The following is a 124,478-nucleotide window of genomic DNA, read 5'->3' as shown; positions in this document are numbered from 1 at the left end:
CTTTCAGTGAGCCGAGATTGCGCCACTGCACTCCAGCCTGGGCGACAGAGCAAGACTCTGTCTCAAAAAAAAAAAAAAAAAGAAAAGAAAACTATTTGGTAAATGATGCAAATTGAGACACCATACAAATTCAGCAGTCCCACTTTCCACCTTCTTGACATAGTTTGTCCACCATCATAACAAACTTTGTATGTACATTTTATTTCTCTACCCTGAGGACAGAGCAGGTTCCATATCCTAAAGCTACTTGACCTCAAACACAAGTGATTTAGTGGCAAAGCAAACGTTTTGGATGATAACCTTAAAGGGCAGAGGTACATGTCAATGGAAGAGTGAAACTGGAAAAAGTTCTGATTGTCGGATTTCTCTGAACAGCAGGGCTATACGGGGCATCTAAACTCTACAGCTCAGTAACCATGAGAACATGAAGAAAAATTGCACTTGCCTGATAACTTAGCTCTGTCTTGTCTAGGCGACTTAGAAACCAAATTATTTTCACGTGAACAGTATTGATTGAGTCATATAATTCACTTTCATCTCATGGTAAGTTGGGTGTTAGTAATATTTAATCATATTTAACTTGAAGCTTATTATGCTTTGTTCTTTAACCAGAGGATTAAAAAAAGTAGAGCATTTTTTTAATCCAGATCCTGCACAGAGTATTATTAGTGAATATAATTATAAGGAAAAAGAAGTAGAAACAACTCAATGAATGCTTTATTGTGTTATGATTTACCAATAAGCTGAATAACAGAGATTTTTATTTTATACCTGTAAATATAAAGTCGAGTTTAGAAAAGTTTGTCTTTTATTTTTTTTCCTCAGTGAAACTTTGCCATTTACCTATTTAAATATTACCTATTTAATGTGGTCTTTACATATTAGTGGATATTTGTATCTGGATGAAATATGACCACACTTAGACATAAGACAAATGTTTCTTTCTCTCTCTTCTCACTGGCCTTTCAGTAGATAGAAACAATTTGTAATTTGATATCAGACAGATCTAGATTTAAACCTGTCTCAATGCTTCCTAGGCTTGGATAAATTACTTAATCTCTCCAGCAACCAGTTTACTCATTTCTTAAATGGGAACATATAACCCTAAGCTCTCAGGGTTGGTTTAAGGCTTAGAAGGGCAACATTTGAAGCTGTCATATTCATAAACTCTCATATTGAATGAATAAAGCAATTTCAGACACTAAGATATCTAATTGGTTTAGGATCTATTTGGAATCAGTAAAGTTGTCTCTGTAACCCTTAAATCCCACCATGTAGGAAAACTGAATCACAAAGATATGTCTGATGGCTTACCTCTGCAGCATAGCTCACTCCATCTACTATGTGCTCGGAGCCGTGGTCATCAGCAGACCCCCAGTGAAGGTGAAACTGCCGTAACCTGTAGCTTCCAGTGAGAGGACCACCACGCAGAACTAAACACCAACATGTTTTATATTGTTAGCAAGAAAAAAATATTTACATAAGCTGTTCAAACCACAACATCTCCCTGAATTACTCCATACATCCATGTCCTCCAAGGAATTTTTTTACAAATGTGTCATTTGCTTTGCTGACAAGAACACCACTTTTAAATATGTGTAGATTGAAAATAGAACATTTTTAAAAGCTTAAAGTGTCCACAATACAGATTTTTATGGAACACCTGGAAAATCATAACAGACATACTGGTTAGAAAGGCATAGAAATTCGGACTTCTGAAAGGTAAGGAATGGTTGTGTTTACCTGAGGATAAGTCAGCCTGTCTGAATAAGGATGTGACATGCAGAGAGGTCCAGTTTGAGCTTGGTAGAGCAGTGCAGCATTGTGGTTAGGGCACAGGCTTCAGCAATTAGAAGGCCTACGCTCATGCTGTCTTTTCCTAATTATGTGATCTTGAACAAACTCTAACTTCTTTTTTTTTTTTTTTTTCTTGAGACAAGGTCTCGCTCGCCCTGTTGCCCAAGCTGATGTAATCACGGCTTACTGCAACCTCTAACTTCTGGGCTCAAGTCATCCTCCCACTTTAGCCTCCTGAGTAGCTAGAACTACAGGTGTACACCACTACACTCAGCTAATTTTTTTTTTTTTTTTTTTTTTTGTAGAGGCAGGGTCTCACTATGTTATCCAGGCTGGTCTCAAACTCCTGGCCTCAAGCGATCCTCCCAAAGTGCTAGGATTACAGGCATGAGCTACCACACCTGGCCACAAACCCTAACTTCTAAGCTTTATCTTCCACATGTATAAACAAGATAGTAATGGGACCTCCTCCTAATGCTGTCATTAAAATAGAAGAAAAATTGAACACAAAGCACTTAGTACTACCTGACACACAGTCAACACAATCGACACAGTTTTTTACTGTAAAAACAGGCAAAGCAAGCATACCTTTTGTCCTTAAATTCTGTATTCTTGGGGAAATGTGAAATATAGGACAAAAATAATTTTTCAAAAATCTGTCATATCCTTGTCACTTTGACAAAGTACATTTGAGTACTTTTCCTCAGTAAATATGATCTCTAAAACTATGACAATAAATCATATCTTAAGTATACAGAAAAGCTTCTTAATAGAAAACATAGTCCTAAATTGTCTCATCCTAATTAATCTTTATTGGGCATGTTTAAAGCATATGGGAGAATCAGGAAGCATTGGATGCTAAATATACCATAAGCATTATTAAATTTCCATGAACAGGCCTGGCATGGTGGCTCACACCTGTAATCCCAGTAATTTGGGAAGCCAAGGAGGGAGGATTGCTTGAGCCCAGGAGTTCAAGACCAGCCTGGGCAACATAGCAAGACCCCATCTTATTATTTAAATATACATTTATATTTATATAAATTTAATGTGTATATATTTAATATATTTTATATATTTGATATTTAATATCTGTATATAGAGGTATTATATACATATTTTTTAGCTGGGTGTGGTGGTTCACACCTATAATCCCAGCACTTTGGGAGGCTGAGGCAGGCGGGTCACTTGAGGTCAGGAGGTTGGAGACCAGCCTGGCCAACATGGTGAAACCCTGTCTCTACAAAAAGAAAAAAAAAAATACAAAAATTAGCCAAAAGTGCTCGCTTGAACCCAGAAAGCAGAGGTTGCGTGTTTTGGGTTTTTTTTTTTTTTTCGAGACAAGGTCTCTCTCTGTTGCCCAGGCTGGAGTACAGTGGGGCTCAAACTCGCAGCCTCAATCAATCCTCCCACATCAGCCTCCCTAGTGGCTGGGACTACGGGTGCACACAGCTACGTCTAGCTAGTTGTATTTTTTTGTAGTGATGGGGTTTCACCATATTGTCCAGGCTGGTCTCAAACTCCTAGTCTCAAGTGATCCTCCTGCCTCAGCCTCGCAAATTGCTGGGATTACAGGTGTGAGCCACCATACCAGCCTTAAATTTGACTTTTTAAAAATTGTTGGTAATTTGCTAACCCTAGCCATTTTCCTAAACTACACTGTAGTCAGCTGTCTTGAATGACAAGCAAGCTGGCAACAGGATCTGTTTGCTCACGCATTTACTCTCTGGCAATTAGGATACAAATTCCTTTAAGGCAGAAACCATTTTGGTCCCCTATATCTCCAGTGCCCAGAGAGTACTTGAATCAATGAATATTACCAAGATAAAATAAGAGACCTCACCTGTTAAAGCACTCCTCCACAAACTTTAGTTTGTAGGGATGCTACTGAAGTTACCTGGGAATCACTAAAAACTAAGTTCTTAGGACTAGTGAACCTGAGAATAATCACTTTATGGTAAACTTGTTCTCTGAAGTAAAGATACATGAACAGCACATCTGCAATTTGCTTGGAATCTAGAGAAACAAGAGCCAAGAGCACAAATCTGCCAGGATTATAGCGAGAGAAAGACAGAGAGAGAGAGAAACCAAAGGACATACATGTTCCCACTCAGTAGGACCTTGTATTATTTAGGGAGCCAGAAGAACCTTCATTAAATCTGGCTTATTTTACTCAGAGCATATACACACCAAGCTACTCTCTCATTCAACAATTATTAAGAGCTTACGATGGGCTAGCAACTATTCAATACTAAATATGCAATGATAAACAAGTTTGTCCAAATCCTTAAGAAACTTAGTCTAGTGAAGGAAACAAATAATCATAATAGAGCTTTATATAATTGTCACATTGTCATAGGTTACCAATTCCTTTCCTAGCTATCTTGGCTCCTAGGGGGATTGTACACCTAGGTGGTATGTCCATCTACTAAATCTTTTTCTGTTTGTTGTTCGTTTTTGTTTTTGTTTTAAGAATATATAGTGTAAGATCTTGTGAATAATTTGACTTCAGGCAGTTACCTAGAACTAGATAATGGAAGCATAACTGAGAAATTGGCATTTTCTAGAGATGAAAATTAAAGAACAATCACTGAATTCATCAAGTTGCTGCTCTTCCTAGCAGGACTTTCTTAATCAGAAGACAACTTTCTTATTGATATCTTTTTAAAATTTCAGCACACATATTTTATCCACAAAAAGAACACACACCATTACTGTTAGTAGTAGTAGTTACTAATTGTTATTGAGCGCCTACTATAATCCAAGAACTATTTCATTTATAAAATACAAAAATTAGTACCACATATTTTTTAAAAATAAAAGTTCCAGCAATGAATAATGTTTAACTATTTAAGTGTTAAATGGTAAATATTAATTGATTTCTGGTGGTTTGTAATTTTATTGAGAGTTAATCTATGTATGCTAAGGCACCCTAATGCTATGTCATGGTATTTTCCATGTCTTTCCATCATACAAGTTTTTTTGTTTTTTGTTTTTGTAACTTAAACACACATGTATTGAGTGCCTACCATGTGCCAGGCACCGTGCTAGGTAGGTAAGACATAGTTGTTGCTCATAGAGAGCTTTAGCTAAATGGAAAGACAAAGAAGCCAACTAGCAGTTACAACATAATGTGGAGAGTGGCCGGGCGCGGTGGCTCACGCCTGTAATCCCAGCACTTTGGGAGGCTGAAGCGGGCGGATCACGAGGTCAGGAGATTGAGACCATCCTGGCTAACACGGTGAAACCCCGTCTCTACTAAAAATACAAAAAATTAGCCGGGCGTGGTGGCAGGCGCCTGTAGTCCCAGCTACGCGGGAGGCTGAGGCAGGAGAATGGCGTGAACCCCGGGGGGCGGAGCCTGCAGTGAGCCGAGATCGTGCCACTGCACTCCAGCCTGGGCGACAGCGAGACTCCGTCTCAAAAAAAAAAAAAAAAAAAACATAATGTGGAGAGTTCTGTGTTAGGAAAATTCCAGGATGCCCTAGGAGCCACAGCAAGGGTGGTAGGGCCTCAGGTGAGGTTCCCAAAGCTGCGAGATACTGTTTGAGTCCAGAAAGACCAGGAGCTCAGGTGAAAACAGCCTTGTCTTTCTTCAAACTACTATTTCCCCTGTATATTACAGCCAACTGGAAGTCTTCCTAAAGAATTTCATGAGCCAGACATGGCACAGTGACTCATGCCTATAATCCCAGCACTTTGGGAGGCCAAGGCGGGTGGATTATTTGAAGCCAGGAGTTCGAGACCAGCTTGACCAACATGGTGAAACCCTGTCTCTACTAAAAATACAAAAAATTAGTTGGGCGTGGTGACGTGCGCCTGTATTCCAAGCTACTCAGGAGGCTGAGGTGGGAGAATCACTTGAACCCAGGAGGCAGAGGTTGTAGTGAGCTGAGATTGCACCACTGCACTCCAGCCTGGGTGACAGTGAGACCTTGTCTTAAAAAAAAAAAACAAAAATTCATGAGCTAGGCATGGTAGTGTGCGACTGAGTGGGGAGAAGCACTTGAGCTCAGGAGTTCCGGGCTTCAGTGAGTTATGGCTGGGCAGCTGCATTCCAGCCTGGAAACAAAGCAAGTCAAGAAAAGAAAGAAAGAGAGAGAGAGAGAGAGAGAGAAGAAGAAGGAGGAGGAAGGAGGGAGGGAGGAAGGAAGGGAAAAATTTCACATCTACCTCCTCCCTTTTGCTCCCTTTTGAAAGGATTTTTGGGTAGTTCTCTAAAGGTTTAACTATGGAGCATGATGTGTCCAGCCAAACACACCCTCCAAGGACTATGAGGAAGATTTCATGCCTGTGGTTTATTGACATGCCTGAGGTGGGATTCAGGGTTAATCCTGGTCAAAAATGGCTTCTTTACAAAATGGAAACTGTTTTATTCAAATTAATGTGGTTTGCTACAGAAAGTATATTTGTGTTTTTTATAGTTTACCAAAAATCAAAAAAAAAAAAAAAAACAGCAAAAACTTGTTTAACTATGGTGGTTTCTTCTTTTTAATTGATTTAATCTCCCCAATCACCATGAAACAATCTCTTTTGGTTTATCTTGAGAAAAAAAGAATAAAAATCATGACCCATATTTACATAGCTACTATCTCGGAGGACTACAAAGTACTTTATGGATATTTTCAATTAATCCTGGTAATTTTATTGTGAACTAGATAGGAAAAGGATCTTCATTTAAAAGAAAGAGCACACACTACTGATGACTAAGTGTCAAATCTGGAAACATAAATTGATTTCACTGATTAACCCGAAGTAGAAGGAAAATGAAAGGAAGAGAAAAACAGAAGAGAGAGAGAGAGAAACCTGGGTTCTCACAGAGCAAATTAGAGTAGAAAATTTTTACACTATGAATGTCTACATTTATAAAAAATATACCTGAAGTTTTAGATGAAGTAAAATGTAATCATTTCTCTTTCTAAAATGAGGAATGAGTAGCTTTACTTTTTTTTTTTGAGATAGAATCTTGCTCTGTTGCCCAGGCTGGAGTGCAGTGGCATGATCTTGGCTCACTGCAACCTGCGCCTCCTGGGTTCAAGCCATTCTCCTACCTCAGCCTCCTGAGTAGCTGGGATTACAGGTATGTGTCACCACTCTTAGCTAATTTTTGTATTTTAGTAGAGACAGGGTTTCACCATGTTGGCCAGGCTGGTCTCGAACTCTTGACCTCAGGTGATCTGCCCACCTCGGCCTCCCAAAGTGCTGAGATTACAGATGTGAGCCACCACACTCGGCCTTATTTTTTTATTTATTTATCTTTTCATTTTCTGAGACAGCTTCACTTTTTAAATATTTGACATCTTGTAAACAGTAACAAACTACACTTATGGGTGGTATAAACTTTGTATTTAGAAGACTTGGACACTTTTACAATATATCTATTACATTAACCACAAGAGATGGGGTCTCCCTATGTTGCCCAGCTGCCCTCAAACCCCTGGGCCTAACTAATCATCCTCCTTCCCCAGTAGCGGGGTCTACCAGTGTGTGTCAGCATGCCTGGCTTAACCATTTTTATTAACATAGATTCACAAAACTGCAGAGTTGAAAGAAATATAGTTGAACATGTATATAAAAGGCCAGGTCCCTCCTTACTTGGCAATTCCTCCAAAAAGTTGAAAATACCATGTATTTATTTGTCTTTATGCATTTTTTACAATGCTTTGATGAAAATATACTACTTAAGCCAGTGCGGTGGCTCCCAGCACTTTGGGAGACCGAGGCAGGCGGATCCCTTGAGCCCAGGAGTTCAAGATCAGTCTGGGCAATATGGCAAAACCTTTTCTCTACAAAAAATACAAAAATTAGCTGGGCATGGGAGCATATGCCTGTGGTCCCAGCTACTCAGGAGGCTGAGGCAGGAGGATTGCTTGAGCCCAGGAGGTCAAGGCTGCGGTGAGCCATGATCGCACCACTGCACTCCAGTCTAGGCAACAGAGCGAGACCTTGTCTCAAAAAAATAAATAAATAAATAAATAAATAAGAAAAAAAAGGCTGGGCGCAGTGGCTCACACCTGTAATCCCAGCACTTTGGGAGGCTGAGGCAGGCGGATCACCTGAGGTCGGGAGTTCGAGACCAGCCTGATTAACATGGAGAAACCCTGTCTCTACTAAAAATACAAAATTAGCCGGGCATGGTGGCACATAACTGTAATCCCAGCTACTTGGGAGATGGAGGCAGGAGAATCGCTTGAACCCGGAAGGCAGAGGTTGCGGTGAGCCGAGACTGTGCCATTGCACTCCAGTCTGGGCAACAAGAGCGAAACTCCTTCTCAAAAAAAAAAAGAAAAGAAGAAAAAAAAACTTAACCACTTTCATGAATTTGACAAATATGAAGAAGAAATGTGTGTGGGCTTATAATTTTTGCTAACAATAAGGCTTTACATAAATACAAGATATTACTACTGATCTAAATCTGGGCTCAATTAATAAGTAAAAACTTTCTTTCAATTAAGGATTTTAAAAAATTAACTATATTTTTTCATTAATATAGCAAATACAGCATCGTCCTGATCTTAGATTAAAAATAAAAACAATCTGTCAGAGGCCCTAAAAAGTGTTTCCAAATATGATTCTCTCTAATATTTTATCTCATCTTACATTAAACTTGATACCTTGGGCAGAATCTCTGCTTGGGCAGTAGATAATCTGAAGAAGGATTAAACATTCATTTCTGTAATCCCAGCACTTTGTTTGGGAGGCTGAGGCGGGCGGATCACGAGGTCAGGAGATCGAGACCACGGTGAAACCCCGTCTCTACTAAAAATACAAAAAATTAGCCAGGCATGGTGGCGGGCGCCTGTAGTCCCAGCTACTCGGGAGGCTGAGGCAGGAGAATGGCATGAACCTGGGAGGCGGAGCTTGCAGTGAGCCGAGATTGCGCCACTGCACTCCAGCCTGGGCGACAGAGCAAGACTCCGTCTCAAAAAAAAAAAAAAAAAAAAATTCATTTCAAGAAAATGTTTTTTCATCACTTAATAAATTAACAAATAATCTATGAGTCCATTATTTATTCACAGTGTGAAAGACACTATCCCAAGAACTAATCATTAGATGAAATGATTACATGTTCTAGAAAAAAGCACTAATAGGGAATATACAGTAAAAAAGTTTCATATATTTATTGTTTTTTTAATTAAACTTTTACTTTCCCTCCCTTCAATGTCTATTGTTAGGAGAATGGTACATAAATTACAATACAAGCATAGCTACTCCAATTCAACTTTTAAAATTATTTTATTTTTATTTTTATCTTTTGAGACAGGATCTTGCTCTGTCACCCAGACTGAGTACAGTGGCGCTATCATGGCTCATTGCAGCCTTGACCTCCTGAACTCAAGCAATCCTCCTGCCTCAGCCTCCAGAGTAGCTGGGACTACGGGCACACCCCACCATGCCTGATTAATTTTTTATTTTTTGTAGAGATAAGGTCTCACTATGTTGCCCAAGCTAGTCTTAAACTCCTGGACATAAGCAATCCTCCCACCTCAGCCTCCCAAAGTGCTGGGATTATACATGTGAGCCACCACACCCGGCTGCAGTTTAGCTTTTTAAACAAGATATATTTTAATCTGGAAAGATGCCTATAAAATATTTTTAAATGGGACAAAATTTCAGAGTTATATAGCATTATTCCAAATGTATTTTTAATAAGAAAATGCAAAACAAGGATGATACACATGTATGTATACATAACTAAGCACCAAAATATTATGGAAGAAATAACATTAGTTACTTCAGGAGAGATTGTGGGAAGAAAGAGACATTAATATTTGTCATATGTTTCCATATTGTTTTACTTACTATGAGTGGATATTACTTTGGCAATTAAAATAAGAGAATAAGATTTTTTTAAACTAACCTTCTTCTATTAAAGCATGTACTAAATGGCATTATAAGTTTGCAAATAATGCTAAAATAATTATGGCTAAAACTTTGCAGAAACAAATCATGAAATATCTATAAAAACTATCAAACTTCAATATTTTTATAATGGTAAATGCTAAGTGAAGTTATAATAACAAGCTAAGGTCAATTTTAAATTATCTTGCAACATATCCTTTTCCAAATACTCTTTGTTATTTTAAGGTAAGATTATCTGAAGGTTCAAATATATAACAAGATATCTTAATTCACAAGAAGAAAAAATATGCTTCAATTTGACAAATTCCAGGTCTAGCAAAAACAAAACACGAAAGATTCTGGGCGTGGTGGCTCACGCCTGTAATCCCAGCACTTTGGGAGGCTGAGGCAGGCGGATCTCGAGGTCAGGAGATCAAGACCATCCTGGCCAACATGGTGAAACCCTGTATCTACTAAAAATACAAAAAAAGTAGCTGGGTATAGTGGCATGCGCCTGTAATCCCAGCTACTCGGGAGGCTGAGGCAGGAGAATCGCTTGAACTCAGGAGGCGGAGATTGCACTGAGTCGAGATCGCGCCACTACACTTCAGAGCCTGGCGACACAGCGAGACTCCATCTCAAAAAAAAAAAAAAAAAAAAGTGCAGTCTAATCATTCAAACCCTTTACCCACCACCACACACACACAAAGAAATGCCAACCTGATTTGTTCTCTGTGTCATCAAAGTCAACACTGAAGGAATGGCCGCTGTTGCTGATGATTTTAGCCGAGCTTGGGTCATACTTGATACTAAGTGGTCGAAGGGAAGAGTCATATATCACTTCTTTGGTTTTAATCTCAATAGGAGATTGCTGATCACCATCAGCAATAGGGAAAAATTCCTTCCAGTGAATAGGACCTTAAATATATAGGACCAAAAAAAAGGATTAAATAAGTTCTTTCTTTCAACAAACATACATTGAGTATAACGCACTGTGGTTGAAATTGAAGAAAACGCAAAGATTAATAAAATGAGATACTCGTCCTCAGGACCTTGGCATCTAATTGCTTTTTTTACAAGATTAGTTGTTTTTATTATAGATGTGGGAAACTCTTGGTGTGCCTTAAGTCATTTTCAGAATTAAACTAACCCTTGTAGACGAAAGAGTCTGTAAATTTTATAAAGTACTCTCCAAAGGTAACCTTCTACCAAACTAAAAACAATAATACAATTCATCATTGAAAACAATGACATTCAGTCTCAGCAGCTCCAAGAATGAGCTGTTGCTCCAGTGTTCAAGTTTGCAGATTGGAAGAGTCAAAAAAGCTGAGAAAGCCATGAAGCAAAGAAAGGGTGTCATTCTTAAAGATGCTGTGCTTACTTCTTTATTCTTCCTTCTATCACTCAGTGCTATCTTCTAGTGTCACTCAGGCCTCCACTCAATTACCTGTGATGTGCAACAGGCATACCAAGGAAACATACAAATTTTTCACCTGGGATAATCCAAATAAAATGGCCGCACCATGTCAGGAAACAATATTGTTGATTATCTGCAGTGGAGTCAGATTGTAATTTATTTCTCTCTTTCTTCATTTCAGAAGGTTCTTCTATGGTTATTTTGCCAATGTTACATTTGAATTTCAACACAAGAGAAAGGTGTCATCCTGGTCCTCTATTCAAAACGTCGAAATCGTATCAAGTTTTGTATCAAGTTCACAAATCAGACATGTTAGGGAAATTGAAACGAGCCAATCAGCTGACAGTTCCCTTTTCAATCCTCTTCACTTCTTTGGAAGACTCTATAAAGTCTTGCCTCTCAAAATCAGCAGCAAAGCTGTACTTTCATGTAAGTTTCACGTCATTCTACAGCTGTGAGTCACTTTATAGGTTATAGGTTCTTATTCTCTCTACTATTCCTGAAATTTATACAGCTATCACCACCTACACTGGGCTACTGACTAAGGTTTACCCACCTACTTTGCTAACCAATCTTTCACTAAAAATCAAGTACTAATTAAAACATCATAGCATGACAATTAAACATGTTACTAACAACAACCAAAAGACATTTTAAAATGATAAAATTTAGAGTGATATTTAAAGAAACGCAATATATCACAATCATCAACAAACTCTAAAGCGTAAAATTCTAAATCTTTTTTTCTTTTTTTTTTTTTTTTTGAGACAAGGTCTTGCTCTGTTGCTCAGGCTGGAATGCAGAGGTGTGATCTCAGCTCACTGCAGCCTCAACTTCCCAAACTCAAACAATCCTTCCACCTCAGTCTCCCAAGTAGCTAAGAGTACAGGTGTGCACCACCACACCCAGCTACTTTTTTTTTTTTTTTTGAGACGGAGTCTCGCTCTGTCGCCCAGGCTGGAGTGCAGTGGCACAATCTCGGCTCACTGCAAGCTCCGCCTCCCGGGTTCACGCCATTCTCCTGCCTCAGCCTCTCCGGGTAGCTGGGACTACAGGCGCCCGCCACCACGCCCGGCTAATTTTTTGTAGTTTTAGTAGAGACGAGGTTTCACTGTGGTCTCGATCTCCTGACCTTGTGATCCGCCCGCCTCGGCCTCCCAAAGTGCTAGGATTACAAGCGTGAGCCACCGCGCCCGGCCCCCAGCTACTTTTATAAAAAACTTTTTTTGTTGACAGTCTCCCTATAGGCTGGTCTCAAACTCATGGGCTCAAGTGATCCGCATGTCTCAGCTTCCCAAAGTGTTGGGATTACAGGCATGAGCCACCACGCCTGGCCCAAACTCTAAATCTAATACTGCTTACTATGCCTCATTTTTGCAAAAGAGAACTCACACATACATACATTCTTTCATATATCCTTCAGGCACAAAAAGCCATTGCATAAATATATAACTGTACACTCAGCTTAAAAGATGTCATCTGACAAACTGGACTTCAAAGCCACTTGAGCATCAAAAGTCCTTGCTTAGAATGTATTACAGAAAAAGCCTTGTTTATTCAATACTTTTACCATCTTTCTGAGTACTTTTTCTATATATAAGCTAGACCTTTTTTCCCCCTTAATTCAGAAAAAGCCTTCTATTTCACTGCCACCAAGTAAGAGTTAACCTAATGAAAATTCAATTTCAAATACACAATGCACGCTGGGCGCGGTGGCTGACGCCTGTAATCCCAGCACTTTGGGAGGCCGAGGCGGGCGGATCACGAGGTCAGGAGATCGAGACCATCCTGGCTAACACAGTGAAACCCCGTCTCTGCTAAAAATACAAAAAAAAAATTAGCCGGGTGAGGTGGCGGGCGCCTGTAGTCCCAGCTACTACGGAGGCTGAGTCAGGAGAATGGCGTGAACCCCGGGGGGCGGAGGCTGCAGTGAGCCGAGATTGCACCACTCCACTCCAGCCTGGGCCACAGTGAGACTCTGTCTCAAAAAAAAAAAAAAAAAATACACAATGCACGTGTCACAACATGCAGGTGACATTCTTCCAATCAATAAAGAGTTGCTTTCTTCTCCTAATTGCTTTGCTCTCCTATTTCCAGTCATTTATAAACAGAACTATTTTTAAAAGAAGTCAAACCAAGATAAAATAAAAGTAATAATACTTTGTATCACATTCCCAATATTATCTACTAACTACCATAGTCAGTTCAGTACCCTGCCTCTTAAAAGAGGTCCCCTTTTTCAATTTTTCCAAAAAAAATTTCCTCCTCCTCCTCCTCCTGCTTGTCCCCCCCCCGCCCCCCGCCCCACCCTGCAGGCTCGTCTGGAACTCCTGGCCTCAGGCAATCCTTCCATCTCAGTCTTTTGAGTAGCTAGGATTACAGGTGCAAACCACCATAATTCTTTTTTTTTTTTTCTTTTGAGACGGAGTTTCGCTCTTGTTGCCCAGGCTGGAGTGCAATGGCGTGATCTCGGCTCACTGCAATCTCTGCCTCCCAGGTTCAAGCAATTCCCCTGCCTCAGCCTCCCGAGTAGCTGGGATTACAGGCGCGTGCCACCACGCCCAGCTAATTTTGTATTTTTAGTAGAAACGAGATTTCTCCATGTTGGTCAGGCTGGTCTTGAACTCCCGATCTCAGGTGATCCGCCCACCTTGGCCTCCCAAAGTGCTGGGATTACAGGCATGAGCCACCGCACCCAGCCAGCATAATTCTTAATTAGAGATATGTGGTGGTTGCTCAATTGATTTAGAAACTTTTAAATATCTGCAGTGATGTACACTTTTCAGTGATGTCACATTCCCTAAACTAAACTAATAAAGTAGTCAAAGGTTAGGGGAAGAATCCTAAGTTATTTGTGAAGGCAGTACCTTTTCAGGGCTTCAAGTCTTGATGTTTCGTTTTATCAGTGTTGCTATTCCCAGCTTCAGTTTCCTTTTATCTGCTCAGTCACTGGTTTTACCAATGTTTAAACAGAAAAAAAAAAAAAAAACTTGCCTAGTTAGGCCCAGAGCGGTGGCTCACGCCTGTAATTCCAGTACTTTGGGAGGCCAAGGCAGGCGGATCACTTGAGGTCTGGAGTTCTAGACCAGCCTGGCCAACATGACGAAACCTTGTCTCTACTAAAAATACAAAAATTAGCCGGGCATGGTGGCTCGTGCCTATAATCCCAACCACTTGGTGGGGCTGAGGCTGGAGAATTGCTTGAACCCAGGAGATGGAGGTGGCAGTGAGCCAAGATAGTGCCACTGCACTCCAGCCTGGGCAACAGAGCAAGACTCATCTCAAAAACAACAAACAAACAAACTAAAAACTTGCCTAGTTAGTATATAATACATTTCCAATAGGATTTTCCCAATCCTTTTAGATTGCATCGAAAAGAAGTGAATGGCTAATTCCTAACAGAACAATTACTAACAGAAATACAAAATCACTCCTTATTAATGGCTTTGCTAAAATGAATTTTTAAAATTTCTGAAATAAGCTTCACTCAGGCCAATAATTTCTAAGCTACTAAAGAGTAATCAATATCCATTGATTGAAATACCCTTCTTCTTCCTAACTACCATAAAGGCGCAGTTGGGATTCAATGATTATTAAATAACTCTAATAAAAACGACTTCAGCAGAGAGGGAAATGAAAAGAGATTTGTCATATTTTCCCCCTAAACATTCACTGGAAATTAGCAAAATGTAAGATTATAATTATGGCCTTAATCAAGAAGAAATCTGACTATACATCTTTTATTATTAAAGTTATAAATTTCACCTGCTGCCATTTTTAAACTAGCATGTTTAAAAACAGGCTACAATTAGAAATTAAACAGGCTACAATTAGGAATGGAATTTATCTGTTAATTTGTGAAATTAAACTTTCTATAAAATTTGACCATTCTCTACTGTTTAATCATGTACATGCTAATAGAAGGAAAGTATTATTATTCACAGCTGTAATTTTTCTTTATTATTATGTATTTACTTCTTAAATTGACAAAAATTGTATATATTTATGTGTACAACATGATGTTTTGAAATATATGCACATCGAGGAATGGCTAAACCAAGCCTTAATTTTGACAGTTTTTCACTATAAGGCTTTTTAGTGTCACTGCGATTATTTCAAATAATTATTATTTAAACAATCAGTTCAGTTTAACGTAGGAACAAGAAAAAATGTTTTACTTTTGATAATGTGTGATATACAAGAATAAAAGTGTATGTCATTATTTATCCTATTAATACATTTCTATCAATGAATTATAATTTCAGTAATCCTTTGCTCACCCTGCAAGGATGAGCGTGGAAAGAGAGGAAGAGTGGAGAAGTAACCCACAATGTAACTTCATTTCCCAGCGAGAACCTGAACCCTTATTAAAGTCCCCAGTAGTAGTCAGCCAACTGCAAATTGCTGTGGGAATATTTACAGTAACAGCTATTAGGAAACATGCAGTATTTTGTTTGCCACGAAGCCAACTTAATCTTCAGTGTCACAATGCAAGTTAAGATTTCCTGAATATATTTTCAAAGATTTTCTATGATTTGTTTCTCCTAAGTGAATAGTGAGCTTAAAAGACTGAAAGCGAACTTGTCCTTATTTCATTAAAGTGTGTCATCAGACTTCTAATCTCCAAGCCTGTAATTGATAAGTGGCTGTTACTAGGCAAAGTCCTTGGCTTTTCAGATGAAGGTGAACGCACACGTATGAACACTTGGGAGTCTGGGGAATCCTGATAGAGATAACACACACCAACGCTCACATCCACTACCAACAACCCGTCTACCCTGACAAGACTGCTCTCCGCTTCCTGCACTGGGCTCCGAGGAGTGCTGCTTAGTTTAAAGAGGAACGGAAAAGTTTCTCTCTGTGCGAGCCCAGTGTGTGGTCGGCGAGCGCCGGGGCGTCGCGCTAGTCCTCTCGCCCCCCGCGCAAAGCCCCCCTTGGATCAGGAAAAGGCGCTCACCGTTGTGCTCGCGGTATCCCCAGCTGAGCCTCGACATGGTCCCTCGGGATGGAAGGCAGAGGAAGATGTGACTGGGCAGCGAGAGAGCGGAGGGAGCGGGGAGGGGCCCGGGAGGGAGCCTGCTAGGGCGGGACTGCGGGGCGCCGGCGGCCGGAGCGCGAGACCGTGAACCCGGCTCGGGGCGCTCCCGCCTGCATCCTCCAGGCGGCAGAGGCGTGCGGGGAAGGCGCCCCGCCGCTGGCTGAGTCCTGGGGCGCGAGTCTCTTAGTTTGGACTCGGGAAAGAGAGATTTGAGTTAGACAGAGAGAGACGGAGAGAGAAAGGTTTCCGGGGGGGATCTCCTGCCTTCTGAGAAGGAGTCACTCGGGAGAGGAAAGTGTTGCCTAGAGGGCTTCCAGGAAGTAAATGAGTCACCAGAGCCTGGAACTGCCAGGCTGGGAGGTGGAGACCCGGTGGAGGCGTAAAAGAAGTCGGTGATGGTCGTGGCAGTGATGATTACAAATACAAAACAATAATGACGATGGTAATCACCACCATTGAAAAATACTTATTAAGGGCTTATTGTGGGCGAGGGTCTTAGCTAAGACGTTTACCCACGTTTTCCCATTAGATCCTCTCAGCATTTCCTCGAGAAACACGTGGCTTAAGAGACACTACGTAACGTGCCCCAGGTCGCTCAGCTAAAGCCGGCGGGGTCGCTGTTAGAGAGGACCAGCTCCCGGTCCTGGGTTGGCTCCATTGCCCATTCATCCTTTCCTTACCTCTCCTTCTCACTCTGCAGGCTTGTGGCTTGGTGAGTCAGGAAACCAAAACCAGTTGTTGAGATTTGGTCCCAAAATTCTGCTGCCCTCCTGCCCCGGCAAGAAAGGTTTTCAGGACATCTTTCCTGGATGCTTGGTGGGCTTGTTACCCTAGGACTGGAGTCAGAACTAGCTGCAGAGCCTTGAATTTCTGGCCTGGAGTTGTGAGTGTTCTGGGTTCAAAGTGAAAAATAAAAATTGGGTACATGAACCACTTTCTACCTCCTTGTCTCGGGTCAACTGCCTCATATTTTATAAATCCAAGCAACTTCTTTGTAAGGAACCTAGTAAACCCATTTTCAGTAACTCGGATGATTTGGTATGTCAAGATGAATAATGTTCTTAACGTTCTAAGTATCAGTTCTTGATACCCAATAATAGTGGTTACATGAATGGATGAATGACTGAATAGACCAAAATTGTTAAATTTTGGTCGGTGGGTTTCAAATACTTCCCAATTGTTACTTTTATTGCTTTGGGTACACACTTTGTAACCACCCAATGGCTTTACCTTGCCCGCTGTGAAGACACAGCTGATTTATCAAGACAGGGGAATTGCAATACATAAAGGGTAATTCCTGTAGAGCCAGCTGTGCAGGAGACTGGAGTTTTATTACTACACAAATGAGTCTCCGCAAACATCGGGGGATCAAAGTTTTTAAGGACAATTTGGTGGGTGTGGGAGAGCCAGCAAGTTAGGAGACCTGATTGTTTGGGTCAGAGGTGAAATCATAGGGAGTCAAAGCTGTCTTGCACTAAGTCAGTTCCTGGGTGGGGGCATGGGATCAGATGAGCCAGTTTATCGATCTGGGTGGTGCCTGCTGATCCATCAAGTGCAGGGGCTGCAACATATCTCAAGCACTGGTCTTAGGCTTTACAATAGTGATGGTATTCCCAGGAGCAATTTGGGGAGGGTCAGAATCATACAGCCTCCAGCTGTATTACTCCTAAACTATAATTTCTAATCTTTTGGCTAATTTGTTAGTCCTACAAAGGCGGTCTAGTCCCCAGGCAAGAAGGTTTGTTTTGGGAAAGGGCTGCTGTTGTCTTTGTTCTAAACTATATACTATGTTCCTCCTCAACGTTATTTCAGCCTATGCCTAGGAATGAATAAGGACAGCTTGGAAGTTAGAAATGAGATGGAGTTGGTTAGGTCTGATCTCTTTCACTCTCAATTATAATTTTGCAGTAGTGGTTTCAAGTTCCTTCTTGTTTAAGTTCATAGAGCAGTCTATATAATTTTCTAAAACAGCAACCTAAGTATTGGCAACAATCAAATTACCTTTCATAGGAAACTAGTTAGATCATCTGTAGAGCATTCATCATTCAATGGACTTCTTTTTTTTTTTTTGAGATGGAATTTTCCTCTTGTTGCCCAGGCTGGAGCGCAGTGGTGCGATCTCGGCTCACTGCAACCTCCGCCTCCCGGGTTCAAGCAATTCTCCTGCCTCAGCCTCCTGAGTAGCTGGGACTACAGGCATGCGCTACTACGCCCGGCTAATTTTTGTATTTTTAGTAGAGATGGGGTTTCACCATGTTGGTCAGACTGGTCTCCAACTCCTGACCTCAGGTGATCCACCCGCCTCGGCCTCCCAAAGTGCTGGGATTATGGACGTGAGCCACCGCGCCCAGCTGCCATTCAAAGGACTATTGTCCGTTTATAAAAAGAATGAAGATCTCCATGAGCAGAGCAGATGTAAAGTGAGTCCTGGGATGTATTGAGGATGCAGGGGCGGGGGAAGCAAAGGAGCAAAAGAGTGTATATAGTAGACTGCATGTTTAAGAAAAAAATAGAAATAAGAAACTGCACACATATTTTCAGATTTTTACCAAAAAAGTAGAGAATAAGCCATAAATTAATAAAAATGATTCCTTATAGAGGATGAGTGTGAATGGGGTGGAAGTGTCAGAGGCAATGGAACCACAGCAACTCCATTCAAAGCTCATTATATGCTAATTAAATGCATTCACATGCTAAAAGACACTCCCACCAGCCCCATGACAGTTTACAAACACCATGACAACATTTGGAAATTACCCTATATGATCTAAAAGTGGGAGGAGACCTCAGTTCTAGGAAATTCCCACCCTTTTCCCAGAAAACTCATGAATAATACACCCCTTGTTTAGCATGTAATCAAGAAATAACCATAAAAAGTAGCCAACCAGTTGCCCTTAGGGCTACTCTGTCTATAGAGTAGCCATTCTTTTGTTTCTTTTTTTTTTTTTTATTTGAGATGGAGTCTCTCTCTGTCACCCAGGCTGGAGAGCAGTGGCACTATCTCAGCTCACTGCAACCTCCACCTCCTAGGTTCAAGCGATTTTTCTGCCTCAGCCTCTGGAGTAGCTGGGACTATAGGCACACCACCACACCCGGCTAATTTTTGTATTTTTAGTAGAGACGGGGTTTCACCATGTTGGCCAGGCTGGTCTTGAACTCCTGACCTTGTGATCCGCCCACCTCGGCCTCCCAAAATGCTGGGATTACAGGCGTGAGCCACCGCACCAGCCCCTTTTGTTTCTTTACTTCTATAATAAACCTGCCTTTACTCTGTGGACTCACCCCACATTCTTTCTTGCATGAGATCCAAGAACCCTCTCTTGGGGTCTGGATTGGGACCTCTTTCCAATAACAGAGGGATAGGGATGAGTGAAACTTCTCAGTGTATCTTTTTGACTTTTAATCATAAATGTTGTTAAATTAACTTTAGCCTAAAGCTGCCTCCTTACATATTTTAGTTCAGCTTAAAGTTTTCTCTGTATGTAGTGAACTCTAACCTAACTAGATGTGTAAATAGACTGTAGCCCACTCTTGTGCCAATCATTGAGTGTTGGCCAATCAAAGGCAGCCAACTGTTCAAACTCTGTTCAAATAAGGTAAACTTTGAGCTGTAACCAAACCAGCTGTTTCTGTACCTGACTACCATTTTCTGTCCATCACTTTCCTGTCTCTGTCCATCAATCTAACCACACAGAAGGGCCGGAGTCTCTCTGAACCTATTCTGATTGGAGACGCTGCCCAATTTGCAAATTGTTCTTTGCACAATTAAACTCTGTTCAATTTAATTTGTCTAAGGTTTTTCTTTTAACATTGTTCTGCATTTTTAAAAAATAAAATTAAATCAAAGAGAATAAAAAAGCAAACCCTGAAATTGAATTCAAACAGAAACAATTAAAATTAATTGTATATTGAATTGATAATGTAACCATAAAGAAAAAGTTAAATAGCATTCGAATATAGTACTTTTGCTATATATCCTTAGTAGGACATATAACATATTAAGAAGAAATGCGAGAAAATCTTGAACATTACTAGTAGGTTTTTTTTTGGTAGGATATTGGTGTTATGCTTCTGAAACCATTTTTTATTGGTTTGTTTGTTTGTTTGTTCTGAGATGTTGTTTCATTCTGCCACCCAGGCTGGATTGCAGTGGTGCGATCTTGGCTCACTGCAACCTCCACCTCCCGGGTTCAAGGGATTCTCCTGCCTCAGCCTCCCAAGTAGCTGGGATTAAAGGCGCCTGCCCCCATGCCCTGGTAATTTTGTGTTTTTAGTGGAGACGGGGTTTAACCATGTTGGCCAGGCTGGTCTGGAACTCCTGACAAGTGATCCACCAACTTCGGCCTCCCAAAGTGCTGGGATTACAGGCATGAGCCATTGCGCCTGGCTGGAAACCACTTGTGTGAAAATCCTAAGATAGAGCAAATGAACAAATATATTGATAATCTCTGGAAGCATGATTTTCATTCTGGTTTATGCAAAAATAGGTAATGACAGAAACTAAGAAATAAACCCGTGGTGTTGCATTTGAACATTCTCTTCACTGAAAGATCCCCAAAACAATAATATCCCAATAATAATGAAGCTAATAAACCTTAAAATCTATAGCCCTTCACTGAGGGACCACTTCTAAAGCCATATACTAATTTTATATTTGTAACTTTGTGTTCCTTTTCTTTAAAAAAAAAAAAAAGTCCCAAAATTGTAGTAGCTTCAGGCGCTACGAATCTGAATCTACCCCTTGCTATGAGACACTGAAACTGCCTAATGGGTTCATCTTGCCCATTTCCTAGGCAGAACTAATTATTGATGAAGACGTGGGAATTGCAATAGAGCCAGCTAAATGAGGGACTGGAGCTTTTTTGTTTGGTTGGTTTTTTGAGACAGGGTCTCATTCTGTCACCTAGGCTGGAGTGGAGTGGTGCAATCATGGCTCACTGCAGCCTCCACCTCTCAGGCTAAAGCATCCTCCTCCGTCAGTCTCCCACGTAGCTGGGATTGCAGGCATGTGCCACCATGCCTGGCTAACTTTTTTTTTGTAGTGGGGAGAGACATGGTCTCACTATGTTGCCCAGGCTAGTGTCAAACTCCTGGGCTCAAGCAATCCTCCTGCCTTAGCCTCCTCCCAAAGTGCTGAAATTACAGGTGTGAGCCACCGTGCCCTACTCAAAGTTTTATTATTACACAAATCAGCCTCCCACCAAATTCTAAGGTTAGGGTTTTTCAAGAATAGTTTGACAGGCAGGGGGCTAGGGAATGGCTGATGCTGATTGGTTGGAAATGCAATTATAGGGGTGTAGAAAATGCAATTATAGGGGTTTAGAAAATGCAATTATAGGGGTGTAGAAAATGGTCCTCATTTTCTACTTTCGGGTGGGGGCCACAGAGGAGTTGCTGGTCTGGGTGGGGCCATCTGGTCATCATAAATACAAAAGCCTGAAAAAACATCTCAAAAGGTCAATCTTAGGTTCCACAATAGTGATGTTATTTATGGGAGTAATTGGGGAAGTTGCAAATGTCGTGAGCTCCAGAACAAATGGCTTTGGGAGGGGTTATTACCATTTAAATTATAAACTAAATTTCTCCCAAAGTTAGCTTGGGTCACACCCAGAAATGATCAAGGGCAGTTTGGAGGTGAAAGGCAAGATGAAGTTGGTTAGGTCAGACCTCTTTCACTGTTATAATTTTCTCACTATTACGATGTTTGCAAAGGTGATTTAAACACTAGCACCCAGATCTTGTTTCCTAAACACCATTCCCCATTCGAAGGAACCAGAGCTACTTGGAGAAGTGACTAGTTTTGTTAGCAGCTGCGAACCTGTACAGGTCTACAGCAATCTCAACTCTTGCCTCCTCAGAAGAAAGAATTTGACCAAGGGGCATAGGGCAGAATGAAAGACGAAGGCAAGTTTTAGAGCAGGAATGAAAGTTCGCTAACAAGTTTAGAGGGAACAAAAGGAAGTAAAGTACACCTGGAAGAGGGCCAAGCCAGCAACTTGAGAGATTGAAGTGCACTGTTTGACCTTTGACTTGGGGTCTTATACATTGGCATGCCTCTGAGGTCTTGCAATCCTTCTTCCCTGATTCTTCTTTGGGGTAGGCTGTCCACAGGCATAGTGGACTGCCAGCACTTGAAAGGAGCTGTATGCACAGTGTGTTTACCAAAAACTGCACAGTTTTGGGGTTTTTCCACTTGAGGGGTTTTTCCCTTACCAGTTGAGTGTTCCTAGAGGAAGGTCATATACCAGTTAAACTCTGCCATTTGCCTCTTAGTATGCATGCTTGAGACCACTCCACCAACTCCTGAGATCCTATCGGGAAGCTGCTGATCACCAACTTTAAGTGTTTCTATCTATTGGGAGACTGCCTTTTCCTGATGCCAGCTGCAACCAATTATTATTTTAGAGAAGCAGTTTAATAACCGCCTGACCATCACCTGATAGTTGTCTGACATTCTTGGTTGGGGGGCAATAGGGGTTCTCCTGCCCTGCTTATGTCTGCCTGACTACATACGTAACAGTTTCAGGTCTAGAGCAGAGAAAGACTAAGATGAGGCCGGGCGCGGTGGCTCATGCTTGTAATCCCAGCACTTTGGGAGGCCGAGGCGGGCGGATCACGAGGTCAGGAGATCGAGACCACGGTGAAACCCCCTCTCTACTAAAAATACAAAAAATTAGCCGGGCGTGGTGGCGGGCGCGGTGGCGGGCGCCTGTAGTCCCAGCTACTCGAAGAGGCTGAGGCAGGAGAATGGCGTGAACCCGGGAGGTGGAGCTTGCAGTGAGCCAAGATTGCGCCACTGCACTCCAGCCGGGGCGACAGAGCGAGACTCCGTCTCGAAAAAAAAAAAAAAAAAAAAAAAAGACTAAGATGAGCCTAGAACATATTTCTTATGCCAGAAAGCTAGAAAGCATTCAAACACAGACACACACACACACACACACACACACACACACACACACACATTCACACACACACACATACACAGATACGCACAAATAAGCTAGCTTGAAGGAGGACCTGCTGACAAATTCGGGATAATTTGATCATCAAAAGAAATAATGATAGTAATAGATTATAACTCCCCACCCACCAAATATCCATCAGTGCATAGTGATGCTGAGAGAGCATGAGAGATCTTCTTTATGTCCACTAGTAAATACAGATGAAATGATAAAATTTTAAAACCACCATTTTTGCAAGGCCTATATAATCTCTGTATAATCTCTGATTCAGGCAAGGATCAGTAATGGGTACTAAAACTTCTGGATGAAAGGTTATTGGGGAATAGGATATTCACACAGTCTAGGATTAAAAGAGACAAAAGATATGTAACAACCAAATGCAATGTAAGACACTTAATTAGATTCTAGGTTACATAAAAGCTGTGATAAATGTTTGGGGGACATTTGGAGAAATTTAAATATGGACAGCATCTATGTGATATTATTAATTGATACTAATTCTCTCAGGTGTGATAATGGTACTGAGAATGATTTAAGAGTCCAACACTAAAGCTACAGAGCTGAAGTACTTTTTTTTTTTTTTTTTTTTTTTTGAGACTGAGTCTCGCTCTGTTGCCCAGGCTGGAATGCAGTGGTGCAGTCTCGGCTCACTGCAACCTCCGCCTCCCTGGTTCAAGCAATTCTGTCTCAGCCTCCTGAGTAGCTGGGACTACAGGCACACACCACCATGCCCCACTAATTTTTGTATTTTTAGTAGAGACGGGTTTCACCATATTGGTCAGGATGGTCTTGAACCCCTGACCTTAGGCGATCCACCTCCTTCGGCCTCCTAAACTGCTGGGGCTGAATGTCTTGATGTCTGAAACTGACTTCCAAATGTCTCAGTAAATAATTGATTAATTTAGCTGAAGGATATTTGGGAGCTCATGATACTATTCTTACTATTTTTCTGTAGGTTTGAAATTTTTTCAAAAAAAAAAACTGAGGAAACAAAAATCTTTTACTTCTTCAAATCAATGAATCCATTAACTTACTAAATAAACTTTCATAACTATTTGTGTGGTTTCTCCTTAACAAGGAGCCTCTGTCTCCAGGCTCACAACCATTAAGTGTAATCAAGTAAAAGAAGACTAACACTGGTTGGGCACACCTGTAATCCCAGCACTTTGAGAGGCTAAGGCAGGAGGATTGCCTGAGCCCAGGAGTCCAAGACCAGCCTGGGCAACACAGTGAGACCCTGTCTCTGCAAAAAAAAAAAAAAATTAGCCAAGTATGGTGGCACCCACCTGTGGTCCCAGCTACTTGGGAGGCTGAGGTAGAAGAATCACTTGAGTCTGGGAGGTGGAGGCTGCAGTGAATTGCTTGAGCCTGGGAGACGGAGGTTGCAGTGAGCTGTGATCATGCCACTGCACTTCAGCCTGGGTGACAGAGTGAGACCCTGTCTCAAACAAAAAACAAAAATAAAAAGACTAACACTAACCAAATAACCCAGAAATGCTGACCCACGATATGGTCATCATCTCCATCTCAATCTTTTTTTGGTCTGTGGAGGTGTGTTTTTTTTTTCACTTCACTTTTGAACTGGTTAGATCCAATTTAAACTCCTTTAAGGAACAAAATGTGCCAAAGTCCACTGTCCTCTTCAATGACACTGTGTGTCATAATAAAGCAGCACTTGTAAATTACAAATGTAGCCATAAAAATATTTAATTAACACAGTAACATATTAAGGAAATATCAGAGTATAAGTTCATATTGTTTTATTAGGGCATGTATACAGACTCTCCCTGAGACGCACATTTTTCCAGGTATTCTTTTTTTTTTTTTTTTTGAGACAGAGTCTTGCTGTGTTGGCCAGGCTGGAGTGCTGGAGTGCACCCTCTTGGCTCACTGCAACCTCCTTCTCCTGGGCTTAAGCAATTCTCCTGCCTCAGCCTCCCGAGTAGCTGGGATTACAGGCATGTGCCACCACGCCCGGATAATTTTTGTATTTTTAGTAGAGATGGGGTTTCACCATGTTGGCCAGGCTGGTCTCAAACTCCTGACCTCAGGTAATCTGTGTGCGTCGGCCTCCCAAAGTGCTGGGATTACAGGCATGAGCCACCGCATCCAGCCCCCAGGTATTATTTTTAAACTCTAAATGTGAACCACAGTAGCTATTATCATCTGATTTTTACCAAGCACGAAACTTAGATGAGCAAGTTTCCCCAGTCCCCTAGAGAGGCAAGCCACACGGTCAGGGACATAGCACCAGTCTGCAGAGTCCCAAGTCCAAGGTGCTCTCCAATTTGTGCCCAGCTTCCTTTATTCATTGAGTCCTGTGCTTTGTACAACCAGGACGTATTACCTACAAGAATGTCTTATCACTTGATATCTTGTGGAGATTGTTGACTTTATGGAGCTGATACTATACGGGGTTTCGATTTCTTTATTTTCTTATTCCTAAGGTTATCCTAAGGTTAGGCTTGTGTAATGCAATCTCCCAAAGAGGAATTAGAGACCCAAAAGGGTTAAAGGACTTTCTCAGGTGACCAAGGTTTCACACCAAGATGAGGATTCTCAGATCAAAATTGAAAGGATAACTTCAATAAATCTCTTCTCCAGTCACCTCTCCAATGATAGCTTTCGGAAACTAGAGCCAAACATTTCTTTGTCCTATATTGTCAGATAAGAACACATTGCTGAAACCCAATTTCTACATTTTTGTTCTTTTGTTTAATTTTATACAGTTTTCGAATCGAAATTTATCTACACCCTATTCTGTAGTGTTTCATATCTTATTTGCGCATATTACAAAAGTAGGTAAAGTGTGAAAGAGAAAAAGGAAGCATCAAGACTATTTAAAAGGAAATACACTTGTATAAACATCAGATCAGTATTGAAAAGTCCTGATAATTCATGCCAAATTAATTCAGCTGTTAAAGAATTTTAGTAGTTCCTTGGCCTAGAATGAATAAGTCAACATCATTCTATTGCTGTCTCTTTGAAATATAACCACAGAGCGATATTAGGGGCGTGATGGCATTCTGTCATCAGCTCTTGTAAGGTTTATCTATTCCTTTCTGTCCTCTAGAAAAGGAAGGTTTGTTCTTTTTTTTTTTTTTTTTTTTTTTGAGACAGAGTCTCACTCTGTTGCCCAGGCTGCTGGAGTATAGTGGCACAATCTCAGCTCACCACAATCCCCGCCTCCTGGGTTCAAGCGATTCTCCTGCCTCAGCCTCCTGAGTAGCTGGGACTGCAAGCATGGACCACTACACCGAGCTAATTTTTGTATTTTTAGTCGAGACGGGGTTTCACCACGTTGGCTTTGAACTCCTGACCTCAGGTGATCCGCCTGTCTTGGCCTCTCAAAGTGCTGGGGTTACAGGTGTGAGCCACCGTGCCCCTGGCCAGACAGTTTGTTCTATGAAGAGCAGTACCCATATCCCTGTCTCACCACCGAGGAAGGTGTGATTTACCCTCATTCCAAGAAGTTCTGACCTGGATGCCACCATTTCACTACTGAAAGCTTGCTGCACTAGCCCTATGTGCCTAGCAAAACCTTGCACTCTTGCCAAACATATACTATTTTATCCTTTATAGCCTCCATTGCCAACTCTATTCACTCTTCTTCATTATTGCCATCAGCATACTAACATGTTCTGGAATTTCTTCTCATTAGCAGGAAACCTTCTTCCTGAATTTACATTTTCCATTTGCTACCCACCCATGCTCTATGGAATTCCTTGGGTTCTTCTTTCTATACTCAACTATATTATGTGCTAGTCAGGGTTCTCCAAAACCATGCACATGTATTGAGGGAGAAAATGAGATTTATTATTAAAAATGGCTCACTTCATTATGAAGCCTGACAAGTCCCAAGATCTTCAGAGTGAGTAGGCGAGCTGGAGGCTGGAGTCCCAGGAGAGCTGATGGTGTAGTTTCAGTCCAGAGCCCAGCAGGCTCAAGACCCCAGGTAAAGTCATTGTTTCAGTTTGAATTCTAGAGTAGGAAAAAGCCAATGCCCTATCCCAAAGACAATCAGGCAGAAGGAAGTTTTCCTTACTTGGAAGAGGGTCAGCTTTTTTTTTTTTTTTTTTCTATTCAGGCTTTCACTGATTAGATGAGGCCCAGCTCCTTAGTGGGGCAGTCTGCCTTAGTCTGTCTACTGGTTGAAATGTTAATGTCCTCCAAAAACACCCTCATGTAAACATCCAGAATACTGTTCTACCAAATATCCGAGCACCTCATGGCCCAAACTGACACGTACAATTAATCATCACACCAACCTTTAAATTTGGGGGTTTGGGGCTTTCTACTAGAATCTCTCCTCTCTCTACACTCTCTTCCTAGGCCCTTCCATCAGTTCTTATGGAAGTAATCTACCTAGCTTAGACATCTATTCCAGAACTGTCCAAGTGCTAAGCATATATGTTACTTAAATTTTTGACTAGGTACACTTTAAAAACTAAAAAGGAAAGTGAAATTATTCTTAATGATATATATTATTTAACCTAATACATCAAAAATATCATTTCAACAGTAGTCAATATAAAAAAAAATTAATGAACTCATGCCTGTAATCCCAGCAGTTTGGGAGGCTGAGGCAGGCTGATTGCCTGAGCTCAGGAATTCGAAACCAGCCTGGGCCACATGGCGAAACCCCATCTCTATTAAAAATACAAAAAATTAGCTGGGCGTGGTGGTCGGTGCCTCTAATCCCAGCTACTTGGGAGGCTGAGGCAGGAGAATCGCTTGAACCCGGGAGGTGAAGGTTGCAATGAGCTGAGATCACGCCACTGCACTCCAGCCTGGGTGACAGAGCGAGACTCTGTCTCAAAAAAAATAAAATAAATAAAAATTAATGAGCGTTTCAGTTACCAATTTATTGTCTTTCACGTCTAATTTTACCCTGCATTACCGGCTCTGTGATAACGAAGCTTTAAGCATTTCTTTTTCGCAGCAAGCATAATGTTAGGCTTTCTTCAGTGGAAGGTCATTGCTGGAGAAAGGAACTTCTCTTCCTGGTTCCTGCATGCTGTGTTTTTTGTTTTATTCTTGTTCCTGCTGGGCTGTTCTCAGCAGCCACATGTGGCCGTGTATAGAGACATCCGGGCACTCTGGCCCAGCAGCACACTCAGAGTATGCAGTCTCTCAGCAAGCTGACAACCCTAACCCTAACCCAGTGACCACCTCACTGCCCCTCCCAAAACAAATGCCACATACTCCAGGCCTCTTGCCACCCTATTGGCAAGCAGATGCCCCAACTCCCTCTGCATACCTGCCCACCAGCCTTAGTCTGCCTGCACCCCAAAGAGTGTTTCCCATGGCCTCCTGACATGGACATTGTCCACTCTAGGCTATGCATCTGTCAGCCAGAGTTGTTCCCAATGCTTTGAGTCCCTCTGCACACCTGCAGTCTTGCATACCAGTCTTAGCCCACCTGTACCCTGTTTCTTGCTTGTCTAGTAACTGTGGACCAGCTTAGACCTGGACAACCCAGCAAGCTTCTCTGTTATCCACTGGGTTGCAACTGTATCTTCTCCAGCGATCTGAATCCTTTTGGAACGGAGGCTGGCATCCAAGTTTGTCCCTCATTAGAAAATTACTTAGCCTTGGGATATTGTTTAGAGTTATCTTTTACATCTTTATAGTTGCCCCATTATACTTAATAATTCTTTATAGTAAACTTTCCCTGTTCAAATTACTGTGTGATTTGTCTCCTGATTGGATCTTAACTGATACTATCATATGTTTTACCTTCTTTGACAAAGAGTTCCAAATCCGGCGTATATTTTATTCTGACAGCACATCTCAATTCAGGGTAGCCACATTACAAGAGCTCAATAACCACATGAGGCTAGTGGCTACTATGCTGGCAGCACAGCTCTAGATCTACTGAATTATATCCAATGACTTCAACTTAAATTGTTCACATGGAATTATATACTTTTTCCCTGTCCCAACTTCCCCGTCACATTTCTATCTCATCCAATGGTACCACCATCCACCAGATGCACAAACCAGAAACTTCATAGTCATATTAATTTCTGATTTTCTCTTTTTCTCTTCACCTCTAAATTTTGTCAGTTTTAACTCCTAAGCAATCAGTTAATTTCACACACACGAAAAAACACTCCACTATACTATAAGCCTAAAACAAAATTCAAAAGATGTATAATTTTAAAACAATCTGTATGCCCTTTCCTCCTAATCAAATTTTTTCTGCTTCTAAAAAAGTATCAGGCTGGGCACGGTGGCTCATGCCTGTAATCCCAGCACTTTGGGAGGCCGAGGTGGGTGGATCACTTGAGCCTGGGAATTTGAGAACAGCCTGGGCAACATGGTGAAACCCTGTCTCTAAAAAAAAAAAACAAAAAAAAAAAAACAAAAATTAGTTGGGTGTGATGGCACAATCCTGTGGCCCCAGCTACTCACTGAGGCACGAGGATCACTTGAGCCCAGGAGATGGAGGCTTCAGTAAGCAGTGATCTCACCAGTGCACTCCAGCCTGGGCAACAAAGCGAGCAAGATCCTGTCTCAAAAAAAAAAGAAAAGAAAAAAAAAAAAAAAGACTGGCCAGGTGCGGTGGCTCACGTCTGTAATCTCAGCACTTTGGGAGGCCAAGGCAAGTGGATTACCTGAGGTCAGGCATTCGAGACCAGCCTGGCCAACAAGGTGAAACCCCATCTCTACTAAAAATACAAAAATTAGCTGGGTGTGCTGGTACATGCCTGTAGTCCCAGTTACTCGGGAGGGTGAGGCAGGAGAATAGCTTGAACCCGGGGGGCGGAGGTTGCAGTGAGCCGAGATTGCACCACTGCACTCCAGACTGGGTGACAGAGCAAGACTCCATCTCAAAAAAAAAAAAAAAAAACCACCAAAAATGTATAAACAATTTGTGTTAATGAGAATATGGCGAAACAGGCATGTTCATACACTATTGGTAGAAATGTAGAATATATGATCTTTTGGAAAAAAATTGGCAATTTAAATCAAGAATTTTAAGTGTATTCATAACTTTAGATCCTATTGATAGACATGCTGCCTGAGAAAATATTAAGAGATTCTGTCAAAGATTATGCAAAAGGATGTTAATTACAGTGTATTTATAACAGAAAAAAGATCTAGAAATAACAGAAGTAATGATAAGAAAAGAGTTGAAACAACTTATGTATATCAAAATGATAAAATTTTTGAAAGATATTAAATACCATATTTCCAAACCACTTATTAACGTGTATATATAGATATATAGATTATAAAATTGTATCTACATAGAAATTTTAATTTTAATAAGCAATATAGTATATATGCCTAGAAAAAAAAGATTGTAAAGAAATATATCAAAAAAGCTGGGTGCAGTGGCTCACACCTGTAATCTCAGCACTTTGGGAGGCCAAGGCAGGTGGACCACCTGAGGTCAGGAGTTCGAGACGAGCCTTGCCAACATGAAGAAATTCCATCTCTACTAAAAATACAAAAGTCAGTGTGACATGGTGGTGCATGCCTGTAGTCCTAGCTACACAGGAGGCTGAGGCAGGAGAATCGCTTGAACCTGGGAGGTGGAGTTTGCAGTGAGTCGAGATCGCATCACTGCACTTCAGCCTGGGCAACAGAGTGAGACTCTGCCTCAAAAATTAATAATAATAATAATTAAAGAAAGAAAGAATGGGCCGGGTGTAGTGGCTCATGCCTGTAATCTTAGCACTTTGGGCGGCCAAGGCGTGCTGACCACGAGGTCAGGAGATCAAGACCATCCTGGCTAACATGGTGAAACCCGTCTCTACTAAAATACAAAAAAATTAGCCGGGCGTGGTGGCAGGCGCCTATAGTCCCAGCTACTCAGGAGGCTGAGGCAGGAGAATGGCGTGAACCCAGGAGGCAGAGCTTGCAGTGAGCCTAGATTGCGCCACTGCACTCCAGTCTGGGCGACAGAGCAAGACTCCATCTCAAAAACAAAAACAAAAACAAAAACAAAAACAAAAACAAAAGAATGAATGAATTAATGAAAGCAAAGTACTTGCAAAGACCTGCAGAACCCTATGTGACCCCCTTCAGCCGTGCTGCTCTCTGTTCATTAATCATGCCATGCTCTCTCCTGCTCTTGGCCTTTCTGCCTGGAGCACCCTCCCACTAAGTATCTGCAAGACCCACTCCTTCACCTCTTTCAAGTGTTCTCTCAGTTTTTGACTGTCTGCTTTGGTCTGTGTAAAGTCTGAAAATAACACTTTCAAATGAAACACAAAATCATAGTTGAGACTTAGATAGCTGAGAGTTTACATTATCAATTAAACTTGATAATTACAAAGCACTGCATCCTTTCATTTTTAAAAATTTAATAGCACACTGCCTTCTTTGCCTTTGCCAACTTTCTGAGTTTTAAATATGCACCTGCTAAATATTTCACAGTTCCTCTAATTTTTAACCATTACTTGCATTTTAACCAAGTATCATAAAGAGTGAAAAAGTACGACGCATGCCCTTGGAATATTTTTATTGTCTTTGTGACATGTATTTGACCATTCTTAAGCCTTGAATATTTCAAATGCAAGCCCTTCTTTGCGACTGTAATTAGTTCAGGTTCAAGATCCCTCGGCATTTGGCCAGGAGATTATTCTAAATCAAATTTGCTTAATTAAATTAATAGTATATTTGTGGAGCACCTATCACATCCAAGAAGCAGTGCTACAAGAAGACAAAAAGTGTTCTTCTAGGTATATCTTGGCCGTGCTAACACTGATAGTGCTTTACAATAATTTTTAGTGTATGGCTACAAACCCTTGCCTATTTTTACATTTCAGGAAGTTTTATTTCATTCAGCAAATGCTTCTTTCACACCTCCTATGTCACAGAAGTATGTATTCATGAATGGAAATCCAAGGTGACTTTTTTTTTCTGGGCCCTGAAAAGAGCATGAGAGAAAAGCATGCATAAAAGTAACATGGTATTTGAATACAGAAACCATACCGTGAAAAGATAAAGCCTGTGAGTCACCTCTTGCAGCTTCATAGTAATCTACTGATGCGAGTCACTTTTCCTTCACTGCAAAGCATTAACTATCTCTTTTCATTAACTGGTTCTTACCCTCCAGATATTTCCAGGAATTTGACCTAGATAGAAAGGTGGTGGATCCTGTTTATTCTGCTGCATTTTCTTATATAGGCTGTCATAAATTTTCATTTATAGTCTAGAAATAAATGCTTCTGTCATTAGGGGGTTAAAAAAAGATTCCCCATTTCCACAGTCAATCATGAAAATGTTCATCTGATTGGTTCCTCATAAGAAATGTAGATTTCTCTTTCTTCTTTCCTTCCTTCCTTCCTTCCTTCCTTCCTTCCTTCCTTCCTTCCTTCCTTCCTTCCTTCCTTCCTTCCTTCCCTCCCTCCCTCCCTTCCTTCCTCTTTTTTCTTTCATTATTTTGAGGCAGGGTCTTGCTCTGTCACCCACGTTGGAGTGCAGTGACACAATCATGGCTTGCTGCTGCCTCGACCTCCCAAGCTCAGCTTCCTCCCACCTCAGCTTCCTGAGGAGCTGAGACTACAGGTGCACACTACCGTGTCCAACGAATTTTGTATTTTTGGTAGAAACAAGGTGTTGATATGTTGACCAGCCTGGTCTCCAACTCCTGGGCTCAAGTGATCCTCCTGCCTTGGCCTCCAAAAGTGCTGGGATTACAGGCATGAGCCACTGTGCCTGGCCAAGAAATAAAAATTTCATTGGAAAGTAGCTCTAATATTTATTTGACCCATGAAGAAACTACACAGAAATGCAGACTGCATATAATTTTTATTGACTGTCATGCATTGGCTGCTCAGAGGAGCCATAGTGGGTGCACAGTCATCTAAGGATCTCTATCTCCTTGTTAGGCTTCATCACTTATTTCCTGAACCACTGCTCCCCTGCCTGCAACCATTCCTTCTTCTGGCCGGGCGCGGCGGCTCACGCTTGTAATCCCAGCACTTTGGGAGGCCGAGGCAGGCGGATCACGAGGTCAGGAGATCGAGACCACGGTGAAACCCCGTCTCTACTAAAAATACAAAAAATTAGCCGGGCATGGTGGCGGGCGCCTGTAGTCCCAGCTACTCAGAGAGGCTGAGGCAGGAGAATGGCGTGAACCCGGGAGGCGGAGCTTGCAGTGAGCCGAGATTGCGCCACTGCACTCCAGCCTGGGCGACAGAGCGAGACTCCGTCTCAAAAAAAAAAAAAAAACCATTCCTTCTTCTAAGCTACTTTCATGCAGCTAACAAAATTATTCCCTACAATAAGCAATCTCATGTGTGTTTTGGGGGGTGGGTGTGGAGAGGAGGACAAGTCCTTCATTGCCTATAGAATAAAATCTCAAACTCTGCTATCTGCTTGTCTGCCTCCCTCCCTCTCTCTATTCCTTTTTCCTTCCTTCTTCAGTCTAAAAGACATTAGGTCTTATAAGGAGGAGAGAGACGGCATCAGCCCACGGAAAGCGAGAGCCTGAACAGGGTGGGGAAACCACCTATTCAGGTGGCAGCACGTGAAGATGGCAGCAGCCCAGGTGGATGATGAGAGTCCATGGGGGTGAGGAGGACACCTGCATGTCATGGAGGTAGGGGAAGTAGGTGGCAACAGTGAAAGAAGACTGGTTACATACAGGAAGATGAACCAAATGAGTACATATATTTCAAATAAGGGAGCCAGGAATAAATGACAAACATGGAAAGGTAGAAGACTAAAACCTTTGGTATTCAAATGAAATTAGAGCTATCAGCATGAACTCATGGTGTGTACATATAGAAATAAATACAGTTGGTGTGCTGTGTGAATACTGATAGGTAGATAGACAAATAGTACATACATACATGCATGTATTTCCTAGCTATGCTAACTGCAAAGACATGGAAGCATCAACTTCCCAGATCTTGGTTTCTTTTCTTTTTTTTTTCTTTTTTTTTTTGAGATGAAGTTTCACTCTTGTCACCCAGGCTGGAGTGCAATGGCATGATCTCGGCTCACTGCAACCTCTGTCTCCTGGGTTTAAGTTATTCTCCTACCTCAGCCTCCCGAATAGCTGGGATTACAGGCGCCTGCCACCATGCCTGGCTAATTTTTTTTGTATTTTAGTAGAGACAGGGTTTCACCATGTTGGCCAGGCTGGTCTCGAACTCCAAACCTCAGATGATCCGCCCACCTCGGCCTCCCAAAGTGCTGGGATTACAGACGTGAGCCACTACACCCAGCCCAGATCTTGGTTTCTTTTCTTTTTCTTGTCTTTTTTTTTTTTTTTTTTAGACAGAGTCTCACTCTCTCAGGCTAGAGTGCAGTGGTGTGATCTCTGCTCACTGCAACCTCCGTCTCCTGGGTTCAAGTGATTCTCATGCCAGCCTCCCAAGTAGCTGGGATTACAAGTATGTGCCGCCACACCTGGTTAACTTTAATGTTTTTAGGGTTTTGCCATGTTGGCCAGGCTGGTCTTGAACTCCTGGCCTCAAGCGATCCACCTGCCTTGGCCTCCCAAAAAGTGCTGGGATTATAGGAGTGAGCCACCATGCCTGGCCCCAGATCTTGGTTTCTAAGTATCATTTATCACCTAAAGGAACCAGGGCTCTGTGGAGAAATGACTGATTCTAAGATTGGCGAAGCATAGGTCCAAAATGAGCCTGGAATGCTTTGTTGTCCCAGAAAGTAAGGAAGTGGTCAAAGAAGCGTAGGGATGGATCAAAATAGTGGGGAAGGTGAAGGAGCACTCACTGTCCAAATCTGGGTAATGTGAACATCAAAATAAATTATGATAATAAAAGACTATAGTGTGAGGCCAGGCGTGGTGGCTCACCTCTGTAATCCCAGCACATTGGGAGGCTGAGGTGGGCAGATCACTTGAGGTCAGGAGTTCGAGACCAACCTGGCCAATATGGTGAAACCCTGTCTCTGCCAAAAATACAAAAATTAGCAGGCATGGTGGCACATGCCTGTAGTCCCAGCTACTCGGGAGGCGGAGGCAGGAGAATCGTTTGAGCCCGGGAGGCAGAGATTGCAGTGAGCAGAGACTGAGCCACTGCATTCCAGCCTGGGTGACAGAAGTAGACTCTGTCTCAAAAAAAAAAAAAAAAAACACTATAATCTGTTGAATAAGATGGCAACCTATGAGCTCATACTGATCTCAATAAATACATAGGTGGAGGAGAAAGCTTTTACTAGCAATAAAATGTCAACTGATGACTGCAGAAAAGAAGATGGGAATACAAAAATTAAAATTTGGCAATCATTATAGTTAACAATTCAGCCAAGAAACATCAGTGTGTACCAAAACTAGTATATGAAAGTTTGATGAATAATGGGATATTTACATAGTTTAAATTGGCTCCTAAAAAAATACTTACTGATTAAAAGAGGAGTAACTTTCTGGTTTTCTTTTTTTTTTTTTTGGAAATGGAGTCTTGCTCTTGTTGCCCAGGCTAGAGTGCAGTGGTGCGATCTCAGCTCACTGCAACCTCCACCTCCTGGGTTCAAGTGATTCTCTTGCCTCAGCCTCCCGAGTATCTGGGACTAAGGCACGCACCACCATGCCTGGCTAATTTTTGTATTGTTTTTAGCAGAGATGGGGTTTCACCATGTTAGCCAGGCTGGTCTCAAACTCCCGACCTCAGGTGATCCACCCGCCTCGGCCTTCCAAAGTGCTAGTATTACAGGTGTGAGCCACTGTGCCCGGCCTGAGAAAGGACAACTTCATGGGAGAGAAACCTGATAGATGTTGTCTTAATGCAGTGATCAAAATTCATATTTCCCTGTAAAGGGACAAATAAAATCATGTACCAAGTAGTAGGATGCAATGAAAGATCACAGCACTACTTCTCTGGTATTTTTGTCTCTCTTTCTCCCCATCACCCAAAACAGTATATACTAAATCTAATCATGAGAAAACAACAGAAAAAAAAAATTCTAAAACATTTCAAAAAATGATCGAGCGGTTATTTTCAAAAGCGTCAAGCCGGGAAAGCCAAGGAAAGATTGAGGTTCTATTCAAGTAAGAGGTACCTAAAGAGACATGACAACCTGATGCAACGCTTTATCTTGAATAGGATTCTTTTGTTATAAAAGATGTTATTGGGATAATTGATGGACTCTGAATGACAATTATGGATTAGATAGCAGTAATCTGTCAGTATCCATTTTTTGAGTTTTGATGGCTGCATTGTGGTTATGAGGGAGAATATCCTTATTTTTTGGAAATACTGAAGTATTTTAAAATACTAAAGTGAAATGAACCCTTCCTGGTTAAGGCCCTTCATTAGTTTATCTTACGGTCTCATCTTCAATAGCATCTCCACAACCCCATCCTCCACCCATATTAGACCTTTCCCACAGTCATAGCATGTCCATCTCTGGGTCTAGGGCTTGCTCATGTTATGCTCTATGTATATGTGTATGTACACAGATACATGTATACATCTTTTTTATTTTTATTTATTTATTGAGATAGAGTTTTGCTCGTTGCCCAGGTTGGAATGCAATGGCATGATCTCAGCTCACCGCAGCCTCTGCCTCCCGGGTTCAAGCAATTCTCCTGCCTCAGCCTCCCGAGTAGCTGGGATTACAGGCATGCGCCGCCAAGCCCGGCTAATTTTGTATTTTTAGTAGAGATGGGGTTTCTCCATGTTGGTCAGGCTGGTCTTGAACTCCTGACCTCAGGTGATCTGACCGCCTCGGCCTCGGCCTCCCAAGATGCTGGGATTACAGGTGTGAGCCACCACGGCCGGCCATATGTATGTATATCTACAAGGCCTTACAGCGCCAGTTAAAATGCTTGAGTTTAAGAAACATCATTGTGGGGCATGATGACTCATGCTTGTAATCTCAGCACTTTGGGAGATCAAGGCAGGAAGACTGCTTGAGCCCAGGAGTTACAGGCCAGCCTGAGCAACATAGTAAGACCTCATCTCTACAAAAAATAAAATTAGCTGGGCATGGTGGCACGCGCCTCTAATCTGAGCTACTCAGGAGGAGGGGTGGGAGGATCATCTGAGCCCAGGAGGTGGAGGTTGCAGTAAGCCTGTGTGTCTCCAAAAAGAGGATCATCATAACACTTCAATACTTGAGTATAAGTGTGCTAGAAACATCATAAAACTTAAAATTTTAGATAAAATTAAATCTCACTCTGACTTTCCCTTCTTAATTTGGCATAAAAATGTGATCTCAGTCTCAAGTATATGGAAGCGGGTGGCTTACCCAGTGCCCAGAAAATAGGAAACTTTCTCTGGTCTTCAATTCATCACAGCGGCTGCTGAGATGCTCAATGCCAAAGTCCAGATTACATTTAAAGGCAGAAAGCTCCATTCCTTCTGTGACATTTATTGGTGCAAGGATCTTATGCTATTGTTCCTAGGGCTGTGGTAGGGGGTGCCACAGGGATAGTCTCAAGCACTTGCAGAAAGCCCTTAACCGCCCTCTCCCCAATAATTTCTCCAGTCTTATCTTCTCCTCTAGGATTAAGCCATTTCCTGTTTCCACTTTCTAAGACGGATCCAGATGGAAATATCTTCTACATAACTGGGAGCTTCCATTTCTAGCCCGGAAGAATGTAAATTATTGATAACCATCAGATGAAAAGGAACCCAAATTCATGACATTAAGGTTTTTCTACCTTCTTGAAATGCTGGGAGGAAAAATTCATTTAAGCTGCCTATGTATTTGAGTATAAAACAGCAATATTCTGAATAATACCACCATGCTGCTCAACTCTAATATAGGGATTGGGGCAATGTTTTAAAGTTTTAAATTGGTGGCTGGGTGTGGTGGCTTACACCTGTAACCCCAGAATCTGGGATGCCAAGGAGGGTGGATCACATGAGCTTAGGAATGCAAGGCCAGCCTGGGCAACATGGCGAAACCATGTCCCTGCAAAAAATACAAAAATTAGCTAAGCATGGTGTTGTGCACCTGTAGTCCCAGCTACTTGGGGGGTTGAGGTGGGAGGATCGCTTGAGTCCGGGAGGTGGAGGCTGCAGTGAGCAGTGTTCGTGCCATTGCAGTCTACTATAGGCGACAGAGTGAGACCCTGTTTAAAAAAAAATTAGGGCTGGGTGCAGTGGCTCACGCCTGTAATCCCAGCACTTTGGGAGGCTGAGGCGGGTGGATCACCTGAGGTCGGGAGTCCAAGACCAGCCTGACCAATGTGGAGAAACCCTATCTCTACTAAAAATACAAAATTAGCTGGGCATGGTAGCGCATGCCCGTAATCCTAGCTACTCAGGAGGCTGAGGCAGGAGAATCGCTTGAACCCAGGAGGCAGAGGTCGTGGTGAGCCAAGATTGAGCCACTGCACTCCAGCCTGGGCAACAAGAGCAAAATTCTGTCTCAAAAGAAAAAAATTAAATTGGTCAAGGCCTAGGTAATAAATATTTTAGGCTTTCCAGGCTATGCGGTTTCTGTCGCAAGTACTCAGCATTATCGTTACAGCATGACAGCAGCCAGATAAGATTGTAAACAAATGAGCATGGCTGTGTTGCAGTGACACTTTGTGGACACAGAAACATGAATTTAATAGAATATGCATGTGTTGCTACGTATCATTCTTATGTTGAGTTTCTCCCCATCTTAAGATGTAACTTCATTCTTAGCTCGTGGGCTATACAAAAATAAGTAGTGGGCTGGATCTGACCCTTGGGCTGAAGTCTGCCGATTTCTGCTCTGAGACAATCAAATGAGAGCTTTAACATGAATGTTTCTGGAATTCGGAATTACCTCCACCCATAAATAGCATATTTTGTGCATTTATCATAGTTCTTACCATTTTCTGTCAAGAATCATTGCTCCCTGTGCATTTACAATCCAGACGATTGTGCCCTGAGAGATAGAAATGTGGTATGTACTTCCTTTGAGCACCTACAGAGCCTAGGTGTCCAAACTATTTTGACTTAATGAAACTGTGTGGTGAGAAGAGACGGAGGTTGAATAAGTAAGAGAAATTATGCAGTATCATCTATACAAGGCTGGCTGTGTTCCCTTAGAGGACTATGAGTTTTGTTATAGATGGTTTGTAATTTATGTGGTGTTCTCATTTTCTTCTTCTCCTTAATTATCTTTGTTTACTTGTTGAATTGCTTCCAAGACAATTATTTGAGGTCCAGGTCTGTATAAAGAACTCTGCATTGCTGAGTCTATCCCAGGAAAACTAAGGTTCCTGAAAGATTATTTTTCTTTTTATGATTTTATTCATCTTTAAGATTGTTAGAAAAACTGGAAATTTAATTTTTGCATGTATTTTTGAAGATGAAAAATCTTTAAGCTATTTTCTTTATGTATGGTTCATTTGGAACATGCGTAAATATGGCTCTTAGAAAATTAACATGATCCTTTCCTTTGTTTTAGTAATACTTTATGCTTTCATGTTTTATATTTCACTAACTCTGCACAATAATCCTGTGAAGTAGGTAGGACAGGAGTGGAGTCAAGACTCTTTCAGGTAAAAGTGACTACAAAATAAAATAAAAACAACCCAAAGTAATTTAAGCTCAAAGAAGGTAATATTTTAGCTCAGGTACTTGAAAAATGAAGGGATGGATCTTTCTTCTATCTGCGGCTGAATCCAAGGACTCAAATGATCGCATCAGAGTCCTCTGGTCTGTTCAGTTCTGTTTTCTTGTGTGTGTTGCTTTCATTGTAGGAAGACTTCTTCCAAGTTGCTGGAGGAGATGGCCACTAGTAGCCTTGATTTTATATCATCCCAGCACAAAGACACCAAATGCAAGAGACAGCATTTTCCACCAGCTCCAGCTGGAAAATCCTTAGAGGAGGACTGCAGTTTGATCAGCCCAACCAGGACCACTTGATCAGAGAAGAGTGGTTATCCAAAAAGGGATGCTGAGCAGATAATCAATGTTCTCTGAAGTGGGTATAATGACCATCTACATGCATATGGGAAAGGGAGGCACAGAGAAATGAAGTAACTTTTCCAAGGTCACACTGTTGGTTGGTGGGAGAGGTAAACCAAAAACCCAGGCCTCCTCACTCAGACCTCTGCTCTTGCCTGGATAACCATGTTATTTCGCCACTTCAAAATAAAAGTGAGACCTACCAGTTTTCATAAACACTGTAATGTCGTTCTGTTACATCTATTTCTTTGCCTTCTGTATATACATCAATAGCCTCACATTCAAAGAACCAAATAATTATACCCAACTTATTCACCTCAGTATTTGCGAATAACTCTGGCCTTATAAAAAAGTCTAACGGTTTTCTGTTTTTGTTTTGCTCTTACACTTTATGGGCATTTTATACCAGCATTTTTAGGTGTTTTTAACAGGTGGATCGTCAGAAAGAATATAAAAGTTTGAATAAACATACATTGGCAAGCAATTATTCCTCTCCCCTTAGTATATTCTATTCCTTAATTTTTTTGTGATGGGCATAAACATAGTTAAATGATTTATTGCAAAAATTGCTTATCTTTCTGTAAGCAGGCAAGTGCCTGGTTTGTGGGAAAGAGGACTTGACCAAGTGCTAACCAGTGTGGATTTGCGAATTACTAAGTTTACAAAACCTTTTTAAAAATTGTTTTAAAAAAAGGCTTAGTTTTACAAAACCGTCTGGCTTTGTCAATTTCTAGTTAGTTGTGTGGCTGCCAGCAAACGGCTTAAACTCTGAACCTTAGCAGTATCATCACTTGCAAAAGAGGAGTGGTTTTATCACCTTATTTTGAGCATAGTATAGGCTGAAATCTTTTGTAAGCTACAAAATGGCATATAAATGTCAGTTTTACTGACAGAGCAGGAGCACCGTCATCTCGGACAAACACCACCACTTTTAAGTTCCAGCTCCCTTTCTAGCCTCATGAATTTCAAGGAAATCACTTCTCTTCTAATTACAAGCAGATAGAAAGAGCAGTCAGTAACACAGATAAGACAGCTCAGGCACAGAGTGAAGTAGGGGGAAAGTCTCTTGGGTAACTACCAAACCTCACCCTCATACAATGGGCCCCAGTGAAACAGTGGGCCTTAATAAGCACATTCCTTTCCCTTCAGGTGTACTAAGATAGGGAAGCTAAAAGCAGACTTTTAGCTGCGGGTATGCCTGCAGCTGCAGACAGATGTATGGGAACAGACACACAACTCTCCCTCCCAGATAAGCACAGCAAAGAGACACAGAAGTAGTCCAAGCCTCTGTTAAACTCTCCCACCCTGAATCCTTAAAAACTCTTAGTCTGTAAGACTGTGGCTCTGACCTAACTTGGCCAGCCGCCAGTCTCAGGTTTATTTAAAATAAACCTGTCCCTGTTGACTATAAAGCCACAGTTCGTGCTTCTCTCCTCTATTTAATTCTTACATCTACGTTTGTTTGAAATCCAGCTTTTCCTATGACCTCAACAAAATAAATAGAGGCACATGTGAAAACTTAGCTTTAACAGGGTTATTCTCTTGGAAGAATTGAGTCAATTTCCTTAAAGCAGAAAAACCTAGACGACGTTATGGGTTGAATGTTTTAAGTTCCTTGGTACCTGTTTTATTTGTATATTTTATACCGTGCCTGGTTTCTTGTGCCTTTGCAGTGCTGTCAAAAATTCTCTTTTTGAAACAGGGAGCTGCAATGAGAAAAGCATTTCTAACTCGCAGTGCATCACAAATCTTCCTTTCGGAGATTATAGCTCTAGATCTTTTCCAACCTCAAGTTTCCCTCTACCGCCAGCCGAGCCCTGGAAACCACCCAGAGGTGCACAGCGCCTCCTCCTGGGAGAGTGGCAGAGTCAGCCGGAGTCCGCGGCGGAGCGCTGACCTCCAGTGCAGCGGTCTTCACTGTGCAGTCTCAGAAGCACCTCGGGAAGTTTCTGCACAAGTACCCACGCCAGGAAGGGGAGACTTGGCTGGCTCTATAACGCCCCAAACTCGCTTGAGCTGAGGATAAGTCTGCAATACCGCGGAAGACAAGGGATGCTAATGAGACTGGACTTCCGAACCTCGCTCTATGGGTGCGGCTTCGCTTTTTCATTGCACCTTGCTCCTTAGAGTTGGCTCTATGGGCGGGACTACGCCAGGTGGGTGGGAACTCGCTCTATGGGCGGGACTTCCGCCTGTGGACGGGGCTCTGTTCGGTGGGCGGAGCTACGGCTCGTGAGCGGAATCCTGACTGGTTCATTCTCCCCGGAACTTCCTAGACGCCGTACGTGCCAGATGGTGTCACTTGGAGCTTAAAAAGCTGCACGCAAGTATTAAATTTCTGGTGAGAGTTTAATAAATTAAGTTTTCTGGAGGGCTGGCGTGAAGTTTGCAGGGGTCGGGGTTGGATTGGGCCGGTCTCGTACCGTTGTGGCCTGTAGGCTCGGTTCCGTCGCGCTCTGCCTCAGGCAGCCCTACTGGGTAGCAGGCCCGAAACCCCGGTGCTTGTTGGGCTTTCATTTTGGGCTGTGTCTTTCATGATCAGTTTCTACGTGGTTTTCAGAGAATTTCCCTCCACTCGCACACCCCCACTAGTGTATTACTTTCTCCACGAACCTTGCTCAGGTCTACAGCTCTAGTAAACCTCTCCTCCACTTGAAGACTGTTCATGGTCCATGTGTGTATTATAGGTAGTGTCATGTACAATATACCTATCATGTCTGTGTATGTTCCGTATATATACTGTCATTATTTATGTTCCATATATATTTTTGTGTATAAAATATAAGTTCTCTACCATACCTGGCATATAGCAATTGATTAATATATACTAGATGAATGATTGGATTTTGGTTACTACTGTAATGATTTTAATTTTTATTTATTTATTTTTGAGACTGAGTCTCAGTCTGTCGCTCAGGCTGGTGTGCAGTGGCGCGATCTCGGCTCACTGAACCTCCGCCTCCTCGTGTCTCAGCCTCTCGAGTAGCTGGGATTGCAGGCGCGCGTCACCACGCCCGGCTAATATTTATTTTTTTTTAGTGGAAACAGGGTTTCGTCTTGTTGGCCAGGGTGGTCTCGAACTCCTGACCTCAAGTGAACTGTCCGCCTCGGCCGGCCAAAGTGCTGGGATTACAGGCATGAGCCTCCGCGCCTGGCCTGGAATGATTTTAGATTACTTCATTTGAGGGGTTTTATTATGTGTGTTTTATTTTTTGCATCTTCTGTAATAACCATGTATTTTCTACTGCATTCTTTTTTAAGTAGGGGGAATACTGTTGGGGTTCAAAAGCATTGCTGTTTCAGTTAAGTAGTTCCTTAATTACTTACAGTGTTGTAAGACTACATTGAAGGAAGATACAAATTTCAGTCAAGGCTACGACTGAGCAAAGGAAAAAAAAGGAAGAATGTTCAAGGTGTCTGTGCAAGAGAACAATTAGACCAGGCTGGCTAGAGCAGTGTTTATAGAGACGCAACAGGAGATACGTGTGGCAGATTTAGGGTAGATTCAGCGTGCCAGTAATATGCCAAGCCAAGGCACGTTGCCCCTTATACATTGGGAAAACTGTTGAAAGTTTTTAACATTGGGAAGGTCGATCGCATAGCTTGGTGCCAGATAGCTACTGTGCAGATGGCTTAAGCCAGGGGTTGGCAGACTTTCTGTTAAAGGTAGGACACTAAATATTTTGGACTTTGTGGGTCATAGTTATAGCAGGAAAGCAGCCATATCAGCACATGATTGAATGGACATAACTGTATTCCAATTAAACTTTATTTTTTAATTAATTAATTTTTTTGAGACAGAGTCTTGCTCTGTCACTCAGGCTGGAGTGCACTGGTGCAATCTTAGCTCACTGCAACCTCCGCCGTCCGGATTCAAGCGATTCTCCTTCCTCAGTCCCCCGGGTAGCTGGGATCACAGGCATGTGCCACCACACCCAGCTAATTTTTGTATTTGTAGTAGAGACAAGGTTTCGCCATGGTGAGGCTGGTCTCTGCCTTTGCCTCCCAAAGTGCTGGAATTATAGGTGTGAGCCACTGCGCCTGCACTTGGCCTCCAATTAAACTTTACTTACAAGGACAGGTGCTTGGCCTGATTTGGTCCATGGGCATAGTTTGACAAACAGTGGTTTGAACAAATGGACCTAGGGACTTCAGCGGTAACCCAGTCCTGAACTAAGCAATACTATACCATGTTGTTGTATAGCTTTTATATTTATACATGAAGTGCAATACCACGTAACGTTAGCTCTGATCTAGTCTGCCTGGCTGTAAGTCCTGGCATCTCCTGGTTATTCACAGTGTGACATTGGGCAAATTAACTTCTCTTTGCGTCAGTTTTTTAATTTTAATCTTTAAAATGGGGATAATAGTACTTCTTACAAAGGGTTGTTGTAAGGAGTAAATGAGTTAAAGCACATTAGTGTAGTGCTTGTACATATAATAAAAGCTCAATACATGTTAACTTAATATTTTAAAAATTATTCCTCATATACATTATTAAATGCAGATCTGAGAGATGTTTTAAGGTAGAATTTACTGGCTTCATGCATCTCTAGCTATGGAGGAAAGACAGTATCCAACATTTCAAGGCAAGGGCCATTCACATAGAGGTAATACGGAAGTCATAAAAGTAAATTAAGGGAGAGAGGGAGGTAGGAAATGGAGGATTAAGGACTGATTTTGATGGGATGCACAGGAGAGAAAGTGGGGAGAGTAAAAAGGAATAAAAAAGAAGTCAAGAAGGAGGCAGAATCAGTCTCTAAAGTATGATAGGAACCAGAATAGCATAGTAGTATATAGACTAACAGAAGGATGGGTGGTGAGGTACTGCTGAGAATAACAGTTATTGTGTTGATGATATTAGTGAATTCAACCAGCAGATATTAATTGGATGCCTCCTATGGGCCCATTACTGGGGATACAGGGAAGAATTAGATATATAACTGTACTCAAAGAGCAGAAAATCTACTAGGAGTGAAAGACATGGAAATAATGTATACACCAACTTTAAAAATAATCAAGAGTAAGATGGAATTTTTTAGATTTAATTGGTACCTTTAAAAACTTAAAATTGACTTACTGTTCATAAATGTGGGCAATTTAATTGAATTTATTTTCTTTTCTAGACAATGGCCAAGAACAAATTAAGAGGGCCGAAGTCCAGGAATGTATTTCACATAGCCAGCCAAAAAAACTTTAAGGCTAAAAACAAAGCAAAACCAGTTACCACTAATCTTAAGAAGGTGAGTATTAGTTAAGCACTCTGACTTTATTGTTTACAAGCAAAGTGTCATTGTAAGCTACTGAACAACTGTATGCTATTACTTTTTAAAAAGGTTCTTCATTTTTCCTAGGAAGGTAAGGATGGTTTCAAGCATTTGTCTAAAAAAAAATAAAAAAAAGGAAGAAAAATAACCTCCCTTTCTTGAAAACAAATGTTGAAAAGAAATAAACATTTTAACTATAAATGTGTGAAGCTTCAATTTAATAGTTTTACTGAAGCATATAACTCATTTAAAAACCATAGTATGGGAAACAGTTCTTATCTCTGAACTCAAATATAAGAATGTATTAATAGAGGCAAGACATGGGATGTCAGTGAGCACCCATTCTTTTTCTCCTCAGTAATTCTTGTCTCTTTGAAAACATCTGCAATTCAAACAAAAACCTGTAAAATGAAGATAAAAAATATTTATTGAAATGCACAGTTTGAAAGGGGTTTCTTTTCTTTGTTTATATTTAAAAATACCTGAGAAATTTCTTCAAGATTAACTAGATTCTTTTAAGAAAAATTTTTAAGAAAATGTTTTCAAGTTTCACTAGTAGATGGAGTCAGCTGTCCAGGACTATTTAATTATAATAGTCCATAGAAATCTAACATTTCATCTTTCAACTTTCATGAGCTAGCTGAGTTAAGCTTTTTGGTTGAATAGTTTTATGATTTTATAAATGCTAAGAATGAAATTAAGCAGATGATGGGGGTTTTGGGGATGACAGTTTATATAGGATGGTCTTCATAGTTGACACATTGAAACCAAGACTAGAATGATAAAGAACTAGCAATGCAAAGAGCTAGGAAGTGTTGGGAGTGGTGGGTTTGAGGCAGAGAAAATAGCAAGTGCAGAGGCCCTGAGCTAGGGAAAAGCTTGGTGTATTTAAGGAAGATTATTTTATTTGGACAGGAGGTACTAGAACTTTTATATATGCCACCAGGTAGGATCTAAGAGAGAGATCTATAGGTAGGCAGCATAAGGTGCAAAGGAGATAAGGGTTTTGAAGGAGAAATTGTTTGGCAGCAGCAGTGAAGAACAAGAGCAGCACCCCTACCTCTGTTAGACTCAAAAGAGGAGGACTGCAAGGGAAGCTGTCATCAGGGGTCTTCCATTAAGACAAGAAGGTCCAGGAAGGGTTCAGAGATGTACTGTTACGTTAGAAGGGACTAAAAGTATTTGATCCAGATTTCTTGTATAGAAGCGGGATGACAGCACTGTAGCCTAGAAAGATTTTGGTCACTGTAAGGATACAGGAGAAAAGCAACTCTAGTTTGTCTTATTCTAACTCTCATACGGTCACTCAGCACTTCCAATGCTAGATTTGTGGGGCGGTTTCCCCCACACCTAACAATTCTGCAGATGAATCTTCAGCAGGCAGCAGCTGGGTGTCCTTTAATTCAAATCTGACACTGCTGACCTGGAGATAGTGTCAGATTCCACAGGTTGAGAGTTAAGTCCTAAGCCTCTCCCCAACTTCCAGTGACAATCACAAGCCCCAGATGTTTTACCTGTGCTTCTCACCAACCAGCTATAAATAAGTGTTCCCATGACCCCCTCCTTGGGTTTGATTAATTTGCTAGAGCAGCTCACAGAACCCAGGAAAATACTTTTACCAGTTTATTATAAAGGATATTACAAAGGAGACAGATGCGTAGCCAGATGGAAGAGGTGCAGAGGGCAAGGTACATGGGAAGGGGCATGGAGCTTCCTTGCTCTCTCTGGGCATGCCACTTTCTAGGAGCCCCCATGTGTTCAGCTATCCAGAAGTTCTTTGAACCCAGTTATTTTGTAGATTTACGGAGGCTTCATTATGTAGGCATAATTCATTAAATCGTTGGCCATTAGTGATGGGCTTAACCTTTATCCCCACTCCTCTCTCTCGAGCAGAAAGTCCTAATCCTCCAACCCTGTATTTTTTATCTGACTAGCCCTCCTCCTGAAGCTATCTAGAGACTCCCAGCTACCAGCCATCTCATTAGCATTCAAAAGACACTCTTATCCCTCTTAATACAATGATTTAAAAAGCTGTATGACAGGAAATGAGGACAAAGACCAAATATATATATATCTTATTATGAATCACAATATCACAGTCACATATTTTGGCCTTCTGTACCATAAATGTGAGGCATATCCACATAAATCTCATTTTTTAAAAACCAACAGTTTATGTCTGTAATTTCCCAATAAGACTATAAGAATTTTTGAGTGAATTATCCCTAATTTGTTGGTAAGAGTTTTTAGATTTTAGATTTAATGGGTTAAGGTTGAATATATCTTATCTTTAATGGTTATGAGATCATAGATTAATGCTTTTTTTCTTTTTTAAAAGATAAACATTATGAATGAGGAAAAAGTTAACAGAATAAATAAAGCTTTTGTAAATGTACAAAAGGAACTTGCACATTTCTCAAAAAGCACTTCACTTGAACCTCTACAGAAAGAACTGGTAAGCAGAAATCATTTGCTTTTTTTTTATGGCTAACAAATTGAGGCTAATAAATTAAACTCCAAGTTTTCAAAGCCTGTAAGTTGAGTGTAATTTTTAGTACTTGGCTCTCTAGTACTAGGCTCTGTAGTATAAATAGCATATTCAGACTCTAAAACATTGTCTGAATATACAGATTTATTGTTCTGCTTCCAAAGATATGACTAGAAAAATTAAATTGAATAACAGCTTATGTAATGTAAGTCATTTGTCTGCTATTGTTGTCTACGTTTTTAAATATGATACTTTCTCCTTTCAGATTCCTCAGCAGCGTCATGAAAGCAAACCAGTTAATGTTGATGAAGCTACAAGATTAATGGCTCTGTTGTAATATAGTGGTGATGCATCTAATTCTCCACAAAGACCAATAAATTAAATGTTTTATACAATTTTATTTTTAAAAATCTTGTTAATGTACAGGCATTGGCACATTTTAAAAACAAACTACATAAACAGATCTTTCCTATAACCTAGGAAAGTGGAATGTCAGAAGTCAACAAAATGTGATAAACTTAAAGTGCTAAAACAGAAGGCACTTCACAAAATCTGTTCACTGAAACAGTTATATATCCTCGTTTACATCCTTCACTTTACAAGTGGCAGTGAATGTCTGTTTGGATAGAAGGACATACAGAAATACAGGCAGTTTAGTGGCAGTAAAAATATAAGACAAACAAGTAATGAGTCCTTGGCCAACTTGTTTTTGATGACCTGTAGTGTCCTTTAACTTTCCTCTTGTAAGAAGAAAAAACAGAAGGATTCACAATTAGAAGAAAAGTTGAAATCCAGAATATAGTTACTTTTGGGAGTGGGGAGGTTTGTGGATATTAAATCACTTATCCCCTAAAGCAATCAGAGCCCTTTGTTTTTATGGTTGAAGTTTTGTGAAGTAAAGAAAGTATTAGGGAAGAACACTTCAGAATCAGTGAACTAAAAAAGGTGTTACATTCATTATTTTAAATACTTAGGTTATTAAGAAGTCTAAAATGTTACACAGTTAGAGGTAGATAACAGTCCCAAGTTTCCATGGAATCTAATAATTTAGTATCTGGACATCAAACAGATCACAAACTCCTTCATTATCATCTAAATTAAAGTTGTAGTCATCTGCCGGGGTAGGAGAAAGCCTTAAGAGAGGAAACACTGCAAACAAAAAACAAATTCAGTGTTAAAGATGGTTTCTACATACGGTTAATGATGTTTACCAAAATACTCTCAAATACATCATTCCAAATTAAAGACTTGTGTAATATGTATTTTTAAAGATTCTCATTTAGTAACAATTTATACATTGATTATTGATACTAGATTGAGAAATAGAAGTTAATTTTTTTTCTTTCTTTTTTTTTTTTTTAAGATGGAGTCTCCCGGTGTCGTCCAGGCTGGAGTGCAGTGGCTCTATCTCAGCTCACTGCAAGCTCCGCCTCCCAGGTTCACGCCATTCTCCTGCCTCAGCCTCCTGAGTAGCTGGGACTACAGGCGCCCGCCACCACGCCCAGCTCATTTTTTGTATTTTTTAATAGAGATGGGGTTTCACCATGTTAGCCAGGATGGTCTCAATCTCCTGACCTCGTGATTCACCTGCCTTGGCCTCCCAAAGTGCTGGGATTACAGGCATGAGCCACCGTGCCTGGCTTAGAAGTCAAATTTTTAATTGGTTGAACTTATCACTAAGGTAATATAACTAAAAGGCAGTAATGAGGCCAGGTGCAGTGGCTTATGCCTGTAATCCCAACACTTTGGGAGGCTGAGGCAGGTGGATCACCTGAGGCCAGGAGTTCGAGACCAGCCTGGCCAACATGGTGAAACCCCGTCTCTACTAAAAATACAAAAAGTAGCCAGGTGTGGTGGCAGGTGCCTGTCATCCCAGCTACTCAGGAGGCTGAGCCAGGAGAATCACTTGAACCTGGGAGGTGGAGGTTGCAGTGAGCTGAGATCCTGCCACTGCACTCCAGCCTGGATGACACCCCAGCCTGGATGACAGAGGGAGACTCTGCCTAGAAAAAAAAAAAACACAACAGAACACCAATGAAAGTGTTTTTCCACTTTGCAAACAGAAGAATGAACTGGACTTACAAAGTTTGCTGATGGTCTCTGCTTCTACATATATGTTTAGTACATCTCTAGTTACTATAACATTTGCTAACTTAACTGCTACCACTTCGTAGGTTTCTACTATATTTGTTAGGAACTAGGACTCTGATGCAAAAGAAGGAGAGAAATTATTAAAGTAATTAGCATATTGTAGCTAACTGATATTTAATAATTTTTCAGGTTAGATGACAACATGGTTAATACTAATTCAGTGACTTCACATTGGCAGCTTGAAATTGGCCCGGGTAGGGGTATTTACAAAAGCAGGTGTTCAAATCACTTGCTGATTTAGACAAGTTATTTTACTCTTCTTGGACCAGATCCTTCAGGAGTGGAAAAGGCTAACAGTTTATTTTCAGTGAAGGTGAGAAGTATCCCCATATGGATTTCTTTCCCTCAAAATGCAAGCAGAGAAAGATAACTTCTGAAGGATGCCTATTACTTACTGTAAGTGTTAAGGGAGAATTTACATGAATCTTCATAGTAAAGCAGGTAGCAAATATATGTTCATTTCTTTTAAATCATGTTTCACTTATAAATTCCACAAAAGCATTACTGATATATGAGTTAGTAAAATTTTAACCTACTTACCATCAGAAGACATTAACTCATCAATGATATCTCCACTAATAGATCCTGCTGGAAACAGTAATAAGATTTTGTTACATTTCTGTTAACAGTAAAAGATACTTATGTTTAAACACAAGTAGTCACAGCAGCAGCTTGACTGACATGCACATTTATTTAAAGTACTAGTACTTTGTGGACAGGTTGTTTTCATGAGTACCTAGTCTGTGCCTGGCATTACTTTTAAACTTCCAAACTCAAGACGAAGACCAAAAGACTCATCTGTCAGGCGTGGTGGCTCATGCTTATAATTCTAGCACTTTGGGAGGCTGAGTGAGGCAGACGGATCGCTTGAGCTCAGGAGTTCAGACCAGCCTGGGCAACATAGTGAAACCCGTCTTTACAACGAATACAAAAAAATTAGCCAGACACTGGTGGCACATGCCTATAGTCCAAACTACTTGGGAGACTGAGGTGGGAGGATCACTTGAGCCCAGGAGGTTGAGGCTGCAGTGAGCTGAGATCACGCCACTGCATTCCAGCCTGGCTGACAAAGTGAGACCCTGTCAAAAAACAAACAAACAAAAAAAACCTCATCATCGTTCTACCAAAACTGACTCAGTTTTAGTCAGTAGTTTCATAATTCTCCCAGTTATTCAACCTTAAAACTTCAACATCACTTTCCATTCCTCCTGTTATCTCCAGATCTCACACATCAAATGTTATTTTGCCTACAGTGTTTCTCAAATCTGTTCGTTAATTTCCTGATCTCACTGTAATCACTGTTTTAGCCTTTTTATTATTTATTTTGAGACAGGATCTCGCTCTGTCACTCAGGCTGGAGTACATTAAGTGCTGTCGTGGCTCACTGCAGCCTTGACCTCCCAGGCTTGCAATCCTCTCACTTTGGCCTCCCTCCCCAGTAGCTGGGACCACAGGCACACGTCACAGTGCCTAGCTAATTTTTAATTTTTTTTTTTTTTAGAGATAGGGTCTCACTGTATTGCCCAGGTTGGTCTCAAATTCCTGGGCTCAAGCAGTGTACCTGCCTCGGCCTCCCAAAGTGTTGGGATTACAGGCATGGGCCCCACCACACTTGACCCTTGTTTTAGCCCTAATGTTCTCTCAATTGCATAACTGCAAACATCTACAGTTTCCATCGCCTCTCAATTCTGCTTCCCAGGGCCAAAAGCATCTTTCCTAATCATATTACTCCTGTGTACACCATTATAGCTAATTATGCTATTTCCTTGGTCACAGATCTTCACTGGTTTATTGGATAAATGTCCTAACTACTCTGAAATTCAAGGCCTGCTCTAATGTGGCCCAAAATTACTTTCCTTAGTTAGGATTTCCAAATATGAAACCATAAAAACAGAATACTCACTTTTTAAAAACACTTTGTTGAAGCCAGTGTGTTAATTGTGTCAAAGCTAACCCAGGTAAAACCCATGTAAAGCTTGCCTGCTTTATATCCTAATTAGATTGTAAGCTTTTTAAGGACTATATTTTCTTTCTTTCTTTTTTTGAGTCTATTCTGTCTCCAGGTGAATGCAGTATGGGGATCTCGGTCATGCAACTCCCTCCTGCCTCAGCCTCTCCGAGTAGCTGGGACTACAGGCGCCCGCCACTACGCCCGGCTAATTTTTTGTATTTTTAGTAGAGACGGGGTTTCACCGTGGTCTCGATCTCCTGACCTCGTGATCCGCCCGCCTCGGCCTCCCAAAGTGCTGGGATTACAAGTGTGAGGCACCGCGCCCGGCCTCTTTTTTTAAGATGGAGTCTTTACTCTGTCACCCAGACTGGAGTACAGTGGCACGATCTTGGCTTACTGCAACCTCCAACTCCTGGGTTCAAGCAATTCTCCTGCCTCAGCTTTCCAAGTAGCTGGGACTACAGGTGTGCGCCGCCATGCCCAGCTAATTTTTGTATTTTTTAGTAGAGACAGGGCTTCATTATATGTTGGCCAGGCTGGTCTCGAACCCCTGACCTCAGGTAATCTGCCTGCCTTGGCTTCTGTAAGTGCTGGGATTACAGGTGTGAGCCACCGCGCCTAGCCAGGACTACATTTTCTATTGTGCATCCTAATGGCCTATAGCATAGACATATTTATAGGGGAAGGAAAGGAATAAATGTGGGCAAAAAGAAGCAAAAAAACATTCCACGTCCAGTTAGATCTTGTTAGCGTCACTTTTAACCTGTGAACTCCCATTTTAGCAATGAGACACATCCTAGAGGTAAAATAAACAATTTAGATTATATACAATGTAGTTTTAAATTATCTGCAATATGATATCTATATTGGCACAATTCATTCATTCATTCATTCACTAGTCACTGAGAGATTGCCTACCATGCTCCCTTTATTTGGAATCAGTAAGGTACTGCCAAATTAAGAGTTGTGCGCTCTACTCCTGATACCCAGTGTGAAACATTTTAGCTTTTTAAAATTTCATAAATGAAACAACTGAGGAAAGTAAGATTTCCTACATAATTGGAGTTGAGACCATTTATCACTTCTATAAAACTAAGCTTCCCAAATAAAAAGTATAACAGAATATGGAGAAACAAGAGGCATAAGTCACTATGGTCTGTACTTAAAGATAGTTGGAACATATTTTCTTAAAGGTAGTTGGAATGTATTTCACTAATTTATCCTAGACTTACTAAGAGAGATAAAAGAACCTTACCAAGTAAACTTCAGGTAAAAGCTGACATCCATATATGCCACAAATGGAAAATTCCACACCTGACCTTGTGATAGGTTGCAGTCAAGCCACAGTCAATACTTTGTTTCATGCAAAAATTAAAACTATTGTATAAAATTATCTTCAGGCTATGTGAATAAGGTGTGTATGAAACAAATGAATATTGCGTTTAGACTTGGGTCCTATCCCCAAGATATCTTATTATGTATAAGCAAATTATCCAAAATGTCGAAAGTGCTTGGGACATTTCTGGTCACAAGCACTTTGGATAAGAGATAGCCAACCTGTTTTTATATTTCTCCCTCTCTAATTTACAAAAGAAAGGCTCTGAACTCACCTGAAGATATATCTGTAGCTGATGTCTGCTGCAGAGCCTGGCTTCTTTCAGAGACATGTTGCTCAGGCAGATTTTGAGTTGCCATGCTGGATTTCTGTGGAGTCACTGGAGTCAAGGACTGGGAGGAAGGCTGTGTGAGGTCATCAGGTGGGGGAACAGGAAAAACCACGGGCTTAGATGAACTCGACTCTTTATTTATAAGCAGCACATGGATAGGTCCTGAATGACTCTTTAGATTGATCTGGTATTTCTTTTGTCCATTTTGACCCTTTGAAGTTATTGGGTATAAACAAATGTATAATTACTAACATTTCTAGCTAACTTAAAACAGTAAAATAAGACAGGCAAAGCTATTACGGACTTACTAAATTCACATAACACAATAACGTCATTAAGTCAAAACACAAAAGTAGAGACATAGAGTAGAATGTAATTTTGAGGGCTCTAAACCACTAGTTTCTAAAACGTAAGCTTTTCACAAATACTGATCATCAAAAACTCTCTGTTGTAGAATTCTGGCAACCATCCGTTGTTACCATGTGTGACTATATAATAGCTCAGGGCCCAGCAATGCTCCAGGTATTCTCCACATACAGGAACTTTATCCCCTGGAGTTGGCTACCACAGATGTGGTCAGTTCAACATGCTTCACAAATCAAACTCTTTTTTTTCCCATCTGCAAGCACAAAGACAACTAATTTCTCCTACAGAGAAATAAACATAACATTGTTCCAGCTGAAAAAAGTAATCTGTATCCTGAGGCTTCAGACTCCAGTAATACAAATGCCTAAATGTAAACTTTTTGAATAAGGGGGTGGGGGAAGGAGGTAGATAATATAGTAATCTTTTTCCACTCCCTTTTTGGGTTATTGCTTTCAAATTAATTTGTTTTTAAAAATCTGAATCTGAAAACAAAAATCATGAAACTCATTTATAGAGTCAATAAATGTCTTTGACGTAATAAGCCAGACAATGTTTTATAAAAGACCTAATTTAAAGGAATTGATTATTGATATGTACATTGAACTTTTTCCTCAGTGGCATTTTTATATTAGTTGTAGATGTGTTGTTGTTGTTGTTGTTTTGAGACAAGAGTTTCACTCTTGTTGCCCAGGCTGGAGTGCAATGGTGTGATTTCAGCTCACTGCAACCGCTGCCTCCCGGGTTGAAGCAATTCTCCTGCCTCAGCCTCCCAAGTAGCTGGGATTACAGGCGTGCACCACCATGCCTGGCTAATTTTGTATTTTTAGTAGAGATGGAGTTTCACCATGTTGGTCAGGCTGGTCTTAAACTCCTGACCTCGAGTGATCCACCTGCCTTGGCCTCCCAAAGTGCTGAGATTACAGGCATGAGCCACTGCACCCAGCCCAATGTGGTCATTTTGACTGATTTTTATAGATTATTGGCCATATCATTAGTCATTTCTTGACATCCTCTAACTTAAAAAATCCAAATTTAAAATAATCAAAATGTTAAATCATTTTAAATCATTTGGTTACTTGGGGATAGATATCTTAGGGATAAGACCCAAGTCTAAACACAATATTCATTTGTTTCATACACACCTTATTCACATAGCCTGAAGATAATTTTATACAATAGTTTTAATTTTTGTATGAAACAAAAATCACTTGATAAAGCATTCTGATTACTTTTTAAAAATTGACTTTATTTGAGCTAAATGATATCAATAAATGACTAAGGATATAGCCAATAATCTTTAAAATCATTTATGATTCATTTAGTTCTATAATTTTACCAAGGAATTAAAGACATACCAATTCAGGTATCAATAGTTTCAGATAAAAACTTGACTAACTCACAGTGTTTACACAATTAGCTCACATTCAGCTAAAGAAAATATCCTTCTTGAGACAGTAGATTCACTTTTCCCACTTATATAAAAGTTATCCTACATACCATTTCTGGAATGGGTACCTCCAGTTGTGTACCAGAAGGTGCCTGAATGGCCAAAAGTGTATCACCTGGTCAAAAATAAATATAAAAAGTTACATAAAATGCTGTTGATCATGGAATACAGTGGCAAGAATGTGGGCTCTGGAATCAGAATGTTTGGTTCAATTCCAAACCAGGTGACCTTGAGCTTTGGTTTTCAATTCTATAAAATGGGGGACACACAACCTACTGCATAGATTTATTTTGAGGATTAAATAAGATAATACACGTATTAGTATTATACATGGGTTAGCTGTATGATTCTCATTAACAAATTCAGCTCAAGTTGATTTTGCTTTCACTAAGACTCCTATAAAGTCTGAGATTCTTAAAACCATTTAGCCTCAAATAACACTGTTCACTGGACTGAGGATTCTGGAGATTAGGTATGAGACAGTGAAATGTTGAACTTAAATGATTTTATTATTTTTGAAGCCAAATTCTACAACAAATCTCTGTTGAGTTGCGGATTAACAGAAGTCTCAGCAAACTTCCTTAAAAAACTCAGGAAATACAGTGGTAAAATAGAACAATAGGCCCATACGTATTTCCAACATACTCCTACATAGAAAGTCAGATTCCGCTTGATGAGGTACTTGGCAGAATCTTTTTAAATAGGTGGATAATACACATAAATTTAAATATGCACAATTTCATTTTACTTGTGCTGTAATTTTGGGAACACACGTCCCCCCATTTTAGTTATATTAATAACTATAATTATTAACATGATATTGTTATTTTAAGGAGAAAACACAGGGGCAGCAAATTGCATAGGAATAGGTTTCCTGGTTATAAGATGGATTCACCTAATTCTTTCCTCATGGTTTCTTTGGGTTTCATTTGAGACCAGCATACTTGCTGCATGTAGTTTCATAAACATTGCTGATGAGAACCATGTTCTAGTTCAAGTTTGGTCACTAACTCTGTGACTGTGTGACAATGAAAGTTGCTTAATTTAGCTTGCCCTCTGTCCCTGTCCCCTTCCCCTTCCACACACAGTTGATCCCTACCAGTGGAGCTAATGAACTGAATGCTGTGAAAAGCAGCTATTCTCATGAAAACAGAAACAAAAGCAGCCTATCAATACACGGCATGGTGGAGTGAGACACAATGTCCACAACTTCTGAAAATAATGACAGGATGAGGACATGGAATTCTGAATCACTCTTCACTAAATAGGTTGATGAGAGGAAGAATGCAAGGAAAAGCCTAATGGTACTTACCATTAAAGCAATTACAGATGTCTTCATGAGTTACATAGGAAAATGTACTGTCATAGGAGTTAAGGAACAACATTTATATCAAGCCGTAGGCATTTAAATTAAGGTAATACATCTGAAGGTCAAACTAACTAAATGACCATATGCACAAAGGGACTGCCACACATGGACAGATTAAAAAAAGAAGTCTAGTCTAGAAAGGTAAAGACAATCAAAGGAGTTCCCATCCTTTGCTCTTAGAAGAAGCCATTCTGATTTTTGTGACATTTGAGGAACTTTAGGAGAGAGATGGAAAGCAGTGCACATTCTTCATGGAGGCAAAGGTTTCTGGGGGAAGGGAATGGATGGGGAAAAGGAGGCCATCAGCAACCATATCAGCTTCCACATCAGGAATTTTCTATGATCGTTGTTTTTTGTTCTTGTATTAAATGGTCAGGTATGGCCACAAGAGGACACAGAGGAAAAGAAAGGCTCAGAAAAACAAAGTATTATACTCCTAGGTCCTAGTGATGGGAGGCAAGGCAGGCAACTCAGGGCCACGTGGTTAAGACACCAAGGTGGTCAGGAGGCAGAAGTCAGGAGCAAGGGGAAAGCATTAGCCCAGAGCTTTTATTGGGGTTTCCTTGGGAAAAGAAATGCAGGGTGGCCGGGCATGGTGGCTCACGCCACCCAGCACTTTGGGAGGCCGAGGCAGGTGGATCACTTGAGGTCAGGAGTTCAAGACCAGCCTGACCATATGCACAGAGGGGCTGCCACACATGGACAGATAAAAAAAGAAGTCTAGTCTAGAAATGGTGAAACCCGTCTCTACTGAAATACAAAACTTAGCAGGGCATGGTGGCGAGTGCCTGTAATCACAGCTACTCCGGAGGCTGAGGCAGGAGAATTGCTTAAACCCGGGGGGGTGGACGTTGCAATGAGCCAAGATCGCGTCACTGCACTCCAGCCTGGGCAACAGAGTGACTCCATCTCGAAAAAAAAAAAAAAAAAAAAAAATGCAGGGCGGGGAGAACACTACAATTAGCTAGTTTGGATAATTTTGTTTTGTTTTGTTTTGAGACGGAGTTTGCTCTATCGCCCAAGCTGAAGTGCAGCAGTGTGATCTTGGCTCACTGCAGCCTCTGCCTCCTGGGTTCAAGCAATTCTCCTATGGCCTCCCTGGTAGCTGGGATTACAGATGCACGTTGCCATGCCCAGCTAGTTTTTGTACTTTTAGTAGGGACAGGGTTTCACCCTGTTAGCCAGGCTGGTCTCGAACTCCTGACCTCAGGTGATCCGCCAACCTTGGCTTCCCAAAGTGCTGGGATTACAGGCATGAGCCACTGCATTTGGCCTAGTTTGGATAATTTTGGTGGGCTCTAAGCTATGCAGATAGTCCCCTAGTTGTCTGGTACCTGGCCCTGGGATGATTAAGGCAGAGGAATATTGCCACCTGGGGTGTATGGACTGGAGAGAGGAGGTCTGGACTTGGACTAGTTAGTTTATATATCAAAGGGATGCTCCTGGCTGAGCCCATGCTGTTTCTAAGAAGTGGCTAGTCCCAGGATGGGCAGTCTCTCCTCAGCCAGAAAGGTTTATTGAGATGTCAAAATACCATAATATACAGAAAATTGTATATATATCACACATAACCACGGCTGAGGCAAGGGGAATGGCCAGCATCTTGTAAAGCAGGGCAGCGAAGTCCAAGATAAAATAGATTAATGGCTTTTGAATTTCAGAGCTCCACAGAACACAGCTTGAAAACTCCCATTGTTCTCAAACTGTTAAGGAGCTCTGATCCACAGAAAGGAAATAACAAATGAGATCATGGACTTGTTCACCGAATACATGAAAACGTGAAAAGTAAATTATATTGTATACATTAGTCAAAATGTCATGAGGTGCTACGAAGTAAAATGTGGTTAGTTTCTTTAAGAGTACAGGTAAGTTCATAAACTAAGAGAATCACAGATATCTAAGAGAAGACAGTGGTTTGTAAGAAACACATAGATAGGTGTTTATATATATATGATAATATTTTTATACATTATATACAAATATATATTATATATATTCTATGATGTTATATGTATTATATATAATAACGTTTTTCCCCCAATATATATTGGTGATAGGCACATGCGACTTAGACCCCTGTTCTCCAGTAGGAACTATTTTGGGGTTCATATTAGGCAGAAAGTATCAAGGATTGATTCTGGACACATGATATCTCATCTTTAAATGAAAAATTTTCAAAACTTTGAGAGCTGCTGAATTTTATACTTCAGAACACTGAACATAATTATTTAAAAATACAAATGTACTTAACAATGGCTTCTAATATTCACAGATTTCCTAAGCACACTGGCTAGCATACTGCATTCTATCAATAGGTAGACCAAAAGTCGGCTAATCTCTTTTTCCCCCTCAGTGCAACACAGGAATAATGCTAATAGATCCGTACTATATAACTTAAAAAAGGTAACATTTAGAAAATATTAGTATATACTATAAGAATATAATAAAATTAAAATGTTATATTTACTTATAAAACTTAACTGTCTAAAAACAAAGTGAATGATCTTCAGACTGAAATAATTTATACATACATATTCCAAAGCTATACGTATATGCATAACTTATTTAAAAGGATATCTATTATTAAAGGAATCGTCCATCACATTTTTGATGCTTTGCTGTAGCCACAACTTCTGCTGATCAAGTTCTCTTTCCTTCAGTTCTAGATCTTCAATTTCAGCTTTAAGATATCTTAATCTATCTATGACTTCTTTAGTATTACAGCCAGCACCTACACCTCTTAAAAACATATGAGAATTAATATCCTCAGTATCAGATTTAGGTTAATATCACTTAATTTTTACTGTAATAAAACTGACTTATTTAGTAACATATTCAAGACAGAAGTCTTTACACTCTTAAAATCAAGCACTAAAATCCTTAAAAATTTTAAACACCATACCTCTTGCTTAGAAAATTTATTGACAAGAACAACCAAATTACAAAAATTCTCAATCTTCCCTACAGTGTTTTTTTGTCATCTGGAAGGCCAGACTGGTTGGTGACTGGGTACCATAACAGTGTGCTCAGCAGTCACACCTAGCAGTCTCAGGATGTGACTGAGGTGCTGGTAAAATAAATTACAACTTTTTAATGTTTTGGTGGAATTTTGGCTAAAACAAAACAAAACAAAAACTATGGTCAAAGGGGACACATTAGAAGAACAGAAATTGTTACATTCAAACGTATAACCAGGCCACAATTAATGACAACATGCATTTCAATCAATTACTATTTACAAAGTACAAATTCCTGTGAAAGTAAGTTCTTGCTCTCAAGGACAGGTAAAGAGTTAGGAAGAGATTAATAGAAGACAGTATGCAATGTGTGCCAAATGAGTAATAGCTTGAGGGAGAAAGTAAGATTTGAACTTTAAGAGTGAAAACTCAACATCCAAGAGAGCAAGGGAACACCCAACACAGGAGTGACAAAGAGGCCCAGAGAGGTGTGTTCAGGAAAAGCTGAGGGGCCTGGCTGAAATAGAGGATTTGGGAGAGAGAAACATTGGGAAGGTCAAATTTTACAGAGCATTGAGAAGAAAAATAAAGGTTTCAGAAGAGGGTGCTGGTTTGTAACTTACTTCCACTGGATACTGTTTTTTGACTTTTTTTCAATCAAGTCAATTCCCTCTAAGACATTGGTGATATCATAAATTCTCCTTTTTTGCCTCACAGCCAAAGTATCAGCAGCCTGTTTAGCAAAGACAACGAGAACAGTGAAATAAAGGGCAAGTCATATTTTAAAGCCAAAAAGGGTTGATTACTAAGTCCACAGCAAGTCCAATCTCAAATTTGACCCAGTCAGTTGCTTGGGGACAATAGCTGAGCATGTTCAAAGCATCTCCCAAACACTGCAAATACCAAAGAAATTATTCCATTTAAAAGCTAGCAGATGTTGGAACAGAAAAAGAAATTAAGGTCATGACACAAAGCCTGCAAAAATAAAAGAACACAATAAGAATACTTTGTGTCACCTTATGAACTAATCCTGAAGAGGAGCTACTAATTGCCTATCCATGTCACCTCCTATCTTATTTCTCTGTTCATAAACAGTCTCATCTAAAGATGCATTACTTATTTTTTAAAATTTTAAAGAATTACATCTCAGCAATTTATGTTGGTAATTAAGACACTTGGAAATTCTGAACTATACGCACACTTATAATACCTTGAAATAAATATCTACATTTTTAAACTCATAATGAAAACAGAGGAATGAATCATGCCATCCTAACACAAAGCAAGAAATCAGAATCAATAGCTCAAGATTGCACTAGCAACTATTATACAAAAACTTGGTAGTTGCATTCACATTAGATAAGATCAACCAAAACAATATATGCTATCATGTTATGAATTCAATAACACTGAACAATTCCTCTGATTAGTTCCAATTCACTTTTTTGATGTTTGTTCCCAAAAGAACAAAGAGAACCTCAAAGAAGTTTTCAGAGTGGATTAGACAATAGCCTATTTTGAATGTGGAGCCACATTTTAAGATTCATGGTAGTTACAAATATTTGTGTCTCTACTGACAATTTTCAGCACATTATCTAAAATATCTAAATGAACAGGATTTAGCTTCGCATAATTGCTAACAGCTCTCCCAGCTTCGCATAATTGCTAACAGCTCTCCCAGAGAGCATCACTACTTTCTTGATTCTGTAAAAACCTAACTCAGCACGGTGTTTGTAATCTGGACCTGCCTTCCCCCTGGAGAAGGTGCCACTGACAGCTATACTCACTGTACAGGCATTTGGGATCTTAAGAGAAATGTCAGTTCTCTCAGACCCATTTTTTTGTATGTGCCACCAAAACCCCCAGGTTACTACTGTCCCATCATTCAGGTCTTCCTCAGGAAGGGGATTCATGCCTCAGTGGACCAGGAGAATAAGCAGGATGTGGCAGAAGAAGGAAAAGCAGGAGAGTGGGGCTCTTTGTTCTCCAACTCTAACTTGGCACTGTCCCTTCTAGAGAACCAGAAAATTCACAGCAGGACTAGCCATGGTTTGTTTCATTGATACCTTCTTCCCTTGTACTTAGCAATTCCCTTCTTGTTTTATCTACCTTCATAGAATTTTTACTCTTGACTTCGAGGCTGTTTTTATGAAGAGTAATACACGACTGCAAAGTTAACGGTACAAATCTGAAGCTGAGGTTTCATTTCTCACTTTCCTCTCTCTAGAGAACTCCAAGCCATGGCTCTGTGTTATTGGTATCTATGTACTCTCACACAAAAGCATTCACAGCCATAGCAACCGCACACTGGTTTTGGTATCAGAACATGTTTGTATGAACCAGACCACAAGATCTAGCTTAGGTCATTAGGCAAAGTGCCATGAGATTTAATTTTTAGCTTAAAGTTTTAAAAAGGTGTCTTGTTTATCATTTATATTTAATACTGCTTAACAATCACAACATTTAACCCCTAGTTTCTAAAACTAAACATTATTTCTCAAATACTTTACTATTTAAGTATGTAAACATATAAATGGCTAACATGTACAGATCATATGTAAAAGAATCTCCAGGAGGCTTTTATTTTAGAAAGTCCCATCATTCTTTTTTTTTTGAGACAGAGTCTCCCTCTCTTGCCCAAGCTGGAGTGCAGTGGTGTGATCTTGGCTCACTGCAACCTCCACCACCCGGGTTCTAGTGATTCTCCTGCCTCAGCCTCCCAAGTAGCTGGGACTACAGGTGTGTACCACCATGCCTGGCTAATTTTTGTACTTTTAGTAGAGACGGGGTTTCACCATGTTGGCCAGGCTGGTCTCGAGCTCCTGACCCCCACCTCGACCTCCCAAAGTGCTGAGATTACAGGCGTGAGCCATGGCACCCAGCCAGTCCCATCATTCTTAAGTTCTGAAGCTAAACACACTGAGATCCAATCCCAGGGCTGCCACTTCCTATCTTCAGCTGGCCTCACCGTAAGCTCACTAAGCCTCATTTCCTTTTTCATAAAATGGTATAACATATACTGAAAGGAGTATTGTGGGAATTAAACTGGATAATCTTAGCACAATGTCTACTGCATAGTGATTACTTAAATGTTGGCTAGTCAGCCTCATCATCAAATACAGGCTGAAACGGATGGTGGGTAAGACTGTGTTTAAGATTGGTTAAAGTTTGTGTGTATACAGACTTACCTTGTTTTATATAGTGTTTGAAAGAAGTTGTGTGTGAATTCTTTAAAAACTAATTTGGGGCTTTAATACCTAACAGAATCGTACCATGAATCTCCACCACCGCCACCACCACTATCACCACTACCTTCCTCCATTCATTTAACACCAAAATGTTCCAGACTTGGTTCTGGGTCTTAAAGATACAGATGTGACAGAACAAAGACCCTGCCCTCAAAGAAGAGAGGGAAGTTAATAATATACAAATACTTATGTTTGCAGAGAATGCAGGCAAGAGGAAGGTGCTATATCAAATAGGATTTTCAGGGAAAGAGCTCTCTGACAAGGTGACATTTGAACATTTGAATGGATTAGGAGACGCCTGTGAATGTTTGGTGGTAGAGCATTCTGGGCAGAGGAAGCAGCAAGCACGAAGGCTCTGAAGTGTGAGGGGTGCTTAGCTTCTTCAAGGAGAGGCAGGCAGGCCAGTGTGGCAGAATGAGAGGGAAAATGGAAAAAGGAGATAAAGACAGGAAAGGAGACCAACAAGAAGGCGATGGAAATAATCCATGCAGGAGATGGTAGTGGCTTGGATGGAGGGGTAGCTATGAAGATGGTGAAAAATGGTAAGATTCTGGATATATTTTGAAGGTATGGCAAGCAGCAGGTCCTAGAGAGGAATCAGAAATGACTTCAGTTTTTGATAAGAGCAATTACAGATAAGGTATACTACAGAAGGACCCAGTTTGGGGCACTGGAAATAAAGAAACTGGCCTTGGACCTTCTGATATCCACAGGGAGAAATCAAGACCACTGGACATGAGAGTGTGTGACTTAGGGGAGAGATCCAAGCTAGAGATATAAATTCAGTAGTCTTCAGCGAATAGACATTTTATACCACAAGATGGAATCCACTAGTTTGACATAGGAGGTGAGCATATAAGGGAAGGTTAAGAACCAACTCTGGGGCAGTTTAAGGTCCAGGAAATGAGGGAGCAACCTGCCACTGAAATCAGAAAAAAATCAGAAAGTGTGGGGTCTTGGAATCCAAGGGAAGAGAGTGTAAGAAAGTGTGACCACATCAAGTACTGCTGTCAGAGCAAGTTAGTGAGAACTGATCAGTGATTTGCCTTTGGAAAGATCATGGGTGACTTCGATCAGAGCTGTTTTGGCAGACAGGTGGGGCTGAAAGTCTTAATGGAGAAATTTCAAGAAAGAATGGAAAGAAAGCTAGAGTAGACAACTCTTGAAGAGTTCTGCTGCAAAGAGGTAAGGAGAAATGGGGCAATATTTTTAGGGAACTGTGGGGTCTCCAGGAAGTTTTTTTTCCTTTTAAAGATGGGAGCTATTTCAACATGTGAGTATGATGATAGGAACGATCTGGTAAAGAAGAAAGAGGAATCATTAACAATGCAGAAGAGAGAAGGGACGACTGCTAGAGATGGCCATAAGTAGGCAAGGCAGGGTGTGAATTCAGTAAGTGAGGATTGTCCTTAGATAATAACAGGGCATATTAATAACTGAAGTCCAGCAGAGTACCTGGGTACAGATATAGGTACATTAGTAGACCAGGTAGGGAGAAAGGTTAGACATTTCCTTCTGGTTCATTTTTATTCTCTTATCAGCACTGGGATGGGGGAGAAAGGAAAGGAGCTATTAATGGTTGAGAGGAGAGGAGAAAGTACAAAATACTCATATAAAAAGCAAGACAATAGGTAGCATGGAAGGAATGCTGGACAGCACTACTGGCCCCTTTGTAGTTAGTGATCATGAATTTAAAGTGAGACCTATCAGCATTATTTTGCATTTTCCTCCAGCCCTGGACAGTTGCCTGGGCACAGACAAGGGGTAGGTGGAAAGCAAAGCAAGTCACCATTCCCAACCCATGCTTGCCACTGTAACTGTTGAATAAGTATATGCATTTCTTAATCACATGTACTTTAAAAGGCTACATTTACTCTCATAGGATTTTACCTATACAGCCATAAAGGAAGCATCTAATTGTATCACATTAACTCAGTTTACAGAAAAAAAACAAAAATATTCCTCTGAAAGAATTAGATCTCCCCTCCGAATATTAAATCCTGACCTAAAAATATGATAACCAAAGGTGAACAAAGCAATGTCTATAGGTGGAACAAAATTAAAGTTTGCAATGCTTCTAAGAGGTGCTCAAGACAAATGAACCAGGAAAGCTGAGATAGGTAGTCCATAAGTGCTAAAAACGGCTTTAATAATCATGAGGCCACATCCCTTCATTTGAACAAATGAGTCCACTAAGACCCGGTGTTAACTCTGGATAGGGAGAGACATTATGTGGTAGCTTTATTTGAGTTAGGATTAGCTGAGGCTCATTGGCTCAGGGTTGTTCTTCTGATGGACCATGATGTTGTATTAAAAAGGCTAATATCAAAACAATAATAGGAAACATCCTGTCTTTCAGGTTCTTCACCTGCAAAGCGGGGTACTTTATTTGCTGTCTTCCAGAATCACAAAAGTCAATACATGTGCACTCAATAGTTTAGCTACTGTGATTCAGAAACGAACACTACGATGAAGCAGGCCAGAATCCCAAAATAAAAAATGTACAACAGAAGTACTATATAAAACCAATCAGTTCCACTTGAAAATAAGATGGGAAGGACCCCAGTTGATGCTCCAAAATTGCCTATAGAGTATTTTAATGAGAATTAAAATAAAAACTGAAAGAACTTGCTTTCAACTGAGCCACATGGTACTTTATGTTGATCTATTTCATGATGAGGTTCGGACTAATTATTAGCTAATTTTAAACACTGTTAAAGAAAACTTATATCTTTAGATGTTAATGCAGAATGTTTTATTTCAATCCACAATTAAGAGGATTCTTACTTTTATAAGCCAGTAACAGGATAATTGTGTAATAGAATCTTACAGAGACATTATCTAATTTAATGCTCATGGCAGCTTTAGTGTTCTCCCTGTTATACTGGAAACAGATTCACAAAGCTAATGAATGATCAAGGTGGAATTTAGCATTAACTGCATATTCATAAATACATTTGTGGTAAAACATTTTCAAATGGACTTATATAATTTCAAACGACTTTAAATAAATTTGGTGCACAGCCAAAAGTTTCCAAGTTATATAACTGCATTGAAGAAGCAATTCAAATAACAATGGTCTACAGGAAATTTCATATAAAGTGTATAAAATGGCCTGAAAAAACAGAAAGATCTTAATTTCCACTTATTATTGAAAAATAATAAACAGTAACAAAAAATTGCATACATGTCCAAAGCTCTGGGATTGTGACCAACACTTTATAGAATGAGGTTTAAAAAATGAAATAGTACCTAAAGTAGACAAAATGTTATAAGAGATAGAAAAATGAGAGATTACTTAAGGTGGGAGGAAACAGTTCCTGGAGGAGGCCACTATGTGTTTTCAATGGGTCTGTAGGGGCTACCAAATCAATAAGGAAATTAAATGTAAAAGAATAAATAACTTACTTTAAAGACGCAAAGCGCTCCCTCCAGAAGCCACATGTTTCAATTCCCAGTCACTACTCTACCACAAGGAAATCTCTCCTTAAAAAATCTTCAGGGGTTGTCTTGTCACTCCAAACTAACTGCTACTGTATATGATATTTTTGAAATGCATAAGCTTTAAATTTAAAAAAAATTTTTTTAATAAACTTTGTATAAACTTTTAAAAAAGGAAATTCATTTCTATTGTCTTACCAATAGAAATCATCAAAGATGACTCAAATGAAAAAAGATATTTGATAAAGTGCCTATTTAACTATGACAATAATGCTGAACCTCAGAAACCTATAAATTATTAAGATCTAGAGACTGCTTGCCTACATTTTCAATTGCATACTTTGAAAATTCTCTTGGCCGATGCAGTGGCTCATGCCTGTAATCCTAGCACTTTGAGAGACTGAGGTGTGAGGATTGCTTGCGCCCAGTAGTTCGAGACCAGCCTGGGTAACAGAGAGAGCTCCCCATCTCTACAAAAAAATTAAAAAAATTAGCCAGACAAGTTGGTACACGCCTGCAGTCCCAGCTATTTGGGAGGCTAAAGTTGGAGGATCACTGGAACCCAGGAGGTTGAGGCTGCAGTGGGCCATGACTACACCACTGCACTCTAGCCTGGGTGACAGAGTGAGACCCTGTCTCAAAAAGGAAAAAAAGAAAAAAATAATAATTCTCTTAAGTATTAACTTCCTAAAACAGGATAAAGATTAAGTGTGAATCTGCTATTCTACTACTGAGATTTGCACCTCCATTTTTTTTTTTTTTTGAGACAAGAGTCTTGCTCTGTTGTTCAAGCTGGAGTGCAGTGGCACAATCTCAGCTCACTGCAACCTCTGCCTCCCAGGTGCAAGCGATTCTCCTGCCTCAGCCCCCCGAGTAGCTGGGACTACAGGTGCATGCCACCACACCTGGTTAATTTTTGTATTTTTAGTAGAGAGGGGGTTTCACTATGTTGGCCAAGCTGGTCTCAAACTCCTGACCTCATGATCCACCCGCCTCAGCCTATCAAAATGCTGGGATTACAGATGTGAGCCACCATGCCCGGCCTCCATATTTTAACCTCGCCCTGTCAGTAACACAGCATAAAGCTTAGGAACATGGGCTCTGAGGTAGACCCTACTTATTAGCTGTGTGGCTCGGGGCAAGCTACTTAGCCTCAAATTCCTCATCTGTAAGATAACTATGAAGATTTGAGGATTAAATGAGTATAATATTTGAAACAGGAGAGTGTCTGGCATAGCCGGGCGTTGTATTAAATTCTACAAAAATTTTAAAAATTAGAAAAAAAAAAACCAAAAAAAAAAACAGGGCCAGGCACGGTGGCTCATGCCTGTAATCCCAGCACTTTGGGAGGCTGAGGCGGGTGGATCATGAGGTCAGGAGTTGAAGATCAGCCTGGCCAAGATGGTGAAACCCTGTCTCTACTAAAAGTACAAAAATTAGCCAGGCGCGGTGGCAGGCGCTTGTAATCCCAGCTACTCGGGAGGCTGAGGCAGGAGAATCGCTTGAACCTGGGCGGCAGAGGTTGCGGTGAGCCGAGATTGCACCAATGCACTCCAGCCTGGGTGACAGAGTGAGACTCCGTCTCAAAAAAAAACAAGAAAAAAAAGAAAGAAAAACAAACAAACAAACAAAAAAACAACAAAGAGATAAACGTATGCTAATCAGAAAACTACGTTATACACAAAACTTCATTGCCTAAAGGATAACAAATGGTGTCAGGAACCTAGACTTGTCATATTCAAGAAAAATGTACTAGACCGAATCTACTAGAATGTACATGGATTTTAAAATAATCTAAAAAATCCTGAAGAAATTATAGTGAATATGAACTATGATTTGAGTTTACCCCAACTTTCATGTTAGCTATCTTCATAACTGCCCAACAGCCCATTCTCAAAACTGATTAAAACCCCCAAAATTACTGAGCACACACATAGACAAACATACATGCACATGCAGCAAAATGTCAAAAATTTCCTTCATGGGAACTTATAAATGTTACATATATAGAAGAAATAAAAAGATTTGACTATCTTAATAATTAAAACATATAAAAGAAAATATAAAAACCACAAAATAAAACATTGACAAAAGATAGAACTCACAAAAACAAAACAAGTTAACATTCTTGAAAAAGTTTTCAAACTTTTAATGAGTTAATAAAGGAATAATAATCAAAGGAATACACATTAAAACATTAAAAATGTGTCTATACGAAGGCTTATACACGAATTCATAACAGCCAAAACTATACATTTAGTAGAGTAAATGTATTCACAAGCAAAGTGTGGTACATCCGTAAAACAAAATACCACTCGGGGAGTGGAAGGAATGAACCGCTGGTACATGCAACAACATGAATGAATCTCAAAAACATGCCAAGTGAAAGAAGCTAAGTACAGAGTACATATGGTACAATTTCACTGACATGAAACTCTAGAAGAGAGTATTCTAATTCACAGGAAAGAAAGCACAGCAATGGTTGCTTGGGATCGAGGATGAAGTTGAGGGCTGACTGGGAGGAGGGAAAAGGGAACTGTTTGGGTGATGGGAATGTTCCACATCTGGTTGAGGTGATGGTCATTCAGGTACAAGTATTTATCAAAACTAATTTAACTGTTCGCTTAAAATAGGAGCATTTTATTGATTGATTGATTGATTGAGATGGAGTCTCTTTCTGTCACTCAGGCTGGAGTGCAGTGGCTTATCTCCACTCACTGCAACCTTCACCTCCTGGGTCCAAGCAATTCTCCTGCCTAAGCCTCCTGAGTAGCTGGATTACAGGCAACCACCACCAGGCCCAGCTAATTTTTTTATTTTTAGTAGAGATGAGGTTTCACCATGTTGGCCAGGCTGGTCTCGAACTCCTGACCTCAAGTGATTTGCCTGCTCGGCCTCCCAAAGTGTTGGGATTACAGGCGTGAGCCACTGCGCCCGGCCAGGAGCATTTTAATATATGTAAATTACATATATGAAGTTGACTGAAAAAAAGGTACTATTCATTACTTTTCAAATTTGCAAAATATGAAAAAATTAGAATACCCAACATTTATTTTATGTATGTATGTATACATGTATGTAACCATAGCTCTATGTATCTGTCATTTATCCAACAAACACTTCAATGTAGCATTTACTGTGTGCCAGATGCTGTTTAAGTGCTTTAAAAGTAAAAACTCATTTTGATAACTTCTTTAATCATAACCACAGGAGGTAGGTAATATTATTGTCCCATTTTTGCAAATGAGGAAACCAAGGCTGAGTAACTTGCCCAAGGGCATTAAATATTATAAAGTCAGGACATAAACTCAGAGATACCATGCTACTTCTGATGCTGTGAGATGGTTGGTCACAATCCTATGCTGCTATTGCACTGAAAACTAATTTCATCTTTTTGTAATTTGACAACATTAAGTAAAGGACTTAAAAACGGTTATTATGCTCTGCTCCAGTCATTCTTTAGTATAAACTGTCTAAAAGCCCAAAATGTTTTCTGGAACATTAATTACCTCTGTTACTAAAACCAGTGGACACTATAAAGTCCTATTGCATCCTCTGTAGAACTCAACACTGGTTGGCTACTCCCTCTTCCCTAAAACATCATTCCCTGGTCTTGGTGTTACCATACCCTCAGACTTTTCTCTTATTTTCCCTTTCTTCTGCCCTCTGCTACTGAACTACTAGTGTTTCAGAGTTCCATTCTTGTTCCTCTTTCTGCTAAAAACCATTTTCCTTACATAAACTTCATAAATCAACCATATCCAAGTCAAACAGGAAGCCCTCAACTTTATCTTGGGTTCCAAACCTATAATTCCAGTAGGCTGCCAGAGACCTACTCTAGGATGTCCCACAGGCATCTTATTCATGTCCAGAATTGAATTTACGATTCCTCTCAATTCTTTCTCCCTTTTGATAACTTCTAAGTGAAAATCACCACTATCTACTCCATTTACCAAGCCAGCAATATGGCAGTCATTGATAATTTTTCCTATTCCCATGGACTCAGCACCAGGTTCTGTCATTTCCACTTTCCTATTCCCATAGACTCAGCACCAGGTTCTGTCACTTCCACTTGACTATTCCCATAGACTCAGCACCAGGTTCTGTCATTTCCACTTTCCTATTCCCATAGACTCAGCACCAGGTTCTGTCACTTCCACAATGTGAAGTCACCAGAATCTCTCCATTTCTTATTGTCCCCGCCTCTAACCTAGTTTAGGCCTGTAAATCTGCCTGCAATCCAATATTCTCTTCATACAACAGTCATCTGATTTATAGCCTCTCAAATACATTTGTTTTTGTATTTGTTTCTCTGCCTCTTGGCTCTGACATATAACATATACTGTCTTGCTGACTAGGAATGTCCTCTCACTTGACTCAAAACTAATAGCTATTTGTTGAAAGCTTATAATGGACTGGCTGGGTCAGCATTGGTAACACAGAAGACAGTCCCTGGCCTAGAGCGAAACATGGGCAAACAAAGGAATATATAATTCCATATTGTGATAAAGGATAGTAAGGCAAAAACCCAGGTTGCTGAGAAGGAGAATAAGCAGGAACCTACTTTAGTCACTTTAGATTAAGGAAACAGTCAGGAAAGCATCTGTATGCACTGTATTCCCTTAGTTTCTATTGTTAACTGTCACAAATGACCAGAAATGTAGTTGTTTAGGACAAAACAAATTTTTTAAATAAAATTGGCAATTAAAAATTATATATATTTCTTGTTTACAAAATGTTGTTTTGAAATATGTATACATTGTGGAATGGCTAAAGCAAGCCAGTTAACATGCATTATCTCACATAATGATCATTTTTTTTGTGGTGAGAACACTCAAATTCTATTTTCTTAGCAATTTTCAAGAATGCAATACATTGTTATTAACTATAGTCACCACGATGCCTGTTAGATTTCTCAAATTTATTCTTGTCTAACTGAAATTTTGTATCCTTTGACCAACATCTCCCCAAGCTCCTGGTAACCACCATACCATTCTTAGATTCTATGAATTTGACTATTTTAGATTCTATATATGAGATCATGTGTCTTTCTGTGCCTGGCTGATTTGCTTAGCAAAATATCCTCCAGGTTCATCTATGGTGTCAAAAACTGACAGGATTTCCTTCTTTTTTTATGGTTGAATAGTAGCACAAATTTATTATCTTATAGTTCTATAGATCAGAAGTCCAAAATGGATCTCACTGAGCTAAAATCAAAATATTGATAAGGCTGTGCTCCTTCTAGATGCTCTAAGGAAGAATCGATTTCTTTGACTTTCCAGCTTCTAGTGGCTATCACACTTCCTGGCTCATGACCCCTTCTTCCAACAGCAGAAAGGTCATTTTCAAGCTTCCACCTCTTTGGTTCTCACTCTCTTCTTCCTTCTTCCACTTTTAAGAACTTTTTGATTACAACAGGCACAGCCAGATATTCCAGGAAAAATCTCCACATCTTGGCCGGGTGCGGTGGCTCATGCTTGTAATCCCAGCACTTTAGGAGGCCGAGGCGGGTAGATCACTTGAGGTCAGGAGTTCGAGACCAGCCTGACCAATACGGTGAAACCCGTTTCTACTAAAAATACAAAAATTAGCTGGGCATGGTGGCAGGCACCTTTAGTCCCAGCTACTTGGGAGGCTGAAACAGGAGAATTGCTTGAACCTCGGAGGCGGAGGTTGCAGTGAGCTGAGATCATACCACTGCACTTCAACCTAGGTGACAGAGCAAGACTCTGCCTCAAAAAAAAAAAAAAGAAAGAAAGAAAAATCTCCCTATCTTAAAATCAGCTGATTAGCAACTTTGACCTTAGTTCCCCTTTCCTATGTAACTGAACATATTCACAGGTCCTGGGAATTAGGACATGAACATCTTTGAGGGACCACTGTTCTGCCTACAAAAACATCTAAAAGAAGGAAAAAAAAACTGACACCAGATGGTTTGGAGAAGTGGCCAGTTGTGTGTTTGTGTATGTGTGGTGCAGTGGTGGTGGTGGTGTGTGCGTGTGTGTTCACACACATGCAAAAGTCCGTTTCAGGCAGCAGGAAACACCTGTGCAGCAGCCCTGAGGCGGGAGGAGAGGGCATGTGAGAGTGCTGAAAGAGAGTCAGTGAGACTGGAGTCATCTAAGAGGGAGTGCATAGACGAGGTGGGAGAGGAAGGAGGGCCAGACTAGGCAGGATCTTGTAGGTGTCTGAATGTTGTTCTAAGTAGAGGTGTAATATAACCTTAAATTCTTAAATCTTATATATATTGATGACATCTGACTTCTGAGTCCCGGACTTCCTAGGTCAGCTCCCAGCTACTCCCTGAAGCTTTTTATGGCTTTTGTATCACCAATCCTCAAGGCTCAGGTAGGTGCTTCCAAACACTCCTCACAGTGTGAAAAGTGTGGAAGTGCCCATTTCTCTGACTTTTTCTGGTAACTATAATCTGGAAGCTACTAAAATAAAGAACAATGGGGCACACATTTGTGAACACATATTTGTTGTTTGAAATAGGAAAAAAACATAAAAACTTACATACCTACTAATAAGAATGGTTAATTCTGGGTAATATGACAGATCAAAATTATGAAGACATTATAAATCATGTTTACAATTTGGAAAAATAAGTTGGGTACAGTGGCTCATGCCTATAATCACAGCACTTTCAGAGACTGAGGCGGGTGGATCACTTGGGGCCATGACTTCAAAACCAGCCTGGCCAACATGATGAAACCCCATCTCTACCAAAATACAAAAATTACCCAGGCGTGGTGGTTCACGCCTATAATTCCAGCTACTTGGGTGGCTGAGGCAGGAGACTCACTTGAGCCTGGGTGGTGGAGGTTGCAGTAAGCCAAGATCTCACCACTGCATTCCAGCCTGGGTGACAGAGCCTCTGCCTCAAAAATAATAATAACATTAATAAGTAGGAATAATAAACATTTGATCTCAGCTATAAAAATTGCAAGAAATGGGAAATACTAAAAATTGTTGACAGTGGTTCTCTGTGAGTGGTTGCATACTGGGCAAGTTTTACTCTGGACTATATTAACCTTTTCCCCCAAGCTTTCTACTATTTGTATGTTACTTCAGTAATTGTATTTTAGGTTGTCAAAGGAACATCAGAAAGTATATCCTCACTTTCACAAAAATATTAAGATGTAAGAGGAAACTTACGGACTCGTAATTGAGGACAGTCAGTCTTTACTGGAGGGATGGAGCAAGATGGCAGAGTAGGACTCTTCAGCAATTTTCCCCAGCAGAAACATCAATTTGAACAAGTATCCATACTATAACATACCTTCACAAGAGCTAAATAAGCCATATGAGAGATTACACTATCTGGTTGCAGCACAATAATAAGAAAAGTCACATTGAAGAGGGTAAGAAGGGCAGTTTTATATTACCCCGTCATCCCTCCCTCAACCCTAGGAAGCACGGCAAGGAGGCAGACACCATCCCTTTAGCTCCAATGCTAGGATTGCCAAAGTAAAACCCAACACTGGTGAGACCACCACAACCCCATGTTCCAGGCTAGTACCCATGGACTGAAGCTCTAGATCCAGCCTGGTGCCAAGCAGGATCACATAACCCCAGGCTTCAGGCTTTCAAGGCAAACTCAATCTCTGGGCTGCACCAATGCCAGGCTGATGTCAGCAGTCCAGGGCTCTGGACAGCTCACAGCACCAGGGATATCTCAGTGAACTTTGGCTTCAGATTGTACCACTCCTGTGCTGCCCACGTCTGCCCCAAGCTTCTGGCCTGCCTCAGTGCTCAAAGTGCTGAAAGAAACCCTGCCAGCCAAGAATACCAAACCTCACAAAGCTGTCCTTCAGAAATGAAGAAGAGATAAAGCCTGTTCCAGAAAAACAGACGATGAGGGAGTTCATGACTACCAGAACTGTTTTACAAGAAATGGTAAAGGGAAGTCTTCAAGCTCAAAAAAAAAAAAAAAAAAAAAAAAAGATGCTAAGGAGTAACACAAAACAATCTGAAAGTCTAAAACTCACTTAAAAGTAAGTACACTGACTACAGATATAAGCAATTTATGCAGCATCATCACAGAATTGAAGTATTCTGGACTTTGTGTAAAAGTTAAAAGACAAAACTATTAAAAATCATAATAGCTGCCATAATTTTTAAGCAAGAGACAATATAAAAAGATAAAACTTGTGACATCAAATATTCAAAATGTGAGGAGGGGACTGGAATAAAAGCATAGAGGCTTTTTTGTTGTTAGGTTTTTGTTTGTTTTTTTTTGCGATCAAAGTCGTTATCAGCTTAAAATACCGCATTGTAAGATATTTTTTTGTAAGCCTCATGGTAACAACAAAGCAAAAACCTATAGCAGATACATAAAAAGGCAAGGAATCAAAACATACCACTAGACAACATAATTTAGCCACAAAAGAAGATAGAAAGAAAGGAAGAAAATATCTACAAAACAACTAGAAAACAACAAAATGACAGTATTAACTACTTACCTATGAATGATAACCCTGAATGTAAGTGGATTAAGTTCTCCAATAAAAAGGCAAAGTAGTTAAATTGATTTTTAAATACACTCAACTTATGCTGCCTATAAGAGGCTTGCTTCACCTGTAAGGACATAGACTGAAAATGAAAGAATGGAAAATGATACTCCTTGCAAATAGAAAACAAAAGAAAGCAGGAGTGGCTATTCATATATCAGATTAAATAGATTTTAAGTCAAAAACTATAAAAAGATACAAAGGTCACTATATAATAATAAAAGGGTCAATTCAGCAACATGAGATACAACAGTTGTAAATATGTGTGAACCCAATATTGCAGCACCTAAATATATAAAGAAAACATTAATAAATCTGAAGGAAGAGATAAACAGTAATACAACAATAGTAGGGGATTTCAACAGCCCACTTTCAGTAATGGAAAACAGCCCACTTTCAGTAACGGACAACAGCCCACTTTCAGTAACGGACAGAATGTAGAGACAGTAAATAAGAAAATATCAAACTTAAACTACACTCTAGATCAAACAAACCTAACATCCATCCAACAGTAGAAGAATACACACGTCTCTCAATTGCACACAGAACATTCTCCAGGTTAGATTATATATGAAGCCAAAAAACAAATCATAACAAATTCTAAAAGACTGAGATAATTACAAGTATCCTTTCTGACCAAAATCATTAACAAGAGAAACTACAGAATATTCGCAAATACATGGAAATTTAAAACCAAAAAACATGCTCTTAAACAACTAATCAATCAATGAAAAAATATAAAGGGAAATTGAAAAATATCTTAACAAATGAAAATGGAAACAATATAACAAAATCTATGGAATACAGCAAAAGCAGTTCTAACAGGGATTTTTTTTTAATGCTTGGATTGTTAGAGAAAACTAAGAAGGAATTTATATATATCTATATTTATATCTATATATCTAATCTATCTATATATATACCTTAAGTTCTGGGGTACATGTGCAGAATGTGCAGTTTTGTTACATAGGTATACACGTGCCATGGCGGTTTGCTGCAACCATCAACCGGTCACCTACATTAGGTATATCTGTTAATGCTATCCCTCCCCTAGCCCCACAACCCTGAACAGGCCCCACTGTGTGATGTTCCTCTCCCTGTGTCCATGTGTTCTCCTTGTTCAACTCCCACTTACGAGAGAGAACATGTGGCGTTTGGTTTTCTGTTATTGTGATAGTTTGCTGAGAATGATGGTTTCCAGCTTCATCCATGTCCCTGCAAAGGACATGAACTCATCCTTTTTAATGGCTGCATAGTATTCCACGGTGTATTTGTGCCACATTTTCTTTATCCAGTCTATCACTGATGGATATTTGGGTTGGTTCCAAGTCTTTGCTATTGTGAATAGTGCCATAATAAACATAGGTGTGCATGTGTCTTTATCGTAGAATGATTTATATTCCTTTGGGTATATAGCCAGTAATGGGATTGCTGGGTCAAATGGTATTTCTAGTTCTAGATCCTTGAGGAATCACCACACTGTCTTCCACAATGGTTGAACTAATTTAAACTCCCACCAACAGTATAAAAGCATTCCTATTTCTCCATATCCTCTCCAGCCTCTGTTGTTTCCTGACTTTTTAATGATCGCCATTGTAACTGGCATGAGATGGTATCTCATTGTGGTTTTGATTCACATTTCTCTAATGACCGGTGATGATGAGCATTTTTTCATATGTTTGTTGGCTGCATAAAAGTCTTATTTTGAGAAGTGTCTGTTCATATCCTTTGCCCACTTTTTGATGGGGTTGTTTGTTTTTTCTTGTAAATTTGTTAAATTCTTTGTAGATCCTGGATATGAGCTCTTTGTCAGATGGGTAGATTGCAAAGATTTTCTCCCATTCTGTAGGCTGCCTGTTCATTCTGATGATAGTTTCTTTTGCTGTGCAGAAGCTCTTTAGTTTAATTAGATTCCACTGGTCAATTTTGACTTTTGTTGCCATTGCTTTTGGTGTTTTAGACATGAAGTCTTTGCCCATGCCTTTGTCCTGAATGGTATTGCCCAGGTTCTTTTCTAGGATTTTTATGGTTTTAGGTCTTACTTTTAAGTCTTTCACCCATCTTGAGTTGATTTTTGTATAAGGTGTAAGGAAGGGCTCCAGTTTCAGTTTTCTGCATATGGCTAGCCAGTTTTCCAACATCATTTATTAAATAGAGAATCTTTTCCCCATTGCTTGTTTGTGTCAGGTTTGTCAAAGATCAGATGGTTGTAGATGTGTGGTGTTATTTCTGAGGCCTCTGTTCTGTTCCATTGGTTTATATATCTGTTTTGGTACCAGTACCATGCTGTTTTGGTTACTGTAGCCTTGTAGTTTACTTTGAAGTCAGGTAGCATGATGCCTCCAGCTTTGTTATTTTTGCTTAGGATTGTCTTGGCTATTCAGGCTCTTTTTTGGTTCCATATGAAGTTTGTTTCTCAATTGGAAAGTAGTTTTTTCCAATTCTGTGAAGAAAGTCATTGGTAGCTTGATGGGGATGGCATTGAACCTATAAATTACTTTGGGCAGTATGGCCATGTTCATGATATTGATTCTTCCTATCCATGAGCATGGAATATTTGTCCATTTGTTTGTGTCCTCTCTTATTTCCTTGAGCAGTGGTTTATAGTTCTCCTTGAAGAGGTCCTTCACGTCCCTTGTAAGTTGGATTCCTAGGTATTTTATTCTCTTAGTAGCGATTGTGAATGGGAGTCCACTCATGATTTGGCTCTTTGTCTGTTATTGGTGTATAGGAATGCTTGTGATTTTTGCACACTGATTTTGTATCTTGAGACTTTGCTGAAGTTGCTTATCAGCTTAAGGAGATTTGGGGCTGAGACGATGGGGTTTTCTAAATATACAATCATGTCATCTGCAAACAGAGGCCATTTGACTTCCTCTTTTCCTATTTGAATACCCTTTATTTCTTTCTCTTGCCTGACTGCCCTGGCCAGAACTTCCAATTCTATGCTGAATAGGAGTGGTGAGAGAGGGCATCCTTGTCTTGTACTGGTTTTCAAAGGGAATGCTTCCAGTTTTTGCACATCCAGTATGATACCGGCTGTGGATTTGTCATAAATAGCTCTTATTATTTTGAGATACGTTCCATTGATACCTAGTTTATTGATAGTTTTTAGCATGAAGGGCTGTTGAATTTTGTCAAAGGCTTTTTTGCATCTATTGAGATAATCATGGGTTTTTGTCATTGATTCTGTTTATGTGATGGATTTATTGATCTGCGTATGTTGAACCAGCCTTGCATCCCAGGCATGAAACCAACTTGATCGTGGTGGGTAAGTTTTTTGATGTGCTGCTGGATTTGGTTTGCAGTATTTTATTGAGGATTTTTGCATCGATGTTCATCAGTTATATGGGCCTGAAATTTTCTTTTTTTTGTTGTGTCTCTGCCAGGTTTTGGTATCAGGATGATGCCGGCCTCATAAAATTAGTTAGGGAGGATTCTAAGAGTGAATTTTAAAGCAACAAATGCCTACATCAAAAAAGATCTCAAATAACCTAACGTATCTTAACAAATGAAAATGGAAACAACATAACAAAACCTATGGAATACAGCAAAAGCAGTTCTAACAGGATTTTTTTTTTTTTTTTTTTTAATGCTTGGACTGTTAGAGAAAACTAAGAGGGAATTTCTTAGCAACAAATGTCTACATCAAAAAAGATCTCAAATAATCTAACGTACTTCAAGGAATTAGAAAGATAAGAACAAACTAAGCCCAAAGTTAACAGAAAAAAGAAAATAATAATGATCAGGGCAGGAACAAATGAAATAGAGGCTAGAAAAATGGATCAACAAAACTGAGTTGTTTTCTGTGTTTGTTCTGAATTTCAATCCTTATTTTAGACAGAGGGGATACATGTGCAGGTTTGTTACATTGGTATACTACATGATGCTGAGGTTTGGGGTACAGATCCTGTCAACCATGCAGTGAGCACGATAACCAATTGGTGGCTTTTCAATCCACACTATCCTCCCTGCCTCTCTTCTCTAGTGGTATACAGTGTCTATTGGCCCCATCTTTATGTCCATCTGTACTCAATGTTTAGCTCCCATTTATAAATGAGAACATGCCATATTTGGTTTTCTGTTCCTGCATTAATTTAGTTAGGATTACGGCCTCTAGCTGCATACATGTTGCTACAAAAGGGCAGTTTCGTTCTTTTTATGGCTATGTAGTATTCTATGCCATATACATACCACATTTTCTTTATCCAATCCTCCCTTGAGGGGCACCTAGGTTGGTTCCATGTCTCTGCTACTGTGAAAAGAGCTGCAATGAACATGTGAGTGCATGTGTCTTTTTGGTAGAACAATTTGTTTTCTTTTGGATATATACCCAGTAATGGAATTGCTTGGTCGAATGGTAGTTCAATTCTTAGTTCTTTGAGAAATCTCCAAACTGCTTTCCACAGTGGCTGAACTAATTTACACTCCCACCAACAGAGTATGTTTTCTCCACAGCCTTGCCAGTGTCTGTTATTATCTGACTTTATAATAACAGCCATTCTGACTAGTGTGAAACAGTATCTCACTATGGTTTTGATTTGCATGTCTCTGATGATTAGCGATCATAAGCATTTTTTCATGCTTGTTGGCCACTCGTGTATCTTCTTTTGAGAAGTGTCTGTTAATATCTTTTGCTGCTTTTTTTTTTTTTTTCTGAGACATGGTCTCGCCCTGTTGCCCAGGCTGGGGTGCAGTGGCGCAGTCTTGGCTCACTGCAACCTCCGCCTCCCGCCTTTGCCCATTTTTTAGTGGGGTTATTGTTTTTTGCTGATTTATTTAAGTTCCTTATAGATTCTTTATATGGTTCTTTATAAATTCCTTATAGATCTCACCTTGTCAGATGCATAGTTTGCAAATATTTTCTCCTGTTCTGTAGGTTGCCTGTTTACTCTGTAGGCTGATGGTTTCTTTTGCTGTACAGAAGCTCTTTAGTTTAATTAGGTCCCAATTGTCAATTTTTCTTTGTGTTGCTATTGCTTTTGGGGACTTAGCTAAAAATTCTTTGCCAAAACCAATGTTGAGAATGGGATTTCCTAGGTTTTCTTCCAGAATTTTTGTAGTTTGACATCTTACATTTAAGTCTTTTATTCATCTTAATTTTTTTATATGGTGAAAGGTAGGGGTCCAATTTCATTCTTTGGCATATGGCTAACCAGTTATCCCAGCACTATTTATTAAATAGAGAATCCTTTCCCAGTTGCTTTCTTTGGTTGGCTTTGTTGAAAATCAGATGGTTGTAGGCGTACAGATTTATTTCTGGGTTCTCTATTCTGTTCCATTGGTCTATGTGTCTGTTTTTGTACCAGTACCATGCTGTTTTGATTGCTGTAGCCTTATAGTGTAGTTTGAAGTCAGGTAATGTGATGCTTCCAGCTTTGTTCTTTTTGCTTAGGATTGCTATTTGGGCTCTTTTTTTGGTTCTATATAGAGTAGTTATTGGTAATTCTGTGACATTGGTAGTTTGATAAGAATAGCGTTGAATTTGTAAATTGCCTTAGGTAGCATACCTATTTTAAAGATACTGATTGTTCCAGTCCATGAGCAGGGAATGCTTTTCCATTCACTTGTGTCATCTCTGATGTCTCTCAGCAGTGTTTTGCAGTTCTCCTTGGAGAGATCTTTCACATTATTGATTAGCTATATTCCTAGGTAACTGAATTTTTTTGTGGCGATTGTAAACGGGATTGTGTTCTTGAGTCTCAGCTTCAATGTTACTGGTGTACAGAAATGCTACTAATTTTTTTGCATTGATTATTGAATCCTGAAACCCTGCTGAAGTCATTTATCAGCGTTAGGAGACTTTTGGCAGAATCTTTAGGGCTTTCTACGTATAGAATCATATCATCAGCAAAGAGAAATACTTTGACTTCTTTTCCTATTTGGATGCCCTGTATTTCTTTCCCTTGCCTGATTTATCTGGCTAGGACTTCTACTACCATGTTAAAAAGGAGGGGTGACAGTGGGCATCTTTGTCTTATTCTGGCCTCAAGGGGAATGGTTCCAGCTTTTGCCCATTCAGTATGATGTTAGCTGTGAGTCTGTCATAGATGGTTCTTATTATTTTGAGGCATGTTCCTTTGACATCTAATCTGTTGGTTTTTGCCATAAAGGGATGTTGCATTTTCTGGAAAGCTTTTCTCTATGTCTATTGAGATGATCATATAGTTTTTGCTTTTAATTCTGTTTATGTGATGAATCACATTTACTGATTTGCATATGTTGAACCCACCTAGCACCCTAGGAATAGAGCCTACTTGATCATGGTGTATTAGCTTTTTGGTGTCCTTTTGGATTTGGTTTGCTAGTATTTTGTTAAAAATCTTTGCATCTATGTTCATCAGGGATATTGGCCTGAAATTTTCTTTTTTCATTGTGTCTCTGCCAGATTTTGGTATCAGGATGATGTTGGCTTCATAGAATGAGTTAGGGAGGAGCCCCTCCTCCTCAATTTTTCTTCTTCAGTGATCTAACACTGCTAGTGGGGTGTTGAAGTCTGCCACTATTATTGTGTGCCTGTCTTTTTGTAGGTCAAAAAGAACTTGTTTTATGAATTTATGAACTTTTTTTACACATTTCTCAAAAGAAGACATGCAGTAAGCCAATATGTATATGAAAAAATGCTTAATATCACTAATAATCAGGGAAATGAAAATTAAAACCACAATGAGATATCACCTCGTACCTGTTAGAATGGCTATTATCAAAGACAAAAGATAACAAGTATTGACAAGGATGTGGAGAAAATGGAGCCCTTGCATACTGGAGACAAGAATGGAAATAAGCAGAGCCATTATAAAAACAGTATGGAGGTTCTTAAAAAAACTAAAATTAGAACTACCATATGCCCCAGCAATCCCACTGCTGAATATATACCCAAGGAAAATGGAATCAGTATTTCAAGGAGATAGCTGCACTCCTGTGTTCACTGCAGCATTATTCAGACTAGCCAAGATATGGAATCAACTTAAAATATCCATCAGTGGATGAATGGAGAAAATGTGGTATATACAGATATACCTCTTTTTATTGCACTTCTCTTTTTTGTGCTAACAGATACTGTGTTTTGTACCAGTTGGAGTTTTGTGGCAACCCTGCATCAAGCAAGTTTATTGGCACCATTTTTCCAACAGCGTGTGCTCACTTCATGTCTTGGTATCACATTCTGGTAATTCTTATAATATTTCAAACTTTTTCACTATTATTATATCTGTTATTGTGATCTGTGATTAGTGATTGTTGATGTTACTATTGTAACTGTTTTGGGGTACCAGAAACTGCACCTGCATAAGACTATGAACTAATCAACAAATGTTTTATATCTTCTGACTGCTCCACTGACCAGCCATTCTCCTGTCTCTCTCTCTGTCTCCATGGGCCTCCCTATTCCCTCAGACAAAACAATATTGAAATTAGGCCAATTAATAACCCTATAATGGCCTCTAGGTGTCCAAGTAAAGGGAAGAGTCATATGTCTTCCATTTTAAATCAAAACCTAGATATGATTAAGTTTAGTGAAGAAGCCATGTCAGAAGCCAAGACAAGCCGAAAGCGAGACCTACTGAAGTAAACACTTAGCCAAGTTGTAGATGCAAAGGAAAAGTTCTTGAGTGAACTTAAAAGTGCTACTCCAGGTGAACACATGAATGATAAGAACGTGAAAAAGGCATATTGCTGATATGGAGAAAGTTTGAGTGGTCTGAAAAGAGATAAAACCAGCCACTACATTCCTGTAAGCCAAGCCTAATCCAGAGAAAGGCTCTAACTCTCTTCAATTCTAAGAAGGCTGAGAGAGATGAGAAAGCTGAAGAAGAGAAGTTGGAAGCTAGCAGAGGTTGGCTCATGAAGTTTAAGGAAGCCATTTCCATAACATAAACGTGCAAACCACAAGGGCTGATGTAGTGAAACCACAAGCACTGATGTAAAAGCTGTAGTAAGTTACCTAGAAGATCTAGCTAAGATTACTGATGAGTGGCTAGACTAAACCACAGATTTTCAATGTAGACAAAACAGCCTTCTGTTGGAAGACGATGGCATATAGGACTTTCATAGCTAGAGAGAAGTCAATGCATGGCTTCAAAGCTCCAAATGACAGGCTGAGTTTCTTGTTAGGGTTGAATGCAGTTGCTGACTTTAAGTTGAAGCCAATGTTCATTTAGCATTCCAAAAATCCTAGGGCCCTTAAGATTGATATTAAATCTCCTTTGCCTGTGCTCTACAAATGGAACAACAAATCCTGGATGACAGTACATGGTTTACTGAATTATTTTCAGCCTGCTGTTAAGATATACTCAGAAAAAAAGATTCCTTTCAAAATATTACCGCTCTTTGACAATGCACCTGGTCACCCAAGAGGTCTGCCGTAGATGAACAAAGAGATTAATGTTGTTTTCATGCCTGCTAATACAACCTCCATTCTGCAGCCCATGAATGAAGGAGTAATTCTGACTTTCAGGCCTTCTTTTGAAACACATTTTGTAAACCTATAGCTGCCATAGATATTGATTCCTCCGCTGTATCTGGACAAAGTAAAGCTTTCTGGAAAGGATTCACCATTCTAGATACCATTATGAACATTCATAATTCATGGGAGGAGGCAAAAATATCCGCATTAATAGAAGTTTGGAAGAAGTTGATTCCAACCCTCATGAATGACTTTGAGGTGTTCTGGACTTCAGTGGAGGAGGAAACTGAAGATGCAGTTAAGAAAAAAAAAAAGGCAAGAGAACTAGAATTAGAAGTGAAGCCTGAAGATGTGACTGAATTGCTGCAATCTTATGATAAAACTTTAATAGATGAATACTTGCCTGTTATGGATGGGCAAAGGAAGTGGTTTCTTGAGATGGAATTTACTCCTAGTGAAGATGCTGTGAACAATGTTGAAATGACAACAGAGGATTTTAAATATTTCACAAGTTTAGTTGATAAAGCACAAGAAAGTTTGAGGGCTGACTCCAATTTTGAAAGAAGTTCTATTGTGGGTAAAATGCTATCAAACGGCATCACATGCCACAGAGAAATCTTTTGTAAAAGGAATAGTCAACTGATGTTGCAAACTTCATTTTTGTCTTCTTTTAAAAAATTGCCACAGCCACCCCAACCTTCAGCAACCATACCCCGACTGGTGAGCAGCCATCAACATTGAGGCAAGATCTCTACCACCAAAATGATGATGACTTAATGCAGGCTCAGATGATCGTTAACATTTTTAAACAATAAAGGATTTTCTAATTAAGGTACTTACACTTCTTTTTAAGACATGCTACTGCATACTTAATATAGTGTAAATGTAACGTTTCTATGCACCGGGAAACAAAAAATCTGTGGGACTCATTTTATTGCAATATTCGTCTTATTGTGGTGGTTTGGAACTGAACTCACTATATCTCCAAGGTATGCCTGTATACACAATGGAATACTATTAAGCCCTTTTAAAAAAAATCTGAAAATTCTGTGATTTGCAACAACATGGACAAACCTAGAGGACATTATGTTAAACAAAATAAATCAGGCACAGAAAGAGAAACACCACATGATCTCACTTAAATGTGGAATGTAACAATGTTGATCTCATAGAATTAAAGAGTAGCATGATGGTTACCTGGGCCTGGGGTGGGGCAGGGAGGAGTGGTTGGGGAGGTATCGGTCAAAGGATATAAAATTTCATTTAGAAAGAAGTTCAAGCAATCTATTGTAAAACATGGTGAGTGTAGTTCATAACATATTGTATTAGGTTAGTGCAAAAGTAATTGTGGTTTTTGTGATTAAACTGCAAAAACCACAATTACTTTTGCATCAGCCTGTACTGTGCTAAGAAAAATGCGAGATGTTAGCCTCGTCAAATACGGAAGAGAAACAACCTGTAGTCAAAAGGGAGTGATTTGTTAAGTGGTGCCCATCTATCTCGTAACTAGACGTACCAACCAGGGAATGGCAAAGGATGCAAAGGGGTGACTTTTGTGTTTCCAAAGTAGCTAAGCAGAAGTGGGGAAGCAGTTTAGTCAAATGATCTTTGACTAGGCAAATACTGAGTTTTAAAGAGGCTGTCAAGTTGAGACCACTTGGTCCATTAGCTGGTGCAGCAAGACCACTACTCAACATTTTCACACTGCCACAAGATTGCTCCTCTAATGGAATACTGTCCTAGTTTCTCCGAGATGCTATAAGTGGCATGATGTTACCTAAGGCTTAGACTTAGCTTGATTTCTGGGTCCACTGTATGTGTTCTTAAGATGCCAACCTGTTGCTTTTTTTTTCCATTTAAAAGGATAGTACCTGCTCCCTCTAACCACCTCACCCCATTCTTGAATGATGTTTTATCCTTTGGAAAGAACAAGGCTATGATGTAGTGACTATCGTCTGTGTCTCCTGTGTGTGTCTGTTCTTGCCACAAATGTATTTGGGGACGTTGGATGCATTCATTATCTGTAATAAAGTTTTTTAATCACTCTTCCCAAAAAGTAAAAAAATAAATAAATAAAAATGTTGGATGTTAAGTGTTCTCACCACAAAAATCATAACTATGTGAGGTAATGCATGTTAATTAGCTAAATTTAGTTATTCTCCAATGTATATATACTTCAACACATCATACAGTGTATGATATATACAATTTTATCAATTTAAAAAATACAAATAGAAAACAATAAAGAAATATTTTTTAAAATACCAATATTTATCATACTAAAGAAATGGCATAATACAATATACATACCCAGTCAAATATATGTGCAAGCACACTGATAGGTATCTCATCCAAACATTTCGTGGCCATGTTCACTGATGGGAAGTGGCAGGATAAGGACCAAAAACTCAGAACTGGTGTCTTAAAGTTTTAAGTCAATTTATCTTGTCCAGAACTAGAAAAATGAGATGGCTGACTCCCTTTCTTCTTTTCTCTATTAAAGTTGTTTTTTCAAATCATGCCAAAACTTCAGGGCCAGGAGCAGTGGCTCACACTTGTAATCCCAGCACTTTGGGAGGCTAAGGTGGGTGGATCATTTGAGGTTGGGAGTTTGAGACCAGCCTGGCCAATATGGTGAAACCCCATCTGTACTAAAAAAAGAAATACAAAAATTAGCCAGGTGTGGTGGCATGCACCTGTAATCCCAGCTACTCAGGAGGCTGAGGTGGGAGAACTGCTTGAACCCAGGAGGCGGAAGTTGCAGAGAGCTGAGATGACACCACTGCACTCCAGCCTGGGTGACAGAGCAAGACTCCATTTCATAAAAAAGAAAGAAAAAAAAAAAAAAACTTCAGAGGTTGGTATACCATTTGCTTAGCATGTTGGTTCATGGCATCAATTCTGGCATTAGACTACTGGAGTTTGTATTTCACTTACTGTGGATATCATGTACGCCATTTAACTTCTTTATGCCTCGATTTCCTAATCAGAAAATGGAGATGTAATATCTCCTTTATACTTCTGCTATGAGGATTAAATGAACACAAGGAAAGTACCTGGCATAGTGCCAGTCATTTGGTAATAGTATCATATTTTTTACTATTATATAGCTTTTGTCTCCTGAGAATTATTTCTTCCATTTAGCCAAACGCCTTGCATTTGATAGAAGTTTAATGATTAGACCCTGGAATAGATGTATCTTTATCTATGTATTTTAATAGGCTTCATATTTTATTTTAGTTCTATTTCCACAGGTAACAAAGGCTTTGTATTTTTAAGCAGTTTTAAATTCCATCAAAATTGACCAAAATGTAGAGAAAGCTCCCATATGCCCCGGCCCCTGCTCGTGCACAACCTCCCCCATTATCAACGTCCTGCACCAAAGTGGTACGTTTGTTAAGCTGATGAACCTACACGTGATTATCATCCAAAATCCATAGTTTACACTAGGGTTAACTCTTGCTGTTTTACACTATGAGTTTTGACAAATGCATAATGACATGTACACATCATTATGGTACCATACAGAATAGCTTCACTACCCTAAACATAGTCTGTGCTCCATCTATTCATCCCCCCTACCCTCTATCCTCTGGCAACCAGTGATATTTTACTGTCTCCTTAGTTTTGTCTTTTTCCGAATATCACATAGTTGGAATCATACAGTTCACAGTCTTTTCAGATTGGCTCCTTTCACTTAGTAATATGCATTTAAAGTTCTTCCATATCTTTTCATGAATAATATTGCATCGTCTGGATGTACAACATTTATACTTTTACCTGCTGAAGAGTATCTTGGTTGTTTCCCAAGTTTCAGCAATTATGAATTAAGCTGCTATGAATATCCACGTGTAGGTTTCTGTGTAGTCATGAGTTTTCAACTCTTTTGGGTAATACCATGGAACACAATTACTGGATTGTGGATTGTATGGTAACAGTATGTTTAATTTTCTAAGAAACTGCCAAGTTGTATTCCCAAGTGGCTATACCATTTTGCGTCTTCATCATCAGTGAATGAGAGTTCCTGTTGCTCCACATCCTTGCTAGCTTTTACTGTTGTCAGTCTTTTGGATTTTCACCATTCTAATCAACGTGCAGTGGTATCTCATTATTGATAGTTTGTGGAAAAATACATAAAATATCAAATTTATCATCTTAATTATTTTAAATATACAGTTCAGTAGTATTAAGTACATTCTCAACATTGTACAACCAATCATCAGAACGCTTCATCCTGCAAACCTGAAACTATACACATTGTATTAGTTTGCTAGGGCTGCCAAAACAAAGTGCCACCCAGCCTGAAATTTATTTTCTCACAATTCTGGAAGCTAGAAGTCCAAGATCAAGGCATTCATTGGCCCATTTGGTTTCTTCAGAGGCCTCGCTCCTTGGCTTACAGATGATCCCCTTCCTGCTGTGTCCTCACATGGTCTTTCCTCTGGGTGGCAGCATCTGAGGTGTCTCTTTGTATATACAAATTTCCCCTTTCTCATAAGTACCCCAGTCAGATTAGATCAGGCCACAGCTTAATTTTAGCTTATCTTTCAAAGGCCCTATCCCCAAATACAATCACATTCTTTTTTTTTTGGATTTTTAGTAGAGACAGGGTTTCACAGTGGTCTTGATCTCCTGACCTCATGATCCACTCGCCTCGGCCTCCCAAAGTGCTAGGATTACAATCACATTCTGATGTATGGAGGTAAGGCCTTCAACATATGAATTTTGGGGGACACATTTCAGCCTATAACATCCATTAAGCAACAAATTCCATTCTGTCTTCCCTCATCCCCTGGTAACCACCCTTCTACTTTCTGTGCCTATGAATTTGACTACTCTAGGTACCTCACATAAGTGGAATCATACAGTATGTATCTTTTTGTGACTGGCTTATTTCACCTAGCATTATGTCCTCAAAGTTCATCATGTTGCAGCATATGTCAGCATTTTCTTCTTTCTAAGGCTGAAGAATATTCCGTTGTATATATACCACATTTTGTTAAGCTACTAATCTATTGATGGACATTAGTATTGCATCCACATTTTGGCTATTATGAATGCTGCTGTTATGAACACAGGGGTATACATACCTTCTTGAGGCCCTGCTTTCAATTCTTTGGGTATACACCCAGGAGTGGAAGGGTCCTGAGAATTTGTAAGCATGCATTAAAGTTCTCGCTGTCCTACTCACATATCTCTCCTTAGGCTAATTCTAGCTTAAAATGTTTGCCTGGTATTACAAACTAGGGTCTACTGTTGTTGTTGTTGTTGCTGTTTTTTGAGATGGAGTCTCGCTCTGTCACCCAGGCTGGAGTGCAGTGGCGTGATCTTGGCTCACTGCAAGCTCCGCCTCCCGGGTTCATGCCATTCTCCTGCCTCAGCCTCCTGAGTAGCTGGGACTACAGGTGCCAGTCATCACAGCCAGCTAATTTTTTTGTATTTTTAGTAGAAACGGGGTTTCACCGTGTTAGCCACGATGGTCTCGATCTCCCGACCTCGGCCTCCCAAAGTGCTGGGATTACAGGCGTGAACCACCGGGCCCTGCCAAACTAGGGTCTTAAATTATTTATTTATCCCAGGATGTACCTAAATCAGGCTGTCATAAACGAGTATGCATCAGGGACCTGTCAGATAAGACGCACCATACTTTATCACATTAACTCAGGTATAATTCAGGTAATTTATAAGTTAAAGAATTATAATAAAAGAGATATGCAATCTTCATCAAGCTTAAAAAAGCTCAAGGTGACACCAAAATGGCAAATAAAATGTATAAATTTAGTTATAACTTACATTTAATAGGAATTTTCAAAACAACATACAGATACATAGTCATGACTATCTTAACAGTTGTTCAAATTCTTAACTGTGAACAAGTGGAATCCTAGTTTAATTTGTGCAATAATATAGAATTTGTCACCAATACCTTCATTTTCAGGAGCACCGTACCTCTCTCTTTTCCACCATGGGCAGAGGAGTAAGAATAATCATGCATTTTTCCACGTCCTTACACAAATGGAAACCTACTTAAATACATTTATTTTTGAAGACTATGGAAAGATGGTATAACATAGAGAATAACAATAAATGGTCTAGTTTCAAATCTTAGCTCTCACTTTCTACTGCACAACATCAGGCAAGTTATCTAACCTATCTTGGCCTACTTAACTAGCAGTTTCTTATGCTGTGAAATGGGGCCGTTTTGCCGAAATGTTCACTGTTGTTAAGAGGATAACATTAGCTAAAAACATGTAAAATGTTTTGCATATGGTAAGCTCTTGATGTATATTAGCTATTAATAGCATAAACTGGCAAACTACATAGCTTGAAATAACCATGATATAATTTCTTATCTCACTGGAATAAAGAAATAATAACTATCCCACTTCTACTATTGTAAGTGAGACTATATGGTGTAGGTGAAGCTGCAGAGACAATGAATAAACTTTCCTCATATCACTTTCAATGTCTTTCTATTGCCTCCTAATTGTTAAGTTATACTACAACAGCTTTATTAAAATTGATTTTCTGTGTTGAGCTATGTTTTTTTTTTTGAGACACAGTTTTGCTCTTGTAGCCCAGGATGGAGTGCAGTGGCGCGATCTTGGCTCACTGCAACCTCCACCTCTTGAGTTCAAGCGATTCTCCTGCCTCAGCCTCCCAAATAGCTGGGATTACAGGCGCCTGCCACCATGCCTGGCTAATTTTTTTGTATTTTTAGTAGAGACGGGGTTTCGCCATGTTGGGCAGGCTGGTCTCGAACTCCTGACCTCAGGTGATCCGCCCGCCTCAGCCTCTCAAAGTGCTGGTATTACAGGCGTGAGCCACCACGCCCGGCCGAGCCATGTTTTCAATTAGTTATATTATTAAGAAGAAACGGCCGGGGGCGGTGGCTCGCGCCTGTAATCCCAGCACTTTGGGAGGCTGAGGTGGGAGGATCATGAGGTCAGGAGATCGAGGCCATCCTAACATGGTGAAACCCCACCTCTACTAAAAATACAAAAAAAAAAAACTAGCCAGGCGTGGTGGCAGGCGCCTGTAGTCCCAGCTACGCAGGAGGCTGAGGCAGGAGAATGGCGTGAACCTGGGAGGCAGAGCTTGCAGTGAGTAGAGATTGCGCCACTGCACTCCAGCCTGGGTGACAGAGTGAGACTCCATGTCAAAAAAAAAACAAACAAACAAAAAAAGAAGAAATGTGTCACTAAGACACAACCTTACATTCTTATTCTCCAGCAGCATAAGATAGAAAAGAAATAGCATCTATGTGGTCTAGGATACTTTATGATATCCAAAATATTTGGATATTTTACTTGAAGCTTGATATACTTTTTTATTATTTGGGATATTCAAAAACTGTTTCTTCAAGGCCGGATGCGGTGGCTCACGCCTGTAATCCCAGCACTTTGGGAGAACGAGGTAGGCAGATAGCTTTGAGCTCAGGAGTTCGAGACCAGCCTGGGCAACATGGCAAAACCCTGTCTCTACTAAAAATATAAAAATAAGCCAGGCATAATGGTGTATGCCTGTAGTGCCAGCTACTTGGTAGGCTGAGGCAGAAAAATCACTTGAGCCCGGGAAAGTGGAGGTTACAATGAGCTGAGATTGTACCACTGCACTCCAGTCTGGGTGAGAGAATGAGACCCTGTCTCAAAAAACAAACAAGCCCAACCAAAAAACCACATATATATATAGTTTCTTTAACTGCGTTTAAAAGTCAAGTGTATAACTTAAAAGTTTCAAAAAAAATTATGCTGAAATATGCCCCCACCAAAGTAAGAATACAAGAAAAATAGAAAATGTGTCTTTATAATTTCAAATTAGAGGAAATTTATAATTGTCAGTGTGAGTCCATCTTTAATATGTATTATCAAACATGTCTTAATGGGCTGGGTATGGTGGCTCACACCTGTAATCCCAGTACTCTGGGAGGCTGAGGCAAGCAGATCATTTGAGGTTGGGAGTTCGAGACCAGCCTGGCCAACATGGTCAAACCCCATCTCTACGAAACATACAAAAATGAGTCGAGCATGGTGGCGGGCACCTGTAATCCCAGCTACCTGGGAGGCTGAGGCAGGAGAATCACTTGAACCCGGGAGGCGGAGGTTGCAGTGAGCAGAGATCATGCCACTGCACTCCAGCCTGGGTGACAGAGCGAGACTCAGTCTCAAAAAAAAAAAAAAAAAAAAGCCTTTAACGATCTTTTACTATGGTGTATAATAAGAAATGCCATTGGAAAGATTTCAATGTAAGATTTTTACATACATAAGTGTATATAAATAAATGAAAAATATACATAAAATACATAAAACATATATGTTTTTCATCCATATATATGAAGACTAATGACATTCAAACTCTTTTCTAGGAGTATAAAGTCATTAGTATAATGAGAGTGTTATTGTAGAAACCTTTGAATTTTTAGGAGAGTTCCAGAATGAATAAAGCAATTATTGTTATGAAATATCGAAGTTTACATCCTACTCACTGCCTCTGTGACTTCTGTAGGGCAATTATATAGCCACAGATAAACAGGAGGAAGCTAAAGAATTTCAAGTCAAGAAAGGGCAAAGTTCCACCATATCCTGAGGCAAGCTGAGGGAGAAGCCCTCAAAGTCCAGCCATCAGAGTTCAGTTTTATCTGCAAAACCCCAAACTTCCTTGATTTTCTTACACCAAAGTCACAGGCTACAGTTGAATTTCTAGACTTTGAACAGCAGTTTGCCACCTGTGCTTTGTAACATTCCTGGCTTTTTCTGATAACTGCATGACTTCCTGTGAAATTCTTTAAACAGAATCCATTTTAATTCACTACAATTTAAATACTACACATGCCATAAATCACTTTCAGGGAGAGAAAGGAAGAAGGGGCTGTGGTGGAAAAAAAGAGAATAAGGAATTTCCAGAGGTGGGAAAAAAATTCCAGGAATAACATTCCAAAAAGAAAATAGTAGAAATTACTTACCAAAATGCAAAATACGTGCAGCATGCCTCAGCTGTATGAAGTTGAGCAATTTAGATACTTCAGTTTAACAATCACTGATTGAACACCAACTACATCCAGGGAAAGGAGAAGGCACTGAAAGATCTACTTCCCCTTGGGCTACACTGGAGGAGGGCCTCTAGCAGAAGAGTTGGCCCCTGCAAGTCTTGGTCCTTACATTCAGGGAGCTGCCACTGCTTTATGCAGAGCTTTGAGGATGCAGTGACACTCTCAAGCCAGGTAAGGTGGTCCAGGCACTCCCCTGTGTGCTGGGGCCAATCCTCCAAGTAAGGCCACGTTTAGGGAGTCAAAGGGGATTTGCAGTGATTACTGACCGGTTAGTACTTTTTGTTTGTTTCTAAAACTTTGGTTCTTAAACTTCGCGTGCAGAGTGACCACATTCTCATTATCCTGAGCGCTGCTGAATTCTTCCAAATCCTTCCTAGATCGGTTAAGTCATTCTGTATGACAGAACAGCTTTTGATGCCTGCTCCTGTTTGAAAAATCTGAACGCAGTAAAGGACGACGCAGGGAGAGAGTTTACTGAGCACTTCCACCTCTTTGGGTGAAAGTTGTAAAATATCCCCTTTTCGTGTGACAGCAGATCTCACTTTTAGAAACCCATGACATATGCCAAATGAAGTCACAAATCAAATACCCCTCCTAACAGGGTGATGAAAGAAGTGCACAAGGAAGACTTAATACTATTTTATCGGGGAGGGGCGTGGAAAGAAGTACTCTTTTTTTTTCTTTCATCTGGTAGAGATGGCAGACTGGGTTTTGTTTTTCCTCCTTTTTATTTAAACTACAGGAACATGGTTCCAACTGGAATCGCCTATTAAAACCATCCATTCTTAACAGCAAAATCGATATCCACGGTGTCTCCGGGCAAAGCGCCCGTTACCCCGTGAGCCTCTGCCACAGGTGGACGCAAAGCAACAGACACTCGGTTACCCTCAGGTCCCTGCGCCCGGAGACAGAAGCCACGCGGGCGCGCTCGAGGTCCTGGGCTCTTTGTCGAGAGCCCGGCGTGGCGCCGGGCCCCATTGGTTACGCGTCCGCTCGGGGCCATCCTGGTCCCTCGTCCCTCCCCCATCCCGGCGTCCAGGACCCGGGTGCAGGCCACATGGTCCTCGGATTGCCCGGTCCCGGGTCCCCGCAAGGCGCGTCTACACCACGCCGCTATACCCACGCGGCGAGGGGCTGGGCTTCCCCGGGGGCCACGGCTTCCGAAGTCCGCCCCCGTCCCCGCCTCCGGAGCTCACCGCTTTGAGATCCAGAACGCCGTCCTTGGCCTCCTGCAGCAGCGACACGAACTTGGTAGTGAGCAGCCCCAGGCTCTTCTCGTGCCTGCTGCTGCCGCCCCCGGCGCCCCCGAGCTGCGGCGGAGGCGGCGGCTGCGGGGCTTGCGCCTGCGGGGGCTGCGGCGGCGGCCGCTGGCCCTGCCCCTGCCCTGCCGGCGCCTGCTGGCCCGAGCTCGCGGGCTCTGCCGCCGCCATCGCGTCCCGGCCCCGCGGTGGTCGGGCACCCGCGCACTTTCGCTCGCCGGCCCCACCCGCGGCCACCTGCCGGGTCGGCTCCGCTGCGGCCGCTTCCCGCCCGCCGACAGCGGTAGTGCGGGTCGCTGGCTGCTGCAAACAACAGGTGTGCGGCGCCCACCGGAGTCTGGGCCGCTTGTCACGCCGGGCCTCCGCCCCCTCCCCAAGCCCGGGGAAGCGTGAATGAGGCCCACGACCGAGGGGGGAGGGGTGAAAACGAGGAGAAGGGGCTGCGAGGGGTGGGGACCTGAGTTTAAATGGCAGGAAGTGACGCCGCCGCCCGCCGTTGCCTAGAAACACATTTTTCTGGAGGAAGGAGGAGCGCAGGAGGAGGAGAAGGGGTGTTGGCGCGTGTGTTTCACACTCGCCTTCCTGGCGTTCGCGAGCTGACCCGAGGAGTGGTAATCTCACGCGGCAAAGCAGGGAGGAAGAAAAAAAGGAGACAAAAGAAAAAAAGTCTTTTATCTGGGCAGAAAGTCACAGTGCCTAGCGGCCAAACGTTTGTGAGCGGTGAAGTTGGTTGACGGCTCAAGTTTGCAGAGCTTCAGCAGTGGGTTACTTTCTCTGGACGGTTTCTGCTATCTTGCTCTTTTGGAGCTGTAGCATCGTTTGCAAATATTTCAATGACTTGGACCAAGTGCAAAGTTTTACTTCATAGCTCATCCTTTTAGATTCGGAGTACAGAAAAAGGCATCGTGGAGTTTTAGGGTTGGTTTTCATCAATCCTTTCCAAGGCCTTTGCTTTCTACATGGAGAAATGTGTAGAGGGAGAGGTTGTGAATTGCCAAAGACATGCCGTTAGATTCCAGATCTCCTGTGTTTGACCAAAGTTCTTGACCAACGTTCTTAATATCTTATTTGAACCAAATTATATTGTATTTGGAATATTGGGTAGCCACAGGCCCTTGGACTTCAGTGATATCCAAACTATTGATGGCAAATGACATTATGGAGATCTGAGTAAAAGAAAGTCGTTGGGATTTTTTCCTCATTATATTACAAACTCTTGAGAATCCAGACTAAATTTTAAATGACTTGGTGTCACACTCAACACTTTGAATATAGTAGACAATAAAGATCAGGCGAATGAGAACAGGCGCGGTGGCTTACGCCTGTAACCCCAGCACTTTGGGAGGCCGAGGCAGGCAGATCATTTGAGATCAGGAGTTCGAGACCAGCCTGACCAACATGGTAAAACCCCGTCTCTACTAAAAATACAAAAATTAGCCGGGCGTGGTGGTGCCCACCTACAGTCCCAGCTACTCCAGAGCCTGAGGCAGGAGAATCTCTTAAACCCAGGAGGCAGACGTTGCAGTGTTGCAGTGAGCCGAGATGGCACCACTGCACTTCAGCCTGGGCGACAAAGCAAGACTCTGCCTCAAAAAAAAAAAAAAAAAGATTAGGTGAATGAAAATTATATGGCAGTAATTAATCAAGAAGATTTCATGCAAGAAAGATTTTGCTTAATTTTAAATAACAATAACAAAAAAGGTCACTGAAGTGACATCAAATACAACAGCAGCATTAACTAGTAAAGCTGAACACACCATTTATAACACATCATAGGCACAGAACTTTATAACCTTTATTAATAACCTATTCATAATAACCTTTATTTTAATCAAATAAATCTATAAACAAATCTTAAAATTGAAAATCTGAAGTAAAACATGAAAAATTCAGTTGATACAACCATTTTCCAACAACCTGTCTAAGAAAGGCTATCTCTATTTGATTTGACATGGGACACATCGTTGACAAGTTTTGCAAATTTATTTTATTGATTATTGTCAAATGGTATTTTTTAGAACATACTGAATTAGGAAGATTCTAATTTGTTTTTAACTTTATAACAGAACATTCTGTTATATGTGCAGGGACAGGAATTAATAAAACTAAATGTATTGATATTTTTAAAACTTACACTTCTATGGTGTCTTAGTTTGAGAAAGTACCATAAACTGGGTGACTTAAACAACAGAAATTAATTTTCTCACAGTTCTGGAGCCTGCAAGTCCAAGATCAGGAGGCTGCCATGGCCAGGTTGTGGTGAGGGCCCCCTTCTTGGCTGTCAGATTGTGGCTTTCTCATTGTGTCCTCATATGTCAGAGAGAGAGAGAAAGACAGAACAGAGACAGCATAAGCTCTCAGATTTCTTATAAGGGCACTAATTCCATCTGAGGGCTCAATCTTCATGACTTCACCTAAACCTAATCACCTCCCAAAGGCCCCACCTGCAAATAACCATCACATTGAGGGTTAGGGTTTCAACATACAAATTTTGGGGAGATATAGTTCAGCCCATGGCATGTAATCATATTTTATAGTAGCTATCTTGGTAATTTTTAAAAACAATATTGTTTAAATTTCAGCTTTAAAAGGTTTCCTACAAAGCAATTATATTATTAGTGATTCTAAAAGGTCAATTAAAAATTTATTTTGCACTGTTATTTGTGTTTTTCACATGAATTTTTCATCTCTTTAGATTGCCTGGGGTTCAATTAGAAATTATTCACAAATTAGCTACCATTTTAATTAGCATTCAAAATCTTATGTCTGTCTGAAGAGCTAAAAATCGCTTATACCAGTGGTTCCCAGACCTTAGGGCAAAAAATCATCTACAATGTTTGTTAAAAATCTAGATGCTTTGATCCAAACCCCAGGGATCAAAATTAGCATTTGATATGAGAATATGACCTGTGAGTCCACATTTTTCACAGTTCAGATAATTCTCATGCACAACATAGTCACTCTTTGAGAAATGCCAAATAGCACAATGAAAAATAATGCAATATATATTTTCCTAAAAATTGACAAAGAACAGAGATTGATAATGCAAAAGTTTTTTAAATATTGCTAAATGTTTAAAAATTCTATTTTTTAAAAAAACTAAGAAATATGATTTTTTAAAAGTTATGATACAAATAACATTTAAGAACATGATATTGATCAGTTTTGTAATCTAACTTTTATTTCTGTATCCTTTTGACTATAAAGGAGGTAACTCTCAAATGGCTGTAAATTCCTACATCAGTTCTTTGTGCCATTTCTGACAAAGGCTTAAAAATTATTTCCAACAAAAGTCAAAGCTGGCTGGGTGCTCACGCCTGGCCGGGCACTCACGCCTGTCTGTAATCCTAGCACTTTGGAAGGCTGAGAGAAGAGGATTGCCTGAGCCCAGGAGCTCAGGACCAGCCTGGACAACATGGCAAAACCCCATTTCTACAAAAACTACAAAAATTAGCCGGGTATGGTAGTGCACACTTGTAGTCCCAGCCACTAGAGAGGCTGAGGTGAGAGGATCACTTGAGCCCAAGAGGTCAAGGATGTAGTGACCTGTCATCCTGCCACTGCAATCCAGCCTGGGTGACAGAGTGAGAATCTATCTTAAAAAAAAAAAAGAAATCCAGTTGAACTAAACTATATTTCATTGACCTATAAGGGCAATAAATGCATGACAGTAATTCTTCATTAAATTCAAATTACGCTGATTAGTTGGGTAGATACTTTTATCAATTATAATATTGTTTATATGCCCCTGATTAAATTTTCTTTTTTTAAATGCATTTTGGAAGTGCAACTCCTTAGCTAGTTCAGGACTAAGAGGGAAGGCTTAAATATTTCAAAATAGAACGATTTCTTAGTCCACAGCTCATTAAACTTATAGTATCTAACATTTGTGGAATTTCACAAACGCCATTTTTATAGAGATTCAGGATCAATTTAAAATATGTACAGTTTTGTCATAATCTGGTAGTTAAATATTTAAGAAAATCCAACACAATTTTATTTGTTTATTGATAATGGCAGACTGATTTTTTTTTTTTTTTGAGATGAAGTTTTGCTCTTGTTGCCCAGGCTGGAGTGCAATGGTGTGATCTCGGGTCACTGCAACCTCCGCTTCCCAGGTTCAAGAGATTCTCCTGCCTCAGCCTCCCTAGTAGCTGGGATTACAGGCATGCGCCACCACGCCCAGCTAATTTTGTTTTTTTAGTAGAGATGGGGTTTCGCCATGTTGGTCAGGCTGGTTTCGAACACCTGACCTCAGGTGATCCACCCACCCTGGTCTGCCAAAGTGTTGGGATTACAGGCTTGAGCCACCATACCCGGCCATGCAGACTGATTTTTTAAGTGCATTAGCCCATTCGGTGATCATGAATGGTTGGAACTTTAGACTCTCAGATGCCCTTTGAGCTAAGAAATCTCCATCAAAAGGCTGCTACATCAACCCTAATACCTCCTTCTTGTAATCTAAGTTAGTGAAAATAAAATACAGTTTTCCATTTTTCCTTTCAAAACCTTGCAACATACAGGCCAGGTGTGGTGGCTCACACCTGTAATCCCAGCACTTTGGGAGGCCAAGGTGGGTGGATCACATGAGCTCAGGAATTCGAGACCAGCCTGGCCAACATGGTGAAACCCCGTCTCTACTAAAAATACAAAAAATTAGCTGAGCGAGTTGCCATGCGCTTGTAATCCTAGCTACTCGGGAGGCTGAGGCAGGAGAATCACTTGAACCTGGGAGGCAGAGGTTGCAGTGAGCCGAGATCGCACCATTGCACTCCAGCCTGGACAACAAAAGTGAAACTCTGTCAAAAAAACAAACAAACAAATAAACAAAACCTTGCAACATACAAACATCTATCTTCTGCACTTTCTATGTTAAAAAAATAAAAAGATATGTTTCAAAGATTATGAATCCTTTTATTATGATAAACAACAACATTCTTTGCCCACTCATGATATGCCTGGTACAAAAATATGAGAGAAAATGCATAGACTTTGTCTTCAGAAGTTTGTACCCTATAAGTAGAAACAGGAAATGCAGATTACACTCAAGCATACATAGAAATATAATTCATACACTAGAGAGATTTCAAGTTTTATTTAGCGACTTGTACTCTACCTTTTTGCAAAACTTTATGAAGATTGCATCACTAAAGAGAGCAAGCACACAGATTTGGTAAGTTCAGTAATGTTTACAAAATAATAGGTGATGCATGCCAACATTGTTAATACTGAGATTGGGAGGGGCTTTCCAGGACTTAAGTTACAAATCAATGTTCTCTTCACCACTATTCAGGGAAAAAAAAAAATCTGACGATAAAAGAAGCCCCTCCTCACATGACCAAAGGTTTAAAGACAACGGAAATAAGTGGTATAGACAGATCCTCAAAGCCTCTCACCATGTCCTATTCTCAATGAGACATAGCCTAAGAAAACAGAATCTAAAAGCAAGACAGATACATTACCAACAAATACAGTAGTACGTAGATGAAAACAAAAATGATTTGACAAAAATAAAATAATCCATTGAAAGCTGATACGGGTTTGGATGTTTTGTCCTGTTCAAATCTCATGTTGAAATGTGGTCCCCAGTGTTGGAGGTGGGGCCTGGTGGGAGGTGTTAGGGTCATGGAGGCAGGTCGCTCATGAGTGTCTTGGTGCCATCCTAGTGGCAATGAGTGAGTTCTCACTCTGAGTTCAAAAGCTGGTTATTTAAATGAGCCTGGAATTTCCTCCTCTCTCTCTTGCTCCGTCAATCGCTGTGTGACACAGTGGTTCCTCTTGCCTTCCATCACGACCAGCAGCCTCCTGAGACCCTCACTGGAAGCAAATGATGGAGCTATGATTGTACAGTGTGTAGAATCATGAGCCAAATAGCCGTCTTTTCCTTATAAATTTTCCAGCCTCAGGTATTCCTTTACAGCAACAAAAATGGGCTAACACAAAAACTATGGCACTACAAGAGCAGATTATGGCAGGGTGCGACTGGGTAGGAGAGAAGGAATCATAGCCATGCAGCATGTTGAAAGAATTGTCTACTAGAGGTAATATTGCCAGGCTGTGATTGAAATCCTCGAAAGAATTCAAAGATTCTTATAATGTTGGACCTAGACCCCCAAATTCTCAAGGTGGTAGAAACAACTATTTCATTCGGTTTAAATAAAAAGATATTCCAATAGTTTAAAGAAATGGAGAAAAATCAAATTGCATCTATAAATCACATGCTTATTTAATCTATGTGTATAATGACTGCAGTTGGTACGTTCCTTGAAGGAAGACAAGGCAAAATTTAGTCTAATTGCAGATGTAACGACTTTTCTTCTAAATTTCACTTTTACAAAACCTGGTAGGAGCCCTTGTGGAAAACTGCACAGCAACCCCTTGGTGGAAAGAAACCAATACAGTGTATTCCTATGAGAAAATAATGTTTTGCTTGGGTGAGTCTCAGATAAAACACCACAGATAGATGCCCCTGTAATTCATTCTCAGTACATGTATAAACCAGAGAGAGGGTGCCTGCTACAGAAAGGATTCTTTTCATCTCTTTAAAGCCTGAATATATGCTCAACAAGACTCTGGGGCAAGGATCAGGGTGTTTATATTTGATTCTAGCCTTTGTTTCATAAGTTCTAATAAGTAGGTGTTTGTTTTGCTTTGTGAGTGGGTATCCCTGTATGCCTGAACCAGCAGGTCTTTCAGGAAGTAAGAACTGGGTGAGAGATTTGGTAAAGCGCTCTAGGAAAGATAAGGCATGAGCTATCTGATGGGAAGAAATTAGATCAGACTGGGACTTATATCCCAAGCTGTGACAATAAATGTTGGGAATACCAGCATGACTGGGACATAATTAAAGAATACAGTCAGACCAGCAGCAGAATACATCATGACCAGCAGCCTCCTGAGACCCTCACTAGAAGCAAATGATGGAGCTATGATTGTACAGTGTGTAGAATCATGAGCCAAATAGCCCTCTTTATAAATTTTCCAGCCTCAGGTATTCCTTTACAGCAACAAAAATGGGCTAGGGACCTTCTAACAGCTGTGTTAGATTTATGAATTCCAGAGGAGGCACATCGACAAAAATGGTGATTGCATCCACCACACTGCATGGAATGTATAATTGTGAGTCAAGCCTTAGGATTAGGCATAGTGAGTGAGACCCCTTGTTCTCCCTCTCTCCACCAATATTATCAAGGAGTAGCAATACTATATCTCCAAAAGAAGTTAAAAAATAAGATGATAGGGATTGCCATTAGAGTTCCATTCTATCTCTTTTGAATCCTCCAGTTATTTATGATTATCTCATAAATCATAAATTAGATGGGATATCAAGACTTCTCGATGAAAATCTACCAACCGAGTTAAGTAGTCACAATATTGGCATTTTTACTTTCCTATACCTGGAACATGTGGATTCATCTACTATTTGTCAGATTTTTTTACTGGGACTTGCAATGCTGATATCAACTTAAGGATATTTACTTTTTTTTCGAGACAGAATCTCACTCTGTTGCCCAGGCTGACGTGCAGTGGCGGAATCTTGGCTCACTGCAAAACCTCCGCCTCCTGGGTTCAAGTGGTTCTCCTGCCTCAGCCTCCCGAGTAGCTGGGATTACAGGCCTGTGCCACCATTCTCGGATAATTTTTGCATTTTTAGTAGAGATGGGGTTTCACCATATTGGCCAGGCTGGTCTTGAACTTCTGACCTCAAGTGGTTCACCCGCCTCGGCCTCCCAAAGTGCTAGGATTACAGAAATGAGCCACCACGCCTGGCCGGGTATTTACTTTTATCCATTCCACTGACAATATTTAATGTTAATAGAGTTTAATAAAGGAAGCTAGCAACTTTTCTTTATCCCCTAATACCTCAACAGAAAAAGAAAGGGGTTAAATTGTTATCCCCCAAAAAACTCAGGGTCTGGCCATGTGAGTGACCATACTGGGACCCCAAGGGATGACAGCAATAGACTTTTTTCTAATTATCTTCCAGAATATTAAACTGGAAACTGTTTCCCTAACATCTCAATCTTGAAGGAGCTCAGCAGTCTTGGAGAGAGCATATCTTGACTTTGGGAATTTGGTGAGTTGTATGCACACTAGTGCACAAGCTGGAAAATAAATGCATAAACATAAGTACATAACAGTAGATAAACTGAAAGACTAGGGACTTTGAGTTGAGATACTTTTATTTATTTATTTAGACAGAGTCTCGCTCTGTTTCCCAGGCTGAAGTGCAGTGGTGGGATCTTAGCTCACCTCCACCTCCCGGGTTCAAGCCATTCTCCTGTCTCAGCCTCCGGAGTAGCTGGGACTACCGGTGCCTGCCATCATGCCTGGCTAATTTTTGTATTTTTAGTAGAGATAGGGTTTCACCAGATTGGACAGGCTGGTTTCAAACTCCTGACCCCAGGTGATCCACCCGCCTCAGCCTCCTAAAGTGCTGGGATTATAGGTGTGAGCCACTACACCTGGTGTGAGATACTTTTAAATCAAGATTTTGGATTAAAGGATAGGATGCAGAGTAAGCAGCCTTTCTTGGAACCCATGACCCAGACAGCCAAATGATTTGTAACACCTCTGCCATCTTTTGAATCATCTCTAGGCAAACTGCAAGCACACGCATATAGCATGGGTCAATATAATGCCAACTTCCCTATCACACAATGACCTGAGCTGCCTATTGTGAACTGAGGGCTATCAGCACCTCTTTCTCACAGATAAATGAGCCTAATACTTTGTCAGGAAATATAAATGGAATATTCAAGATTATATAAATGGTAACTAAGTTTCGCACAGTGTTTGCTACCTTAGTGCACAGTAAGGATTCCACAGGTATCCTCATTTGTACATATCCATGTGATATTAGAGAACTACTCATTCTCTCCAGTAGGCTGAAGTAGACATAGATTAAACAGCAATAGAGAGTGCCATTGAGAGTGCCACAAGGAATCCTGGAATATATTTATGGAATACAGCTAATATTATAGCTAAGTGGTCAGAACTGAAAAATTGGGAGTTTTAGGAATTGGTTCAGGCAAAAATTGGACTCATTGTCAGATCTTACTCGAATTCATGTGTCACATATAGATGGACACCTGAAAAATAAAGGATAGGAAGCATATAAAATAATGTTGCCAATTTGGCCTGGCCAAATACAGATGAGTACAACTTAACCCGAAGTAGACGCTATAACATTATTTTATCTATTGTAGTTTTGAAATAGTACCAAGAATGGATGATGTGTTAATAAGGATGGCCTAGATTATGTTACAATAACAAATAAGATCTCACATCTCGGAAGCTTAAAATATCATCATCTGCAGTGAAAACGTACTGACCAGAACTAGTTGCATGGACCCATCCAACCACAATGGTGCTCTGAAATGTGCCTCAAATGGAACGAAACTCAAATACTTACAAACAGCACTAGTGATGGCATGTTTGTGAAATGAGACGGCATAGACACTGCTGTGACAAATCACTTCAACTACCAGCAAAAGAAGTCACACTTAAGGAATATACCAGAGAGGTAAACAGGCAGAATTTGGTAAGAAAACTACATAGGAGCTCGCCAGCAGAGAGGCCTATAAAGGTCTTATCTAGGGTAGATATTTAATAAGAATTTTAATTTTCACACTCAATGATAAGGTCCATAGCTGAAGTAAACTGCAGAGAGCTCTAGGCCATTGCTACTCAAACTTGTGTGTAAATCTGTCACCTAGTGCACTTGTTAGGAATGTAGATTCTGGTCGGGTGCGGTGGCTCATGCCTATACTCCCAGCACTTTGGGAGGCAGAGGCGGGCAGATCACTTGAGCTTAGGAGTTTGAGACCAGCCTGATCAATATGGTGAAACCCCGTCTCTACTAAAAATACAAAAAATTAGCTGGATGTGGTGGTGCAGGCCTGTAATCCCAGCTACTTGGGAGGCTGAGGTGGGAGAATCGCTTGAACCCAGGAGGCAGAGGCTGCAGTGAGCCAAGATGGCACCACTGCACTCTAGCCTGGGTGACAGAGCGAGGCTCTGTCTCAAAAATAAATAACAGTGTAGATTTTTATTAAGCAAGTCTGGGATGGGGCCTGAGAGTCTGCATAATTAAGAAGCTTTCACGTTATGTAAATGCTCCTGATTCTCTGATCACACTTTGTTTTGTTTTGTTTTTCTTCAGCTTTTATTTTTAGTTCAGGAGTACACGTACAGGAGGTGCAGGTTTATTACATAGGTAAACATGTACCATGATAGTTTGCTGCACAGATCATCTCATCATCCAGGTATTAAGCCCGGTATCCATTAGCTATTCTTCCTGATGCTCTCTTTCCACCTGATGGCCCTCTTCCCCCACAGGCCCCGGTGTGTGTTGTGTGTTTTTCCCCACCATGTGTCTATGTTTTCTTATCATTCAGCTCCCACTTATAAGTGAGAACATGCAATGTTTGGTCTTCTGTACCTGCATGAGTTTGCTGAGGATAATGGCTTCCAACTTCATCCATGTCCCTGCAAAGAACATGATCTCATTCACTTTTGTGGCTGCATAGTATTCCATGGTGTATATGTACCACATTTTCTTTATCCAGTCTATCAGCGATGGACATTTAGGTTGATTCCATGTCTTTGCTTTTGTGAATAGTGCTGAAATGAACGTAACACATGCACATGTCTTTATAATAGAATGATTTATATTCCTTTGGGTGTATACCCAGTAATGGGATCTCTGGGTCAAATGGTATTTCTGCCTCTAGATCTTTGAGGAATCACTACACTGTCTTCCACAATGGTTGAACTAATTTACATTCCCACCAATAGTGTAAAAGCGTTCGTTTTTCTCCACTACCTCGCCAGCATCAGTTTTTTTTTTTGACTTTTTAATAATAGTCATCCTGACTGGCATGAGGTGGTATCTCATTGTGGTTTTGATTTGCATTTCTCTAATCTCTGACCACACTTTGAGTAGCCGAAGTCTAAGCTGTTAAAACACACCATTATGTTGTTTTTCCAGAATACTGCTTCTGGTTATAGACTCTATTAAAAGAGCAGGCCTATCAATGGGGAATCAAATCACAGTATTATTTGTACTTACTGCCAATGGGATCGTGGGATGGTATACTATAGAGACATGAAGTTTCAAAAGCCAAAGAAATTAACACTGGAAAGATTACTACCCATATTATAAAAAGTAGAACATGAATTAAATCAAATATACTTTCGGATCTTAATTTCAATTAGGACACTAGTGTTCCTTCAAAGGGTAAAAATCTCCCTGGATACCAGTTTTCTTTCTCCCTTGGGCATTTACGTGTGTGTGGGACTATATTGAAATGTTGAAATGCTAACGGTGTATCAAAATGGGACTCAAAACCTGGTGATACAATAAATGTCGTGGAGGATAGGGAGGATAGAATGGAATAGAATTGACTAATTCTATAAATACTATTTTAATGTGGAATGCAGAAGAAATTTGTGAGCAATATGCCTACTGCCCTCTGCAACATCTGAAGGCATTTGGAGGGTGGTTGTCATAGCAGGAGAACAACCATTCCAAGAAAATATTTCATGAGGCCGGGCACAGTGGCTCACACCTGTAATCGCAGCACTTTGGGAGGCCGAGGCGGGAGAATTGCTTGAGCCTCGGAGTTCAAGACCAGCCTGGGCAACATGGTGAGACCTCATCACTAAAAATAATTTAAAAAAATTAGCCAGGCATGGTGGCATGTGCCTGTTGTCCCAGCTACTGAAGAGGCTGAGATGAGAGGATCATGTGAGCTGGGGCGGCTGAGGCTGTAGTGAGCCAAGATCATGCCACTGCACTCCAGCCTTGGTGACAGAATAAGACGCTGTCTTAAGAAAAGAAAAGAAAGAGAGAGAGAGGAAGGAAGGAAGGAGGGAAAGAAATATTCATTAAACTCCAAAATATTTGCAAAGGGATATTCTTAGGTGAAGGAATTCACCATCAGGAAACAGTACCATTTATACTAAGAAAGCAAGAAAGGGTCTAAAGACTTAGATGGTACAAGTAGCAGTGCAACATATATTGGAATAACATACGAGAGAGCAACTGAAGTGATAAAATCACCAAGTTGAGTGTTGCTGTCATTCTGGAGAGCTAAAGTAGTGGTCTTCTAACATGAAAGTACTTCTCACTTTCACTCCGAAGGTTTGTTCTTGGGTAGTGTACTTGTTCCCAGTCAACAAAAATTTCAATGGTTTAAATGCAGCTAGGTATAAATTGCCATAACCTTGAAACAGATTCCAGGTGGAGTACAGTAAGTTGCCTATACATTCTGTAGTGGTGGCTTAAGTAAAGCAGAAATGTTATGTGCAAAATATGTAGAAATAAAGATTCTAAGTTGGTATCGTCTTTAAAACATCACTTTGTAGATTGTTGGCAGTCAAAGTGGACAAAGAATGGGAGAACTCTAAGTATTGCCCTGGATTACTGGATCATCATCTAGAGGTTGATGAAAAATCACGTGGTTTGACCAAATACAGTTGGCCACCAAAGGATAAAGCATTAAAAGATAATGATGCTGACACATTTAATCCAGAAAGGCACACAAAGTTACAAGTTCTCATTGATAGTTAGCTTGACAGTGCCTATTGTGGACAAGAAACTATTAAGGAGGAGGAAATGCACCACAACCATCTACCACTAGCAATATGGCCAGAGATGATATTTGATATCTCATTTATCTTAGTGGTTCAAAGAGGAAATCCAGGTGGTCCTGGCCATCCAAGTCAGCCCATTCCATTGATATAGGTGTCTCAGGTAGTACAGATTGGGGAGATTCTTATTGCCAGGTGTTATTTTTAAGTTATGGCTTCCAGAAATTATCAGCATACTACTAACCACATAGGATGAGTTTGGAGGTGTTTCCTCCGTCTCCACTTCTGAAAGACTTTAGGTGGGGACTGGTGTGATGGCTTATGCCTGTAGTCCCAGCATACATACTCCCTGCCTTGGGAGGCCAAGGCAGGAGGATTGCTTGAGGCCAGGAGTTCAGGACTGCAGTGAGCTGTGATTGAGCCACTGCACTCCAGCCTGAGTGACAGAGTGAGACACTGTCTAAAAATATATAAATAAATTTTTAAAGGAAGAGCTTAGCTAGGATTGGTTTTATTTCTTTTTGATATCATTTATATTTGTTTTTGATATCATATCAAATTTGATATCATATCATTATATTTATATTTCTTTTTGATATCATTTATTTCTTTTTGATATCTTTTATAGCAGGGGTCCTCACCCCCAGGCCATGGACCACTGCTGGTCTGTGACGTGTTAAGACATAGGCTGCACAAGCAGGAAGTGAGCTGTGGACCAGCCAGCAAAGCTGAATTCCATGATCAGTGGAGGCATTATAATCTCATAGGAGCATGGGCCCTACTGTGAACTGTGCATGCAAGGGATCTTGGTTGCACACCTCCTGTAAGAATCTAACTAGTGCCTGATGATCTGAGATGAAACAGTTTCATCCCAAAACCATCCCCAACCACCGTGCCATCTGTGGAAAAACTGTCTTCCACAAAACCGGTTCCTGGTGCCAAAAAAAGGTTGGTGACCCCTGGTTTATGGAATTCACCAGTAAAGCCATCTGGACATGAGCTTTTCTTTGTGGGAATTCAGTTTCTTTACTTGTTACAGGTTGATTCAGATCTTCTATTCTTTCTTGAGTCAGTTTCAGTAATTTGCATCTTTTTAGGAATTTGTTCATTTTAACTAAGCCATCTAATATGTTCTGTAGAGTCTAGACTTGGCAATGCTGTTTCCTTTTTATCCCTGATTTGGTAGGGTTTTTTGTTTGTTTTTTAAGACAGAGTCTCACTCTGTTGCCCATGCTGGAGTGCAGTGGCACGACCTCGACTCACTGCAACCTCTGCCTCCCAGTTTCAAGCGATTCTCCTGCCTCAGCCTCCCTAGTAGCTGAGATTACAGGCGTGAGCCACCATGCCCAGCCATCTGATTTGGGTAGTTTTTATTCTCTCTTTTCTATTGCCCAGAGTTGCTAAAAGTGCATCAATTTTGTTTATATTTTCAAAGAACAAATTGTTGGTTTCATTGCTTTTCTCTACTGCCTTTTTGTTTTCTATTTCATTAATTTTAGTTCTCATCTTTAATATTTCCATTCTTAGGTTTAAGTGGCTCCTATTTTTCTGATTTCTTAAGAGGGAAAATTAACTTATTGATTTGAAACCGTTCTTTTTAACATGGGCATTTAAAGCTATACATTGCCTTCTAAACATCGCTCTGCTGTATCCTATACATTTTGCTATGTATTATTTTTATTTTCATTTAATTCAAAATATTTTCTACTTTTCTTTGTGCTTTATTTCTTGACTCATAGGTTATTTAGCCATTTACTGTTTAATTTGCAAATATTTTTGTATGTCTCAAATTTCTTTCTGTGGTTGATTTCTAATTTAACCACGTTGTGGTTTCAGATAATACTTTTTATGATTTAAAACTTTTTAAATCTGTTGAGATTTGTTTTGTAGTCTAGCATAAGATATATGCTAGATAATGGTAGATATCTACGTAAAAAGAATGCATATTTTGCTGTCTTTGAGTGGAGATATCTATAAGATATCAGGTCAGATTAGTTTGTGGTGTTGTTCAAGTCTTCATCACTTGCTGATTTTCTGCAGGTTGCTCTGTGAGATATTAAGAGTGAAATATTGACATTGGCAAATACAGTTATTGAATGGCCTATTTTCTCTTTAATTTTTGCTCATGTATTTTGTGGCTTTGTTGTTAGATGCACATAATGGTTATATCTTCACCTTGTATTTGCCTTTTGTCATTATGAAATATCCATCTTTATTTCTAGTAATATTTCCTGCCTTAAAGTTTATTTTGTCTAATATTAATATAGCCAACCCAGTACTCTTACAGCTGCTTTTTAAGCAGTGAATTGCAGTATAATTTTCATACCATAAAGGTCACCCACAATTTAAGTGTAAAATTCAATAATTTTTATAGACCTAAAATGTACAGAGTTGTGCAAACACCATGACAAAGCAATTTTAGAACATTACCATCACTCCAAAAAGATTCATCTAGCTGATTTGGAGGCATTCACTCCCATTTGTATCCCTGGCCCCCGTCATCCACTAATCTGCTTTCTATCTCTATATACTTGCCTTTTTCAGACATTTAATATAAATATAAATATTAATATAAATGAGATCATACAATATGTGACCTTTTGCATCTGGCTTCTTTCACTGTGCATATTGGTTTTGAGGTTTGATATGGTTTGGCTCCGTGTCTCCACTCAAATCTCATCTCGAATTGTGATCCCCACATGTCGAGGGAGGGACCTGGTGGGAGGTGATTGGATCGTGGGGGCGGTTTCCCTCATGCTGTTCTCATGATAGTGAGTAAGTTCTCACAAGATTTGATGGTTTTAAAGTGTGTGACTTTCTTCATTCTCTCTCCTGCCACCATGTAAGACGTGCCTTGCTTCCCCTTAGCTTTCTGCCACGGTTATAAGTTTCCTGAGGCCTCCCCAGCCATGCAGAACTGTGAGTCAATTAAACTTCTTTCCTTTATAAATTACCCAGTCTCATGTATTCTTTATAGCAGTGTGAAAACAGACTAATACAAGGTTATCCATGTTGTAGTACCTGTTCTTTGTTTCTTTTTATTTCCAAGTAGATTTCCACTGTGTGAGCATACCACATTTTATATATCTATTTACCAGTATATGGATATTTGAATTGTTTTCCCATTTTGGCAATTATGAATGATGCTACTATGAACATGCATACAAATCTTTGTGTGGGCATGTTTTTTTTTTATTTTTTATTTTTATTATACTTTAGGGTTTTAGGGTACATGTGCACAATGTGCAGGTTTGTTACATATGTATCCATGTGCCATGTTGATTTCCTGCACCCATTAACTCGTCATTTAGCATTAGGTGTATCTCCTAATGCTGTCCCTCCCCCCTCCCCCCACCCCACAACAGTCCCCGGAGTGTGATGTTCCCCTTCCTGTGTCCATGAGTTCTCATTGTTCAATTCCCACCTATGAGTGAGAACATGCGGTGTTTGGTTTTTTGTTCTTGTGATAGTTTACTGAGAATGATATTTTCCAGTTTCATCCATGTCCCTACAAAGGACACGAACTCATCATTTTTTATGGCTGCATAGTATTCCATGGTGTATATGTGCCACATTTTCTTAATCCAGTCTATCGTTGTTGGGTTGGTTCCAACTCTTTGCTATTGTGAATAGTGCCACAATAAACATACGTGTGCATGTGTCTTTATAGCAGCATGATTTATAGTCCTTTGGGTATATACCCAGTAATGGGATGGCTGGGTCAAATGGTATTTCTAGTTCGAGATCCCTGAGGAATCGCCACACTGACTTCCACAATGGTTGAACTAGTTTACAGTCCCACCAACAGTGTAAAAGTGTTCCTATTTCTCCACATCCTCTCTAGCACCTGTTGTTTCCTGATTTTTTAATGATGGCCATTCTAACTGGTGTGAGATGGTATCTCACTGTGGTTTTGATTTGCATTTCTCTGATGGCCAGTGATGATGAGCATTTCTTCATGTGTGTTTGGCTGCATAAATGTCTTCTTTTGAGAAGTGTCTGTTCATGTCCTCTGCCCACTTTTTGATGGGGTTGTTTGTTTTTTTCTTGTAAATTTGTTTGAGTTCATTGTAGATTCTGGATATTAGCCCTTTGTCAGATGAGTAGGTTGCAAAAATTTTCTCCCATTCTGTAGGTTGCCTGTTCACTCTGATGATAGTTTCTTTTGCTGTGCAGAAGCTCTTTAGTTTAATGAGATCCCATTTGTCGATTTTGGCTTTTGTTGCCATTGCTTTTGGTGTTTTAGACATGAAGTCCTTGTGTGTGGGCATGTTTTTATCTTGAGTAGATTGCTAGGACTGGAATTACTATTTCTATTAACATGTAAAGAAACTGCCAAAGTGTTTTCCAAAGTGGCCATACCATCTTACACTCCCACCCTGTGCATTCCAGTTTCTCCACATCCCTGCTAACATTTGTTATTGTTAGTCATTTTTATTAAAATCATTTGGGTGGGTGTGAAATGGCATCTGACTTTTATTTTAATTTTCATTTATCTCAGCCTAATGATGTTGATCACCATTTTTGTGCTTATTGGCTGTATGTATATCTTTTTGGATGAAATGTTTATTCAGATATTTTGGCCTTTTTTATATTGTGCAGTCTTTTTTTGGAATTGTACACATTTTTGTATATTTTGGATATAAGTGTTTTATCATATGCATAATTTACAAATATTTTTTATCAGTCTGTGTTTATCTTTTCATTTTTAATGGTGTGCTTTGAGGCACAAAAGTTTTTAATTGTGGTGAAGTCTAATTTATCAACTGTATGTGTATTAGTTTGCGGGGCTACCATAATATAATTCTATAGACTGAGTGGCTTAAATAACATAAATTAGTTTTTTCACAGTTCAGGAGGGTAGAAGTCCAAGATCAAGGTATCATTGGGCTTGATTTTCCTGAGGCCTCTTTTCTTGGCTTACAGATGGTCACCTTCCCTTGTCCCTCACATGGCCTTTCCAAAGTACATGCACATCCTTGGTGTCTCTCTTCCTTCTTATAAGGACACCAGTCAAATTGGATTAGGGTCCATCAATATGACTTCATTGAACTTTAGTTACCTCTTTAGAGGCTCAGACTTTAAATACAGTCACATTATGAGGGGTGTTGGGGGTTAGTACTTTATGAATTTGGGGTTACATGATCAGCCCATAACATTATGGATCATACTTTTTCATGTCTAAAGAATCTTTGCCTAACCCAAGGGCACAAGGATTTTGTTTCGTGTCGTCATCTTTTAAAATACACAAATATTTAATTGACAAATAAAATTGTATTATTGAAAGTGTACAATGTGATGACTTGATATACATTATACATTGTATATTGTTTACCACAATCAAATGAACACATCCTCATCACCCATAGTTATGTTTTTTTGAGTGTTTGAGGAGAGGTGAGGAGGCTTAAAATCTACTCTCTTATCAAACAATGCAGTATTATTAACTAAAGTCACCATGCTGTACATCAGATCCCCAGAACCTATTCATTTTCTGAGTGAGAGTGTATACATTTTAACTAACATCTCCCAATTTAGCCCCATCCCCCAGCTCCCAGCAGCCACCATTATGTTCTCTGCTTCTGTGAGTTCAATTTTTTTAGATTCCACATATAAGTGAGATCATACAGTTTTTATCTTTCTGTGTCTGGCCTTATTTTACTCAGTATAATATCCTCCAGATTCATCCATATTGTGGCAAATGAAATAATTTCCTTGTTTCTTATGGCTGAATAATATTTCATTTGAATCTACCATTTCTTAAAATCCATTCATCCATCAGTGAACACTTATGTTGTTTCCATGTTTTGCCATTGTAAATAATGCTGCAATGAACATGGGGATGCAGATAACTCTTTGAGATACTAGTTTTATTTCCTTTGGATATATACCAAGAAGTGGGCCATAAACTTCTATAAGTTTTATGGTCTCAGCTCTTATATTAATTCATTTTGAATTATTAAAATGATTGAATGCTTAATCTATCTCTTCTCATCTTTTGGCTATCAACCGATTTGTGTCTTTGAGTCTAAAATGTGTCTCTTATAGGCAAAATATAGTTGGATCTAGACTTTTTAAAAAAATCTAGTCTGACAATCTCTGTTCATTGACTGGCATATTTAGATTAGGGATCAGCAAACTTTTTCCATAAGAGACTAGACATCATATTTTAGACTTTTAAGGGAGGTCTCTGTTGCACTCATTTAACTTTGCTATTGTAACACAAAAGCAGCAATAGAATATATAAATGGATGCACCTGGGTGTGTTCCAAAGGAACTTTATTTTTCAAAACAAGCAGCAGAATTTGGCTTGCAGCCTGCATTTGCCAAGTCCTTGTTTAGACCATTCACATTTAATGTAAATATTGATATTATTGGATATACACCTGGTACTTCATGATTTGTTTTCTATATATCTCCAATGGTTTTATTCCTGTGTTCTTACTTTATTCCCTTCTTTTGTCTGAAATCAACAGTTTTAGTGTATGATTCAATATTGAATTCTTGTTTTTTCATTATTGAGAAATAATTTACATACTATGTAATTCACTCATTAAAGTGTATCATTTATTGATTTTTAGTATATTCAGTGCCCTCCAAAAAACTAAATGTTCCTTTCCCCTCAAACTCCCAGCCACTGGCAACCACTAATCAATCTACTTTCTGTCTCTATAAATTTGCCTATTCTAGACATTTGCATATTGCAGCTTGTATCAGTATTCATTTCTTTTTATTGCCAAATAATATTCCATTGTATGGATATACCACATTTTATTTATCCATTCATCACATGATGGATATTTGGACTGTTTCCACCTTTTGGCTCTTTTGAATAATGCTCTTGTTAACATTTGCATACAGGTTTTTGGGTGGACAAAATTTTCATTTCTCCTGAGTATGTACCTAGGGATGGAATTACTGGATTATATAATAACTCTATGTTTAACTTTCTGCCAAACTGCCAGAATGTTTTCCAAAGTGGCTGTGCCATTGTACATTCCCACTAGCAATGTATGAGGATTCCTATTACTACACCATTGTCAACACTTACTATTGCCTTTTATCTATTTATTTATTAGCATTTTGTTTTATATAATTTTTTTGAGACAGAGTCTCACTCTGTCACCCAGGCTGGAGTGCAGTGGCTCACTCTTGGCTCACTGCAACCTCTGCCTCTCTGGTTCAAGCAATTATCGTGCCTCAGCCTCCCGAGTAGCTGGGACTATAGGTGTGCATCACCACGCCCAGCTAATTTTTGTGTTTTTAGTAGAGAGGTGTTTCATCATGTTGGCCAGGCTGATCTGGAACTCCTGACCTCAAGTGATCTGCCTGCCTCGACCTCTGAAAGTGCTAAGATTACAGGTGTGAGCCACCACACCCAGACAAGTTGATTTTTTTATATCGTGTCAGGAAGGAGTACACTTTCACTCTTCTACATATGGCTAACTAGTTATCCCAGCACCACTTATTGAATAGACAGTCCTTTCCCCATTGCTTGTTTCTGTTAACTTTGTCAAAGATCAGATGGTTGTAGGTGTGCAGAATTATTTCTGGGCTCTATATTCTGTTCCATTGGCCTATATGTCTATTTTTATTCAAGTATTATGCTGTTTTGGTTACTGTAGCTTTGTAGTATAGTTTGAAGTCAGGTAATGTGATGCCTCCAGCTTTGTTATTTTTGCTTAGGATTGCCTTGGATATTTGGGCTCTTGATTCCATATGAATTTTAAAATAGCCTTTTTAAATTCTGTGAAGAATACATTGGTAGTTTAATAGGAATAACATTGAATCTATAAATTGCTTTGGGCAGTATAACCGTTTTGACAATATTGATTCTTCCCATCCATGTACATGGAATGTTTTTCCATTTGTTTGTGTCATCTCTGATTTCTTAGAAGAGTGTTTTGTAATTCTCATTATAGAGATGTTTCACCTCCCTGATTAGCTGTATTCCTAGGCAGTTCATTCTTTTTGTGGCTATTGTGAATGGGATTGCATTCTTAATTTGGCTCTCAACTTAGATGTTGTTGGTGTATAGCAATGCTACTGATTTTTGTACTTTGATTTTGTATCCTGAAACTTTGGTGAAGTATCAGATTAAGAAGCTTTTGGGCAGAGACTATAGGGTTTTCTAGGTAAAGAATCATATCATCTTCAAACAGGGATAGTTTGACTTCCTTCATTCCTATTTGGATGCCCTTTATTTCTTTCTCTTGTTTGATTGCTGTGGCTAGCAATTCCAGTACTATGTTGAATAGAAGCGGTGAGAGAGGGTGTCTTTGTTTTGTTCCGATTTTCAAGTGGAATGTTTCCAGGTTTTGCCCATTCAATATGATGTTGGCTGTGGCTTTGTCGTATGTGGCTCGCATTATTTTGAAGTACGTTCCTTCAATGTCTAGTTTGTTGAGGGCTTTTACTGATGGGAAGTTGAATTTTATCGAATCTGGGTGCTCCTGTGTTATGGGCAAATATATTTAGGATTGTTAGGTCTTATTGAACTGAACTTTACACCATCATGTATCATCATTGTCCTTTTTGATCTTTGTTGGTTTGAAGTCTGTTTTGTCTGAAATTATGATGCAACATTTGCTTCTTTTCTGTTTTCCATTTGCTTGATAGATTTTTTTCTGTCCTTTTGTGAGCCTATGCCTGTCATTGCATGTAAGAAGGGAGTCTTGAAGATAGCATACCGATGGATCTTTCTTCTTTATCCAACTGCCACTCTGTGCCTTTTTAAAAAAATTATTATTATACTTTAAGTTCTAGGGTACATGTGCACAATATGCAGGTTTGTTACATAGGTATACATGTGCCATGTTAGTTTGCTGCACCCATCAACTCATCACTTACATTAGGTATTTCTCCTAATGCTACCCCTCTCCCAGCTGCCCACTCCCCAACAGGCCCTGGTGTGTGATGTTCCCTGGCCTGTGTCCATGTGTTCTCATTGCTCAACTCCCACTTATGAGTGAGAACATGTGGTGTTTGGTTTTCTGTCTTTGTGATAGTTTGCTGAGAATGATGGTTTCCAGCTTCATCCATGTCCATGCAAAGGACATGAACTCATCCTTTTTATGGCTGCATAGTATTCCATGGTGTATATGTGCCACATTTTCTTAATCCTGTCTATCATTGATGGACATTTGGGTTGGTTCCAAGTCTTTGCTATTGTGAATAGTGCTGCAATAAACATACGTGTGCATGTGTCTTTATCATAGAATGATTTATACTCCTTTGGGTATATAGCCAGTAATGGGATTGCTGGGTCAAATGGTATTTCTAGTTCTAGATGTTTGAGGAATCGCCACACTGTCTTCCACAATGGTTGAACTCATTTACACTCCCACAGTGTAAAAGCATGCCTATTTCTCCACATCCTCTCCAGCATCTGTTGTTCCCTGACTTTTTAATGATCACCATTGTAACTGCCGTGAGATGGTATCTCATTGTGGTATTGATTTGCATTTCTTTAATGACCAGTGAAGATGAGCATTTTTTCATATGTTTGTTGGCTGCATAAATGTCTTCTTTTGAGAAGTGTCTGTTTATATCCTTTGCCCACTTTTTGATGGGGTTGTTTTTTTCTTGTAAATTTGTCTAAGTTCTTTGTAGATCCTGGATATGAGCCCTTTGTCAGATGGGTAGATTCCAAAGATTTTCTCCCATTCTGTAGGCTGCCTGTTCATTCTGATGATAGTTTCTTTTGCTGTGCAGAAGCTCTTTAGTTTAATTAGATCCCATTTGTCAATTTTGGCCTTTGTTGCCATTGCTATTTGTGTTTTAGTCATGAAGTCTTTGCCCATGCGTATGTCCTGAATGGTATTGCCTAGGTTTTCTTCTAGGGTTTTTATGGTGTTAGGTCTTACATTTAAGTCTTCAATCCATCTTGAGTTAATTTTTGTATATGGTGTAAGGAAGGGATACAGTTTCAGCTTTCTACATATGGCTAGCCAGTTTTCCCAGCACCATTTATTAAATAGGGAATCCTTTCCCCATTTCTGGTTTTTGTCAGGTTTGTCAAAGATCAGATAGTTGTAGATGTGTGGTGTTATTTCTGAGGCCTCTGTTCTGTTCCATTGGTCCATATATCTGTTTTGGTACCAGTACCATACTGTTTTGGTTCCGGTAGCCTTGTAGTATAGTTTGAAGTCAGGTAGCGTGATGCCTCTAGCTTTGTTCTTTTTGCTTAGGATTGTCTTGGCAATGTGGGCTCTTTTTTGGTTCCATATGAACTTTAGCTTTTCCCAGTTCTGTGAAGAAAGTCATTGGTAGCTTGATGGCGATAGCATTCAATCTATAAATTACCTGGCACAGTATGGCCATTTTCACAATATTGATTCTTCCTTTCCATGAGCATGGAATGTTCTTCCATTTGTTTGTGTTCTCTTTTATTTTGTTGAGCAGTGGTGTATAGTTCTCCTTGAAGAGGTCCTTCACATCCCTTGTAAGTTGTATTCCTAGGTATTTTATTCTTAGTGGCAATTGTGAGTGGGAATTCACTCATGATTTGGTGCTCTATTATTGGTGTATAGGAATGCTTGTGATTTTTGCACATTGACTTTGTATCCTGAAACTTTGCTGAAGTTGCTTATCAGCTTAAGGAGATTTGGGGCTGAGATTATGGGGTTTTATAAATATATAATCATGTCATCTGCAAACAGAGACCATTTGACTTCCTCTTTTCCTAATTGAATACCCTTTATTTCTTTCTCTTGCCTGATTGCCCTAGCCAGAAGTTCCAACATTATGTGGAATAGGAGTGGTGAGAGAGGGCATCCTTGTCTTTGCTGGTTTTCAAAGGGAATGCTTCCAGTTTTTGCCCATTCAGTATGATATTGGCTGTAGGTTTGTCATAAATAGCTTATTTTGAGACACGTTCCATCGATACCTAATTTATTGAGAGTTTTTAGCATGAAGGGCTGTTGAGTTTTGTCAAAGGCCTTTTCTGCGTCTATTGAGATAATCATGTGGTTTTTGTCGTTGGTTCTGTTTATGTGATGGATTACGTTTATTGATTTGCATATGTTGAACCAGCCTTGCATCCCATGGATGAAGCCAACTTGATTGTGGTGGATAAGCTTTTTGATGTGCTTCTGGATTCAGTTTGCCAGTATTTTATTGGGGATTTTCACATTGATGTCCATCAGGGATATTGGCCTAAAATTCTCTTTTTTTGTTGTGTCTCTACCAGGCTTTGGTATCAGGATGATTCTAGCCTCATAAAATGTGTTAGGGACGATTCCCTCTTTTAATAGAGATTGAAATTGTTTCAGAAGGAATGGTACCAGCTCCTCTTTGTACCTCTGGTAGAATTTGGCTGTGAATCCATCTGGTCCTGGACTTTTTTTTGGTTGGTAGGCTAGTAATTATTGCCTCACTTTCAGAACTTGTTATTGGTCTATTCAGAGATTCAGCTTCTTCCTGATTAGGCTTGGGAGGGTGTATGTGTCCAGGAATTTATCCATTTCTTCTAGATTTTCTAGTTTATTTGCATAGAGGTGTTTATACTATATTCTCTGATGGTAGTTTGTATTTCTGTGGGAGCGGTGGTGATAACCCCTTTATTTTTTGTTGTGTCTATTTGATTCTTCCCTCTTTTCTTCTTTATTAGTCTTGCTAGCAGTCTATTTTGTTGATCTTTTAAAAAAATCAGCTCCTGGATTCATTGATTTTTTGAAGGTTTTTTTGTGTCTCTAACTCTGTCAGTTCTGCTCTGATCTTAGTTATTTCTTGCCTTCTGCTAGCTTTTGAATGTGTTTGCTCTTGCTTGTCTAGTTCTTTTAATTGTGATATTAGGGTGTCAATTTTAGATCTTTCTTGCTTTCTCTCGTGGGCATTTAGTGCTATAAATTTCCCTGTACAAACTGCTTTAAATGTGTCTCAGAGATTATGATACGTTGTGTCTTTGTTCTCATTGGTTTCAAAGAACATCTTTACTTCTGCCTTCATTTCGTTATTTACCCAGTAGACATTCAGGAGCAGGTTGTTGAGTTTCCATATAGCTGTGCAATTTTGAGTGAGTTTATTAATCCTGAGTTCTAATTTGATTGTGTGTCTGAAATTGGTGGGTTCTTGGTCTCATTGACTTCAAGAATAAAGCCGAGGACCCTCACAGTGAGTGTTACAGTTCTTAAAGGTGGTCTGTCCGGAGTTTGTTCCTTCTGTTGTTCAGACATGTTCAGAGTTTCTTCCTTCTGGTGGGTTCATGGTCTTGCTGGCTTCAGGAGTGAAGCTGCAGACCTTCGCAGTGAGTGTTATAGCTCATAAAGGCAGTGCAGACCCAAAGAGTGAGCAGCAGCAAGATTTATTGCAAACAGTGAAAGAACAAAGCTTCCACAGTGTGGAAGGCGACCCGAGTGGGTTGCCGCTGCTGGCTCGGGCAGCCTGCTTTTATTCCCTTATCTGACCCCACCCACATCCTGATGATTGGCCCATTTTACAGAGAGCTGATTGGTCTATTTTACAGACACCTGATTGGTCCGTTTTACAGAGAGCTGATTAGTCCGTTTTGACAGGGTGCTGATTGGTGCATTTACAATCCCTGAGCTAGACAGTGTGCTGATTGGTGTATTTACAATCCTCTAGCTGGACGTAAAAGTTCTCCAAGTCTCCACTAGATTAACTAGACACAGAGCACTGATTGGTGCGTTTACAAACCTTGAGCTAGACACAGGGTGCTGATTGGTGCGTTTACAAACCATGAGCTAGACACAGGGTGCTGATTGGTGCATTTACAATCCTTTAGCTATACATAAAGATTCTCCAAGTCCCTACCAGATTAGCTAGATACAGAGTGCTGATTGGTGCATCCACGATCCCCCAAGCTAGATACAGAGTGCTTATTAGTGCATCTACAATCCTCCGGCTAAACGTAAACATTCCCCAAGTCCCCATCTGACTCAGGAGCCCAGCTGGCTTTGCCTCGTGGATCCTGCACAGGGGCCACGGGCAGAGCTGCCCGCCAGTCCCACACCATGTGCCCGCACTCCTCAGCCCTTGGGTGGTCGATGGGACCAGGGTCCGTGGAGCAGGGGCCGCCGGCACCCGTTGGGGAGGCTCGGGCAGTGTGGGAGCCCATGGGGGGTGGGGGAGGGTCAGACATGGCGTGCTGCAGGTCCCGAGCCCTGCCCCGTGGGGAGGCAGCTGAGGCCCAGTGAGAATTCAAGCGTGACGCGGGTGGGCCGGCAGTGCTGGGGAGCTGGTGCACCCTCCACAGCTGCTGGCGGTGCTGGACAGCTGCTCTGAGTGCGGGGCCTGCTGAGCCCACGCCCACCCAGAACTCGCACTGTCTGGCGAGCACCATGCGCAGCCCCAGTTCCCACCTGCACCTCTCCCTCCACACCTCCCCACAAGCAGAGAAAGCCAGCTCTGGCCTCGGCCAGTCCAGAGAGGGGCCCCCACAGTGCAGTGGTGGGCTGAAGGGTTCCTCGAGCATAGCCAGAGTGGATGCCAAGGCCAAGAAGGCGTGGAGAGCAAGTGAGGGCTGCTAGCATGTTGTCACCTCTCAATTGCACTGTTGTCTGAGAGACAGTTTGTTGTGATTTCTATTCTTTTACATTTGCTGAGGGTGTTTTACTACCAATTATGTGATCAATTTTGCAATAAGTGCAATGTGGTGCTGAGAAGAATGTATATTCTGTTGATTTGGGTTGTAGAGTTCTGTTGATGTCTATTAGGTCCACTTGGTGCAGAGCTGAGTTCAAGTCCTGGATATCCTTGTTAACCTTCTGTCTCATTGATATGTCTAATATTGATAGTGGGGTGTTAAAGTCTGCCATTATTATTGTGTGGAAGTCTAAATCTCTCTGTATGTTCTAAGGACTTGATCTGGGTGCTCCTGTATTGGATGCATATATATTTATGATAGTTAGCTCTTCTTGGTGAATTGATCCTTTACCATTATGTAGTGGCCTTCTTTGTATCTTTTGATCTTTGTTGGTTTTAAATCTGTTTTATCAGAGACTAGGATTGCAACCCCTGCCTTTTTTTTGCTTTCCATTTGCTTGGTAGATCTTCCTCCATCCCTTTATTTTGAGCCTATGTGCATCTTTGCACATGAGATGGGTCCCCTGAATATAGCACACCGATAGGTCTGGACTTTTTATCCAATTTGTCAGTCTGTGTCTTTTAATTGGGCCATTTAGCCTATTTACATTTAAGGTTAATATTGTTATGTTTGAATTTGATCCTGTTATTATGATGTTAGCTGGTTATTTTGCCCATTAATTGATGCAGTTGCTTCATGGCATCGATGGTCTTTACAATTTGGCATGTTTTTGCAGTGGCTGGTACCAGTTGTTCCTTTCCATGTTTAGTGCTTCCTTCAGGAACTCTTGTAAGGCAGGCCTGGTGGTGACAAAATCTTTCAGCATTTGCTTGTCTGTAAAGGATTTTATTTCTCCTTCAATTATGAAGCTTAGTTTGGCTGGATATAAGATTCTGGGTTGAAAATTCTTTTCTTTAAGAATGTTGAATATTGGCCCCCCCTCTCTTCTGGCTTGTAGGGTTTCTGCTGAGAGATCTGCTGTTAGTCTGATGGGCTTCCCTTTGTGGGTAACCTGACCTTTCTCTCTGGCTGCTTTTAGCATTTTTTCCTTCATTTCAACCTTGGTGAATCTGAAAATTATGTGTCTTGGGGTTGCTCTTCTCGAGGAGTATCTTTGTGGTGTTCTCTGTATTTCCCGAATTTGGATGTTGGCCTGCCTTGCTAGATTAGGGAAGTTCTCCTGGATAGTATCCTGAAGAGTGTTTTCCAGCTTGGTTCCATTCTCCCCGTCACTTTCAGGTACACCATTCAAATGTAGATTTGGTCTTTTCACATAGTCCCATATTTCTTGGAGGGTTTGTTCATTTCTTTTCATTCTTTTTTCTCTAATCTTGTCTTCTCACTTTATTTCATTAATTTGATCTTCAATCACTGATATCCTTTCTTCCACTTGATTGAATTGGCTATTGAAGCTTGTGCATGCATCACGAAGTTCTCGTGCCTTGGTTTTCAGCTCCATCAGTTCATTTAAGGTCTTCTCTACACTGTTTGTTCTAGTTAGCCATTCATCTAACCTTTTTCCTTTCTTTTTTTTTTTTTTGAGACGGAGTCTTGCTCTGTCGCCCAGGCTGGAGTGCAGTGGCGTGATCTCGGCTCACTGCAGGCTCTGCCCCCCGGGGTTCATGCCATTCTCCTGCCTCAGCCTCCCGAGTAGCTGAGACTACAGGCGCCCGCCACCACGCCTGCCTAATTTTTTGTATTTTTGGTAGAGACGGGGTTTCACCGCGTTAGCCAGGATGGTCTCGATCTCCTGACTTCGTGATCCGCCCGCCTCGGCCTCCCAAAGTGCTGGGATTACAAGCGTGAGCCACCGCGCCCGGCCTCATCTAACCTTTTTTCAAGGTTTTTAGCTTCCTTGTGATGGGTTAGAAGGTGCTCTTTTAGCTCTGAGAAGTTTGTTATTACCGACCTTCTGAAGCCTACTTCTGTCAACTTGTCAAACTCATTCTGTGTCCAGTTTTGTTCCCTTGCTGGCAAGGAGCTGTGATCCTTTGGAGGAGAAGAGGCCCTCTGTTTTTTGGAATTTTCAGCTTTTCTGCTCTGGTTTCTCCCCATCTTTGTGGTTTTATCTACCTTTGGTCTTTGATGTTGGTGACCTACAGATGGGGTTTTGGTGTGGATGTCCTTTTTGTTGATGTTGATGCTATTCCTTTCTGTTTGTTAGTTTTCCTTCTACCAGTCAGACCCCTTAGCTGCAGGTCTGTTGGAGTTTGCTGGAGGTCTACTCCAGACCCTGTTTGCCTGGGTATCACCAGCAGAGGCTACAGAACATCAAATATTGCTGCCTGATCCTTCCTCTGGAAGCTGCATCCCAGAAGGGCACCTGCCTGTTTGAGGTGCCTGTCGGTCCCTACTGGGAGGTGTTTCCCAGTCAGGCTACACGGGGGTCAGGGACCCACTTGAGGAGGCAGACTGTCCATTCTTGGAGCTCGAACGCCATGCTGAGAGAACCACTGCTCTCATCAGAGCTGTCAGACAGGGATGTTTAAGTCTGTGAAAGCTGTCTGCTGCCTTTCGTTCTACTATGCCCTGACCCCCGTTCTGTGCCTTTTAATTGGGGGCATTTAGCTATTTACATTCAGTTTGTATTTACATGCATGGATTTGTTCCTGTCATCATCCTGTTACCTGATTTTATACAGACTTGTTTGTGTGGTTGCTTTAGAGTGTCACTGGTCTATGTACTTCAGTGTGTTGTTGTGGTGGCTAGTTAATGGTCTTTCCTAACATTGTTTAGTATTCCCTTCAGGACTGCTTGTAATGCAGATCTGGTGGTAACACAGTCACTTAGCACTTGCTTGTCTGAAAAGAATCTTATTTCTCCTTTGCTTATGAAACTTAGTTTTGTTGGAAATGAAATTCTTGCTGGAAATTGTTTTCTTTACGAATGCTGAATATAGGCCCCTGTTCTCTTCTGGCTTGTAGAGTTTTTGCTGAAAGGTCTGCTGTTAGCCTGATGGGGTTTCCCCTGAGCTGCCTCTTTTTTCTTTCATTTTGGCCTTGGAGAATCTGATGACTTATGTGTATTAGGGATGGTCTTGTTTAGTATTTTGCAGGGGTTCTCTGCATTTCCTGAATTTGAATGCTGGCTTCTCCATGAAATTTTCATGGATATGCTGAAGTATGTTTTCCAAGTTGCTTGCGTTCTCTTTCAGGGATGCCAGTGAGTCATAGGTTCGGTTTTGATACATAATCCCATATTTCTTAGAGGTTTTGTTCATTCTTCATTGGTTTTCTTCCTTTTTGTCTGACTGAGCTATTTTGGAGAGCAGGCCTTTGAGCTTTGAATTCTTTCGTCAGCTTGGTTGATTCTGCTATTAATATATGCAGTTGTATTCTGAAATTCTTGAAGTAAGTTTTTCGGTTCTATCAGCTCAGTTAGGTTCTGTCTCAGAATGGTGATTTTGGCTTTTATTTCCTATATCATTTTATTGTAATCCTTAGAATGCTTGATTGGATTTCAACTATCTCTTGAATGTTGATGATCTTCAGTCCAATCCATGGTCTAATCTCTATTTCTGTCATTTCAGCCATTTCAGCTAAGAACCATTGTTGGGGAACTAGTGCTGTTGTTTGGAGGGAAGACATTTTGGGTTTTTGAGTTGCCATAGTTCTTGGTTCTTTCTCATCTGTGTGGGCTGGTGTTCCTTCAGTCTTTGAAATTCTTGTCCTTTGGATGGGACTTGTTTGTTTTGCTCTTATCTTCTTTGATATCCTTGGGGGTGGGGGTCTGATTGTGGTATAAGGTGGGTTCAGCCAACTAGCTTTGTTTCTGGTAGATTTTTTGGGATGTCAGGACTCAGCTGAGTATTCCTGGGCTGCATGCTCTTCTGAGGGGCTGGTATTGGGCCCCTGACTTTATTCTCTGGCCCTTTGAGTTTGTGAACTCACTATGCTGGAAGTACGAAGCTGTTCCCAGACCGCTGGCCACAACACTCTTTAGGGTGGTTTCAGCCAAAGCACTTTATCAAGTGGTGGCAGCGGGATCCAGGCTTGTTAGTTCATGCCAGTGGCAGTGGCAGCACAGCAGAGTGTATAGTTGTTGGCTGTGGTGGGATGCTGACCAGCTGGGGCTGCCGGCCTCCATGTGGGTGTTGGAAGTGGTGGCAGCCTTAAATTTTTTTGAGATGGAGTCTCGCTCTGTCACCCAGGGTGGAGTGCAGTGGTGCGATCTCAGCTCACTGCAACCTCCGCCTCCCCAGTTCAAGCTATTCTCCTGCTTCAGCCTCCTGAGTAGCTGGGATTACAGGCATGCACCACCACACCCGGCTACTTTTTGTATTTTTAGTAGAAATGGGGTTTCACCACGTTGGTCAGGCTGGTCTCAAACTCCTGACCTCGTGATCTGCCTGCTTGAGCCTCCCAAAGTGTTGGGATTACAGGCGTGAGCCCCTGCCTCCAGCCAGCCTTAAATAATTTTTAAATTTCTTTTGTGATTTCTTACTTGACCCATTGCTTATTTAGAAGTGTTTTAAAATTTTCACGTATTTGTAAATTTCCCAGTTTTTGTTGTTGTTATTCTAATTTCAGTCCTTTGTGGTCAGAGAACGTGCTTTGTATGACTGCAGTGCTTTAAAATTTACAGAGGTTCATTTCATGGCCTAGCATGTTATCTATTCTGCAGAATGTTCTACGTGCTTTTGAGACAGATGTAACAGTATTCTGCTGTTGGGCAGAATGTTGTATAGATGTCTGCTAGGCTTAGTTGGTTTATAGTGTTGACGTCTTTTATTATCTCGTTGATCTTCTGCTTAGTTGTTCTATCCATGATTGAAAGTGGAGTACTTGTCTCTATTATTGTTTAATAAACAATTTCTCCATTAAAGTCTGTTTTTGCTTCATATATGTTGGGGCTCTGTTGTTAGGTATCACTGATTATA

At 40.3% G+C, this 124,478-nt stretch overlaps 3 protein-coding genes across 4 annotated transcripts in view; 1 reads left to right on the top strand and 2 right to left on the bottom strand.

Moving 5' to 3' along the window:
* The window catches only part of CA13 (carbonic anhydrase 13), a 39,643-nt gene extending 23,223 nt beyond the window's left edge, over nt 1-16,420 (bottom strand). The window contains exons 1-3 of the mRNA XM_032758463.2: nt 16,014-16,420; nt 10,360-10,557; nt 1,315-1,433 (exon numbers count right to left, since the gene is read on the bottom strand). Of these exons, the coding sequence (XP_032614354.1) occupies nt 1,315-1,433; nt 10,360-10,557; nt 16,014-16,050 (354 nt within the window). The 5' untranslated portion in view covers nt 16,051-16,420. The remainder of the gene's footprint in view (nt 1-1,314; nt 1,434-10,359; nt 10,558-16,013) is intronic.
* A 25,691-nt stretch (nt 16,421-42,111) lies between these two features.
* On the top strand, nt 42,112-48,025 carry RBIS (ribosomal biogenesis factor). The gene is made up of 4 exons (XM_032759964.2): nt 42,112-42,220; nt 45,006-45,122; nt 47,485-47,601; nt 47,900-48,025. The coding sequence occupies exons 2-4, from the start codon at nt 45,009-45,011 to the stop codon at nt 47,969-47,971; spliced, it is 303 nt and encodes a 100-aa protein (XP_032615855.1). The 5' UTR covers nt 42,112-42,220; nt 45,006-45,008; the 3' UTR covers nt 47,972-48,025.
* A 617-nt stretch (nt 48,026-48,642) lies between these two features.
* On the bottom strand, nt 48,643-93,893 carry E2F5 (E2F transcription factor 5). Of its 2 annotated transcripts, none has more exons than XM_032759962.2 (8): nt 93,394-93,893; nt 60,166-60,275; nt 59,163-59,324; nt 56,529-56,572; nt 55,267-55,331; nt 53,347-53,614; nt 50,326-50,373; nt 48,643-48,783 (listed from the first exon to the last, which is right to left on the bottom strand). In XM_032759962.2, the coding sequence occupies exons 1-8, from the start codon at nt 93,625-93,627 to the stop codon at nt 48,674-48,676; spliced, it is 1,041 nt and encodes a 346-aa protein (XP_032615853.1). In that variant the 5' UTR covers nt 93,628-93,893; the 3' UTR covers nt 48,643-48,673. The 2 variants fall into 2 exon arrangements, with proteins under 2 accessions (XP_032615853.1, XP_032615854.1); XM_032759963.2 differs by having other exon boundaries at nt 50,326-50,370.
* Between the last annotated feature and the right edge of the window lie 30,585 nt (nt 93,894-124,478).

This window comes from Hylobates moloch, unplaced genomic scaffold (genome assembly GCF_009828535.3).
Source record: "Hylobates moloch isolate HMO894 unplaced genomic scaffold, HMol_V3 SCAFFOLD_9, whole genome shotgun sequence".
Lineage (NCBI taxonomy): Eukaryota > Metazoa > Chordata > Mammalia > Primates > Hylobatidae > Hylobates > Hylobates moloch.
The sequence above is the reverse complement of the archived record's forward strand: the minus strand, read 5'-3'. Positions and strand labels throughout refer to the sequence as shown.

Excerpts from the sequence above, each read along its gene's own strand:
- RBIS (XM_032759964.2), top strand. The coding sequence starts at position 45,009 with ATGGCCAAGAACAAATTAAGAGGGCCGAAGTCCAGGAATGTATTTCAC. Across the intron at positions 45,123-47,484 it reads TTACCACTAATCTTAAGAAG|ATAAACATTATGAATGAGGA; the intron begins GTGAGTATTAGT and ends CTTTTTTAAAAG. Across the intron at positions 47,602-47,899 it reads AACCTCTACAGAAAGAACTG|ATTCCTCAGCAGCGTCATGA; the intron begins GTAAGCAGAAAT and ends TTCTCCTTTCAG.
- E2F5 (XM_032759962.2), bottom strand. The coding sequence starts at position 93,627 with ATGGCGGCGGCAGAGCCCGCGAGCTCGGGCCAGCAGGCGCCGGCAGGG. Across the intron at positions 60,276-93,393 it reads GCGTTCTGGATCTCAAAGCG|GCTGCTGATACTTTGGCTGT; the intron begins GTGAGCTCCGGA and ends TTTGCTAAACAG. Across the intron at positions 59,325-60,165 it reads AAAAACAGTATCCAGTGGAA|AGGTGTAGGTGCTGGCTGTA; the intron begins GTAAGTTACAAA and ends TATGTTTTTAAG.